General features: G+C 35.1%; 5 protein-coding genes across 9 annotated transcripts; 4 read left to right on the top strand and 1 right to left on the bottom strand.

The window, feature by feature from the left end:
• Positions 1-6,982: 6,982 nt before the first annotated feature.
• On the top strand, positions 6,983-20,228 carry LOC121410609. The gene is made up of 3 exons (XM_041602819.1): positions 6,983-7,004; positions 16,634-17,001; positions 19,661-20,228. Exons 2-3 carry the CDS (start codon positions 16,677-16,679, stop codon positions 19,753-19,755), a joined length of 420 nt encoding a protein of 139 aa, XP_041458753.1. The 5' UTR covers positions 6,983-7,004; positions 16,634-16,676; the 3' UTR covers positions 19,756-20,228.
• A 15,370-nt stretch (positions 20,229-35,598) lies between these two features.
• On the top strand, positions 35,599-67,305 carry LOC121410610 (transmembrane protein 26-like). The gene is made up of 6 exons (XM_041602820.1): positions 35,599-36,941; positions 59,728-59,899; positions 61,589-61,789; positions 63,824-63,976; positions 64,731-65,050; positions 65,555-67,305. Exons 1-6 carry the CDS (start codon positions 36,742-36,744, stop codon positions 65,907-65,909), a joined length of 1,401 nt encoding a protein of 466 aa, XP_041458754.1. The 5' UTR covers positions 35,599-36,741; the 3' UTR covers positions 65,910-67,305.
• A 2,197-nt stretch (positions 67,306-69,502) lies between these two features.
• LOC121410612 (superoxide dismutase [Cu-Zn]-like) lies at positions 69,503-89,615 on the top strand. Its single transcript, XM_041602821.1, has 6 exons — positions 69,503-69,788; positions 80,831-80,974; positions 83,195-83,280; positions 85,205-85,389; positions 86,500-86,617; positions 88,322-89,615. The coding sequence occupies exons 1-6, from the start codon at positions 69,737-69,739 to the stop codon at positions 88,445-88,447; spliced, it is 711 nt and encodes a 236-aa protein (XP_041458755.1). The 5' UTR covers positions 69,503-69,736; the 3' UTR covers positions 88,448-89,615.
• Positions 89,616-97,390: 7,775 nt separating this feature from the next.
• Positions 97,391-98,704, bottom strand: LOC121411992. Its single transcript, XM_041604904.1, has one exon. The coding sequence runs from the start codon at positions 98,702-98,704 to the stop codon at positions 97,391-97,393; it is 1,314 nt and encodes a 437-aa protein (XP_041460838.1).
• A 5,991-nt stretch (positions 98,705-104,695) lies between these two features.
• LOC121410613 (isocitrate dehydrogenase [NAD] subunit gamma, mitochondrial-like) lies at positions 104,696-128,980 on the top strand. Of its 5 annotated transcripts, XM_041602822.1 has the most exons (12): positions 104,696-104,811; positions 115,130-115,177; positions 116,970-116,987; positions 117,876-117,899; positions 121,278-121,375; positions 122,213-122,398; positions 123,145-123,277; positions 124,659-124,792; positions 125,418-125,520; positions 126,371-126,517; positions 127,192-127,347; positions 127,795-128,980. In XM_041602822.1, the coding sequence occupies exons 1-12, from the start codon at positions 104,731-104,733 to the stop codon at positions 127,876-127,878; spliced, it is 1,212 nt and encodes a 403-aa protein (XP_041458756.1). In that variant the 5' UTR covers positions 104,696-104,730; the 3' UTR covers positions 127,879-128,980. The 5 variants fall into 5 exon arrangements, with proteins under 5 accessions (XP_041458756.1, XP_041458758.1, XP_041458760.1 ...); XM_041602824.1 differs by lacking the exons at positions 116,970-116,987; positions 117,876-117,899 and adding an exon at positions 116,436-116,459; XM_041602826.1 differs by lacking the exon at positions 117,876-117,899.
• The last annotated feature ends 2,779 nt before the right edge of the window (positions 128,981-131,759 follow it).

The raw sequence follows: 131,759 nt of genomic DNA on the forward strand, positions 1-131,759 counted from the left end.
ATATCGGTAAACTATCAATTTCACAGATTGAGTATCAAAATTAAACACTAAAACTGCACAGTGGTCATCGCAAGGGGAAAAGGTACGTGGAATATACAACCCGACGCGGTATCGGACTGGATAATCCGAACGGACAGTCAAGGCGATCAGCCCTGTCTGCACGGTCTGCACACGCTAAAATTTATTATTCTGCGGCTCGCGTGCTAAGAATGAACCTATTTTTTTCTCTTCATTACGAAACTCATACTGAAAAATGTTATCCAACATGGATTGCTACACTCGTAAGTTTTATTGTTATGTATCATTTACACAACATTATGAGATGATAACCCTTCTTCGGGAGAACAATGGTATAGTAGCTCGAATCTAACGATTTTCTTTTAGAAATATAACAAAAATTAACCTGATTTCGAAAGCCCGACATTCCATTTTAAGCGATGGAGAAAATAGCCTACCAACGTTATCAGTTCGGGAAAATTATACTTAAAGTAATAAGATGTTTTTTAAAACAATGAAAAATTGTGAAGATATTGAAAATAACGATTTTGAAATGCTATATGAAATTTACGCTATATTTTCATAAATTTTGGCATATTGTATCACTCATCAAAATTACTGGTAATTCGAAATCTTATCCACACTTGCTTGTAAATCTGATATAGGTTGATACACTGATAGTCAATGTAAATGATAAGTATTCATAGCCTTACTAAATTTTAACGATTCCATTAGTTTTTAGGATTTTAATATCGCATACATTTTGGAGAGTGAGCAAGACGGTGCTCACATGCGTCGCTAACAAGATTGCTTGGCGACCTACCGCGAGAGGGCTTTTATAATGGCGGGCTCCACTGAGTTGATACATAGCCTATAGGTGGTTCACGTACGTGCGAGAGGAGAGAGAAAAGGTGAAAACACAAAATGATAGCCATGAAGATGTTTGTTGATAAAGGGGAGAGAAAGAGTGAATGATTAAAGACATCATGTAACATGACTTGTGTACAATAATTTGGACAAGAAAACGCATTTACGCAAAGCTCATCTTACATTTTAACATTTAAAAGAATGGTCGTTATCGCAACTTTGAGAATTTAATTTGATGATGCAGCCAAAAAAAAGCATATTTGGATAAATCAGGCCTCCTAATAATCTAAACATCGCACTTAATATCTATTCATCATGACATTGTGTATGATATCAGCCGGATTGACCCTTTCCTGTTTTGGCGGGTAAACTTATTTTCCTGTCATCTATTACATCCACTGCTTACATAATACATCGGATATTAGCGGGCTTAGGAATCATATCTCACCTGATCTTGAGAAAACGGAACAAGTTTGTAAAGAGATTTCCCGTCTTTATTTTTTGTTAGTGAATATGTTTTTTTCCCTACAGGTCTGCCAAAAATTATCTGAGAGATAAGAAGGTGTGATGGTTGACTTCGTATTGGTCAAAAGAGCAAAGTTACGTTAAAAATATAAAAAATATCGTGTTGAGAAAACAGGCACAAAGAAAGTGTTTCATTTGACCGGGAAATTTGTAATTTTCCGGAGACTATTCTTTGAGACCGATGTCAATTTTTACATAAATCCTGCAAGATTTTTCAAGACAATTTTGAACATGTCAAGCCTTCTTGTGCCCCCTTCTCCTCTATTGGAACAAGTGCCTATACACCTTCAGCTTGTTTTGCAGTTTATATTTTCATATTAATTATAGATTGATACAGAATTTATTTCATTCTGAAATTTTCAAAAGCAAGAACAGAACATAGAATTGACATGATTATGGGTCATTTCAAAGCAATAAATTCAATTTAGATTTTTTATTGACTCCTTTTACGTTGAATACGAAATATCTCACCAGTAATTTCACATACCCATACTGGATCCTTAAGAAGCACCCCCATGTCACACATCACACTGAGGTATGTGATCCTAATAAAGGGCCGCTCATTGTAATTAAGCTTTTGTGTCAATCATAATAGCACATTATGTGACTACTTTTACTCGCTTGGGTGGTCAAATGAGACTTGACAAACAAAATGAAATCGGAAGAATTTCTTAGCACACCTGCAAAGGCGAAGGAACTTTGAGTCGAAAACAGGGTAAAATGGTGGACTTGTTATGAATTTACTACAGCATTACGAGGAAATATGTTGTAATGAAAACATCAAGCAGAACTAAATATAAAAGAAGACAAACAGAATGATTAAATATTATCAAATATGTAATAGCAATGTCAATTATTACTTTCCTCTACTTTGGAACTGAAGTAGAGTGTTACCTTTCATTTATTGTTGCCTAGACTTGTGATGGAGACTAGAAGATCAATCCATGAATAAATTGCAAAGAAAGAGAGAGAGATAGAGGGGGTAGGAGATAGAGGAAGAGAGAGTAACACACAATGACAGTTATACTCTTTATGTCACTTAGGTGGAATGCAATAACATGAGATATGTCACGAATATCGTTATCATTTCACATCATTGACATAGTTTTTTTTACATTCACTTTGAATAAACACTGAGATCGTTGGATATGAACTCTGTAGAAAAAAAATGTATATATATTGGAAAAATTTTGACCGCCCATGGTGGATTTCGTGCGAAGCTGGAGGTTATTAATAACGCATTTCCTTGCAGCGCTCGGAAAATTTATCCAAATTGCTTTTTATTTTTTAATTTTAAGACGAGTTAACACATGTAACAGGAGGAGCTGCAATAACAGGATAGGAAATTAGTAAATTAATTCTAAGAACATGTGACGTAAATGTTGGAATAGAGAGCAAAACGTGCATCGTTGAAATTCCACATAATTTTTTAAAATTTTGTATAATTATCCTTTTTATCCGAAGAATGAAAAGAACTTTTGTTTCATTTCATTCCATTTTATTGAAACGACGAAAACAGAAAACAAAAGCTTTCTTAAATGGAAGTGCATATTTGATCTGGGGGTGTTTCATGAAAGGACTTGTCGGACGTTTTATCCGACAAGCCCCATTTTATCCGACAGTTACCATAGAAACAGTGCCTCTCAGCCAATCAAAATCATGGAAAGATGTCAGATCTGACAACTTGTCAGATGAAAATATTGATGAAACGCTCCCCTGAACGATAAAAGGTGGGAATCTTATTGCTCATTGGGTTTTCAGTGTACCATTGATGTAACATTGCCTTGGTTTCAATATAAGGTCGTGCAACGTATATTATTTACAAATGATTTGCTTTTCAAATTGAAATTAGTTTCAGTAAACAAATGCACCTTCTGTCGAAAAGAACTCGAAACAGTTTTGATTTGATTTGATTTATTGTTTTCTTCTGCATCCATAACATTCGTATAATACATTTTTCATAACATAATAAACATAATATGTTAGCATTTTTGGCATAAATTATAAATAAAGAGTACTAAAAGGATAATTCCAGACAAAAATGATTAACTATATGATGTTCACAATTTGCAGGAGAAGGATTGTCATCATAAGCAGATTGCTTGAAAAATGACAATCCCAAACTTATACTAATTGAATTAATACATTTATAAAGTAGAATGGGCATATTCTTTCAAAGAGCTGAGGGTGACGGTGATATGATGATGATGTTGTTGTTGATGATGATGATGAAGGCCATGGAGATGATAATGGTCATGATGAAGATATTGGTAATGACTAAATCGAAGGAGGAATAAATTCACGATAGAAAAGGAAACTTTTTTGTATATACTTGGAGTGCAGGCATGTTAATCACATTTGGAAAGGGTTATAGGACTGGATTAGGACCCAAACCAGTGAGACTCTACAGTTTTAAGATGAAAATAAAATATTCGGATTTATTGAAAAAAAAAACAATTGTGCACTTAATTGTATTTTCATTATAGTAAGAAAAACTGTATATGATTGTAAAATAAACAATACAATTCCTCTTTTCAGTGTCATTAAATCCTCAGTAATCAATTATTACCAAAATGAAAAATACATTGCCCAACTAAATTTCAAACAACGCAGATTTGACAAAAGATGGTTTCGATTGAAAAATCTCTTTATTGTTTGACTTCCACATGTAAAATTATTTTGTTACACTCGTCAGTTCATTGTTTATATCAGTGATTGTATTATTCATTGCACTCTGTATCAAATTTTGATTGCCAATAAAATCCCGGTGGAGAGAAAAAATGATTTATAAAAAATCTTTCATTTTTAATGTTCCGAACGCATGAGGCATTGGTATCTTGATATGGCAACACACTAGAGAATTATCAATTTTCTGTTTAGCCTAGGGTTGTAAACTTAATCATTGTGCAGTTGTTGTTGTTTTGAGAATTCAAACGTGTGAATAGCCATTTAAATCTGAGACAACCTTCATTAATGGTAGACGGGATACAAGCTTCACTGGTTTACAGCATCGGTTACAATCACATCCAGACTGGTATAAATTATTCTGATAGTGGTGTAGAAATAAAGGCCATGTCGACATCAATCACAATGATGATCAAAGTTCATTATTTACCCTCCGCAAAAGCGTAGACAATTACTTAAGAAACTCTGAGAACTTCAAGATTATTCTAGGTTTCACCTAACCATACATATAGGAACTTGAATATTGCATGTCTTTTGTTAACAGAAACCCACCCTTGAATAGCAATTTCAATGTAATTTTCTGCATGGGAAGAGGTTTAAAATCATTTCTGAAATCATTTATTCCATTCTTTTGTGACTGACAGAGTGATTAATTCCCTTCGATGAAATTGATCCTTGTTGATTTATGAGATGTTTGTATGGATAAATCGGTCATGCACTTTACTTTGGTTCGGCAGTATAATGATTGGATGACATTGGTTGAGGGTATGTCAGGGCTATGGCGTAGTTTCGAAGAACATGGGGCCCGCCCCTCCCACTTGAAACTGCAAGAAAATGCAAAATAGAAAGTAAAATAAAATTGAAAAGGAAAGTCAATGAATGAAAAAATGATATATTAATTTCTGCACTTTATTATTCATTATTTATTTGTTTTCTCTATTATTAAATAATTTATTTATTTATTTATTTTTCTCTCGACATTTTGTTATGTGTTAACCCATTTCCGTTTTTATCGGAAGTAGTTGTGGTAGTAGGTCCATGGTGTACTCAACAGCAACACCATGGACCTATTGATCTGGTGAGTCATCTCATGGTTAGGGCTTTGAGTAACCATGGTAACTAACTCCTAATCCATCCTTCATCTTTTGTTCTCGTCCCCAATCCTGGTGCAGAATTTCATGCTATTACTGCTACAGGAGAGAGAGCATTATGGTCAGCTTTCATGGAATCAAACAATGGTTATCCAATCTTATTTGTCTGTTTCTGAGATTTGTCCTTTGATCCTGTTCAGAAAGTTTCGCTATAATACAGTATAGTCACGACAATGAAATCAACCCACAGCTGATCGAAGCGAATGCTATCAGTGGCGTAAATAATAAAAACTACGAGGGGGTGTGTGTGAAAACATTTATTTTAAGTCCAGAGCGACGTGTTCAACTTGAAAATGTCAAATTTTGACAAACTATTTTTGAAAAATAACGTCATATCAGTTCGAAAATAACATCTTTATTCTTGTTTTTCATTTTCTTGTGCTGCTTAATTTTTCTTCCCCTCGGAAGGGTGGGGGGATGCAAGGCACCAAGCCCCCAATCGGTACCCCAGTGTTTTGAATAACCATTGGTTGATCATTGAAGTCTCTGGTGATAGTCTGGTTATAATGCGCGAAGGGCATGAGGGTGTATCATGAAAAACAATCATTTCTTTTGTGTACACTGACGTCATAATGTTAATTATGATGGTGTATGTTTCGTTTTGTTAAAATGGCCTCATACTTATAAAACCCGAGTTCAAAACATTCGTGGATAAAAATATTTTTTTCCGGAGGCCGTCTGGAATCACTTTTCTGTTTTGATCTGGTATGTCGTCTGGCATTGCAAGTTAAAGTCTCCCAACAATAACTTATTCATCGACCCAAAGTTTGAATGTATTTTTATCATGTTGATGGTTTTTTTGCATTTTAATCCCAGAGAGACATTTTAAAACAAACACGGGTATATAGATCAAAAATTGATACATAATTTGATATCCGATTGCTCCGAAATTATATAACCGGTCATCAAACATGACTTTCCTGTACCCCTTCAATTGCCTTATCGTTCCAACATGTTTTATGAAGGTTAATATTTGATTTTAACCCTTTGGAACTAGGAGTACACGCCCCGTGATATCGTATTTTCCCCCGAGTACATTAACATGATTTCCACACCTTAAATAATGACAAATTGGCCCCTGGGTAATGTTGATAGCTCTAATTTGGTTAGGATATCTTAATTCCTAAAGGAATTGTGAAGTCTGAAACTCCATTATAAGGCACAACATTTTTTTTTTCTATGACGTCGATCTCAAGTGCACCGTGACATGTCGTCTAGACATCTTCGTGTATTTGAATATTTAAAGGGGGAGCTCGGCTTGATTATTCTATTCCCAAAGAATCAACAGGGTAAAAGATTGAATGAAACTATACGAAAGATGAAAAGGCGATTCGATTTTTGAAAGGTATAATGACAAAGTCGTGATTGACGCTCATAGAAGTGGACAATGTTCCCATCTTATAGTATTTATAGATTGACAATTATTTCGCATTTGCAGTTATCTTAGCGCTCCAATTCAAAGGAGTGAGTTTCTGCGAAGAAAAAAATCGTTAAATCTGATGTTACATATTTCTTTGTGATCAGTTAGAAGAAAACGTAAAAAAAATCATCATGGGGGGGTTCACGATTGTTATTCTTGTGCCCTTAGTTTAATAGTGCTTTAAGTATTTGTCTGCCATATTGTTATTTGTTTCAGATCGACGTTTTGTTTTGGAGTTCGATTCCACTGTCCCCCTTGAGTGGTCAATAACAAGGGCCCCGGCTTCAAACTTAAAAGTGGCCCACGAAGACCACACCCCCGAAAACCCCTAGCATTCTGGATACACAGTCATCCCTTGGGTAAATCCTTCATGATCCCTCAATCATTGGAATCATGGGTCACATATCAAGATCATCTGGTAGATCATACTGGATATCATTATTTCACCGCGAGGTCATCCAAGCAACTCCTTTCATGCATGACATGGGAAATAAACTTTACAAAATTGAAACATCCTGACTTTCCTCCTCAGAGTAAGACATATATTCACAAATCTCAATTTTCAGCTCGGTTGAAATTCTTTTTAAGGCTGTATCCAATTTCAGATGTGGTCCTTGAGACAGATCATGAAATTGAAATTGACAGAAATTATCATTTGGCCCGGGTTTTTTTTTTCATGTAATCGTCATCTGCCAATGCATTTACTTTTTTATTCAGTGTTCCAGATGCCGATATATTTATTAGAATTCTTTAGCCTTAAATTATCAAAATATAGAACCAGTAAAACCGAATAAACTTCATCGTATATCAGATTTTTTTTAAATGTGATAGGGTGATATCTAAATGATATTTCGCTGTTATCTAGCCACGCCTCTAAGGACTTTACAAATAATATACCCCAATCATCGGGTACTAGATTGACTGCACTCTTTTCCACTCCCTGAGGAGCATTCCAACAAGAGATGGAACCCTTCCTGTCCTGATGAAACGTTTACAAAAATTGTCTCAGTGGACTAAGGAAAACTAAAAACTTTACTCGAAGAAGAAAGGGGGAAAATGCATCAACCCAAACTTCCAGCCCCCCTTGCAAAATACAAAAGGTTCCACAGCTTTATGACAGCGTCCCCACTCATCTTAAACAATTGTCTCGTTAACACGACTTAAAAATGCTGTAACTTTGAGCTTTTTTAATACAAACTCCATGAAATTCTTATTTTGTTTGTTTGATCTTACTCTTTTCGATTGAATGAACTTAATCTATGGATGAAATACCCTTAAGTACTTTCAACAAAGCAGTATAGTTAAAAAAAAAACTTTGACCAAGGATTTACAAAAAAATTGCAAAAAAATATTAGGATCAAACATCCTTTTTTTTATTTCTAGTTGCTTTATGACCCTCTTTTAATGGTTTTGGTCTTATTTAAAGTGGTAATCCATACTGAAAATAATATGATTTGAACAGATAAAAAAAAAATCAGCCAAACAAAACAATGCAAATTTGTTCAAAATCGGACAAGGAATAACACAGTTAGGCCTATGACATTTTAAAGATTTGCATTATTCCGGTAAATCAGTTCTTGGCTTGTCTTATATTCAATGAGCAAACTGATGATGTCATATTCCCACTCTAAAGTCTTGTTCTTTTGTATTTTATTATATGAAATAATGTTTATTAATTTTCTTTCAAGAACCAAAAATATTGGAATAACAACTGATTAAGGGCATTAGGTATTCATTGCTGCAACTTATTTATTTTTAGAGAGGCTAATGTAATAACATAATAAAAAGGAAAGTGGAGATATGACATCATCAAGCCATCATGAATAACCATGACGACCCGACGTGCATAACTGTTTTCACAATAAATTTTAAAGTTCAATAACTTCGCTATTTGTTATTGGATTTTGATGAAATTTTCAGTATTTTGCTCTGTGAATTCTACACTATTCATATATATTGAAATATTTTCAGCCCAGAGCATCCTTTTATTGGCGTTTGTTTAACATTTTCTCTAACTGATGTATATGTGTTACAAAATTTTGTTTGTACATAATACGTCTATCAAGCAAACTTTATTACGTCAAACCCAAAAGGAATGATCAGGGTAACTTCATTGTTGAATAAATTGAAACCTTACTGACATTTTTTCAAAGGTAGAAGTGTCCCTCTTGTCGAATTTTCATTAATTACGAAATTTTTGGCACTCGCCATTGTATAAATTTACATCAGAACTCATGTTTTGGCACACATTATGATAGCATTTAAACTAATTGTGTTAACTAGAAGCTTAACTTGCCAATTCTGAGATCTGTGTGAAATGTGTTTAGCGATCGTTTGTATTTTCTAAGATGATGGTGATGATGATGATGCACAGCATAATTATTTTGTATAGCGCCATAAATCTGTCAAAGACATTCAAAGGCACATTTTTGGAGTAGCCAGCCAGTCTGGGTCACCTCGAAGGGCGCGCACCCCAGAACTGTGATCCGCAGGTCTCTCCTCCCGATGTAACTGGTTGGGGGGAATGCAGGTGGACCACTGCACCGGGGTTTCCCTCTACTCTTATTCGAATAGTGCAGTAGGTTCTTAACGTGCAAAGGTGGTGACTCTCCTCTGCAAGGGGCCTCCATTTAACGTCCTATCCGAGGGACGGAGTGTTTTCCACTGTAACATATCCTGCATCTATGAAACGGGGGAGAAACCTTTACACACAACGCACTGGCTTCAGTCATCTGCCCTGGGTGGACTCGAACCCACAATCTTTGGTTCGACAGGCAGACACTAACCGACTGAGCCAACTTCGCTCCCCTGGTTCAGAATAGATACAAAATAAAATTGTAATATTATAACAACAATGACAAAATATAATCCTGAAATGTTTCAATAAATTGCTTGATTAAAACATGGACCAGAAATTAAAGCAATTTTAATCACCGGCTGATCCGGGTGTATTCGGATAATGCAGGACAACTGTACACGGATAAATTTCCTGAATACGGGGAGTAACATTTTCCAGATATCAGATCTCTTGTGAAAAGGGTGTAAGATAAGATGACCAAGTAATTGCATGCAGACCTACTGTTGTTAATAATATCCGATGGGCGCTTTTTAAGTCTAACGCCTCCAATGGTTTCCAGGTAAAGTCATTGAACATCTCAACTTGTATATAGACATGTTTATTAACAAGTCGTTGATACCTAATTTGCTATAGCTCAGTCATATGATAATTGGTGGACTGCTGATGTTAAAGTTATTTCATTAGTTTTCGAAAAACCATTGTGGCATCATGCCATGAGAAAAGAAGATTAGTGCAAATGAAGCAGATAAGATCGAATAACCGAATAAAATGTTACTAAATAAAAACAACTCAAATTCACTTATTCTTTCAACACTGTCATTTAAATATTTCAAAAACTCACGTGTTGAGGCTAATGTTTATTTACTGGATCTCTTCAGATAAAACAAAATAAGATCATGGTGAATCTACTTTATATTCAAATGAATAATAGCTTCATATCAACCAGTTTTAAGTAGCACAAAATTTAAAAGCGTTGGCATTTTTTAAAAATCCCATTAAACATCGATCTGTAATCGTCATTCTGATGGTATCATGAACTTTTAAGAAGATCATTCTAGTACCTCTTTAATATCTTCTTTGGCCCCATATGTTTCAAATGCCCCACATCATCAATAAACATAAACTAAATCTAGTTGAACTTTTCCCTGTATACAAGAACAAGTATTCACGGAGGGAACATTAATGAGCTTCCTATACAGTTTTGCGCAAACTTGCGGTGAATTCTGGCACCTTTGTTGGAATGTCTACCAGCCAAAATAGTTTGATGAGGTGCCATTTTGTGAATAATTCATATTTCTTATAAGCATGAATATTGTAAATGTTTTTATTGCCATATTCTTCCCAAATTACATCGGCGATTTAAAAAATGAAGTGCTAACGTTTAATCTAAAAGAAATATCAATCGTTGAACTTTGTAAAGGCGTATTTGAAACAAAATTTAATGAGCCGAGTTATTTGCCTATAGACCTACGTCGTTTAATGCAATTCGGATATTTCAATTTTACCTTTATCTTCAACCAAAACTTCAGGTGGTCTTAGCAATGGGCATTTTCTCGATTCAGGAATACAATATAGATGCTCAGCAATCATAGAGTATATTGGACGAAATTGAAACGTATCTCACCAAAGTAGACAAATAAACCCGTAAATTCTGAGTAGTTCTGGAACGTGAGAATTACGACAGACATTACATCTATATCACACACCGCTGTGCATAGCAGACAATAAAATATGGACTTCATAAATGTCATAAATGTCCTTGGCCATAACTTTCCCGCCGTGTCTTGAGGCAAAGTAAGTGATTTTGCATAACAACGGGGGCTGTAATATAGAAACGTGATGTCCTTTCCAACTTCGAATTATGTAAGCACATTAAGTTATACTCTGTTATCAGATTGGCAAATGATGTTGTTGTTCATGTTATTTAAGCTATACCTTTTCATAACTCCACCTCAATCTTATCGGCGCGTGATGTGTTATATACACATAACCAGAGGGGAAAATGAACACTTTTTTATCATGAAATATTATTTGTTTTTTACTTTAAAGGGAACGAGAGGGGATATGGAAGTCTTTTTTTTCGAAACAGGGAAATGTGTTCATTCCTTGATTCTAGATTTGTTGAAATTTACTTATTTATATATATTTGGTTGGTATATCCAGCTGATTTTAGATGGCTCTCGAATTTTCCTACAATCTTTACTTTTCAAACTATATGCGGATTTTGTTTCTTCATAAAACCGTTATCTTGACACGTTATCAATGTCAAGTACAATATCCCATCACAAAATTTGCTCCCATCCAGTCAAACGTCACAACATCAGTTATGTCTTTATGAAACTTGTCCATGAGATAGCTCCTTTATAATTGTGTTTGGAAGAGACAGGCGGGTGCGGTGGCTAAACGCCCTTCTGGACCTAACGGAAAGATTTTGATAAACCTTATATCCCTCAGGAAGTAAAGGACCGCCAACATGCCGTCCAAGGATCAGAATATTCTTAAAAGATCGCAAATCAGTCATAATTTCTGACAAATATTTGCCTGGATTTTATCACACATTTTCTTCGGGGAATAAAAAGAGAGAAGAAAAAACTACCCGGGAGGGTATGTGGATGAATCGTGGTAGAAGGACTGGTTTCGTCATCGATGTTTTTTTCCGGTACTATTCTATTGTGAAAAAAGGTATGACTTGAGTCGACCGTGGAGACAAAAAATATATAAGAGAGATTAAAAAACGAATGAATAAAGAAGAATTTGAAGACAAAAAAACGCATACAATTGGCGAATGCATCCGGAAAAAAATGGGACCGGGGACAGTATCAACCCCCGTACAAATTAATAGTAAATCAAAACCTATTACTTTATTGTGAACCATGTAGATCCTTCCTTTTCGACATTAAAAGCAAAAAAAAAATGTTTTGGTGATTATGTTTGACGTATTCTTGCCATGTACAGCATATATACATTTGCGAATAATTACGTTTTTATAAACCCTCTCAATATACGTGATATAACTGTCTTCCATGACTTGTAGGGCCCTTTACTTTGACTAAATACATTTAGCTGACATGTTTATGATTGTACCAAACGACGGTGTCTTATATCACACTCAAATTTACGTTGTTGTCAGACAAAATGGCCCAGAGATATGTCATGGAGTGAATATAGGTCAAGTGCGTAGGTCGGTTCCAGGTTCCAGTTTGATGAGGATCAACCTCCTTCGGGGATTACATCTTGCCAAATTACAACATTAGTTAGGAACTTGGTGATATCACAGATCTGTATGTACATGTGTGTTTTGGGGGGATCCATTGTTTAAAAACAAAACAATCATCCGACAGAAATGCATCACTTATTGGCTAAACAAAATTCCAATTTGTTGCATTTCAGTAAACTTTGTGAAAACTGCTATATGTATACCATGCGCTTGACTAAAATTATTTTGGTTGAACTAAAATTATGTACTCATTTACCATGTGAAAATAGACTCGTGTCACAATTTTAAATTCAGTTTGTAAACTCCCATATCCCCTTTTCTACCACTGAAGTTAAATGACAGAAAGTGGAATCCAAGCTGAACCTCATGTAATATTGATAAGTCAAACTTTCAAATTGTTTCTATAAAGTTCCTTCTATGAGCATGATGAGAGACCATTGACTTTAATAAAATTGTAGGTTGGGCTTTATGTCAGAAAAAACGATTATTAACGAAGGCAGATAAAAAGAGAAGAGTTAGGAATCTAGAAACGGGGGGGGGGGGCAACTGTAAATGACACTTCCGTCTTTATATCCAGTTATCAAATGTTGTTCTGTTTATTGATACTGTTGCTAACATCACTTCTTAATCATGTTATAGTTTCCAATGGTTCGTATTTTTTCTGGTATTAATTGATTTATAATAATCAATTCGTTTATTTGTCTATTGCTTATTCATTTCTTGTAAAATTCGTTTAAGTATCCATCTATTATCATTATTATATATATATCTATTATCTTCACTCATCAATACAACTGCATAACGTTAGACATGTATATAAGCAATTGATATGTTTTGGAAGAATGACAGGTAGACCGGTTGTAGCGTACCTCTACATCCGAGAGAGGTAGATCAGAATTACGATTACACAATCGACCAGTCGGAACAAAACAATTACATTGCTCCCAAATTAGTCATGTCTGTCAGTCAATGTGCTTCAAAATCTAGCACCATGACAAATATAAAGAACATAAATCAGGCTTGTGGCAGCAGGTACAAGGTAACAATGTTTCCGACGTTTGACTGAAATTCATTTTGTCCTATAATATCATTAACCTCCTCTTTTTTTTACAAGGTTTCATAAAGGCCCGACTCTAAAAAGAGTCGAATTTTCGAACCCCCCCTCAACCTTCCCTTCATAAAATTATGGATCTAACTGTTTTAAATGCTTACCATTATGCTTTCCACTTAAAAAAAAAGAAGTTGAGAAAGATTTGTCCTTATCTGATTGTAAGCATATAAGTGGTTATCGTTATGTGTGTAAAACTAATGTACAATTTTCTTAAAACTTATAGGCGACAACCCCACTTACATGCCTGCCCCATCTGGCCTATGTTTAACCTTATTGTCACGTTTCCGTCAATAATTAAGTTAAACATGTTCCTCGGAAATGAAAGTAAAGGATGTGGTATATAGGGTGACTTGAGAAAGTACATTGTACTTTTTAACAAAGCAGTTCATTCACATTGAAAGAAATCATGGTTGATCATTTCCCATTCGTTAAAGGTCAAGTCCACCCCATGAAAATGCTGACTTGAATAAATAGCGAAAAATCAAACTTAGCATAGTGCTAAAAATTTCATCAAATCGGATGTAAAATAAGAAAATAATGTCATTTCAAAGTTTCGCTTATTTTTCACAAAACAGTGATATGCACAACTAAGTGAGTCAGTCGATGGTGTCCATCACTCACTATTTCTTTTGTTTTTTATTGTTTAAATTATACAATATTTAATTTTTTATAGAATTGACAATAAGGACCAACTTGACTGAACCATGTAGTATTGAACAATGCTAATTCCACATGTTCAGGGAGGAATTAATTGTTGTATCACTTGAGATTGAGGAGAAAATTGGAATATTTCATATTTATAAAATAAAATACAAAAGAAATAGTGAGTGGATGACGTCATAGTCTCCTCATTTGCATACCAGTCAGGATGTGCATATAACTGTTTTGTGAAATTAAGCAAAACTTTAAAATGTCATAACTTTCGTATTTTACATTCGATTTTGATGAAATTTTCAGTGTTATGCTTGTTTGATTTTTCTCTTTTTATTCAAATTAACTTTTTGTTGGGGTGGACTTGTCCTTTAATGTAATACAACTATTAAAAAAAATACCGCCCAATGGGGGCAGACAGCCGCATAACCCCTTTCAAGTCAAACCAAGGGATGAGAGGGCGAGAAGGGGTGTCCCCATAGCACATTAATATAACAGCCAGCTGTGCTTTCTATTGGCAGAATTAACATGATAAAGGAGAAATCAAGAAGGAAAATGCTTTTCCACTTTTCTTATAGGCATATGTTGTAAATGCAAGTACTTTCAAGATTTAGAATGTTCTATATAATAAGAGTACACGTTGGGTTGCATGACATTTAAAGCGTAACCCAGTACTGGTCATCGTCATCAATCGAATGTTTTGCTGGTATACCTGTATTCTTCAAATTACACATAACAACATTTTAATGTAGTGTAAGAGGCGGAGGCACCACTAAAGAATATAATGGATGGGCAAACCAGACTACTTCATGTTGACAATGCCCCTTATACCCTAGTCATGCTGTGGACGAATAACTTTCTAGCTTAATGTAGTTCAGTTGGAAAGAACTAAACCACATATCAGTTTCAATATTCTCAAAGAATCACTCATGGACCCCGTGTGACTTCATCGCTATAGGGTACCAATCTGTACACTAAACGTGTCGAAGTTGTTATTTCAGCTGCACATGAATGTTTTTGTTATTTTAACATTAAACGAGATTGAATCTTGATCTGTAGAAATGCGAAACAAGAAGAAAAAAAAAAGAAAAGTGCATATGCTTCTGGCACCTAGTAGGAGTACTGATCCCAGATCCACATCTTGAGCCACTGTTTAAGTGAGGAAATTTGCCAACTTGGAAAAAGGAATAAAATTACTGTTTCAAATTTGAAATTGAAGTTCAGACATACCGTCTTCCAAACCCGAGGCACTTTTTTTTTTTTTTTACTTCATTCGTCGAGAATATTACAGATGTGCAATAAACATGTATTACTCCCTTCCCTTATTTGGATGAAAAATCGACCTGATCAAAGGATTTAAAATGGATATGTATAATATTGGACACGTATCATTATTATTCGGATACAGAAATATTATCTTATATGAAGATATCAAATTTGTATATGGTTTCTTAATGAAACTTAATCGGCCTTATGCCAAAAGGGCCTTAACTGCTTTTGGCCATTCCGAGATAATGGCGTTTATAAAGGTTTTGGCCTCTCTCATAATCAAAAGTTTGTGGTCGTTTTTTGCTTTTGAAGCCAATTTCGATAAACGTGTTAAGTTATTAAGTTTTACATGAAATGTGTTAAATTTATTATAAAATATTCAGAACCCCTAAAATCGGGTTAAGGCCCTTTTGGCATAAGGCTGACGTTATTATCATTGTCATTAGATATTGTTTTCATGATCTAACCACGATGCTTGTCCCAAATAAAACGACAATGACAAGTTTTTCGATAAAAAATCCAACTTTCCGACGTCACTGCGTATCTTTTAACAGAATTTATCCTTCCTTAGGACAATTATTTCATTTATTTAGTATTCTTGATATCGCTGCTATCATGGCTAGTGAAAATCTTTTAAATCGGTTTGAAGACAGGTCATAGAGTATACCTGGCCCAGTTAGATGAAACGAAATCATGAGTTTAGTATTATACATTTATTATTCAAAGAATGGAATAACAAATACAATTGTATTCTTAATTTGGCTAGTGTTTCACTAATGTGGAAGAATCGTGTCGTGGTTATGACTCTCGCCTTGTAAACAGAGGGTCCTTTCGCAAGGCGTTCATCCACACTTTACCACTCTCGACCCAGGTGCCAAATGGGTACCCGGTAGGATGCGAAAGTTATTGTATGTTTCAATTTGCCAGCGCCATTACAAATGCAAGGAATGCTCCCCAGGAGGTGGAAATTATGCACTTTTCGTGCGGGATTGAAATGAATATAATGACGGGGGTAATAATGTGTTGTAAAGCACTTTGAGCCATTATGGGAATTAAGTGCTATATAAAAACTAGTTATTATTATCAATCGCGTTCATGTGATTAACTCTTTTTTTTTTACTCATAACTCTTGATCAATCTATCTCTTTCTTTTTCTTTATAGGTTTAGAGTTTGGAAAGATTCGAGTAGAATCACATCAAGCATAATGGGGAGCATCACCATAGTAACAACTTTCCTCTTCCTCATCATCACTACATCCTCTGTGCTGGCACGACCGCACATCCGACCCCGTCTTACATTGGCCGACTTAGACAAAGATGGCGCTATACCACAGGACAATCTTGCTGATATTGACGAAACTATCGAGGAAATACCTCAAGATGTTCGTTTTGAAGTGGTCGATCTACCGTCGCATTTCAACACCTATGATCAGAACAATGACGGAAAGGTTAGTCTTCTGGAGCTAACGATCGTAACGGGAACAAAAATGTCAGATGCTATGAGCCCTTTCAACGCAGCAGATACAAACCGTGAGTATTAGACAAGGCATGTAAGGCATAGCACTTTACCCCACCCCCCAAAAAAAAAGTCTAATAATTGTTGTTAGGTCGTTAAAGTTATTTTTTTTTTAATTATTCAACAATTTTGTTAACTCGATTCAGAAGGGTAACAAATGCAAATTCTCTTTAATTATAACATATCTTATTGTAAGTGGAGACCTTCCGTGATCTTTAGACCGGGAAACCAGTGACTTTTGGTGGTCAATTTTGGGTTAGCCTCCGATAATCTCGTTACCAATCGAAATTGATATTAAAGTGACAGGGTGGAACAAATTGACTGCTGGCTGTATTCCCAGTTTACATCCCGAATGTATTGAGAGAGAAAAGGAGAAAATGATATTTCCTTATTTCATAGGGAAGGGAATTATTATAAGAACGGAAACAGAAATACGATCTCATTTTATGATATATATCATATAAATATATATATTTTATAATAGTCAACATATTAATGTTATCACATTGGAATATAAGTATTGCAAATTTTCTGACTGCAACCGAGGCCATTATTACCACCTATTAAAGGAAACCAAAACCCAAGAAGAGGAGCAATCTTATTGGAAAGAGTAAAATGAGAGGAACAATTAAAAAAAAAGTTTCATCAAAATCGGTTATGAAATAAGCAAGTTATGAATGATTAAAAAGTCTTGTTGTACTTACTATGTGGATCCTCAAATTGGCAAACGTGCTTCAAAATGGCTGATTTTGGGGACAACTCTCCATTTGTTTTGTACACATATTTTCAGATTTTCCCCTTTATTTTACATATTTCACATTATCTCCTCCTGACCTTGACATATATGGTGTGGATTATATTTCCCATGACATATGTTGTGCTCAGAAGGAGGCAAGATGCAATTTGAAAGATAATGAGGAAAATCTGAAAATTTGTGTACAAAACAAACGGAGAGTTGTCCACAAATCAGCCATTTTGAAGCACGTTTGCCAATTTGAGGATGCCCATAGAAAGTACAACAAGAGTGTTCAAACTCCCATAACTTGCTTATTTCATAACCGATTTTGATGAAACTTTTTTTAAATTGTTCCTCTCATTTTACTCTTTCCAATAAGATTACTTCTCTTCTTGGGTTTTGGTTTCCTTTAAAACACATATATATTTTCTATCACTTATTACATAAAATGTCGCCCTTAGTCGAAGCGATAGTGCATTCATGGGTTTTCGATCTTCTCTACCGTGCATTGATGCGGAATCAGGCAAAAACAAAGACACTCACTTCCAAACCACGCAACCGCATAACCAACACTGACAAAGGTTAAATCTAATTTCCAGATGTCAACGACAAATGGAAAAATTGAAAATGAAATATTTGCAATTACAGAACCTCATAACACATTAGACTGACGAACGGGCATTCTGTGGGATTGCAGAACATTACCACATTGTGTCTGTGAATTTGATGCACATGTGGCGATATAAAGGGAATTAATGAAATTACTCCCCCGCCAGTCATGGCCCAATTAAACACGTTTTGGCCTAATGGGGGCGACTGGGCTCATTTTGGCAAACAAGGTCAGGTCATAAGTTGGCTGTTGCCAAATATAAAGTTGCCAATGTCGTATATGAGGCAACACGATTTATCTGAATAAGAGGGTTAGTGATATTGATTAGAAAAATCTTAAAAATCACCATTTATCATTTGTAATTATGATGTTATTTAGATTTCACCACGGAAGGCTAAACCAAAATTCGTCTTTGGTCAAAGTCATACAGGTTGAAATTATTTCAATTCATTTCAATTCAATTCAATAACTGGTGGGAGAAGGTACTCACATCATCTTCCGTGATAGGGATTGGATTTCATATGGGGGAGGGGCGTTAATGATTTATGAGAGCAATGGAAATCAACGGAGCCAAGCTCAAGTGTAGTCGTTCCACGTTGACATGAAATAGGCCCCATATTCGCTAGTGGCTGCTCAATATTATTATGTCTGAGCCCCCTCCCCAATCGTGTAAAAATAACTTTTTTTTGTTTACAAATGCACACCGAGTTACCAAGAATGCTTACAGCATTTCCATTTATTTGGATGCAGTGCCGCGACCGGACTTTCCATGATTGTATAATCAGGCGCCTTAGACCACTCGGCCATCACGGTACCTCTGCCCAATCTGATTGTGATTTTTTTTAGGGGGGTATATTCAGACCCCCCCAACTTTCAAAACCGTTCCGTGGCCCCTGCCTATCACCTTGTCCACAACACCTGTATAGAGAGATCCCACATTTGAAAAGGTGGACCATAGTGGCCTATTATGTCATTTGGCTCACCTGTACACCCATTTCACATTTCAAGAATGTGAATGTATGGCACAGAGATTAACAGGAACGACTCTATAAATAGGTGCTGCTAAATAAAATGTGTTTCACAGCCATTGCATCCGTCACAGATTAAAATGTTGATGTTGAATATAGACTACTGATAATCAGTGTAAGAATGAGTTGAAGATATAAGTGTTGATTTCGAAAAGACGAGTTTGGAGATTGAGATAAACATTGGTAGGAACACAGATAGGAGTAAATTGCAACATCGTGAAATAATTACCATTTTCAACACTTTTTCTTTTCATAATTAATTCTTCCTATTTCCATCCTGCCCTTACTCTTTTCTGCAGATGATAATAGAATATCATTTAAAGAATTCCAGGAAGCCCCTTGGGTCTTAAGTGTGTCACAAGAACTCGAGTTTCTCACCAAATTAGATCGCTAGTTGCTCTACAAAGGAAGATCAACTCTGAAATTGCCAGTCTTCAGAAAAGGGAATGAACTCCGACAAGAGGTCATCGTACTTTTTTTTCCCAAGGTTTGGTTTTCCTGAGTGGAAATGAAACTCTTAGTATGCCCGTAGAGCTTCAAAAATGAGAGCAAATTTAAGATGCAAACTTGAAAAACATTACTGCTATATACCATTTAGAGAGAGAGAAAAAAAAAACCTCGAGAGCCCTCGAGACTTGCATGATGTTAGGTATTGTTGATGTCTTTCTATTGATATACCCTTAAAATACCCTAAAATCGATGCTGAACGACTGTCTACTACATTCTTGACAGCTTCCCCTGCATGGGTCAACTTCATCTCAGTATTATGAATATTGTTTAAAGGACAGGCCCATCCCAACAAAAAGTTAAATTGAGTAAAAGGAGAAAAATCCAACGAGCATAACATTGAAAATTTCATCAAAATCGGATCCGGTGTAGAATAATAAAATTATGTCATTTTAAAGTTTCGCTTAATTTCACAAGACAGTTAATCCTGGTCGGTATGCAAATGAGGGGACTGATGACATCACTCATAAACTATTTCTTATGTATTTCATTATGAAATATGAATTTTATCTAAATTTTCTCATTGTCATGTGAAAAAATAAATGTGTTTTAGTCCTCCTGAACATGTGGAACTATCATTATTTTAACATTTTGGGGGGTTCAGTCAAATTTTTAATTATTGTCTAATCTGTAAAAATTTGAGTTTTGTACAAGTCAGACAATAAAAAAATGATCAAATAGTGAAGGACATAATTACTTCTCTTATTTGCACATCACTGAGTTGTGCATATTATAACTGGTTTGTGAAACCTTAAAATGTCATAATTTTCTTATTTTTATCCAATTTCGATGAATTTTTTAGCATTATGCTTGATTTTTCTCTATTGATTCAAATAAACGTTTTTCTGGGGTGGACTTGACCTTTAATTGTTATTTTTTTTATCAAAGGTTATTTTGGAGTTGGTTGTCTAGTGGGGTGAGTTTGCCCTCGGATGTATATCCATAGGTAAAGTTGTCCTGGGAACGATGAAAACTGTAAAACTCTGCGACAAAATTAGAAGAACGCATTCAGGACTTGCCATTGATTTTTTAATTTTGCGTCTGATCGCAAAGTTTTGTGCACATGTTCCTTAGCCCTGTAAAATAAAGCTACCTGATTGATCGTAACATTAAATTTATGATTGATTGCATAATGTGATGATGCAATCATTCGATCTTATGAATTTCTAGACTATGTTATCTGGGCCTCTTGAACTGAAGGGGTTGCTGAACTGCAGTTATACAGAAAAGGATTTCTTATTTTGAATGCTTTACCCCCTTCTATTTCGTATATTGATGACAGTTTAAATAATGAGCTCTCTATTTTAAATTGAAAGACATAAAAATATTACATAATCGAAAATTAAATCGCGTTCAGGCAAAGTACTTTGATGACATCTTGTTCATGTGTTTTATTTATTAATGCTGCTTTACATTTTTTGGACATGGTGTGTAGGTCTATTTATTGTTCCATTGATTTATAGGCTATTAAAGTACATTTAAATTCCGATATGATTAGATTATTTCTTTCTTTTCATCTTATGTAAATTAACCATGATTTAAGTCAATGATCTCATTGAAAGTAATTGGATGTGACTAACACATTGATCAATATATTTTGTTCGATATATCTGTATTTTGTACGCAATGTATCAACTAAATATTAAGGAGCGATAATTGCAATAATTTGTCATGATCTGATTTCATTCAGTTAATTCCAATTAAACATTGTTGGCATCACAGTTTGGCTTCTTATTGTAAACCACTTTATTCCAATCATAGATAAAATTGTAGTACAAATTGTTTGTGAACACGGTCTATTTTTATTGTACTGAGTAGCTAAGTATGTGTATGTTTTCGGCTTATAATATAAATTGCACCATGCCCATTAAATGCCTGTAAATAATTACTATGGTTGAATTGATCGTGTGTGTGCAAGTTAGCTCTTGTAAAGATCGTTAATTTTTTCAATGATTTTTTTTTCGATCATTGTATCTTTTGGAATGTAAATAGGATGGTGTCTTGTAACTTTTCAAATAATATTGAATATGATGAAATACTGATTTTATTCTTTAAAAATCGCAATGATTAAGAACAAAGCAGAATAAAATTATACTAATGTTATCTTAAGGTATGAAAAAAAAACGACCTATATACTTTCGCAATTCCATTTTTGCAGAATTCAAAATGTTCATTATTGCTTCTATCTTATGCAGATATGAACTGTATTAATAGCATGATTAAAGCCATAAGATTTACTCGTTATAATGAATAACATTTCATGAAACAAGTGGACGTGTTTTTACCGATCTTTTTAATCCTGATACAATTTGTGGTGGTCCGAATTATCGGTTGGAATGATTAGAGATATCAAATTGGGTATTTGGTCACGATTTGCCATCAAATTAAGTGAAATGCACTCGGGTGAGTGCAAACATTAATTCAATCCCCTTTAAAATGGAGTCACGTAAATGCTGACATTTTATGCGTGATTCTAAAAGGGATCCGCTTATTATTATTGCATTAACTTGTTCATGTATATATCAGGAGTATCACGTATACTATATGATTAAAGTTTTGCCAATGTTTTGTTGTTTTTTTACTTGAGAGATGAAGCGTTCTTGTGTAGTGCTTTCGAATTGTGATATTACCACCGATCGTTTCTTTTGGGGTATATTATTGAATAAGTGTGGGTGAGTGTGTGGAGTGTGTGTGTGTGTTCGGTAGGGTGGATGTGCGTGTGTGTGTCTGGGTGTGGGAGGGTTGTGTGAGATAGCCTATATGAATATGATGTGGTTTAGGAAGTATGGTGTGTATTTGTGGGTTCTTTGGTGTTTGGAGTTGACTGTGATGAGGAAGGGGTATAAAGGGTGTGAAGAAGGAGGGAGTGGATAGGGATAATGGGTTTAGGGAACATAATTCAAGTTCTCCCTCGCATATCTTATGTTACTTTGGGGAAAATATATACATATCACTATGCATAGATTGAGAAATTCGAGTTTCAATCATTGAATAATACGAGAAAGTCCTTTTGTGTGTATTTTGTTGAGAAACAGGGAAGATTGACACTTAATTTCCATTTTCAAAATAAGAAGAAACGCATTGTAAAACAAAAAATTATCGTAAAGAAAATAAATTCTCACATGAAAATTATTACCAATTACATCTCTCTCTCCCACTATCTCTCTCCCGTTTTCTTCTTCCCCACATAAACAATCACACATACACACATTCTATCTCTCTTTGCTATCAAAATATTTAATTTGATATAATCATACTGAATTCTCAATTCCAGTTTTTATTCAACGAATGAGAATTAAACACATGGATACACTGTAGGTCACTGTTATTCAATGATTTACATTCGATGAAAATGATGATTTCACATTTCCAATTAAATTTCAACAAGATTGATTGAGCAGATTATAAGAAACGAAATGTGATACCAAGATTTACACTTTGAACATGTGACTGAATGTCAAATTGTTATTTATGACGTGGGGCGTTAGGCCTATTTCCATTTTCAGTATTCTTATAATAAAAAAAAACACGCTTTCCTTTACTTCACTATTGCTGACTGCGCGTGCTCGGTACCAATCGTAAATAAAGATAGAAAAAATTTTCATCATGGGTATAAATCCATTTAATTACCGATTTGAAGGATCGGAAATTCAACCTAATTGCAGGGTGCAATGTGGGCAAAGAGCATCAGAACGAGATATATACCAACACCGTTTGTAATTTGCCACGACTGCAGACAGGGTATTAGGAGTTTTATCGAGGTGAAAAACGCGGGAAACAGGTCGAGTGGAAGAAAGACGCCATTTTACAAGCATTGAATCGAATCAATGCTTTGAGACTGACGTTTATCTTCATCATCCATTTTAAAAGATATGTACGTCGAGACGTACATGGGTATATATTGAACGAGTAATGCATGACATTAAACGATAACGTTTTAAGTAAAATCGAATAGGCCTACAAGTTTATTACATTGAAAATGATTGCGGATTTTCATCCAGGTTTTTACCCCCCCCCCCCTCAAAAAAAAAAACAAACAAGAGACTGAACTTTATCTCAAGTTTCATATATCCATTCTTTTTTTTCTTTTTTTTTTGCAGGAGTTTTTGCATTTTATTCAGAAATCAATGATAGATTAACATGTTCACATAATTGAATGAATACAAATTAAATGTGACAATTTAAAAGATACATTGTAAATAATACAAACAAGACTGATAATTAAATCATACCTAAGCATGTGATATAGTTCGGTAAAATACAGGGGCCAGCTATTATAAGCACAGAGGTGCTTGAAGCAATAGCAGCCAGGAGAGGGGGCTACATGAAAACCATCATAAATTATATTTGATAAATTGATCGTCACGAAATATAAGATTTAAATATATATATATATATATATATATATATAAAATTGGTAAAAAGAGGTGCATGTGGGTGAGTGCAGGTGAATTAAATTAGGTATACTTAGAAATAAGAATTTTTTTTCAACGAAGCTTTCAACGAATAGAGAGATGTACATTGTTTTATATCATGTGGCAATGCATTCCAAATGTCTGGGCCACGGTGGCGTATCGTCTTATGAGCGAGTAATATTCTTGGGTTGGTTAAGTGGAGATCTGTTGAATGCCGTGTTGGATAATTGTGAATGTCTTTGTTGTAAACAAAAAAATTGCGAAATGGAATCGGGATAGTATTGGATGAAAATTTAAACATAAATATGGCCGTTTGATAAATGTTAATATCTTCAATTTTCAATGTTTTTAAGTTGTGAAATATTGGATCAGTATGTGCAATGAAATGTGAATGAGTACATATGCGGAGTGCTTTCTTTTGGAGAAAAGAAGAAAATGATGATGACAGATTCGGAGCAGCACTAGTTTTTAACCCTTATACATATATTTTTCTTTTTGGGGGTGGTGGGGGATTGGTCCATAAAATGTCCTGCCTGAATGGCTACTCTGTCATACAATCCACGATGTTACATCTGTTAAATCCGTATTATTTTAATTCAAACATAAAAAAGTTCCATTTCGCGTTTCGATTTTTCAGAGGAATATGGAAAATATATTCACTTCAAGTTTTATTGCCCTGATCCTTATCAATGACACACTGAAATGTATCAAAAAGATAATCCAAGATTGCCACCATTTTCAAATACCATCACAAAACACGAACTTCTACCAACCCACTTTATCCAGTTATGACAATGATTGTTGAGCAATCGAGAGATGAAGTATTTTAAATAGCTAGTTGTTTGTTTAGAGAATACAGGGACGTTTCATGGTGTAATATAATTGGCGTAGTCGTGTCCCCAGAGGAACGATGATTCATTGATCATAATTACTGGAACAATTTTGGTCGAGTATCATATTCCTTGTTCACTGTTAAATAGTGTAGTGATATAGTGATCGACGTTACGATTTGGGAGATTTTCTCCCTTTTTTCTGCTGCTAATATTTGGACTCCTTTCCTCTTTCTCTCTCTTTTATTTCATACCTTCGATTATAATGAAGATGATGATGATTGTAATAATAATAGTAATATAATGATAATGATAATAATATCAATAATAATAATAATAATAAATCTTATTTACCCAGAGTAGCCAATCTCGAATGTAAGCTGTTCTTCCAGCTGGTCCTGCATAACACAACGTGTAACAGGATTAATTCTCTTCCTTGAGACGATGTTGTTATTTTTAGGTGGGCGAGTAGTTGTGGGCTCTTTTATAGTGATTTCTATGGAGGGTAAAGTATGCCTAACAAAATGATATTCACTGACATGGCAACGCATGTGGCTCATTGCATAAACCATTGAAATTATTTTTAATCTTCTTCAGAAGCACCCAATTTATGGCCGCTATTTGAATTATATGATCCATCTTAAAGGTCAGATTTGTTGGTCTTAAAAAACATAATTTATGTAGTTCATTTGAAACTTAGGTCTCCTTGCGTCTTTCGACATCTATTCCGGCATCATAGGAGGCTTCTTTTGTTTACCTTATAACACACCTTGATTTATAACAAAGCAGATGTCTTTTTTCCTGTAACCATGTTTCTTTGCACTTTTCAGCTCATCACACCAATATCCATGACTAAAATATGATGTAATTATTTATTGCTCCAGATACTCATATATATACAGCCGAGAAATGAGATAGAATTGGGATGGCACCTAATTAGTGTGACGATTGATTCTTTGATTAGTCGCAAACCATGAAGCCCCTTTGCTTTTGAAATTGTAGGTCCTAATTATATAAGATAAAAAATGGGGACGCACATATGGTGACATCCACGGTAAAATAATTAAAATATTTATGATGAAGGTGTATTGCTGATTGTATTTCCACTCTGTTTTGCCATCACCACGAGCAGCTGATGTGACATGCCCGATGGTTTACAGGTATAAATAGTTTGACGAGGATTCAGACATGTCTGACGAGAATTAACCCCCCCCCCCTCTTTCCTCCCAACAAAAAGAAATATGTATTCACAAAAAATAATTAAAAAAATATTGTATTCATGCACTAAAGTGAATATTTCTCAATAGGGTGTCATTTCAACAATAATGTAACTACATGTAACATCAATATGTAGGACTATGAATAATTCAATACCAATATCTATTGATCTATTACAATATGTTCTCTCTCTCTCTCTCTCTCTTTCTCTCTGTACATAATTATAAAACCTGGCCGTAGCTAATGAATGTTTAATAACTTTTGATATAATCTTCATCTGGATAATCTTTTGTTATAGATTCTAAATTTCCGAATTTATGTCTTTATTAGAATTTATTTATTTAATCATTTTTTTATTTATGAATATCAATATTTCTGAACTATTGTAATAAGGAATAGCATGTTTAGATATGTATATGTAATATGACTATTTTTTCATCAACATTCAAAATAATGGAGGGGAACACTTATGAGATTTTCTTCGAATACGCACTAATTCCTGCAAGACTCAATTCACTTATATTTATAGATGATATGTAAATTAACGAAACAATTCAAAAAAACATTATAAATTTTCAAATACAGAGATGAAAGTGGTACAAAAATAGGAAGACGAACGAAATAGTCATCGTTTTCTCATGTAACTTTGATAAATTTTCAATTGTACTTATTTCTTAATATTATAAACACCACGTCATCACCAGGAAAAAAAAATATATGGTAAGTAATGAGTAGACTATGGTTTGCAAGGTAAAGCAAAGTGTTCTTTTATTTTGTCCCAATTTTTGTTTTAATTGAATAGGGTGCGTGGTTTATGAGACAAATAGCACGTTCTGGTGTCAGGGGTATGCAGACGGCTAGAAATCCAATTCTAAACACTTGAGCAATTACCTCATTAAAAGGACACGCCAAGGTGATAGCTTTTCCATTCCCTTGAGTGAGCTGACAGAGATCGAGCAACAAAAGGAGTTATCCCTCAGACTAAAAAGTCGTCAAATTGTGATAGATGAGGTCCAAGATTGTCTAGGATTCGGGGACATTATGATTTCCTAGCTTCATGTACATGGTTGTAGATCTACGACCAGGATGGCGTGCCTTTCATCATTAAAAAAAACGAATATAGCTATTCGAAATATAACAAAGGAGGAATTAGTTTATGGCCTATATTAAGTTTATTCCGTAAAACCTTGTCCTATTCTTCATTGTCACAATATTACTTTATTGTGGAAAAATAAACTGAATTTATTTATGCAAAACTTTAAGGTCTATATACCTCCAACTGCCACACGTAATTCACACCCAACCCAAACGATGCATCACATTTCCTTTCTTTCACGGCTTGTAGATTTTCCTCTTGTTATTTTCCATTTTCTTGTCCAGTTTGCTCTGAACAAATATCACTTGGATGAAAATGACTTTTGGGGACACCTTCTTTTTCTTGTTAAAAATGTATAAAGGGAGTTAGACCTCCTTTTGCTGTCTCTCTCTGACGCACACACACACCCTCTCACACTCACCCACACATAAACACACTCTCTGTCTCAACTTATCTTCGCTCTCCTCTTTCTCACAATACTTTGAAATCAATCCATGGCTCATCGTCCATCCCTTCACCATGTTCATCAGCTTGCTCTCAAAGAATTACCAAAATTATCGGATACGCAGCATAGAACTTGATGCATTTATTGTTTTATTGACACCAAGCCTCCAAATCCCGTTTCTGTTTGATTAGATTGTAAGCGCCTGCACTTCAGATGCACTTATCAGAAGTTCAGAATGAGGAATGTATGAGGTGGAAAATGGACGACATTGGATTTTAAAAGATGGCATAAAATCTTGATTTCTCATAAGGGGAAAAAATGAACGGGTAGAATTAAATCAAAAGTCGGATATTAGGTGACTTATAATCCAATCTACACTTTCGAATTTGAGATTGACTATAGTCAATTAAATTTCATCTACCTTGGTTTATACACGCCCTACAATATAATCCGCTCAATCCAATTCGGTCTCAATCTTCTGTCTTCTTTAATCAAATCAGGTCCTCCATCAACCTACATTGCATATGAACGTTACAGGTGTGACATGACACTGAAATCAATCTCAACATTGTGGTGACCAGACCGTCACCTCAAGCTCTTTGCATGAACCTAATTTTGGCAAGCCCTCTTTCATAATTCATAAATATTGATTTTATTTGTTTATTTATTTTTATTTATTTATTTTTTTTGGGGGGAGCATTACAAAGCATCTAGTAATGACAGATTAATCCATGAAAAAATTGTATTCTATTTAACCTATAATTATGCTATAACAGTGGCGCAACGAGCCAAACAAATTTGGGGGCGAGATCTTGCAAATCGCCAAATTTATTTTGCGAGGAAGCGAAGCGAACGAGAATTAAATTCGAAATTTGTATCAAAAACTCAAATTTGGGGATAGATTTTGACAATGCATTGAGTAAAAGATATTTTATTTCGCCCTTCTCTCTTTCGTTTCCTCTTTTTTTCTTGGTCGTGATTTTTTTTTTGGGGGGGGCAAGCGCCCCAAGCACCCCAATCTGTACGCCACTGTGCTATAAATTATTGAAATGACATGGTGCTCTTTGATTTAGACAATATTACGATCCATTCACAAAAGAAATGTTAATATTTTTATCATTGACTGCATTAATATCCTCTCAAACCAATCCTGTTAAAGTACTCAAATTTGATCAAGAATCCATGCTGACATTCTATAGAACTCATTCACTGCCAATCTTGACATATACAACGAGGGTGAGAAGAAAACATGGAGTTTTCAACAGCCAATAAAAGTAATCAATGACATGAATAATTTTGCCTCATCGTTGTTTTGAAGTGGATGCTTCTATAGGCATCTTTTCACGAAAACTGACCAGTCACCCCACTAAATTGAGCAATATAGGGGCCCGTATTCTGAAGACGGGTTTAACTTAAACTCAGGTTTAAAGTTGTGGTTTAAGTATGGATAGCCAATCGTTACATAAATCACTAACAGTATATATATCATATTTCATCTCATTTGGCCCTCAAATCATTCATAATTGTCTAGGAAGTATAAATAGATGATTGTCTTCACCATCGATGAATCAGGAAAGAGCACAGTAAACATACAACTTAATAAAAATTTTGACACATTTGGCTTCCCATAATTTTAGCACAGAGTTAGACCATGGTCTACGTTAAACCTGACTTCAGAATGCAGGCCAGGGAGTTTAGCTCCCACCATGCACGACTGATTCAAGAACATACAAAATGTATAGTCATGACAAAGCACAACCAATAAATTTTTGTCCAAACTTGGTGAATCAAAACACCAGTTTTGTCTTGGACTCCGGACAAACGACATTATTTGCAATATTTCGTCAGCTCCAAAACAAAGACCTCCCAGCTAATGATTGCCATTAATTTTGACGGGTAGTTTCAATACATTTAATGGGTTCTTGAACCTGTCCTACATCGCGGAGAAAAAAAAAGAATAACAAAAAACTAATATCTAAAATAAAAGCAAACGTAGATTGCAGGAGAAAATTATACCTACGATGGATGTGTGAAAGTCGTTTATTGTACGGGTATATACAGTGTCAAGGAAAGGTTCGAAAGTCACGAAGTCACGTACACAAGACATGACATCCGACATCCTTTTCATCATATGGAGTTTTACAATTTTAATCCAATGTCGGCAAATGAAAAGCAAATCGTCACCTTCAAGATAAATAATGCCCTGTCACTCAGAAAGAAATAAAGGAAAAATTGAGGTGTGATTAAATGAAATAACTTATTAAGAATGTGGTCACACAACCGTATCGTTATACACCACTTTCCATGAATTATCGTCGCATTAGTTTATTCACAAGTATATAACAACCAATAGATAATTATCTTTGCTTTCATGCTAGTTATAAATTTCAGATCCCCCCTCATCATCTGATTTCCATGATAAAACATACAAATAAGGATGATATACGAATTTATTTATGTCTAAAACCCGAAACTAATTGAAATATGATTTCATTAATGTACAAACACCCTCTCTCAAATAATAAAATAAAAATAATGTCATTGGACAAAGTTTACCACAAAATTAATTTGCCAACTATATATAGCCATGTATATACAACTATTGTAATACTCACTATGCTCATACATTTCCCTTGCACTTTTAGTCAACTGAAAGAAAACGGATACATTCAAGCATTTTGGAACAATTTTGTCACCAAAATTGAAAATTTCAACACTTATTAAGCACAACCTTTACCCTTTTTTCTGCCAGCTGGATCTCAGGACATAACTGAATCTGACCAAAAGTTTATATCAGACATCTCCAGCATTTTTGTCACTAAGTTTTTATCATTTAATATGGGTTTACATTTAATACTTGCTTCTCCAGACTTTTCCCAAGCTTGAAAGTGATTAACAAAATGAAAATCAAGCCTAAGCCGTTTCATGTGGATCACAGCTCATTGTAAAGCAAATACCATCACGATGGCCTTGGTGTGTGGGGGAGTGGGGTGGGGCGCAATGCTCTCTTCATGGTGTTTTGGGCAATGAGACAAGTTAAAAAAAGTAAAAGATATCTTCAAATCAATTTCATTAGCTAAATTAAACGTGTTTTTCATGATTAAGGTCTGCTTTTATTCGCATTACTATTTCAAAGTTATACGCAAATCATTTTCACTAACTTTTCAAAAGTAAGTGGTGCTCACTCAAACGGAAATATTTTTTGACAGTTATATCGTCATTTGCTTAAATGGATCTGTACCAATGTTAAAAGTGGAAAAATATTTAGGATATTGCAAATGACTGAATAATTTTACAGGATTTTTTTCTAAGTGTAAACTTTTTTTTTATACGCACTGTATATTTAAACTCTTCCAGATATCATTCTCACTGCGCCTTTCTCTTCTTTTGCTTCTTCTTCTTTTTTTTTTTTCTTTCTTTCTTTCTTTCTTTCTTTCTCTTTCTTTCTTTCTTTCTTTCTCTCTTCCTTTCTTTCATTCTTTCTTTCTTTCTTTCTTTCTTCTTCTTCATCATGCATTTTTTGCAACAGAGCTCTACATTTTGAATACTTCAAGTTCTTTTGAATTTCTAATTTATTTTCATTTCAATGTCATTTTATTACTTTTCCTTTTTTCCAAGTAATCCTCGAAGTTAACAAGATTTAGAACAGATAAATGCAAAAACATGTGTGAATTAGAAAAACAAAACACAGAAACTAGATCATGGCGAAGATTATTTCTTGAGAACATGATATTGTAAATGTATTTGAGGGAAAGATTACGGGATATATAAATGGAGCAATGTTTTCTGCAGTACACCATAATCGTTTGTAAAAACGATAAACTTGAAATGACAGGTGAAATCCAAACTATGCCATTGGGCGGGTTTTTTCCTTCTAAAATCTTCCACGAATGATCGCAATTTTGCTTGTCATCATAAGAGACTAAATTGTATCATCAGTTCATCTGCTGTTTGCATCAACGTTCGTCCACGTCTTCTTCCATCTTCCTATGGTAACATCCGCCGCACAATATTCAAATAAAAGCAAAACAAATGTGTATACACATTTTTGTCCCGAAATTTAGCATTAGATATCTGTATAGATCATATCTTGCACACCTTAGTTGAAAAAAAATCACACAAAACGGTTATTAATAATTAGATAGTTTGTTTGAAAATACATGAAACTACTTGTCAAGCTATGGTAGCAATAATTTTGATAAACTTTAAATCATAAAGATTGTTATAAGCTTATAGTGAACAGTCAAAGTACGAAATGTGAGTCCTTAAGATTCATTTTTAAATCACTAATGATTTCGATTCGAATTATGAGGCTTTGAATCCCAGTCTTGATTGTTTAACTCATAATTCAGTGTTTGAATGGTAACAAAATATGCGGTATTATAGATTTTTTTTACTTTTTGTGATTTTTCTTATGAATTCGAATGATGTATTTGAAATAAAAATCATATCAATACTAACAAAACGATAAATATCGCCTTCTTTAGCCTTTACTGCGTCAGTTTCAGGACAGGTGTATATAGTTCACATCTACCTTAGATGCTAAATAATAACGGGACTCGAGTGAAACTACCAAAATATCTGCTAGTTTAGAAGAGAGTATCTTTCCACTCTGCATTTCCACGAATATGACAGTAAATCCATCGCAACCGACATCAGGCTGAGACTATAGTATAACAATTGATCAACATACATGAGAAAGGATCGTCACGTAACAGACAGGCTCTGAACCCATGCAGTTCCGACGAAATCAACCGAAAAGAGACACACCCAAGATTGAATCTAATGACATAGGACCGACAACAAGCCAGTACCAGACTAACAGCAAACCAAATCCAGGCCGACAAGCCAATATAAAACCAACGCCAGACATATATACACAGTCATGTATAAATATACTGACCATATTATCAGACTGAGCGCCTCATCTTTAATGTCTGACAAGTTGTAAGATCTGACAAATTCATTGATTTGATTGGCTAAGAAGCACTGTGATTAAACTGTCGAATAAGACATGACTTGTCAGCAATAGCGTATTTACAGATGAGAGGGGGGGGGGGGGGCTCTCTCGCCACAAACATATTTAACGACCAAGAAATAAAAGCGAAGAAGAAATAAAAAGAAAAAGAGAAGGGTGAAATATAATAATATTATTTAAAAATCTACCACAATTTTTTTTTCTAAATAAAAAAAATGTCGAAATTTTTGTCGCTCGCAACTATTTTTTTATGAATTGTACGCGATACGCCATATCTAGCACCCTAGAAATTTTTGGCTCATTACGCCACTACTTGTCTGATGTTTTATCCAACATCCAAAAACTATAAATAGACAATTTCTTAACAGGACCCAATTCTGAATTTCAACAAATTGTTGGTATATATTTTTTGGAATTATATTTGTCTTGGAACATAAAGTAATGTTCATGTAGGTCTACATTTACATATGAATAATTTATATAACTGTTTACTATAACAGTTACTACTTACTTGGCGCATTTACTCAATATATGATTAATTTTCCAATAAATTGTAATATAGATTTCTGAAGGAACACCCCATTTTCAATAGTTTGTTTAAAGATGCTACAGTGTTTGTGTGTCACAAACTGTAAAACAAATATAAACTCGAAAGAGATCGATTTATACACGATCAGACTTCAATATTTAATCAAGAGTCAAACAATATACTATTGCATTATATTTCTGTGTAAATGTCACCGGCAATCATGAAGTATTTCTTTTAACAATCTTATAAGTGTTTGCAAATATTGTAATTTCATCCAATGTAAGAGGACTTGTTGAAAAAATACCGGAAAGAAAATTTAAAGAGGAAAATTTTGAAATCTTTTAATGCTTCTTACGAGACATCTATATACATAGGGAAGATTTTGAAAGCCTAGCCACTGATGCACAACTTTTTTTTTAATGAATTTTTCGCTCCACTCCTCTCTCTCGATCTCTCTTTTTCTATTTCTCTCCCTTTCTCCCCTCCCCCTCTCTCTGTAATGAAACCTGATTTCCTTATTTATTTTTTTCACTATCCCTTTTATTCTATATTTCATTTGTGATTATAAATGATGATAGGTTGAATTAGTCAAATTAGTTTACTTTGCGTCGTATATCTGGGCATTCATTGGGCTGTGATGAAAGGTAATAAAACAAATATTGACTGCCTTCATCGTCTCCAATGTCATCTACTATATTTGACAAGGTTGATCCCTTGTTGGTTTACTATTCTACGGAAATTGAACTGAGATTTTAATGCGGACAAATCACAATGATACAAAATTCTTCTCAAGTGCAGAGAGTTCAAAGAGAGTTAAATTGTTGGATATACATGTATATTGCATTTATTATAATTGTGGATTAAAATGTTTTGCAATATACTGCAACGCATGTTTTTTAAACAACGTTTATTCATTTGACAATGGTGGTACAAGAACACATCTAAGCAGATCTATTCCAAAACTTTTTTGTGATGTGACATACCTATATTTCTGTTTTTTCCCCAATTATATTGAGTGTTATTCATCATCATTATCGATTACAATGCACATATCAAAAATAATATCAATAAAAAACAGGGCCTACATTATGAAAAGATATATTACCTCTCTGTTTGTTTGTTTTTCTTCGAATGTTGAAAACGACTAAAAGAAAATAAGTTTCAGGTGGCTTTCAAGAAACTGATTGATTTTGTCGAATTGGGTAACTAAATTTGTGTTGTATTCATATTCATGCATTCTCCAAAACTATGTAACAAATAAAAGCTAAATGTTTGGCACATGTTATATTTTGTTTTGGGTATAGCGAAATACATGGAAACAGACAAATTGTTTAAAAGTCTTTTTTAGAATACGTTAATGCATTTGCGTTAAATAAAACATTGTTATTTTTTTCGGTCCATCGATATAATTACACAGGACAAACAAAACTACACACACACAATGTCTATTTATCAATACAAGTGAGTCTGTTTCTCCTACTACGGTTGTAAACGTTAACGAACTTCATCAAATCCCGTAATAGCTGGCGCCATTCGTGGATAGTGGTCACGTTACTACTGAAAAGTGGTCGACGGTACAATGGTCACTTAACAATGTCAAGAATGAAGGCTTACCTCTAGATCAATAAAGAGATAAGTAACATAATTTGAACGCCGGTAAATTTCGCATTCCGTCGATTGAAGTTAGATGATACATTGTTCATCATCAATAAAACAATTAGAACGCCTTTTAGGGGTCAAAAAAATTTACTCACCTATCATGCCTCTGTCGCAACACTTTCTAAGCACAAGATAATGATGTTTTCTTTTTGTCATCATTAACTCTCCATTGAGTCATGTATGGGCCTATTTTTTTCGACTGAAAAAAGATGTTGAAACCTAGAAGAAAAGCTCATTGTTGATTGGAATGTGAAATAAACAGGGATTATGTTCAAAATTAGTTGGGAAACCAGTAGAGTACATCGGCCAATTACTGCAAAAGGGATGGGTCTCTTTGTTTAATACTGACAAAGAAATATTTTTATATAAAGATCTTCCTTTTGGATTGAAATCGGAAGGTTGAGATGCAAAATCGGCATTATACGCTCTAAAGGATTTCATTGCAAAATCCCCCTCTTCTCTCAAATCCTTCTTGGATTTTGTACATAACCGTTCAGGTCCCAGTGGGATAAAAACAAATGATTGCACCAATCATCAATGTTTGCCTTTGACAATCATTCTTCTTCATTTGTGCCTCTTTTTTCCCCGCGCTCTCCATATAACCAGTCGTCTGCTGGTTGGGACATGTAGTGATTAACGTTGGCAAGGTTCTCGTCTTTGTCTGATCATTCGAGCCTTTGATTACCCTTACACCACTCCGTATAACTCTTTGCTATGACCCATGTAACGTGCTACGACGTCACCATTTACAAATTATCTCCCCTAACACCCCCCCCCCCTCCAGCAGCACCACTGCCATCACAAACTCTCTCTTAACTAACCCGTGCACTCCTCGTGACTATACTGCCTATTACCTGGCCCAGCCTGAGCAACATTTTATCTAGTGGAGTGAATGCATGTGGAGTCGAGGGGCGGTGGAGTTCGCGACAGCAAATTGGACTGTAAATTTTGATTTCTAATCTCGTGACGGAGCGGTAAAGAGCAGAATAATATATTTGGTTGCAGAGGTACGGACATAACCATCAATGGCTATTAACTTCAAGCGAAGAAAGTCTGCCACACTTTTTCATCTTTTTACAATCTGATTTCTTGTTGAGGGAGATTTATATATTGGATGATTGTGGTATCACTGTCATGACTGTTTTCATATCTAAGGGTGATGTTCATTTCTTAGCCTCACTTCTGTTTCGACTCTCCGTATCATCTTCTTGATAAATACCTGAAGAAACTTTATGATCTCGAATTTGAAATAATGTTGTTCGATTGAATCTACGAAAAACAATCTTCAGTCCACCGTATCCCTTTTAATATATTTTCAGGTACCAATCTCGCCATTTGACTTAAGAAATATTAAATTTTCAGTTTGGTATTTTCGACTCTTGTAATTTTTTGTGCAAAATTACATCCATTTTATAAGTGATAAATCTTTGAAGAACTCCAGCATACGATCACGTTGATATCCCTTCAAATAATTCATGAACAACAGCACAATCTGGCCAAACATTATTGTCGTTTAGGTTTTTTCAAAACTAATCGTTCGACTGAGTACCTTCAAGAATACCGCCGTTGTTCAGGAATTTTACACTTGGTTTACAATCACTCCACTTAAGCGTCGCTGCACTGTCGTGGTTCGTCGGATTCATCCCGTATATTGATTGAAATCACTTTTCTGATTTGTAGACCCAGTCGACAATAGAGCCAAAATGGGGGTCTCTCGATTTGTGATGATCTTACAGGGGATGACTGTTCGATGTGTGTTCTGTATAGCAGCCATGATAAGTGTCTTTGGGGTTGTAACGGTTAAACAGCAGCAGGCCTATTGGCTTCTACTCAACTTGTCTTTCTTGCTCTTCCTCGAGGCCGCTATCACATTTACACGAACCAGGACAGGGGAATGGAAATGGTAAGTCGATACCAACGTGAATTTGGCAAGTTGAAATCGGTTTCATGAAATGCTTAAAATGTGTCATCGTGCTAATGTTTGGTCGCAATTTATAACATAATTCACTTCCCCCTTATACGGGATAATTGCGACAAAATAGAGGAAAAGACAAATAGAATCCAAGAGTAGAGTCTGAGGGTCTCTCAATTTGTGACGATCTTACATGCAATAACTGTTAGATCTATGTTTGGCATAGCAGTCATTGGTATGATGGGTGTGTTTTACATAGTAGAATCCAATAGTATGTTTTCAAATTGAATTTATTTGTTTCATTACAAACTATGAAAAACTCATACAAGTGCTAACCAGGGCTGTGGTAAGGGGGCAGTCTCCCCTCCGTAATCCAACATCCACAAATTTTTGAAAGATTGATGACACGTCAGGGGCAGCGCTATACAGGGGACAGGTGACCCTCCCTCATATGCGTTTTCTTTTCATAGTAAAAAGGGATAAAGAAAAACAATTTTGAAAAGGATAAAAACAGGAAGAAAAAATATTGTGAAAGACAGAGGTCTGAATCGTGTAACTCTACGTATATTTCATATCAATGAGAACAGAAATGACATCACCTCAAAGTCGTCTTGCCACCCCCCCCCCATCCTTACACCGCCACCCATGTTAGGCGTTATGAAAGATATCGAGAGAGTTAACGAAAACTTATTTGTTTTATATAAGGGAAGGAGTGGGAGGGGTTCAGACAGAGATAAAATAGAGAGAGGGGGAGAGAGAGGGGGGATAGGGGAAGCTGAATGAATTATAAATATGAGTTTGGGATTCTCTGGCCTTCTTATCACGATAATCAGTGGTCCACCTCTACCTTTTCAAATTAGGATTAGGCCCGCATCTTTGATTTGATATTTCTTCATCATTTTTTTTATTCATTTAAAAAGGAATCTGGTAATCAAATCAGAGCGTCCTTCAACCATTGAACATAGTGGCGCCAGCCTTTTTCGAAGAGAATGTATTAATTTTCTAACCCGGCCTTCATGTGATACCAGTGACACCTCTTATACAATAAAGAAGACCTTTACTGACAGCTGATCAATTAGAATAGTGGAAAGTTTTGGTGTTAACTAACACACTTGACGTGGCGTGAAAATGTGGATTAATGTATGACATTATATTTAAGAAGAAAAAGAAAAAAAATTGTGTTATCAAGATTTTTGGGTTTACTATTGTTAAATAAGGGCTGTCATAGCTGAATATCGATGTACACAAGTAGCATGGAGCGTCCCATGCTACCAATGAAGAAGATAATGACATAAATTCACTCAACAGTTTAATGACTTTGATCTTGCCCTTCAAAGCGTAAAAGGACACTTTCTTGGAATACCAGACTGGGTTGCAACCTGCTACATACAAAATAATGGAATATTCATAGATTCTTTATTTGAAAATTGAAAATTGTTTATTTTTCCCCTCAGAATAAGTTTAAATAATGTTGAAATAGCAGCAGCTGTTCACTCTTTACTTCTACTAACATTTATACGACCACCAACACTTCTTTTTGCTATCGTTTCATTTTTGTATTGTTTAATCACTGTAAAAATATAGGACCTATCCGCCTTTTAAAAAATCTAAATTCAACAACGCAATATATATATATATGTGTGTATATGAGCAATACCCTACATTTACTGGTGCACAGTGATAAATAGAGAAATTCCTTCTGTTTTTATTTTCAATCCAATGTTATCAAGCTATAAATAAAAAGAAGTATGAAATAGGCGCGGTAATTGTGATCTTAAAGTGCTTAATTTTCCACCTTTCCTCAGAAACTGACCCATGGTTACCTTGTTTCATTAAGTGGTATCTGATACCTGCTGTCATATACCTGCATATCAAATCGTAATAATTATGATAGCATAATATACCCCCTTCACTGGTTTGTAAGCACGCTCTCCACTCGACCCAGTACGCAAAGAAGGGAGATAATAGCGTTATATTCTTTTGAATGGTGCAAAATTAGACATTCTTTTATTATATTTCATTATGATATAAAAAAAACTTCACTAATAGTTTCGAATAGAAAAAAATATCACCGTGGCAAATACTGAAAGCAACACATAAAAAGATGGTAAAAATCAGACAGACAATAACTGAATAAGGTCGGAAATTTCACTGTCCATGTAGAACATAAAATCAAGAAAGAATAAAAGTGATCTACTTTAAATTGTCAGTCGGTCTTATAATCATTCATATAGAGGGAAAGATTTACTTTTAAATGAAATTTAAAACTACTCAACCTTCACAGTTTGTTTGAATGGCATGTTAAAGAGTCCTAGACATCGCCAGCATAAATTAAAATCTAACAATTTTTTTTCTTTAGAAAGGGTTTCAACTTTTGTAAATGAATCGGCAATTTCTATTGGATAATAGAGACATTCTAAGGACTGTGCCATTATATTAAACGGATATGTATCTCACTGATCAAATAATGCGAGCGCAAAGCGCGAACTGAAATTTTTTATATTCAGACCTTAAAAGGGACATTATAAGCTCATTTTTGTAATTATGGTCGTACCTGTCTCGCTAAACAAACAATGCGAGTGCAAAGCGCGAGCTGAAATTTTTGTATAAAATGACCCCAAACAGGGACATTTTAAAGATTGTTTTTTAGGAATCCGTTAAGAGTAAATCTCACCATTGTCATTTAATGCGAGTGTCAAACGCTTACTGATTTTGTTAGAATGATATTTCATTTCATTTATTTATTTCCATTTCTGGTAAAAAAAACATTCAAATACAATCAAATATTTACAAAAAGAAAACATATGAATATCAATACCAAGAATATGGGGGAGCCAGCAGAGGCCATTGGCCTTTCAAAGGCTGGGCTCCAAAGCCATATTGAAATATACATAATATAGAGAGAGAAAGGGGGGTACATTTATGTCTGAATTGTGATGGGTAAATTATATATTACTTAAGATTCCTTCATGAGATGCATTTTATACTTTCGTTTAAATGAGGCAATAGATGGGGACATTTTTATATTATCAGGTATTGCATTCCAAGTACTCCAGAATATTTTACAGATTTACGTGAAGTTTGATATTTCAACAGAGGAATATACATGTTATTAGCATGTCTTGTATTAAGTGTATGGACATCCTTTGTCATTTTAAACATATCATAAAAAATATGGGGAAGCAAGTTTTTATTATACATGTACATAAATGATCCAACTTGCAGTTCATGTATTTGAAATATAGTTAGCATATTAAATTTTCTAAAAAGAGGTCCAGATGGAGTTCTCGGATGAGAGTTTGTAATTGCACGTAGTGCTCTTTTTTGTAGGACATACAATTTATTTAGAAGAATTTTAGCACAATGCCCCCAAGTTACAATACAGTAAGACAGATGGGGAAGGATAATAGCATTATATATTAATCAATATTTTCAAAGGAACTGAGTGTCTTATTTTGTATAATATACCATTTGCATACGAGATCTTTCGCAGGATGATATTAATATGTGGAGTCCAAGTAAGATTTTCATCAATTGTCATATCTAAACACATGAAACACTTTTTGTAGCCATTGTAATCATGATATACGCATCTCACAAATCAAATATTGCGAGCTGAAAATTTAGGGAATTCAAACCTGAAGAGGGGCATTCTAAAGGCTTGTTTGTAGGAATTCACTAATAGCATAAACGTATTTCACTAACCAAATGATGCGAGCGCGAAGCGCGAGCTGAATATTTTTTATATTCAGATCAGAAAAAGGGACATGTTAAGGATTGACTTTAGGAATTCCTGAAGAATAGACATATCTCACCAATCCACTAATGCGAACGTGAGCGAGGACTGGAAATGTTTTATATGCAGACCTTAAAATGGGGGCAATCACTTTAAGTAGTCATGAAAAAGAAGCATATGTCACTACATAAAACAATAATAACTCGGAGTGCGAGGAAATATATTTGGTGTATATTGACTTGAATACGGGATGTTTTAGTAAAACATGATTATATATATATATATATATCTCGTTAAACAGATAATGCGAACACCAGGAATTATGAACACATAGCCCCTGAGGAAATTATGTTTCATAAAGTTATGAAAAAATATTTCTTATGTAACATTAGATATATACGGTAATTAAATAAACATATTATAATGTACAATAATTTCTTCTTTCCCACTTCATTTTCTTCCTTTATCCTTCCCTTTCTCCATTTCCCCATTTTTTGCCAGCTGAAAGGGGGGGGGCACGTGCTCCCCGTGCGCCCCCCGTAGTTACGCCACTGCAAAGTATAATGCATTGTTTACAAATATTTGTCAGCATATAATTATATCCACATGCACATTAACACGTACTCACAATAACAAATGTTTTTTAATTGTCAAACGATATTGTGTTTATTTCCTAAAATACCCTTCCTCTTACCACTAACTTTGTCTCTCCATCTGTTATCATATCAGCCTTTATTCCAAACTTCAACCCTTTTGTCTACAACAGTCTCATCGGCTCAAAATACTAAGCTATGGGAATGTACAATAATACGTACCAATGTGTTCTTCTCTTGTCATGATAATCCATGCATCAGACTGTATCGAAGACAATTTATTTTTTTCTCCATTTATATTGAAGCCCATCTTTCTATTTATAGGCCCTTGAAAGGACCATCATTCATAGTTAATACCCGGAACATAAACGCACATAATCAGCACCGCTTTGAAATCTCATGCCACGTGCAAAATAAATGCACCTTGATCGTACATGACCATGTGCACATTGATCAGCATTGTAGAAATTGAAAGGAGAAGTAGATTTCAGCATCCACTCTGCAGACGCATTCTGCAACATTAAGAATCTATTGAAAATACCCACAATGGACAGATTAGAGGTCATTGTCGAAAGTTGCACCGGAACAGCACACCGTCTTAAGATTCGGACCGGACAAGAAACAAATGGAAATATGTTGTTTGTCCAGATTCCAGGACGACACTGCTGTTGATTCAAATATTTCGACAATGGCTGCTTTGTTATGCAGGGCTTTCGACAACAAATTATCTGCGTTGTAGAAAGTGTTTGTGACGTGATAGCTTCAATGGTCTAATTTCAGTTTAGTCCTAGAATGAAATCCCAGACTGAAAATATTTCATCATGCCATATTATGATTTGACGAATCATTTCAAGAAGTTACACGTGTCTGTTTAGGATTAGTCTCCAGATATAATATGCAAATTTGATTACATTTATGTATGTATGTATGTATGTATGTATGTATGTATGTATGTATGTATGTATGTATGTATGTATGTATGTATGTATGTATGTATGTATGTATGTATGTATAAATCGTACAAGCCTTCTTCATTTAGCATGAATACTTGATACTTTATTTCTGCATGGGCAATCTTGCAGTTGAGAAATGTGCACTTTTCATTCTAAATGTTGGCCCAATACAAGCAATGGTTTCCCTATTCATTCAAGAGCATGCTAATCATTTTAATGTGACTATAAAATGAGAAAAGATAAATTGTTGTGTTATGAAACAACTCATTCTTCCCAACATTATAAAAACATCAGCATTGGTCCGGGGAATAAAATCACTTAAACACCGTTCACGACATCAAAAACATTGTCATTTCTCGGCCAAGGGTATTTCAACGTCGCCATCGTTAAATTAGAGCATCTGTCGACCATGCATAGTTTCAACTTGTAATATCCACTCCCCCAAAAATGATAATCATTAAAAATAATGTATAAACTTGATTATTATGGGGAGGTTTCGATAGGCTGTCTTTAAAGAGTCAAGATGGTTAATTTGATCCGTGCTGTTAACCGGTCATGCTCTACAAAAGGGAGATAAACGGGAGAATCATAAGGTCGTTTCGGAATACATCATAATTATCTTCCTTGGGGAGGGGGGGTACTCAGTTATATCTTGCTGTATACACGCTCGACCACATGCAGGTTTCAAACTGCCCCTCATCGCGTTTAGGATTAAATTTGTTTCCTTTATCGTATATCTACAAATTTTCTGGTTTTTTTTTTGGTAATTCGAAAATAAACATCAATTAGATTGGGGATCCCAAACATGATAATAATAATGACATTTGTCTTTTTCTACAGAAACACAGAAAAATGTCTGGTTTCCGTTGGTGTTGTTTTTTCTTTTGTTCTGTTTATTTATTAATTTATTATTACCATTTAATTATCATTATTATTATTAACATTATTATTATTATTATTATTATTATTATATTATTATTATTATTAATAATCATTATTTTTTGTTTATTAGTTTTTCCAATTGTCATTTCATTTTAATATAATTTCATTTATGTAGTTTATTTAATGTATTTTACAATTGTTTTCCATATTTCGTTTTTATATCTTTGTATATTTCTTATGTGTTTATTGACTTTTATCTATTCATTCATTTTTTTTCTTTCGTTTATTATGTACATGGCATCAAAGCCAGCAATATACCCCCAATTGCGTCTCTCTCTCTCTTTAATGTTTTGTTCAAGCACGTGTAAAATAACATTGTATCTGAGCGCCCCATCTCCCCCAAGGCACTCTCCCAATTACATTAATATCCCGATCTTAGGTAATAATATTATTATTTGTATACGTAATGAAAATGGAAAAACAATGTTGGGAAGAAGTGGACGATACTATGAGAAAATGGAGGAAATAATGAAAAAGGGACTATTCGTTATTTTATTTCTTTAGAAATTGATTTCACATCGCACGGAGTGTATAAGTTGACTTTATCGCACGAGCATTGCCGCGGTTATCATATTCACAGTTAGAGTAAAATGCTGTTTACATAATGCAAACCATACAGTACATGTCATAATGTCCATATCAAAATGCCCAATGGAGAGGCGATAATGGATGAAATTTGTCTATCTAAGCATGATGAAACGCATTACAGTGCCGTGACCGACTTGACCCGTGACGTCACAATACTGTACGGATCAACTTGCTTTCCACTTCAATTACACCGAATCAGCTTCTCTAATTCATAAATAAAAAAGTATAAATAATGGTTTGTAGAACAGTTATTGATTTTTGGCACGTAAAATTTTTTTTTCTTCAAAATGTATTATTCCATACCGTCTGAGGCATTTATCAATAATGAAAGTCTTAATCCATTTCCGATTGACATTTTAATAATAGTGTGGATGTACTTTAATTTTAATCGAGGTCTATAAATCATGGAATTATGACGATAGATGTTGCCATAAAGCGAAAAATAACATTTCGAGAAAAGGCGCAATATTGCTATAGTTATACCTTAGCACAAGTCATGAAAGTAATCAATTTTTAATAATTGAAAAACGAGTTGGCTCGTCGCTCTGATCATGATTTAAATGTACTTTTGTTTGCTATTATTATATTGTAAATATCAAGCATTACAGTTTTAAAGTATGGATGTTTGGGAGTCGGAATATTCTTTGACGCGTTAATGGAGTCTCTTTTTATCAATATATCAGCAAATCCAGAGCTTTAAAAAATGAAATCCATACTTAATTAATAGGATGATGTATGGTGTCCGCAAAAACAGAGAGAGAAGGAGAGGGAGGGAGTGTAAGAGAAAAATTAAAGAGTGGTTGAAATCATGAAAGGGATTGGTTAGCAATTTGTCGAAGAACATATTCCTAACCTATATCACTTTTTAAACATTTTAATTCCGTGTTCACCTTGAAAAATCTTATTTTAGGCTATCATTTTCCCAAATGTTTTAAAGAAGTAATATATTCATTTAATTTCAAAGAGAGCGAGGGAGAGGCTGGATTATTCCGAACGATCAACCATTAAAGAGTTGAGCAACCACAAAAACAACCTCCGAAGACATTACTTTCGAAGAAGTCGAATTTTCGATGACTGATTTCCTCGGTCCGTCGATGCGATATGTGCTCACCCCAATGCGACCTGCTTTTATCGATTTCACACTTAACAGGATATGTTCATGAATGGGATAGTTTGATAATGATGGGGGGGCATAACCCCTTCTGATGGATACCGAATTCTGCATTGCTAAGTGCACGGTTCACGTTACAAATACTAATACAATTTCATTAAGCATTGAAACTGACACGTTTCTCGAGATTTTTCGGTTATGATTGGTTTTTATTCTTCCCTTAAAAAAAAGCACCAGCAAATTATAATTTATGGCAGCCAATAAAGAATTATAACTTTACGGCTCAACATGATTTATTTCTTCCTAGATTTGTATACCAACCAAGTAACAAGCAAGTGCCCTTTATGTTGCCAGAAGATAAGCTTTCTCACTCCAAAAGCGGAACGATCGACTTTCGTATTGAGAGAAATTCATTGAGCGAGTATTTTTTCGTCATTTGCTTGATAAATTTTGGAACACCACTGTGAATTCGTTAATAAATCACCCAAGGTAGAAAGGAAGGAAGGTACAGGTATGACGATAAGGTGCAGTTTACATCTGACATTGGAAAGGAACTTTGAGATCATCAGGCGAAACCAGGGCGGGCGTGCGAAAAAAGGATCCAAGACAGATACTTATGCGATTCAATTTTAAAGGGGAAGTCCAACTTTTGCAATAACTCTGTTGTCCCTGGCCTAAAGATGATAAAGTGCTTAAGAACACTTGACCCCCAAAGGATTGAAAAAGAATGATATATGGTATCAATTTCTTAGCATTTGTCAAAATTTATCGCAAATTCGATTTTCATTTTAAAAAGGTCAAATTTTTGCTCGCTAGCGACTTAAAAAAAATAATTTCTGCCCCAAATTCAATGTTTTGCCCTTTCAAAACTTTCTGTGGATTAAAAAGCCATTTTAAAAATGAATATTGATAATAATAACATGAATAATTTCAAACCTTTTTTGATGGGAGGGGAGGGGGAGAAACCCTTCCTCTTTATGCCGGTGTCGATTTGAAGCATATTTGAAACATGTAACATTTAATACAGAGCAATGTAAAGCTGAGGTAAAATTTATTTTTACATCGATTATTTTTATTAAGAACAAAATGCTATCGAATTTTTACATCGATTATTTTTATTAAGAATAAAATGCTATCGAATGGTCGAACGATCATTCGCCATATAGTATAAAAGTGCTGTGTTATCTTGGCTCTGTCGAACCTAAATACTTATACGTCAATGACCATTCGGATTTTAAGGGCTGAGATATAGCATTGGAACGGAATTATCAAACGAACGAATATAAATTCAACGTCACGGATCAACTGTCGATTCTCATTTCATTTACAATAAGGATTGTGTTGGATGGATTGTCTCTTTCAAGCCCCTTTCTGATATTTTTTAAGATTTGTTTTCATTTTGATGTTACAAGCAAAAAAAAAAGAGAATTTATGACGGCATTTTGTACATAGACTGGAAATATACAGTCATTTAGATTTTCCGTGTAAACATTATCTATTTGTTAAAAAGAAATTCACATTTTTACATGTTTTAAGAGCGAATGACTTTCAATAGCGTGAACTGCAGACTAGTTTGTACACGCGTGTCAATGCATGTACTTCCTCTGATCTAATTCTCATCAATTGAAACTGTCCAGGTGCTTTCATATAAACTTGTTCCTAACTTTCTCCTTCACTCAGAATCCTTATTGACAGGCATCAGTGCGTTTTATCTATTTGCCTCACAATGAATTCACATTTCATTCAAACAATCATTTAATTAACTTTGATGAAGACAACTTCTCTAAACTACCGATGTTTTATTATTACGCATGATTGTCTCATGGCATGACATGGTCTGGTTTTTATCAAAAGAATTTGAAATGATCTTTTAATGTTACTCTCATGATATGATGTACACGTTAATATGATCATTAGGATGGCGCCAAAATTAATGATATAAATTTTTGATTTATCATGGACTGTGGATTCACGTAGCCGCTTTTGAAATGGAGGATGTTAATCTTCGAAACTCAATAAATAAGGAGTTATCTAGGAGGGGGTAAGCATGGCATTTCGTTGGATTTTTTTTCACTTGGGCTTTCGATAGTATGACCCACTAAATAGGCAGTTCTACAAAATTAGAAATTGAAACGGATAGGACCCCCCCGAACCCATATACCATTTATCAATGATCCTTATTCTATGAACCATGGAAATAAATTATTAAAAATAGATTGTTTGAATAATACAATATATCTTACTTTGAAACATAGCGCATAATTTGACATTCAGATTAATTTCATTTAAACCCTTTCAACACCTTTTTTTTACATTGAAATATACAGACAGATCGTCTTTAATCAGAAAAAAATTAAGCACACAACTGGGTTTTCTTTGCATTGCTACCAATTCCATATTTTATGAATTGGTTTATAATTTACTACACGATCATTTTCGAGTGGTCAGAAACAAAAATGATATATAGCCAAGACCTATGATCAGTGACGTGTATGGTACCTAATTACCACACCACTTGACCAGTATCGTCTGTGCAACTCATCATATAGTACATGCATCACTGGTACGCGCTTTTTTCTCACCCCCTTCCCTTGCGCTCTCCCTTCCTACCACCCCTCCCCCTCCCTCTCTGTCTCTCTCTCGTCCCTTCAAAATTTCTGGTCATTCCCCCCCCCCACTCTCACCCGACTGAATGCACGCCAATCACTCTGTTATTTCTTCAGTCTTTTAAATATATCTTAGTATAATCGTTTTCCCCTCATTTTTGGTTGTATACGATGATAATGTTGTCAAAAAGCTGAAAATGTTTAAGTTGTATCTAAATAAGCCATGTATAACACTTCCATACTATTGAATACCATACAATTTTTCTTCTATCCAGAAGTAAGGAGAGAACACTTCTCCTATAACTATGTTGGTTATAGATCCCAGCTTGATATAGAGAGCTTGAGAAAACACGATGGCAGGTATCAGTACTTTTTTTAACAAATGCACACAATTGAATCCAGGATAAAAGAGCACTGTCGATTAAATGCCTCGCTCATTGGCATTAAGTGCCGTGGCATGGGATCGAACCCCGGACTAATCAGGCTCCTTAAACCACACGGCCACGACACCTCCATGTCATGCATGTGGACAAAAGATTCGAAAAATATCGATTAATCTCAACTTTGATTGCTCATTTTAACATTTCTTTCATAATCTTCCGTCTTCTCTGCTTTCAATATCATGTGTTATAGAATAATACTTTGATATCTACAGTAGATAGCAGGGTTCATCGCTCAGATGAACAAAATCAATTATCTTCCAATAATATAGGATGATAACAATAATGAACTATGTCGAAAGTCGACACATTGCTACAATTAAAGTTTCACACTAGCTGCCTAACCCTCCTTCCCTCCCCATCCGATCCGATAACTGTTCAAGCATGCATGCCATGGTTCGAGCAGTACTTGGTGGTTTGTTCCCAATTGGTTGATATTCCATATCTTTTATAAAAATAGAAACTCAATAATCACATTGCCATTCTTTTTACTTTTTTTTCAGTTGATTGTGCCTGCGCTCTTTCAAGTATTTCATGTAATTACGACAATGACTTAACATCACTGTAAACAACTTGTGTAGGTTGGACAAGTTTTATAATTGTTTTTATTTGTAGAATGATTTCCTTTTTAACCACAAAGAAATCAACTATTGCTCCGACGATATGAATCGAAAGTTAAATTATTGTTGATGCTTTATACTGACCAGGTGATTTAATGTTATAGAAAACAAGCAGTGACGGGGGGGGGGGTGGAAGTTAGGGGTGGAAGTTATCTCATTTTATTGGAAATGCATGTAATGTTCACTCAATGTTGAATTACAAAGTAACGATTTCAGTTCTTGATACTGATACGAAAAATTCCCCGTTGCATAAAAATTGATGTTATGGTTGTCATCCAATGAATGATAACTTGTAAGGAATCCTTGCTTTTGATTGGCTGATTATCAAGACAGCACTTCAATGGTAAATTACCGTAATATATAGCTTTTATATAACGCCTCCCTGGCATCACTTTCCTTTATAAGCACAATATTATCTACGATGGAACGGTTGAGCAGTGATGGGGGATATATCCTTTCATCCCATTACATATCCGTTAGAGTTTATAATAAAAAGGTGTATCTTCATCAAGGTTGCGGCCTTGAATGTATTCCTCAAAAGACTGATCCAATATTTTAACCGACCATTCCTCTAACCTTCAAAACGAGGAAAATTAAGCTGCGTAAAATTGGTCGTCAGACAGAAAAGACAGTGAGGTATAGTGTCTCCATTTTAGTTTATGAATGATGGAGTAGCCCTAAACCCTCATCTTTCACGTCAATGTTCTTAGGGGAGCGAGAATGCGTCGACAAAACTTTCATTTTTTTTCTAATGGTCAATAATGTGTCATTTATGGGACAGTCAATTACAGTAGGCTATGCTTCGGTGGGTCTACATACCATGGGGAAAATGCATCATGAAAATAATGATAATCCCAAATGTGTGAAAATCATTTCATTCTGAGCTTTATACCCTGTAATAAGATTATCACAATACACTCTAAAAAAGTTTACCCAATATTGGGTAAAATGGGAACATGCATGTTGGTTGGGTAAAAATATACCAAATATTTTGTAATTTTGTCGCAATGTTGCTTTGAAATTTACCCTTAAAACATGCATTCAGCCCGATATGGGTAAAAAAAAAATACCCAGCAAGCATGCATGTTCCTTTTCTACCCAATATTGGGTACAATTTTACTCGGTGCTTTTAGGGTGTAAGTCTTAAGGTGTTTTCACACCAATATACAAAGAGTTGAAACTACTATATTTCATGTTTGTCTCAATATTATAACCTTTTGTCAGTTACCTCTCCAATGCACTCTTGGCTTTGCTTGCTATCATTGATGTATCTGAGACAGTGTCATGTTGACACAATTACCAAATCGCTTCACATGTTTCCAATCCAGCGGTATCTATAAAAAGGGAAATGAATCGTATTAATCTCGTCGTATCGTTTCGGATTTCCTATATTGAATGAAGTCTCTTGAGGTGAATGAAACTGAGAAAATTAAGATCTTCATTCGACAGAGACTGGAGACAAGGATGCAATCAGTAAAGGAGAGAGAGAGAGAGAGGGGGGGGGGGTGAGGCGCAGGATGTAGGGGATATGTTAGCAACTGGGATGATATTTATAGTTGCTGTTTTTTAGCACATTGTCTTCTTCAAATGAACACATCACGCTGATCAGTTACATTTAAGGGTAGAAGATGCCTTATACTGTTAGGTTCTCCATTCAAAACATTATTGTTTATTTCATCACCATCTTTTCTTCTCCCTATATGCCCTCCTGTGTCGATATATTTTTGCAAAATATGACTACTCGGAGTAATTTATTGGGATATTAAAAACAATCATGGTCACTATAGACTGATAAAGTCATTCTTGAATCCACACGCTTCTCCTAACATACATTACGAAGCCACCGCTGTGTAGTTTTAGTACTGTGTATCACATCACTGTCACCAATAAACATCTTGCCTCCTCTTAACATTGCTCCAAGGGCCTATAGCCATTTGATACAGTGATGTTAATGCATCCTATTTCCCGTCTGCTTTGGGGGTCACTTATTCGTAATTGGATAGTTCAAGTTTCATCACAGTCTCTGATTATTCTCCTATTGCCTGATAACTGAGCCCAATTTTTCTCGCTACATTTTTCATCTCATTCCATTTCTGGTCTCGATTTACTGGATTATTCTTACTTTTTTATCTTGGTTTCCTCCTATAAAACAATTTAAACCTACCTGTGTTTTTATTTCCTAGTCTTCCTTTTTTGCTCCTCTTTTATTCCCCGAATTTTCACATTTCATTTCTTAAAAAATATAATCCATTGAAGATTTGACATAGAGTGATAGGATCAAATCAATTTGGAACATGATAAAGGCCTGATAACGGCAATCTGATTGATTCTCTTTTTTTTATTCAATGGTCAGTGGTAAAATTGCATGAAACTGTGCCTAAATATAAACAGAAATGCAGATTTGTTTTGATCTCTAAGTAATGCCTATCAGACGTATTATTTGGAGATGATAATTGGATCTCTTTTTAAAGGATTCCTGCAGACATCTCCCAGTGTATTCTTTAAAAAAATACTTAATTGCAAAGACCCTTTAAAACTAGCACTCCCTAAAACACACGTCACTATACCCATCTTCTGAAATCAATAGGCGTTCTTTTAGGGCTTTTCCAATGTCTGAATCAATTTTGAAATCGTTCAGTTTATCACTTGGGGAAATCTAGCCTCACCATTACTTTGCGATCGCTTTGAAAGTGGATAAAATCTTCAAAATGCTGCTCACTTAGAATCGGGAAATGACACTCGAAGCGATGCTCTATTACATGAAAAACACAGAATTTCGCAGGACGGGATGCTGCATAGAGTTTTTTTTCTCTAAAGATCATGATTGGTGGGAGCAAAACAAAAAAATCATGAAGACAGTGAAACTTTGCTTTGCTGTCTTTTTGTACATGGAATGAGTTTCTTTTTAATGATATGCTTCGTTATTTTAAAGAGGTAAATGATCGCGCAATATGCATGATTTCTCACGAGAAAAAAATTGTGCACGAAATTTATTTTCCTGTTAGGTTGCCTGACATAGCAGAAATCCTTACGTCATGTCATCTTGTTTGCTTACCAATATGTTATTGCACGATATCCTGACAAAAACCTGGAAATTCGGAAATTTGCAATTTGAGAAAACCATTTTAAAAATAATATATTTGAAATACATGAAACGCAGACATTTGCCTTACAAATCGAGTTGCAAACATCACTGCAATCTACAGTAAAATAATCAGCATACTATGGAAGCTTAAAAGTGCCACCGAGATGTTGAGATAATTATCTTGGGAAGTCGACATCATGATAGCAAAAGATCAGATGACGAGATCCCGGATCTCATCATGTCGACATCTTTTAGAAGAGATGATCAGATGACAAGACCCCGGACCTCGTCATGTCGACATCCTGTAGAAGAGATGATCAGATGTCATGATCTCGTAACTCGTCATGTCTACATCTTTTAGAAGAGATGATCAGGTGACATGATCATGGATCGAAGATCTTGTCATCTGATCATCTCTTCTAAAGGATGTCGACATGACGAGATCCGGGATCTTGTCATCTGATCATCTCTTCTACAAGATGTTGACAGGACGAGATCCGGGGTCTTGTCATCTGATCATCTCTTCTAAAAGATGTCGACATGATGAGATCCGGGATCTCGTCATCTGATCTTTTGCTATCATGATGTCGACTTCCCAAGATAATTATCTCAACATCTTGGTGGCACTTTTAAGCTTCCATAGGATTCAATTTGCGTTCTATAGTGATAAAGTTTCTGATCTGCTGTTTAGTTTGTGAGGACATTATATATTTACCAGCATTTGAATTGCAATTACCTTTAAAGAGTTCTATAACTGTTCTTTCATTGCAGTCTTTCCGAAAAATAAAGTATTTTATTCATTGCATGCCTTACCACTTCATTTTCTTCAACATTCACTTGAAATGCACTTAAGGATGCACTCAATGTTCTTCAATACGAGGATTGTTATTTACGCTTATCAAATATAGACATGAAAGAGACCACTTCAATTAATTCAAACACTTATTCTTTTCTAATATGAATAAAAATCGGCATAATCTCTACTGTATAGTATTTGGATGATAATGCCAATAACTTAAAATGGTTCAATTCAGTATTAGAATAGATCGAATATGATTATTTCTCCATAGAATTATATGTTTGTTCATCAATATGGGTCAATGATATTCATCGGTTTTCATGCAATCATTCAATATCATTATCAGAATTACTAACCGGAGAGGTGTAGAGAAGTAAGTTAGAGTGAAATAAAGAGAAATTAAGATAGAGAAAGGGAGATCAGAGAGAGAGAGAGGGGAAGAGAGAGAGGGGGAGGAAGAAGTGGAAGAGAGAAAGAAACAGGCGGTTTGTGAAATAATGGAATGGGTGGCGAAATTATCGATGCTTAAAAAGAGTCGATAAAAATTGAATATCATAAGTGTAGATAACAAAAACAATAATAATAATAATAAGAAGACGAAATTATTTACAATAGCAATAGATAAATGTATAATATATAAAAATACACATATTTAAGGGGAATAGGACCAAGAAAATAGGATCAAGAGGAGGCAACGAGGGACAGAGATATGAATGGGAAAGAGAATGATTTAGGGTTGGTGTACTATTATAATTATCATCAAAAAATCTTATGAATTGGATCACTAGATTGCTTCAATTAGAATCGAAGGCACGACTTCAACTTATTTCATGGGACTCTGACTGTTATAAACTCAGAGATCAGAGGCGAGTGTCCTATACCATCAACTGCAATAGAATTGGACATACACGTCCATTTTATTATAGGGGGATCCATCCAGCTAAAATCCAAGTAACTTGGAGAAGTTACATTTCATATGCTACATCTATTTATCTATTGTTCTAGTTCTAACCTGATCTTCTTCCAACTTGAGCTTTTTAACTGCTCCTTTCTTTCAATGTTACACTTTCTCCTTCCTATATAATTATGTTTGAAGTTCACTTCATGTATATAGCTTATCTATCTCTCCATTCATCGAGGATTTAGAAATCTTACATGGCCCGGTCTTGCAAACAGTTGCAAGCGATTCATATCAAACTAAATTGAGACAATTAAGATAAGGTAAGATAATTGTCTTAAAAACATTAATATTGTCTAAATTTGTATACACTGCTAAAATTATTTTTTGTCCTAACGACCTGGTAAACAAAATTGACAAATTAATGATGAACTTTCTTTGGGGATCCAAAATTCACAAAGTAAAAAGAACTATGGTAATTAGTGATTTGTCAAATGGTGGATTAAATATGTTAGATCTAGGTATACAGTTAAACAGTTTTAAGTTAAGATGGCTTTTCAAATATTTCGATGACACTAAATCAAAATGGAAATGGATGTTTGATTATTGGTTTGATAAATTAGGTGGAAGCTTTATTTTGAGAAATTGCAAGTGTGATCCACAATATATCCTGTCATTGAAAACGTTTCCAAGGTTTTATCGTGAAATATTATATGTCTATTTTACTTTTAAAAAAGAAAAATTGCTTAAGGAAAAGAAAAATATAATCTCAAGTGCAGAGATTTGCGAAGAATTGTTATGGTTTAACAACAATATCAGACATAATGGAAGGATGTTGTTATTTAGGAACTGGATACGGTAAAATATTTTGTTCATTGGTGATCTGGTATCTAAGAATACCGTTCTTACTGTAAATAAATTAAAAGAAAGTTTGTCAATCTTGATGGACAATGGTTGTCAGAATATGCAGTTTGTATAATGTCAATACCAAAAATGTGGAGAGAACAACTAAAAGAAAATAACCTTGCTTTGTTTAGAAAATTTAAAAATTCAATTTTGAATGATGAGTCATGTATGCCATCTGTAAATACATTGCTTAATTGTAACTCTAGAGTAAAACAAATTTATCAAGATATGTTGCAATTAAATGTTGAAAGATCAAGGGCCGAATTATTTTGGAGAGAAATTTTAGATGAAGAAAATAAGAATTCTTGGTTGTTTACATGGACACTGAAACTCAAAAGTATTCAAGATAATGCCATAGCCCACTTTAATTTCAATTTTATGTATAATTTATTACCTACTCTCTGTAACTTAAAAAAATGGAATTTAAGAAACACTAATATTTGTAGTGAGTGCAATAAGTTGAGTGATTTATTTCATTTGTTTTGGTTGTGTATAGAGGTTGATAAGTTTTGGAAATACGTAGAAGCACTCATAAGAAAATGTTTAATTCAAAATTTTCGTTTGAAGCCTCAGCATATTGTTTACGGTCTAAGGAAAGAAAAAGGAAAAGAAATTAATTTAATTTTGAATTATGCATTATATTCTATTTACAAATGTTACAAAATAACATTAGTTACAATGAAAAAGATGAAGTTTTATGATTTGAAAATTATGTTCATATATGTTGTGAAAAAAAGATATGATATTGAGAAAGGTAAACGAAAGGAAAATTTGTATATGAATATGAGCAAATAGAATCTAATATTGAATAATTTGTAAAATTTTGTTTGTGTACATATGTATGTGTATATTTTTATTTAAATAAAGAAGACCAGTACTGGTTTAAAAGAAAAAAAAAATTGAGATTGATTTCATGACCGAAAATACATATCTTGAAATCAAGATTAGTAATCAATTAGAAACAATCTTTATAAGACGGGGGTAATGTTAATTCCTCCTGCACCTGAATAATATCTTTTTTTAATGGTACACCTTGTGTGTAACTAATTGATGAACCATAGTATTTTGATAGCATTGATATTTTAATAATGTAAACAATCACCTTTTTAAGTAATCCAATTGTTTTTAATGGAACTATTCGCGGGCATCCATAGGTCGATTGTGTTACCCTTTTTTCCAATGAGAGCCCAATCTAATAATAATTGAAAAAGAACATGGTTGTTGGTAAATGACGTTGACAAACGCAGAAAAATTGTGAAAATTTGCAAATAGATACTTTTGCATGTTAGCATCTTTGCTATTACTAACCTTACTAAAGTCTAAAAATGTTTTGTCATTCATTCAACTTCATACACTAAAAAAAAAACGAAGAGCTAATTCAGCTCTTAAAGAGCGTGCATGGTGATTGCACTTCGGAGTGCTGATTTTTCTCGTTCAAATTTGAACGAGAAAATCAGCAATCCGAAGTGCAGTCACCACTATATATATACACGCTCTTTAAAGGACAAGTCCACCCGAACAAAAACTTGATTTTAATAAAAAGAGAAAAATTCAACAAGCATAACACTGAAAATTTCATCAAAATCGGATGTAAAATAAAAAAGTTATGACATTTCTAAATTTCGCTTCATTTCACAAAAACAGTTATATGAACGAGCCAGCTACATACAAATGAGAGAGTCGATGATGTCATTCACTCACTATTTCTTTTGTTTTTTATTGTTTGAAATATGAAATATTTTGATTTTCTCGTCATTATCATGTGAACTGAAGCTTCATTCCTCCCTGAACACGTGGAATTCCATTATTTTAACATTTTGTGCTTCAGGCAAGAAGGTCCTAATCATCCAGTTCGTAAAAATTGAAATATTGTATAATTCAAACAATAAAAAACAAAAGAAATAGTGAGTGAGTGACATCATCGACTCTCATTTGGATGTAACTGGCTCGTTCATATAAATATTTTGTTAAAAATAAGCGAAACTTTGAAATGTCATAACTTTCTTATTTTACATCCGATTTTGATGAAATCTTCAGCATTGTGCTTGTCTGATTTTTCTCTATTAATTCAAATCAACATTTTTCTGAGGTGGACTTGACCTTTAAGAGCTAAATTACCTCTCCGTAAACCCTTCGTTTTTTTTAGAGTGTACCGATTGTATTGTACACCCATCTATGAGCAATGTATCCTCTCTATGATTCACAAAACTATAAATAAAATAGTAGACGCCCTTTAAAAGCTTACAAGACAACATTCAATTTAAGATGGAAAAACAGGACCATCAACTGAAAATTTCTTGGATTGATTTCTAAATCCATAGATATCGTCTCCAAAGCCAATTGAGTAAATGACGTAAGGTTTTTGTTTGTTTGATTTCGTCCACCCTTTAGATATGCGTAGCAAGTGACACAAATAGCTTTTATATTTTATTCAAATTACACTTTTAGACTTGGAAGGATATATTTGGATGACAATTGTCCTGTATATTGTCAATCTGTTGTAAAAGTCGCCAATATAATATGGCACTGGGAAGCGGGAATGCTTATGGTGAAGCACCCCTGCGTATGTTATACGCAGCACCCACTGAAAATTAAGTTGGCATGCTGAAATATAATATAGAGATTTGAAACAAATTTCGTTCATTTTGGAGCGATTTTTTTTTTCCTTTTTATTATTTTTTTCGCTAGTCATATTATGTATATATATATAAATATTATATAAATATATTTTCGCTAGTCATATATATATATTTTTTTTTCTGACCAAAAGCCCCTTCCATTGTGAAGACCTATTTGAAAAAAAGTATACTGCACTGTCTATTAGAGAAAATAGTATACTGCATGGTCTATCATTATTGTCGAGATTATTATATTAGTGGCACATGTTATTCGGCTGCAAATTTAACTTTCCTACCAGTTGCTTCCTACGAGGCCAATTGTCATCTATAAAATACTGTCTTGTAATAGTGCTATCCCTTATTTCTAAATGGTCTCAATATAGGTATCACTGCTCCGTTCATTCATGGACGTTCAATCATTCCCATGCCAAGGGGTTACGATTTATTTTGTTCAAGAACTATAATTTAACGTCCGTTTGATGCATCAGGGTTTTTAATTGAGACCAGATTTATTGGAAGCACGATTGAAAACCGAGAGGAAATCTCCTTCATATTACTCTCTGTAATTAATCCAATGGTTCGGATGAAGTCAAGAGAATAAATTATGATGGAACTCTCTGGCCATGCTGGCACCGGTCGCGGCCCGTTAAAGTTTGTCCAATCCTAAACCATAGGCAGGACAACCATAGATTTGCTACCATAAGAATCGATAGTTTGATGGATTACTTTTTTAAAACACAGCCTTAAGAAATTATTTCATTTACATCAGTGGCATAATAGGTCAGAGGAAGTGAGGGGATTGAGGCATACGAAGGAAAATTTCAAAATTATCTCTAAATAGGGACCCCCGATCTTTTTTATTTCAAATGAAAATAAAGCGGCATTAGCTACTTAAACGTCTCATACAATATTCATGTTATACCTGTTATAGTTTTTAGTGTATCTTCTTTCACAATATACTTCGAATTTTACTTTCACTTGGTTGAAAATATTGACACGTACATTAATCAAAATTAGGCATTTAAAATGATATTGGACCAAATCTAATATATTATAAATTATCGGAGGTAGTCCTGAAAGTACGTGTAGAATACTAGGATAACATTATCCATATCTAAATGGAATACACGTCTCTTAATTTACTGTTTGCATGGCATCCTTGACTTTCATGGTAAAAAATTCAATTTTAAGAGGCCAGAGACATTTTACCGTCTTTACGGAAAAATGACATGTATTTTGTACAAATCTAATTGGATTGTGGGCGCCATATTAATATGTTGATAGTCTGATTTTACTAACATTCTAAAGCGTGTTTGGAATTTAGTATGCTCGACTCACTCCTTGTCTTCTCTCTTCTCGTCTGAGGTGAATGGATTCCCTGTACAGCATGTACAGAATTCAGAATAAAAGCAACTTGTGTATAAAGACATAGAAAAGGTGATAATATTCAACCACTTTGAGGTGGCTTAAAATAATGGCTCGCGATGTTTACACTTCCCGTGACGATGACTTTAGATGACCTAGTATAACGAGAGCGTTTAAGGTGTAGCCTATTTGGGAAATAATAAGATGGGCAGTGCTACTCCAAATTTGGAATTGAAAAGAGGAATCGAAATATAATATTGAGCATTATTAGGTGTCTAATCTGACAGAAGGAATTTTGATAAAGAGACTAGATTGCATTATAATTATCTATTTTTGTCACAAAAGCCGAATAAAGAGAAAGAACAACAAAAAACAACCACTGAAACATATATTGAGTTCGTCTTTGCAAATCGCAACATTAGTTTTATATTGCCGTTATCCACATACAGATGGTCAAAACTGACAAATTCAACAAACTTCAAAAGCTCGGAATTACAATGCGACATACGAATATGTCTACTTGAAGGAGAACAATCTATAGCATTCCCGTTCATAAAATCCAGAGCAACTCTCCGCCCTAAATGTTCGGTTCATTAGAGTCTAAATTGATGATCACTCTCTTTATTGATTACTGATTGACAGCGGGCAAATTTTGACTGAGTTGGAGGGTCTCAAAAGCAAAGAGAGAGCATCAATTTATTTGACCTGCGCGACCGAGTTTGAAAAGCTGATCTCATCAAGTGCCGCCATATTTAATTCAACTTCACTGACTGAGGTCTATCTCTCCTGAATTGGCCTAAAATGTCATCATATGGGCATTGAGTCAAATGCTAGACAATGATGAACAGAAAAATAGGGTTAGGGTTATCATTTTAAGTATGGTTTATCATACGCTTCCCCCCTTAACAATTTGAATATAACATGAATTACATAAAATTAAGATGCAACATCATCCGGATGAAGTGTACATTCGGCAATGCTAGTTTTAATAATTGACAACACTGATCATGGTGTTCGCAACTTTTGATTTTAATAAGGTTATGTAGTTCTGACATTATTTCTTCTTTACTGCAAATTTGCGACCAATTAGGACCTGTTGCACTACTTACAGTGGCATGTGAGGGCAGATTTTGAGGAAGTTGAAATACGGTCACATGGGCTTATACTTTTTTTAAATCGTATGCGAAGAGAGCAAATCAAAAATATTTATCCCATTACTGATTTGTATGTTAAGAATTAAAATGGGTCAGGAATAAAAAGCAATTCTATAAATACTGCACAAAAATAGCACGGTCGATGTTATGTTTAAAATATAATCAAAATGGGGGTGGGTCTATAGCCCTTTCTCCATCAGTTGCATAAATGCTTAGTGATGGGGTATGTTGTGGATAGTGATCATCGTAAAGAAGAGCACTAACTCCATGATATAGATAAATAAAGAAGTATTATTATCCAGTATGTTTATTTCATATCTACTTTAGATGAAATATGAAACTTGTGTTTTCTTTTCTCTTTAGGTTCTGTCCCAGTGTTTTACTGTTCCTGGTCGCCACAGTACCATCCCTCTGGCTCCTTGAGATGACCCTTCTCAATGATAGATTAGAATATGCCGAGATGCATGGAGGAGATTGCGTTTCATTGGAGGATGTTGAAACCAATAATACACAGCTGGTAGCTAAAATATCCGGGGTAAGACTGACAACAAAACACATTTACATGAACTTTAAGTTGAGTAAGGAGTTATGGCAGTATTGTGATCAGAATTCTAAAAACGCTAATGAGTGTCATCCCCAAATCGTATGTAATGCCAACAAAATGAAAATACTAAAATAAAAGATGACGATGCATGATGATGGTGATGGTGGTGATTTATTAGTTTCGTTTGTGTCTATGGAGCTCTGCGTCAATATTCATATAAAAACATCATGAAGAGCGTCCGGAATTTGTTTTTATTCATTTGTGTTTCGCCTGCATAGCAAAGCGAGACTATACGAAGAGGCGCCACTTTTTCAACGGCGGCGTCGTCAACATCAATTCTTTACCAAAGGCAAAGGTTAAGATTTTGAAATGTCATCATGTTTTAGAAAGTATGTAGGCTTTGTTCATGAAACTTGGACATGATAGTAATCAAGTATTACTAAAAATCCTGCCAGAGTTTGAAATCATATGACTAAGGTCAATGGTCATTAGGGTCAATGACTTTAGACCATGTTGGGGGAATCAACATCTAAATCTTAACCAAATCTTAACCGAAGATTAAGATTTTGAAATGTCATCATAACTTAGAAAGTATATAGACCTAGTTCATAAATTCTACTCATAAGGGTAACCAAGTATTACTGGACATCCTTTGTGACTTTCAGGTCACATGACCAAGGTCAATGGTCATTTAGGGTCAATGAACTTCGATTAAGTTGGGAATCAAAATGTAATCTTAACCAAGGATAAGTGTTTTTTTTTAATATCATGACCCTGAAAGTATATGGATCTAGTTCATGAAACTTGGACATAAGAGTAATAATGCATCAGTGAATATCTTTCGTGAGTTTCAGGTCACATGACTAAGGCCAATGAACTTTGGCCGTGTTGGGGGTATCTGTTGAATTGCCATCATAACTTTGAAAGTTTATGGCTCTAGTTCATGAAATGTGAACATAAGGGTTATCAAGTATCAACGATCGTCTTGCACAAGTCTTTGGTCACACGATTGAGGTCAAAATATCATTTAGGGTCATGAACATGGTATTTCATCATCATATGAATGGTGTTTTTGGGGTGCATGTTAGTCGTTTTCAAAGTCAGCACTGCTGCTTTATTGAATCGCGTAATGCATGCAGGCGAAGCTGCCAGAGGCGCTCCACTTGTTTTTAATATGTATTTTATTACTCAATCACTAATTTATTGATTTACTTTGCTGATTGATTAATTATGTAAAAAAGTTACAGTTGATCTTTTTTTCTTCTCTCTTTTACGGTAGTTGATTCATAAATGAAATGTCCTTCATTTGAATTAGCTCATCTCTGCCTAAATTTTATCCTACAAATTTCGTCATACGTTTTAAAAAGCCCTTTCCCAGGTCAGTCTTTTCTTGATATACCTATGTAAAAGCATAGAGCTATTAATAGCTCCATGGTAAAAGTGTTACACGATCAGAAGCTATTACCCTCATCAATTACATTGTAACCGCGCTCTTGTATTTACGAGAGCTTGTGTCCTTGTTATGTAACTAAAATATTGTTACTGTCTAAAGCATTTGTAATATCAGCATCTAATTGACCTACAAGCCCACAAAACCATGTAGGATTGTTCAATACGATGAAATGCATTATCCTCGTTGAATTATTGGATCCTTCCGTTGATATCTCTTCAATTTTGCAGGTGACCCTACCGCTTATCCTGACCACACAGAGTTGGTCAATTGCTCTTCAACAAGCTCTTCTCTTCGTTCTCATCCTGGGACGATGGTTACTACCAAAGGGTGAACTCACAAGGGACCAACTTTCACAACTTCTCCTGGTGTACATCGGCATTGCAGCAGATATTCTTGAATTTGTGACGGAGAATCTCAAACTTGAACAGGTTAAATAAAATATATAAATTTGTATTATTGTTTTGTTCAGATTTTTTTATACTCCAGGAAAAACAGTAAATCTAAATGCTCAATTTAATATGTGACACATTTTTACACAATATTCATTTCGGGGATAGATTTGTGAACCCTCTTTTCAGAAAAAGGCTATTCAACAAGGGAGATGGAAACTAGTAGCCTATTTATATGCTTGAATTCTTATACACAATCATTAAAACCCGGGCGGGTGCGAATTGCAACCATTCGAGCATCGGATTTTGAATAAAGTGGAACTGAAACTATAAGAATTTGAAGATTTTTTGTAATTCAAAACTTATATATATTAATTTGAAGTTTGAAAAGAAATGTAATGCATAATTCAAATGATCATTGACCACGGCCGATCTTCATTTATTTTAAATCCATGTATGATTATGCATTCTTTTTTTTTATTTCAATATACGGGGAGTTAAGGGCATTTTAATAAAATAACCGACATGAAGGCCACCATGATATTAAGCTTCAGGCCTTCTGTACCTCGTAGGCTACCAGCATGACACAAAAATGGGAATTCAAGTCCATTACAATCAATATCAGGATTACGTGTCCTCAAATAGTTCAACAATGCTAATGCCGCCCTTGGATATTTTCACCACCTCTTATGGAAATCATCTTTGCAAATCGGCAGCAGAAATTAGCACTTTCTCGCACATACACGAAGATCAAATCTCTAAAAAGGCTTTAATAATGCATATCTAACATGCCTTCGTTCATTTGGAATTTGGCAAGCACGCAGCACTAATTGATGCTGTCATTACTAAATAGAAGCGGCCATTCTAACGCCGCCTCATTCAGTGAACTCCTCAAATCAATGATCGGCTCTCATAATCCAGTAATGTACCTCGTATAATTTGTCTCTTCTACTGCTTCGTTCCCATTTTCTTTTTGCTCCATCGGGGGAATGTTCAAATGGGGGTCAGTTATTTTCATTTATGCCGGTAATGAACATCTCGACCGCAATTACATGAGGGTTGATCGGGTGAGATATCCAAAGATGGGCAAAGGGTTTCCGGTGACCAGGGTTGTCATTAGGGGAACAGAGAGGAAGAGAAAGATGGGAGGGGTGGAAGGAGAGAGAGAAATTGGGAATAGAGAGTGCAAAATATGGACCGCAACTTGTACCCCTCCATTTCAGAGGTAAACGCCCCAAAAAGCACAGGTTAATGAGCTAGGAGGGGGGATTATTGGCGATTGAATGAAACCAAAGATTGTGTTGAAACAAATAATGTACTTTAAATGATATTCTGCTTTTTATGGTACAGAGAAAATGATATATCTTATATAGTTTGGTATTGCCTTTCGGATCTATACCACATGGTTAAAGCAGAGCCACTCGCTCCTTTAATAATCCCTGCTATCACTGACCTTGCTCTTCAATATTCTGCAGATTAATTAAGTGGATCGACCTTTTATTCGTGAAATTTTGGAAATATATTTCACCTCGTTTTGCCCATTAATACACAATCTACGTGGTTTTAACAAAGATTTGTTAGGCAGAAACTCTTTGATGTGACGCTGCAGGTACTGTCATAGGTGAGGCATTTACCTCCAAAGAAATTAAGAGCACAATAATGAATACGATCATGAAAACGTATGTTATGAATCGGGGATAAAATGCAATTTTGTATAATTAAAAACTGTGTTTGAAAATCACATTTTATTATTTCAATTTATGTGCTTCGCTTGCACTATCCTATACTTGCTCATCTGGGACAAAAAGAATCCTTCAATTTTCGGCGCCTTTTTAGGCATGAAAGATGTTACAGAAGTAATAGATTACGAGAGCCATATATTTTTAAACAGCATATTATAGTCATTAATAAATTTACATTTCTGCCAATTTGTTAGCATGGCGTTTTATAAAATGATTACCCAAATTACCATTCATTGTTTGATACACTATTCTTTTTATATAGTTTTATATACTTCCGTATATTAATAGTCCCAATCATGTTTTCCTTCATTTCCTTCACTTCAATTATAAGGTCCGCTGTAACCCGATCATGGTGGTTTGTATCCTGGGTTTGTGGACTTGGAGCCTTATGCAATTCACACTAGGTCTGACAGCTACCAAGGCCCGTAAACCACGTGTTGCTGGAACGAGCATGCGCAAGAAGAAAGAGGAGAAACAACCTAAGGTATATAGGAAGTTAATGAGAATTATAATCATGTGGGTAGGGGCGCCAAGGGTCTTCGCCCCTTTCCAAGCGACCATCTCCAAACAAAATCAGAAAGGAAACAGAGAAGGCAAAATAATAGAAAGAGGGGGAAAAGTGAATAAAGTATTACAACTACAATGTACCATGTATTTTCAATTTCACACCCCCCGTTCATCACCAAAATAACTCGACATTACCCCTGATAAGGGGTGGTACGTTATGAAAATTGATTTCTATCAGCTATAGATAACGTTGCGTCTTTACCAGATGAAATTAAGGCATCAAATTACTTGGGATATGCAAGAATTGCATTGCTCAAAGTGGATGCACTCTCTTAATTAGTGTGTAATATACTCCCTGTGCTCGATACGATATTAGTCTGAACTTGAATGTGGACTATGGATCAAGTTACATCGGATGAAATTGATGGTGGTAAAAGCTAGCGTAATGGAAGGATTATATATGACACCATATTTACGCATGGGGTGACCTTCAAAATCGACCTTGAATTTGGCAATTATAGCAAAATAATGAATTCTTGTACTAAATATTTGAACAGCAGTAATACAAAATGTGGAGAGGTATTATTACTTTTTTTTTACCAGGAAAGCTTAAACCTGTGAAGAAAGATTAAAAAATATATTTCCTGTTTCTAGGAATCCTATTTTGCAAAGGTTATATCCGTATTTCTAATCTTAATACTCCAATCTTCCCATTTCTTATCAAATTCTAGGTAACGTTCTGCTGTGAAACCGAGGTCTGGGGTATCATGGCCACAGTGGTTATGCAAGACGGTCCCTTCCTCACCATGCGTCTTTACCTACTGACGGTAGAGGAAGCCGTCAATCACATGATGATATTTTTCACGTGTAAGAACATGCTCATCATGCTGCTTCAGATGTATCGCCTTCTTGTTATCTGTATCGAGCGTCCAGGAACGCAGGAATCTGCCATTGTTAAAACTGTAGTGAGATACCGTGACGCAAGCAGACGATACGTCAACGAGCACGCAGCTGAACGGAGGCGTCAGAAGCAGCTGCATCATGATCTCAGGTAAGCGTTATTTGTTTGTTTTATTACATACATAGGTCTATATCAGGAAAAACGTTGGATATATATATTTCCTTCTAACAGATGCATGAGACCAAATTCTAGGATAAACAAGCACCTGATTTTTTTATATTAGGAAAGACCCTCGTAATACTGATTCGCAGATGGAACTTTTTAGCGATTAATTGTAATAAACAGTCATCAAGCTTTGTGTTACTAACACCCAGGACAAATCAACAAAGTTAATGTAACAAGGGGGATTCTGAACAAACTTCGTAATAGGTATGGTAATTCAAAGGATCACCAAAAGATCAGACTTACTGGACTGCTGGAGAATTATTTTAAATACAAAATAATGTTGCCAGAATGGTGACGTACCCGTGAACACAGTATCGACAGCGTCAATTTGTATGCACTTACCTAGTCTTTTTTGTTTTCATTAAAATGATTGTTAACATATTATAATGTGTTTAGGATGTTGGAACCTTTGCTTTGTAATTGTTTCAGACTTCGTCATGGAGATCATAAGTCTAGTCCCAAGCACAGTATGTCGCAGCACCGTCTCATACCTGATGTAACGGACGTACTGACACCAGGACAAGCCATGCCTCTCCTGCCATCTTTCCCCCTCACACTTATTACTGGCCAAGAACGGGGCGTTGGAGACGGGTTCGACGACAACTCAAACAAGAATTGCGACGTCGAGAAGCAATCACCAAAACCTGTCGTCGACAAGCGGGAAGAACTGTCCGATTACGATAACACGACGAGCGATTTCGACATCCATCCTGTCCCGTCGCCGACCAGAGTGTCATCGACCAATGCAACGGTACATAACGCTCCACAGTTAGCGTCGTTTTGACGTTACGTAAATACTGTTTGATATCGTTTGTTATATACTAGGAGGGAGTTATCCTCACAATCAAAACATTTTCAGAGTATCATATTTTGTAATTTGTTATGAGAGAACAGATGCTTACGATATTCCATATAGTATAGGCCCTAATAGTCATAATGAGAAATTGATTATCAAAAAAGAACGAAGAGGATTTTGTATGACCCATATGAATTTGTTTGCAATGTGCATACATATACTTTGTGTGAATCGCTAAAAAGTCGTACAAAAAGTAAGAACGTAGATACATGTGGATCTCTAACAGATTGAACCAAACTCTGCTGATAACAATGAAGTTTATCTTGAAATGTAGGCAGGATTCGATAATTATGTTTATGTTCTAATTTTATTAGTTTCTGTTCAAGTCTAAATTAGCATTTATACTGCTGAATATTTGTTGATAAACTTGATATGAACAAAAAATAAAGTTACATGAAGACACCTTTTTCTAATGCAATGAAATTCACTACACATATTTCGAAAGAGAGATGGCGCTAACTTCGAAATATTTACGGCAGTCGTTTTTGTTTTTCACGGAGTTTGTCCAACACTGGAGGTAAAACTTTGAATAAAATTTAGGAATTACCTGACTTATGACGAGCCAAATGGGTTTCTCAGTAGTTTAAAAAAAAATCTTATCTGCTAAGCATAATGGACACTTATATAGCACAATGTTATTACTTAGCAGTTTGAAGTGCAATATTTGCTATAATCAAAATGAGATCATAATAAATATATTCTGTGCTCCTAAACTTAGTAAACATCCATAAAATCTTTCAGCTAAAACTGAGTTCTTCGTATTTCTTTCGATATAAATTCAACCTTAATAAATTAGCCTCGATATTAGTGACGATTGAAATATTTTGCCTGGCAAAGATAAACAAAACAATATACGCAATAATGAAATTAGTAATGAAATAAAATAAGCCACACTGCATTGTTAATATTTACAATATTAAGGTAGGAACTTCAATTCTTTGTATTTTTTCTCTCCCTTCTCCCTTCCTCCTCCTCTTCTTATTCTTCTTCCTCTTTTTCTTTTTTTTTCTTCTTCTTCTTCTTCTGCTTCTTCTTCCCCTTCTTCCTTTTCTTCTTATCCTTCTTTGTTTATATATTTACCGCGGATCCGTAAATGAAAAAGGTAACTATTGAGAAATGATCTAAATGGTCTAAATATTATTTTATAAACAATTGTTTTGATGAGATTATAATTTTAAGAGCAATTTCACTGTTAGAAAATCCTGATTTTACAGAAAAAAAGATAAAAGATTTCGCAAAAAGCAATAACGGAATCATTCTGTAAATTCATAAAACAGGAATTTTTCTGCAATTTAACAGAACAGGTCTGTAAAAAAAAGGGAAAAATGTGTTTTATTAAAAGAAATGTGTAAGGTTCCATACACAAAATACCAATTTCCTGTAAGATTACGCAATCTGGTAAGATGACAGGTGTTCTCGAGACTCTGCTGCAGGATAACAGATGCTGGAATCATTTTGGTTTATTCATTAGCTTGTGATCATTGCTATTGATGACAATTGTTACAAAATGTTGGTATGATTATATATGCCCATATAGACTATACTCCCAACAAATTTAATCTGCGGATATTCAACATTAGTGAATAATAAATGATGTTGTCGTTATTTTTTTCTTGAATTGATTGAATTCAATGATGAGATAATAAAGATTTGGTGCCAATCATATGATTTTATGAGGATGTATTTCAAACTTGGTTGCTTATATATTGTGGAAGATATTAGATTTCAAAGTGTTTCTAGGAAGTGTTTAGTAAGGATGTGTTTTATGTTTAATGATTTAAATTGTTTCTGTAATTCAGAATTTGATGTTTGCAACTATATTGTGCATTTTATTGTTGATTATTCTAATGTAAAACACTGGTCTTTCGATATGAAAATATTCGTAATTAACCTTATTGTGCTTTGATCAGGTTTACTCGAATTGTTTCCGAAAGAATAATTTATTCGTCATCAATGTCAACTAAAAGATGACAGCAGAAATAAATAGCAAATTGAATAAATTGTTTTAGTGCAGAATAAATATTAACTTACACAATTGAAGTAGTTCTGCGCATGGTGAAACTTTCTGCATAGTAATTATATGGGACTACACAAACTTTGGGTTTTGGGGTATGTATGTTGTATTATAATTTTATCATAAGCAAACATATTTCGATACGTAATTCGATAACTCAGTCGAAAAATTATTATTACCGAATTATAATCATGATTATGTCGTACTATATTATATAATTAATTGATTTATAAGCTTATAATATTTTCAATTATAACCTTATGAGTGTATTTTTTCTTGTTAAACAAAGGTAAAATTTTAGTTTATCCCGACATGAAATTTATATTGAAAATTTGATATAATACACTCCTTATTGTTAGGGATTTGCAATAAATTCAGATTGACTGTGGTTGGTGACACCTTAGAATTTCAAATTACACTTGAGGATTTAAATGAAAGCCTTTAAGGTTTAAATGAAATTCTTGTCTGGTGACTAAACACAGTCGATATGGATTTATTCAAGATCCACGAAAGTTGTTTGAATTAATACCAATACCTAAAATAGCTCTAAACCTCTAAATAGGTGAGTGTAAAAAAAAGAAGGTAAAGATGATGAGTGGTATGAGTAGAAATTATATATGATAATAAAATTGTCTTCGACCACGAATGATCATCGATAGTATTCACTCTATAGTCTGTTTTTTTAGTTGTTATATGAAATACATACGAGGGGCGACTGAAAATTTTTGAACCTAACGTAAAAAGGATTAAAATATAAAGACCAAATTTTGTACATGAAATCTTTCACATAATCTACCTCTGTGAATCCTACCCACCAAATGTATTGGTCATATCAATATCTAGTCTTATTTGCAGGTTCCTAAATTTCTGTTTCAGGTGTCTCATGGAAAAAAATGGAAAAACACGAGTACCAAGCTGTCATTAAGTTTCTACGACTGAAAGACATGACCCTATATCATGTATATAGCTGAGACTTAGCTCTCTTTTATGGTAACCCATCCAATTTCTTGGAATGAGTTGTGACTATGTATGAGACTTCGGTTCATCATTATCATTGACCAAATTAGAAAGGAATGGGGTGCGTGCGGATGCATGCATGTGTAAATTAGTCCTGTTGACTACATCTAAAAAGGGCAGGTGCTCTTTTTAATCAGTCCCGGTACTAGGTTTATCGTCAAGGTGATATTTTGGGCCTTTGTGTTTCATCCGATATAGGTTAGATGAATGCGAGAAGGGACTCAAGATGAAGATTATACATGACAACCACATTTCACCCCCTTCAGTCCACTTCTTCCTTTACACTTTAGCTATTACTTTTCAAAGCTGTACCTATATATAGGGCAACGTAGCGCACATATTTAAACATTCCTTTTCGAAAATGATTTGAAGAACACACTTATGACAATGTTATCATTATCATAAAGGTTCGCCTGAATGAATTCTGAAATCATATGAACAACGATGCCCTCTACGGGCAAATCACCTTCACTCCTTCCCGAAATTCTCAAGATCTGCATGAGAGAGCTACCGATGAACACATCATTCGACATCTGCGTCTGTCCAGGTACGAAGTTAATTGCAAACCTGGAGCACAATTATACCCCATGCTATAACATTGCAACCGGGTTATTCCGAGCCACCAGGGATCAAAACCATAGTTTAGCTAAAATTATCCTCTTCGGGTATAGGTTGGATTATTCATCTTTCTGAGCTGAATTGAGTTTCATTTCTTCCTGACAAAATGCAGTATCTCCTTGCTTTCTTGTCACTCACTTCTGTTATCACCTCCTGCTGTAAGTATACACTCAGTGAGCTTAATTGACGCAAGTATTCGTTGTGACACTTGACCATGGGGCGTCAATTCAAATGCTACTTCGCATAATTCCACCCCCAAAACAATTTAAAATGGAATAGTTATTTAGCGCAATGTTCAAACTAATCATTGCTTTAAAATGTATTTTCTGTCACATACACCCAAAGTATCGCCTAAATACTAACGCACATGAGCAAGACCTTCTAAAATCTCAGACGCAGACGCTATGAAGAAGTCGTCAGTGTGTTATTGATATTTATCTTTCCTATAACAAGATAGGATTTTTGTTTTTAATTCATTTGAGTCGTTTATTCAGGTTTTGAAGTAAATCATTGATATGATTTGGTGATTTATCAGTTGATGAATAATTCCATGACGACAAGAAGCAATGTTGCATTCAAAATCTACGCACTATTTCTGTGATTTCCAACCCTTACTTTTCATTTTTGTTCATCAGTCTTCTGACTTTTTTCACCCCTGACCAAAACCACTATTCAATCTTTTTCCCACGCTTTTAACAACACCGAGATTCTCAGCATTTTACTTGTTCTTACTAAAATACTTGACTAAACATATTTCGATGTCGGGTTGAGTTACGAAAAGTGTTTTAAAGGTCAATTCCACCCCGGAAAATTGTTGATTTGAATCGATAGAGAAAAATCAAACACATATAATGCTGCAAATTTCATCGAAATCGGATGTAAAACATTGTAAAATAAGAAAGTCATGACATTTTCAAGTTTCGCTTATTTTTCACAAAACAGTTAAATGAACAACTCAGTAATATGCAAATGAGAGGGTCGATGATGTCCATCACTCACTATTTCTTTTTTTTTATTGTTTGAATAATACAATATTTCAATTTTTACTGATTTGACAATAAGGACCGACTTAACTTACCCCTTAAAATGTTGAAATAATGGTAATTCCAAAATTTCAACTTGTTTCACTTGACAAAGAGGAGAAAATTAGAATATTTCATATTTCATAAAATAACATACAAAATAAATAGTGAGTGGGTGACGTCATCGGTTTACCAATTTGCATACCGACCAGGATGTGCATATAACTGTTTTGTGAAATTAAGCGAAACTTAAAAATTTAATATCTTTCTTATTGTACATCCGATTTCGATGAAATTTTCAGTGTTTTGCTTGTTGGATTTTTCTCCTTTTTTCAAATCAACTTTTTGTTGGGGGTGAACTTGTCCTTTAAACAAACCATGAAGTCTATCTCTCTCTCTCTCTTGTGTGTTTAAGGGAGAGGGTGGAACTAAATAAGTTGATACAGTGAATGATTTGTGTCATATATTGGAATGATAATACGGTATGACAGGCAGACGACACCAGAGATGCTGCAAGGTCACATGGATGTGTCAGAGTTTAGGTATATAGTCCAGTGGGATTGCTTTAAACATGTTCAATAGCTGTAGGTCTATCCCTGCAAATACTACATTTTGAGGCTATACAAAACTAGTTTTGCCCACATTACCAATTTAAATAAAATGGACGTGTCGACGAATCAAGCCTCAATTAAAGCATATCCAATGAAGGAAAGAAATCAGAATACAAAGACGGAAACATACAAAAAGTTGAATTTTCTATGATTTGTCCAAACATATTATCTTAAAATGTCGACGAAATTGAATCTGTAAATATGTTTGAACAAAATGTCCTTTTCTTATTATCTCTTTGCGTTAAGACCCACTTTTTATTCATTTCTTAAACATCGTGTTGAAAAGGGAGAGATTGACTAATATCAAGATCCTTATCGCGATGGATAAATGGGTTTTCAGAACTTCAGAATTACTGATAAGAGCTATCAAAATATGGATATTAAATTATTGATTAAAAGAGAATTTAAAGTAAAACTTTACAGTAAGGATAATCTCTCTTGAATTGAGGTCCCCTTTCCCAAGCATGGTGACTCGAGTATTCGTTAAAAAAGGGATATATTCCTTTATATACCGTCTTACTTTAAAATATCAACTTTCCCTTCTATAAATACTTAAATTTATAAAAGGTATTGTATACATTTTTTGAATTGAAAAGGTACCTTTTAAATTAAATCTTTAATTGAATTTGAATATCTCATTTCGAAAAATTGGTGACAGTAGGCATTTATAACATGTGTGGGTTGTATAACTTTATTCTTAGATTAAATTAGGACCAAGACCCTTTGGCTATGTATTTTGATTGGGTAATCTGAACCTCCATTTCGAATTCAAAATAGGTTTCTTTAGTACTTGAGCATGGCTTATATAAAGCCAAAACTCAAACAATAACATTTCAATTCGGTCACGCTTTATATTATTGAATAACCTACTTAAAATCTAAAGGAATTGGAGAAATAATCCACGTCCAAAATGTGTTGGAAAACGAGATTTTTATGTCGACGAATGACACTTCACACGATGTCATTGACTTAGGAGAGAAGTCTCCCTGGTTTCAGAATCAAATTTACAAAATTTCTCTTAAATGTAATGATTTGTAAAGGCTCTGGTGCTTGTCCAGGGAGAGTGGGGGCTTGTCCTCCCCTTACTGCAAAGTGCCACTATACCAACCCCTTTATGGGAAGCAAAAGGTTTCCTGTATCCGCCATACAGACGGGGATCCAGGGGGGAGGGGTGTGGCAAAGGGGCATGTGCCCCCGTTTGAGGACTATGTTTTGCTCGTCTACAACAATGTATGGGGAAAGCTCCCCGTGAATGGTGATAACCTTTATTTTTTGCCTGTCAATTCAAAAGGGTGACTCGGTATGCTAAATCTTGGATCTATCCCCTGTCGCAACATGGTCACATTTGTTATTTAAGCGGCCGTACGGCGAGTCGAAAACAGCCGTTATAACGTTTTTGTACCAGCTACATAATTGTTTGAATAAAAGTGAATAAAACGGCTGTTATCGACTCGCCGTGCGGCCGCTGTAGAGCAAATGTGACCAAGGTATTAGCAGTTGTGTTTAATGAAATTGGGCCCTGATCTGGGGCGTGAAAATGAAAATCAGAAAGGAATTTCTCAAAACTGCCAACGGAATGTCTATAGACAACGTTTGAGGGCTTTATATTCCACTCAATCTGATCTACTGACGGAAAAATGGAAGGGGAGGGCTGATTATTGGTTTCTTTCTATTGAAATTTTATTCTTCAATTTACTATGAGTTTCAAAGTGATGAAAAGCAGTATTAGTAAATAGATATACATTTTTTTTTTTCATTTTGAAATGAATTTCTTTGCTAAAAGATTAATTAGAACAAGATCTTCCTCTTCTAGACAATTTTGTCAAAATGGTACACCCCATTTTTAGTTATAGGCTTACCATTATAATCAGGGAAATTTATCCTCTGTGTATATTGTTTCCAATATAAGTGAAAAGCTTATCAAATGATTTGCCCTCAATTTCACTCCTGATATAAACCCATAAAAAATTCATGTTTGTTTTACTTTCGTGGTCATAATGAAAACGAAATATGTCAAAGCAAGTTAAAGTGGCAAATGGCAGCCGACCTACGCCATAGGCATGTCCCACCACAAGTGGTATATGGAATAAAAAAAAAACAGATAGAAAAGGGATGGGAGAAAGAGGAGATAGTAGCAATAAATATGATAGAGCCTCCTTGAACATACCAATGTATCAATAGATGACCTCTCTGTATGTTATCCTTCATGATCCAAGATGTACCTCTCCGCATTTGAGAACATTCTAAAAATCTTCAAACCATATCCATTTTATTTCCTCAAAGTCGTTATTTTTCTTTATAAACAATCTCCCCGGGAGACATGCTACTGTTCATTTTGTTGGCATTAAAAAAAGAATGATTTATTTTTTTTCATAGAGATAGATATTTACATCTGATAAGGATTTGAAGGATTTGATATTCATCCCTCTCTCTCTCTCTCTCTCTATATATATATATATGAATCGGATTTGTAATTGAATGTTGCATGAGAACTCATGTGTACTAATAAAATGTTATATATACGACATTAATCATTATTATACGTGGTGCAAACTACTCGTTGAATTTTTAAATGGATAATGCCATGAGTGTGAAATCCAATGATCCTATATTATGTTCGTAGGCTAAACTTAAAGCCGCTGTTATATCAATTTAAACGGTTTCAATAAAATATTTGATAAAAATGAAAATCAACAAAATTATCATAAATATATTTTTTTGGTTGAATATACGATCTAGAATCTAAGATTATAATATATTTTTTAAACTAATATCAATAACAAATGTAGATGCCAAAGGAAGGACTTGCGAACAAAGAAGCAGATCTATTATAATTTTGAATAATTACACTTGCATAATCGATAAAAAAAGATTATTATGATGACATTTCTTCAACGCCATCTAAACGAAATTATCGTTAGTATTAAAGCCTGTGTATAGCTTTGGTAAAGGGTCAATAATTTGATTGATAATCGAATATCATCTAATATGACAGTCTTACTGAAGCGTAGAGACCGTTAGATATTTTTCCAACTGCACTTCTCTGAGAAAATTTCAAATATTCAAATCTTGGATATATAGCGCCCTCTCTCGGCGATGCTTGTTTTAAATTAAAAAAATGGGCATTTAAAGGGGAATCCAACCCAAATAAAAACTTGTTTTTATAAGGAAAAGAAAAATCAGACAAGTTGATAGGTGAAAGTTTGAACAATATTGGACAAACAACAAGAAAGTTATGAATTTTTAAAAGTTGTAAATATTGGTAATCACTATACCCATGGAGACTTCAAATTGGCCGCATATGGGATGTCATAGTGATGTAAGGCAAGGACTACTCTTCCATGTACTCCAATACATATTATGGCTAAAATGTCATTTTTCCCAAAAGTTTTATTTCAAATTATATTTTTCTTTCATGAGGACATTAAACAATATACTACCTGGATTATATTTAGATTACTGCCCCAGGGGAATGGGTACTTAGGAGAAAACCACAAATCCCTGATAATAAAGTACATGGCCTATGGGAAAGTTGTCCTTGCCCCTTGTCATAATTTACTTACACAGTTGCCAATTTGAAATCTACATAGTATTAGTGATCTCAATTTTAAAGCAGCCATAACTTTCTCATTGCTTGTCCGATTTCTTTCAAACTTTCACCATTCTGTTTAATTTATTTTTCTCCTTCCCAACATAACATTTTATGGCCAAGGCTGGATTCCCCTTTAAGCACTTATCTTATAAATTTAGTGATTAGATATCCAAAAGTTACAGACAAAGAACATATCTTGAAATTTTCAGCCCATTCCATGATTTGGAATAGGATTTGATTGAAAGACAAAAATACACAGATATTTTAATTTGATCGGGTGACCCGATCAAGTTAAATTTCCATGTAAAATCGCAAAATTTATCCTGTAAAACACATTTTCATTTCATATCCTCCACATCATAACTGTTATAGGGCATATCCATTCATATTAGCTAGCAATGAATTGGAATAGTGATAGGTGCATTTTGGTGGATTTACCAAAACTATACACAAGCTTTAAGAAACCCATGCATGATGTACCTAATAGATTCTTTATTTAATTCAATGGAATCGACAATCAGAGTCACATAGCCACATAGAAGACCCGACAGATCGAGATAGCGTTAGCGAATCTCTTTTTATCTGACGTAATCTGATATTTAAAAAATTCTTTCTGATATCAAAGACAGATTTAACGTGTCTGTTTCATGATAGCAATCATCGATAGATTGATGAAAACGTCTACACGTTTATCCTGAGTTTCATCATTGGATGAATTGGCTCATGTCTGCATAAACTGTATTATGCAGTTACGGTGTTTGATAATAACTATGACAAAATTGATTGAATCGTAGAAAGTCGTCTCAGTCATCAGGAGTCGAGTCAAATCTTTATCAAATAAACAAATCATCATTTACCGATCAGAATTAGCATGTTGGAGAACTGGTATAACCATGCTATAACCAATCATAATTATGTAATTAAGGTCATATAAGCCAAGATCGTTTGCGTTTCAAAACGATGATTATTTTGCTTGAGCGATGCAATACTGCAGACGCCTCATGGCTTATGTTTTTGCAGATTGCGGTATTTTACTATAGGCCTATAAATGGGAAAGGGAGAGAGAGGTCATTACCGAGAAAGGGGGGGGGGGGGAATGTAAGGAAAATAGAAAAATAATAATAACAAACAAACATGAAATAAGTTTCTGGTTATTGTGTTAAGACACGCCACACATCTAGTTTTTCAGATTATAAAAGGGTCAATTTCTTGACCTCTTGCTTCGCTCGCTCCAACTATTCAAAACATTTCCCCGTATGCTATGTTCTACTCACTTCAAATGTGACTACAACAGTGTTGATAAGACAACTGAAATAAAAGGGAGAGAGAGAAAAAAAGATGACGACAATATACAACACAAATACTAAAAGAGAAAGGGGAAGGGAGAGGTGCTAAGAGGAATAAGAGAAAAGAAGGAGAAAGGGTCAAACAAAGAATTAAAACAAATGACAAGGCTAATTTTGTATATTTACTGATGGATAAAAAAATCAACAAATAAGAGAGAGAGAGAGGGGGGAGAAAGGGGGGTAATGATATTAATAGGATAACTGGACGGGGAGAGGGACGAAAGTCATAAAGACCAAAGACGCTGCACTCATCCGTTTTACGTTTCTCCAGATTCAATGAAATATAAAGATGTAGAATACGACACCATTGATCTCGGCATGTTATCAGTGATAATCAACACCTTCGTTGCCAGCTTGAAAGAATTAAGTAAGAAACATAACAAGTTTCTAGCCCTCAGCAGAGGGTATGGATTCCTCTGGTAGAGATCCCTGTATGTTATTCCAAAACTACAGTTCTCCACAAAATTGACCCAGTTTTTTGTTGCTCAAAGATGAAGAAAGATTGTGGAAGCGTTGAAACCTTAGATTTTGTTGGCTTTCAGAAAAAATAGACCACTACCATAACCACTGTCATTGACGATACAGCTCCTCAGATTTTAAGGAATGGAGTGGGTGCAGGGGAAGCAACCATTAAATACATCTCAAAATATTCATTGATTGCATAATATTATAGTTTGACGGAAGGTGACATTTTCATGTTTTACTGTATCGTGTTAATTATACTAACCAATGGTTCTTTGCATAACAGTACTCATTAAAAATAACTTTCTTTACTAACGGATATTCTAGCATATTTCCATGTTCAGTCTCCCTGCTTTCCGTCAAACGTTGAAACGAAAAAGAAAAGCAACGAAGATTTTTTTAATAAACGTTATATTTCATGTATTTCAGCACCTATATGACATTCTGCCAATTACGTGGATATGGACTACCACTCTTTGCTGTATAAGAGGTGAAAAGAGTGGTAAAGACATGCCAAGAAAAGGGGGAATGACGGGAAAATGCGGGGAAAATGACTATCCAAAAAAGAGAACTAGTGTATATTTTCCCTGTTATTCAATTGAGAAAAATGATGTCTCATTATATCGTCTTGCTCCTAATAAAAATACCATTGCGCCGCCCCTGAAAAAAAAAATTGTGCAGGGAAAGGGCATTGAAAATTACCATGCATTGCAAGTTGATCCCCCTCCCCCCAATAACAAAAATACAGAACATGCTTGATACGTGCTCGTTTATGTAGATATCAAAATGGTTTTTTGTCATTATTTCATTTAATTTTAATGCGATGTTGATGTTTTTTACTACGTTTTTTTTGTAGGCTTTTGGATTTATTTATTTTTCTCACCTTGGGGCTTTTATCAAAGTCAAGCTGTTCGTGTTTGACTCATGTGACATACCGTGACTGCGGGAGTCAAGGTGAATGTCTATCCGATAACGCTATGACCAGTAGCGAATCCATCGATGACGCCCACAACAGTATAGCGGCATCAGTCTTGCTCAATACATTAGATATACCTTCACTATATTGTCAACTGCCCTGGAGAGGGGTCCTACATGGACTTTACCCATCGAAAATTTCCCCGTTAAAATCTTTTGTAAATGTCCATCTTTTCTCTATAAATGTTTTCACATTACCGATTCGGGGGGGCACACCTTTCATCCCTCTTCGTATAAACGTAGGTATTTTATATTAGCGTGGCCACCCTAGAGGACCATACAAGGATCATCCTGACAAATAGATACAAAGCGTCTAGCATTACTAGATTTGACTGACAATGTTACTCAAAACAAAAAGCTAGTTATGTTGATTTTGTCAACAGTTGGTTTATGTGACACCGACAGCTAATAAGCATTTCATAAGAATAATAAGTAATTACAAAGAAACAATAATAATGAAATAGCTAAGTCGTAGTATTCTTTCTGAATATTAAAAAGTATTGACAATTGTATAATAATTTTTGTTTGCTATTTCTATGCGCTTTATAAGAAGAAAATAAATTGGAAAAGCAAATGAAAGCAATTTTAGAGAACAAAATGTCAAAATTATTTAGTTAGCATCAAATTTCAAATAGTTCGAGACAAAATGTTCCTGCTTCCCGACGATTTCACGGCTTAATATCAATTGTTAAAAGAAAATGATAATTCACTAAAGTAAATATAAAGAATGGGCAGGACAATAGAATAATTACTATAAGAAAACGAGAATGAACCTACATAGTATTTTTATATTATTTTTAAATAAAACTATATCGCATACCTTCTGATGTTTAGATATCAATCAAAATATTATACCATCTGTTGTTATGCACGGTCCCATAAAACAATATATTATATAACTTATTAAGAGGAGTCGCTATGGTAGATGTAATGTGTGTTGTTAAGAAGAAAATTGAGAATTTTGACGTTTGTACATATTTCATTCAATTCCTTAACAAACAGTTTTATGAAATTTATTATTTTGATCTTTATCTGATAATAAAATACATGTATTAGATTAAAAAAGCAATGCTCTTTTATTGCTTTATTGCAGCAAATTTTAGATATGTTTCCCTTAAATTTCAAAATTTGTATTTTGGCTAGATATACATCTGTTTGCCTTTTCCTTTCCAAGGCCTCTTTTTGTTATTCTGCCGAATATTGCAATTATCTATGCACGAAAGCCTTGTTAACATGTTATTATATTTAATACCGTCAGCCTTTGTTACAATCTGTCAGTTGGTACATGCATGGTAATCATGAGTAATAAGTATTTCAAAGTTCACATGTCTCACTCGTTTCACTAACAACTAGCCCGGGGAAGGGAAAAAATGTACAAAGAAATCGGATAGATGGACATATTAATTTCATATGTCTCATGTTAGTGCTCCCCATCGGGAAAGAGGAAACTATTCATTGAAAACAGAAGTAGCATACTCAACAAGTATAGACAAAATATGAGTCGCATCCATGCAGGTTCTATTGAATGATGTTCTGTTCTTACATAACGTCCTTTGTGAAAAATATCAGTTTTTGTCATTGGCGGCGGAAGGCAAAAAGATAAGGGGGGATCCACCTGATTTGGGATGGACACTGGTAAACAAGTGGGGGGGGGGGGTCCAGGTCCCCCCCGCTTCCGCCGCCTATGGTTTTTGTCCATTTAAGCTCTCTAAAATGGCGTATAGAATAAAATGTGGTAAATGAACGTGTTAAATCGACAATTACTGTTGCATTTCATTCAACAGCCTATGTAATTATTTGCATCTCTTTCGTTAAAGAATAATACTTCAACGGATGATGACTTTTGGGAAAAGATCGATTTTTTTGGGGGGGGGTCAGAGGATGCATACACATACTTTTGTGAGGAAGAGGGGGAGGGGTGACGACGCATCCCTACCATGGGAACAGGGTGACGAAAAACGAATACATGCAGAACCTATGTGCAGAGAAAACATCACTGACCATGGGCGGCGATGCCCCAGAACTGTTGTATTTTGTACAACAACCAATGGGATAGGGTCTCCTTGCCCCCTAGCAGTGACTTAAGATATCATCGTGTACAATTTACCATCCTACGATAGTAATCAATCCACACAACTCATTTATTATATTCAGGATAGTATAACGGGATATTAGATAACATATTCAACACTGTTCAAAATGTTGATTGGCCTTCTAAATTAATTTTATTTTCAGCCATTCCGTCGCTAATACAGGAACTTGGTTCCCCGTCTTAGTTCATAATGTTCATTATTGGGGGATAGTCTCCTCTCTTCCACTTATCATTAGATGTAATTACGTTTTGTAATTGTTGGCGTCATGAATAATTCTATAATAAGGGCACCTGTTCCGTCGGAATTTGTTATGTAACAGAATCACGCATGTTTTAGTCCTTGCTCAAATTGTGAAAATTGCCTGATCTAATACTTTCCTTGTTTCTTTTCCGAGGCAGGTGACTAACGTGATATGTTGTTTTTTATTGCATCAATGGGCTATTTGCGCTGTAGATCTTGATACCACAAAACCATATCATTCCACGTTTGCATCCTACGCGCGCGGATCCGGGGGGCCGGGGCGGAAGATGCGGGGCACCCTGTAAAATTTGAAAAATCACACAAGTGCAGCTTGTAGAATGCAGTAATTGCGCACCCCGAAAATTGCACGATGGCTTTTATTTGGTTACCTTTTGTTTATTATTCTTTGCTTGTAATACTTTTGGGGAGGAAATGTCCACCAATTTTTACTGATGACCTTTTTTTTCAGCAACATTCGCATCCCGTTCAAGTCCAACTCTTGATCTGTTCCTGTTATGAAAGTTTTTTTTACCGTTTATTTGCCTAAAGCTAGATACACCCCATGATAATATGATTATAATAAATTACTTCAATCCATCTACATGAGAAAGAAAATTCCGGAAAAATGGAAATTTGGGTCGTTTTGTCAATTTCCTCTCCGAAAGCAATAATCATCCAGCTCATGAAAATATATTTAAGTGTATGGGGGTGTTATCTAATTTTATCATCAATGGATCATAACGGGACGTTTGACCAAAGGTGCAGATTTTCTGCCAATTCAATTCAGGGGGTGCATCTTGTTTGGTGTATTTTGAAGAAGACATACTTTTGTAATGTTATCCATGTATGTATCACACAGATTGCGTTCGAATACCACTTTTCGCCACCCTCCGTCATCTTCAACATGAGATTGATAATCTAAAGGGTGAGGTATTTCTTCTTCGCCAGGCACAGGAACAATGTCACCCTACTGAAGACCATCAAGATGGAAAGAATACAGATGGTAGGCCTATGTTGAATGTGCATGCACCGAACTTTTGAGATCAGCATGGAATGTGTTTGAAAAAAAAGAAGAATCAAGAACCAAAAAGCACCCTTCTTCTCGTCCTCCATCTTGTTGTTCTTCTACATCTCGCTTTCTTCATTGTCCTATAGTTCGCTTCTGTGACAAGTTGTCATGTGGCTATATATTTTCCGTGTGTCATCCCGACAATAATTCCTGCAACTTTGTGTGAAATGAAGCTTTAACTTGTTACAACAAAGTTACCAAACCGTTGCATCGACTGAAGTTAATGGCACTGCCTGAAATACCCCACCATGCATCCTTCTACATTTTGCATCCTATCACAGCTGCATCTGTCATACTAGATCTTCAGTGCATTTTGTCTCATTTATTTGTGTTTACGTCAAAAATGAATCTTTAGCCTGTCCCCAACATGTGGCGTGTAGTTTCTTCTCAATTTGTTTGCTCCATTCGAAAAAAATCCAATATTAGGGTGATGGTGTTTAAATCTGCGATGGTAAATGACTTGAAGTTTTCATCACAGTAGCGTTATAAGCCCCCCCCCCAAAAAAAAAGAATAAATAAATAAAAAAATGAGAGGGCCAGACATAGCGTTTGGGCAAAATTTCTACAAAGTTAAGAGCGAACGAAGTGGGTGATCAAATTTTTTTGAAAGTTTAAACACAAAAATAGATTCTGGGGATAGATTTTGACATAATATCCAGACAGAGATATCATATTTTAGCCTACTCCCTTTCATTTTCTTTTTTCTCCTTTTATTCTTTATTGATGAAAAATTTCGGGGGCTGAGGCCCCACCCCCCCCCCCTCTGTTCACCAGTATGTGTTACAATATCTGAGATATTTCTTTAAAATATAATATAATATAATTTCATTTCTTCCAAAAGGATCGATTGTCTCAAAGTTTTGGATTCAACGACGTTGCCAACATTGGTTATTTTTTTTTGAATAACCTTTACCTTCGGCATGCGTTTTCTCCCATTATTCATTTATGTCCATTCAACCAGCAATACCACGTATTAACTCTCAGCTAAGACATTCCAAGAGATGTCCGCATCTATGGACCCAATATTGGGTACTTTCATTGAATGTGTTCCAAGCAATATGCCCAGGCACATAATGCACTTGACGGTTTCTTGACAATAACACCCACAGATGTATTGCCACTTTCATTTCAAGTGTCTGTGAAGAGCGATCAATCAAACATTTCCTGCTTTAATATAATACTAGTTGTGTGTAAATTGTGATTATATGCACACATAAATATATTTAATCATTTCAAGGTATATTAATTCAGTTTTCAAAATGTTGTATAGTATCAATTAGTTAATGTACACTATATAAAATGAAAATTATGCATATTTTGATGTATGTTTTTCCCAGGGATGTATTTCCTTCAAAAATGATAAACAAAATACACGGAAAAAATGTCCATCGAATTGCGATAAAACATCCCACTTGTTTTTTCCCAACGGTTTGGCTAAAAAGCCGAAGCTTACGTTACAATAATGCATTTGATTGTATTCAATGCATATTGAAATATTACATATAAATTATAACTCAGTAACGATAAATGAAACAGGCTATGGAAAAGATCATAGAGGGTTTGAAGACTTGCTTGCTTCAATAATTCATCAGAATCCCAAATTGCAACCTTGCGACCACTTGTAATATAATTATTCGTCTTAATTAAATTTGAGAATCTCTCAACTGTACGGAATAAGGAATTTAAGAGGTGTCGTGATATCTTACAGGATTGAATTTTAGTAAGATTATAATGCATGAATGCCATCTTTCACAGAGAAATTCTCTGTCGGTATTTTATTTAAAGAAATATTTATAAATGTAGGTTGAACGTGCTGCACCTGGTGTTCATCGCAGTTGTTGTTTATCCTTTAAAGGAGCTGCAACAAACTTTTACATGTTTGGCGTATAAGGATTATGATAAAATGAAATATGAAAAGTGGAACCATATACCGTACTGCTGCAATGATCGCTACTTTGGGGACATTCTTAATTACTTAGATAGAAATTTTACAGTATCCCGAGATATATATTGCTCGATTTCAAGATTACTGAGGTCCGAGGATTCATGTTTTGTAACAATCAATATTAACAACGTTTTAGTTGTGCTATTTCATTGGTATTTATTGACATGGTTTCATATCAACAGTTAAATTCCCTTCCATTCCTTTAACAGCGACTGTTACTGTCAATTTCGCCTCATGTCGTCTCACCAAAAACGAGAACGGGGAGATTGTTGGCAGAGTCGATCTTCGAGAACAGGTGTGTAGAAAACAACCAAGAAAATTAAATAACGTTTTTCGTCTCTTAAACTGACGTTGAGGTGACTGTGGATGAACTGTAAGCACAATTATTACATTAGGTACTAAATTGTTTGCATTTGTTAGCATACATTAGGAGTACCACTCTGATTCAAAAAGGATTCGGAACATTAACAGGAAATGTTTTCTGAGAAGTGAATTTGGGGGAAAAGTTTACTTTATCGTATCCTGTTTTAGTGTGATTCTTCGGAAGTACTTGGAGATAATGCCCTATTTTCCATTTTCCTATTTAAACAACTTTCGGAAAAGTCAATGACATTGGGTTTGTTGTTCGAGTATAAACATCTATCTATATTCGCGTTTGTTGAAAAATGCAAGTATATACAGTTCATATCGGCAAAAGTGATGCTTGTTGAGTTACACTCTAAAAAATGAATTGCTAATTTAGCTCTTAAAGAGCGTGTATAGTGACTGCACTTCGGGGTGCTGATTTGTCTAGTTCAACTAGACAAATCAGCACCCCGAAGTGCAGTCACTATACACGCTCTTTAAGAGCTAAATTAGCACTTCGTTTTTTGGAGTGTATGATGTACATAATTCAATCGAAGCTTCTTAATGTCTGTACGGATTCAGTGTATTCGATAACATCAATACAATTTTTTTTTTTGGGGGGTCACGCGAATCTATTTAATTTCCAGCATTAGATAATGGATATACATGGGAAGTGGGGATGATGGGGGTTGGGGTAGTTGCCACCAACCAAAAGGGTATGTTGGGGGTCTAAACGCATTTTGCCCCCCCCCAAAAAAAAAGGGATAAGGAGAAAGGAGGAAGAAGGAAAATAAAGGACAGAAGTGCACGCAAAATATGTGATTTTTCGGGGGGGTGGATGGGCTCGCGCTTCGCGCGAATCTATTTCATGTCCAATATTAGATAATGGATATGCATGTTGAATTATATCTTAATTTTATGAAATCGTGGAGTCACCTTTGTGGCCATACCCAGCGTAGAGAAAGGGGACATGTGTCTTCTTTCATATATCGACTGGATAATGCATAATAAAATAGTTCATCCCAACATGAAAGAGAAGACATTTACCCGCGGGGTCAAATAAATCTTCTATTTGAATAATTCCAACAGATGCAGAAACATGCATAATTCTGATAATCGTAGCCAAACTCCGCATTAGGATCGGGGGGGGGGGGGGGCTGGTGATGTTGGAAAGATACCAAACTCAAATGTTCAACCGATTATGAGTGGTAGCAAGTGACAAGAAATAGCACTAATTTTAAATGACATGTTTGATTTTCCTCTATCGATTCAAATCAACACTTTTCTGGGGATGACCTGACCTTTAAGGTAGAAGTGACAATTCATTAAAGAAAAAAAAAAACATTGATTTTTATAAATTAGTTTTTGACCACCTCGCTTGTTCAGTTTATTTGGTTAAAAAGAATGAACAACACTGATATCACATCGAAAAACGAGCAAGTTTCCAAAAAAAAATTCATAATCAAAATGCACGATAGACCAGAGATATCTGGTAAAATAAGTTTAAATTGTAATGATCAATTGGTATTTAGTTGATTCACGTCCACGAAACTACTTAAAGTTTAGAAAAAACCTACCAAACCCTTATTTTCTGCCATTATTTGAAATCAGAATCTATTTAAATTGATCAGTGCCATTATATTCATCTGATCAATGTAATTGTTTTCACAAGAATAAACGCGTAAAATTTAACTGAAGCAATGTACTGTAACCACATATAAATTGTATGATATAAGTGGCTCTCGTTTTATCCAATCAATATTTCTACGGTGCTTGAAAAAGTGGAGAAGGGGAACCGTGTGAATATATGTATATAAATGGTATATTTATTGATATTATTTTGGATCTCTTTTCCATCTCTGTTTTGAGTATAGGAAGGGAGTTCGAAAGTACTTGAGGTCCGTCTTCAGGTTGATGGTGCGAAGCTCACTTTGGAAGCAAACAGTAAACATGGATTTCACGTACACGCCTATGGTAACATCAGCGGCTCATGCTCAAACACAGGAGGTCATTACAATCCGGAAGGGGTGCTTCATGGAGGACCGACCTCAACTCAGAGGTAATATAAGGCACGGATTGGGGAGGGGCACTGACTGGGGACAAGTGCCCACTCGTTTACACGAAGTTGTACCTTGCGATGAAAAGTTGCACTTCTTTTGCCCTTCCAGGAAGTAAAGATTAAAATAGGTTTTAAGTGACCCCTTTTCGACATCAATTTCAAACTTAACCGCTAACGATGGCATTTTTTTGCATTAGTTACATAATATATCTCTAAATTAAAGGATGAATTGTTATATCATTTGAATGCAGAATTAAAAGAAAACAAACTAAAGAACGATAATTCATATTGGCGATTTGGCAAGGGAAATTGCTTGCAAGAAAATAACGAAATTAAATATTCAACATTTTTCTAAGTCTTACGATTGGGAGTACAATTTACTAATAAAGAAATTTTCATTGGCAAGAGAAAGAAAGAACTTGTGATAGCGAGTACTTCAATGGAGATTGCAACATTTCCTCTTTTAAATTCTGAAGTTCTGTGAGATCATGTAAGGCTTTAGGAATGGGAGGAACAGAGCTTGTAAATTATTGCAAAGACCCCATTTCTGACCGTCTAAGCCTACCCTGTAAATGTTAAGAATGGTGCATATAAAGCTTTTTAAAGCCGGGGTAATAATATCCAAGTCCTGTGGAAGCGCATAGGGACGTTATGACATAATGTGATATGCGCTATACAAGAACTGCGTTATTATTATTTTTTTTTAATTAATTTCTATGTCTTTTGTTTGGGGGTTACTCCTTCAATGACTGTCCTATATTATGCCCACACGTTAGCGAGAAATTATATATAATCATGCTTATTTATTGATCCCCCAAAAGGGATCGAACAAATTGTGAGTTTCGGAGAATAAATAAAACGGTGAGGAAATCAAGTGAAAAGTAATTTTTTTTTCTTTCAAACTTTAAAATGCTCAACCTTGGTGCATTTGTAAATGGAGAAGAAAATTGTAAAATCTCTTTAAAAGTGTCCCACTCTCATTTTCCCCTCCCCGAATGGCCATTGCGGCACTTGCCCCTTTTGTTTCCTCCCGGATATTGAAGTTCCTCTGTTAACACCTAAATAAAATGTTGCTTATGCAGTCGTCTATACCATTACCTTTCCATACAGACATACTGGCGATCTCGGCAATGTTCAAGCAGATGCTTCGGGCAATATCAATGTGAGTTTCAATGATACTCATGCATCACTTACAGGAGACAACGCTATCATTGGACGAGCATTTGTGGTAAGATAATTATGTTGATGGCCGACATAAACCAATGTTAAGAAAAGGAAGGGTGGTGGAAAAGGGAGCCAGGAGGGGTCGCATGCTAAAAGAAGAACACGAAAATAGAATGGCTCCCATCAGGTGCAGAACCAGGAATTTTCAAAGGGGGGGGGCACATTTTTCCGAGGAAAAAAATGACAAGCAAAACAAAAAAGAAAAAAAAATTTTTAACCAAAAATTAAGGACATTTCGTCCACGAAAAAGTTTTGACAAGAACCCCCCCCCCCCCGAAAAAAAGGTGTTCACTTTCAAAGGGGGGGGAAGGGGGGCACGGGTCGGCTTACCCCCTCCCCCTTGATCCGCCAGTGGCTCCTTGCCAATACATATTGATGTTTAATCTTTAGCATAATACCAAAAGTGATGTAAAGAAATAGGCTTAGATTCCGTGCCTATTTCTAACTTATAGATTTAAGAATTTCTAATCTAATAAACTCTAATTCTAATAAAATTGATTTTCCATTCTATAATATTTAGATATTTATAATCTTATTTTGGTTTGGTATCGAATTATATTCTAAGAAGTATGAATTCATACAAGCCCGTCCTTAAAATGTCTCTTTTCAGGTCAGTATTTAAGATTTCAGCTAGCGATTTGCGCTCGCATTACTTGATTAGTGGGGTACGTATCCTGTTCATGAATTCCTACAAAGACTCCTTCAAATATCACTTGCTCAGGTCAGTATATTTCAACTCGCGCTTCGCGCTCGAATTTTTAAAAGAAATGCATCATATTCGCGGTTAAGAATAATGCCTAAAATTTTCTGTTTTCAGGTCTCAGTTTATTAAAGGACAAGTCCACCCCAACAAAAACTTGATTTGAATAAAAATAGGAAAATTCAACAAGCATAACACTGAAAATTTCATCAAAATCGGATGTAAAATAAGAAAGTTATGACATTTTAAAGTTTCGCTTCATTTCACAAAACAGTTATGCACATCTCGGTCGGCATGCAAATGAGGAGACTGATGACATCACCCACTCACTATTTCTTTTGTATTTTATTATATGAAATATTTTGATTTTCTCGACAATTGTCATGTGAAATGAAGTTTCATTCCTCACTGAATACGTGGAATTCCATTATTTTAACATTTTGTGCTTCAGGCAAGGAGGTCCTAATCATCAAATTCTTAAAAATTGAAATATTGTATAATTCAAACAATAAAAACAAAAGAAATAGTGAGTGAGTGACATCATCGACTCTCTCATTTGGATGCAACTGGCTCGTTCATAACTATTTTGCTAAAAATAAGCGAAACTTTGAAATGTCATAACTTTCTTATTCTACATCCGATTTTGATGAAATTTTTAGCATTGTGCTTGTCTGATTTTTCTCTATTGATTTAAATCAACATTTTTCTGAGGTGGACTTGACCTTTAAAAATCAGGAAATTTCAAATTGTGCTTCGCGCTTCTATCATTTAATTTTGTGAGATACAAAATCTTGTTTATAAAAATAAATCAAAACTGTGCTTAAACTTTAATATATAGCACGGACCCCCCCCCCAAAAAAAAAAAAAAAAAAAAACTAAGGTTCTTTTGGGAAGTTGCGAATGGAAATCCCCCCCCCCTTCTCTGGACAGTGCTAGATCCGCCCCGCGTTTGTTCTTGTTTAAACCAATCTCATCATACTGAATTTATTATTTCTTTCTGTCATGTAGCTTCATGCAGGAGAAGACGACTTGGGTACTGGCGGAGACGCGGGAAGTCGAGCGACGGGTAATGCTGGATCTCGATTGGCTTGCTGTGTCATTGGATGGGCTTCTGGTACAGACTGGACCAACTAAATAATTGTTCATTTTTTGCTATTTCTATAAGATAAATGATTATAATTGTGTAAATCATGATAATGTTTATCAATACATCTGTTTTTACATTTGATATTACTCTTTTGTACAACTTCTACTTTTATATTTTCGTCCCAACCTATCATTATTTTGATGTGATGTTAGATGGTTCTTTTTATTAATAAAGGAAATATCGAATGCTCGTCTTAAATTTGGAATTGTGTATATTAATACGGAATATAGAACAAGAATTTTACATGCAAATCGTTCACTCACTAGACCTTAAAATACAACCCCAAAATACTGAGTATTATCGGAGGAGGGGCGGGGGTGCCTGGCTCAGTCCATTATGTGATGAGAAAGAGGGAAAATAATGATTATCGAGTAATGTCTTTGTTTTAAGTTATGGGCTTTGAAAATAATTCTATCAAATTAACTTTTCAAAATAAAAATTATTTGGATTGTGTTAGTAATTTAATTTGGCTTAATAATTGTAGTCATAATTCTGACTGTCAGACAAATAGATTTAGACGCACTGGTCATGCTGGTTACATTATATTTTCATTGTATATATTTGTGTATAGCTGCATCTTGTTCTTCATAATGTATCATCCAATGAAAATGCTATTATATTCACGATGACTGGTGCGGGTCATAGTGTTGTAATAGAAGACTTATCTTTTTTTTAATATTATAAAAAAGAAATGGCAGATTAGGAACAAAATTTTGAAAACAAATTTTACATCACTATTTCAGGGAAATTACAGTGTAAAAAAAAAGAAATATTCACATGATTATATCTGCCACATTGTATTAGGATTGTCTGCATGCAGCATTATGTAAATCATTGGTCACTGACACCTTTTCAGTACATCCAGTTAGCCATATTTATCTCAACTCTAGCCTTCAACTAATTAAAAAGATAATTGTTGTTGTTTTCAACCATATTCTCTAGTATACAGTTTGCATGAAAATATTTCTAATTCATGATGTAACCTTAAACATGACAAACATGCATAAAGTTGTCAGTTTTTCCCTATTTGGTTCATAATTATATTCTACTGTATTAACGAATCCATGTGAAAACAAGTATCTGAAGGAGATTGCACATAGTATTACGGTGTGCGTGATAAGCCCCAAATAAATGGAATCAGTATTTTCACATTAATTCAATGATTAAAGACTTATTTTTTCATCATGGGAATTGAACATATAATCTTCGGAATAACCTCATTTATGTGTTTGATGTGATTTCATGCATGTATATTAAGATATAATGAAGAAGAAATACGTACATGTACATAAGCTAATAGTATTAAAGGGATAATTAAACTAACGGTATCATGAGAACAAATACATTATTTTATGATTATTTTGTAACTGTAATTGTTATATTGTGTTGAAAATGGAAATGAATGAATGAATCCCGGGAATAATGAATGAGTTTTTGAAGATTGGAGAAGAAAATATAGATAAGACGTAATGTCACTTTGTGATCGTTGAAAACCCCACGTAATAAGAAAAAATACGACAAACAATTTTAAGTTCAACGGACACTCCATAAATTGCTCTGACAGTGAATGTGCATGGAACCAGAAAAATAGTCAACTTCAATGATTAGGGATGTCGGTAGGACAATAATTGGTTGGGCATGTATGCCCACAAATTTAATTTTTGTCACCCCTCTCCGGCGTTGGCTATGCAAGCAATTAATTTTTCAAACAATATCTCAGGGGATCGATTGCTAACATGAAAAGTGATTTTCTTATGTTTCATGCTTGAGTGAGCACTGCCCACTTAAACAAAGGGTATGAAAATTAGGGTGGGCAGGAATTAGCCTTCCGATTTCTTTCAGTTTTTGAGAGGCGAGTCCATTGGAACTTGCAAACTTGAGGGTGTTGTGATAAATTAATGGTCATTCATTATCAATTCAAATTGTCAGAGCAAATTCCATGAAATATCAAATTGAAATGTTATGCATGAGTGGGCGTGAATTGCAATCTTTAGTGTGCACAGCATTTTAACTTTACAGAATATAGGGTTAAAATAGGACTTCAGTGGGTGAAGCAAGCTGATGGGAAAGGGTCAACAGAACATTTAGCCTCCCTCCTACAGGTCCTTCCTTCCCCTCATGTTGAGATTGAGAGTATACATGTACGCATTACGTCCAGAGCGGATTGTCAATTTGATAATAAATTCTGAAAATTAAGTCATCAACTTTTACTTATCAATCATTCAATCAACAATTTGTTAGTAAATCAACTCAGTCAATGTGATCAATCAAAAAATAATCTTTTTCAATAAATTATCAATCAAACATTCAGCTTTTCAATTAATGATTTCATGAATCACCATATTAGTCAAGTTCTTAATAATTATTCAACGGAAAAGAAACACCCTTCAACCATCAGTCACTTGGCATTAAAGTTTTGAATACCATCCAGGAGAAAGAATTGGGTGGAGGGCGAGGTGAATACATGATTTGTAATTTGTAAGAGAATACAAAGACGAATGTCCCTTTAAAACCCCTTTTCCACTAGGGCCAGGACAGCGTCAGGACAAGGCGCGGAATGTAATAATTACAATCCGCGACCCTTCCGCAACCTGTCCGGACATTCCTAGGAGTGTCCGCACGCTGTCCTAAACCCTTCCTGGTGTTCGGGAAATCAAAATTTGTCCGCATCCAAATTTTGGTCGAGACCAAAATTTGGACGCGGATATTGAATTCCTGACACCTTCGGGACCCTGTCCTGACGATGTCCTGATGATGTCCTGCCCTTCCTAAACCCTTCCGCGTCTTCCGGAAACCATCCGCAATCAGGTCAGCTTCAAGAAGGAAAGAAGAAGCCATGCGGATTTTATCAGGAACATGCGGATTGGAATAAGAAGGCAAGCGGACAGTTTCAGGAACGTGCGGACAGGAATAAGAAGGCAAGCGGACTGTTTCAGGAACGTTCGGACTGGAATAGGAAGGCAAGCGGAGTGATTCAGGAATGTGTGGATCAAATGCTAATATGTATGGAACGAGTACACAAGTAGCAAAAACCATTTGCAAAAGCACTAGATGGGGCAACGGGATAATACAAGACAAGAAAATTACAAAAAGTAAAGAAGTACGGGGTCAAGGGGCCTAATTAGTATATACTAAAGAAAACTGAGAACCTAGTATTTCAAGTAGTGTTTTAAACATAATTACGCGAGCGCAAAGCACGAGTTGATTTTTTTTTTTTTTTGGGGGGGGTTACAGACTTGAAGGAAGAATATTTCAAGCATTTTCTACTGATCTGAAAAGTGGACTTTTCAAATATTTCTTGCAATAGTTCAACTGGCAATGATGCGAGCAGATTATTTTATTCTGCACTGAACATAAAAAGATGTTTCATGCAAAGTTTGATTATGAACTAGATTATTTTAATGTACTCGACTGAAAAAAGGACCGTATAGGCAGCGCTTGACTTTACAAATAGGACAAATATCATAACAAAATTAATAATACAGGTGTAGATTCCAAACTGAAATTCAAGTTTATATTCCTATTACATTTTAAGCACTTTGTTTGATCATGAATGAGGTGTCATTAATAAGATATAATAATAGCAAGTTTATAAATATCGCTTTTCTCAGAACGGCTCAAAACGATTTACAGCAGGGGCAAAACGATTTACCCCATGATTCATTTCAATCCCGCATGAAAAGTGCACAATTTCCACACCCTGGGAAGCATTCCTTGCATTCATCCCAGTCTAAAAATGGCGCTGGCAAATTCAAGCATACAATAACTTTCGCTTCCAACCGGGTACCCATTTAGCACCTGGGTGGAGAGTGGCAAGGTATGCAGTACGTCTTGCCAAAGGGCGGTTTAGACCGCGGTGAGAATCGAACACACGACTCTCCGTTTACAAGGCGGGAGTAAGAACCACTACACCACGACTCTTTACAAAAAAATAGGCCTTCCTGAAAAAAGTCGTGCACAGAGCATGTTTCTCATAAACATAAAATATGAGCGCGAAGCGCAAACTTGCTTCTTTCAAACATCAAGGACGAAAAAGAAAAGACCTAAGTATTTTTCGTAAAAAAATGAACAACGTGCACAATCTTCTTATGATTAAACTATTGAAAGTATGAAGCGTGAAATGGACCATTATTTTTTAAAAATTGAACTAGCTGAAACGCAGATATTCTCGCCGTCTGCAGGTCTGTCAATTTCTTCACTCTTCTTCCTTTTTTCCCCCTCTTCTTTGGTTACTCCATTTTTCCTATTTTTACGCAGTCAATAGGGCGTAGCGATCGCATTCGGCCTCCTGGAATTGCCCATTTACATTTTCTTACTTAGTCCATTTCAATTGGTACAAGAGGAGGCAAAGGCGATTAGACACTGGATTCACATTTTCGTCTAAAAATTAAAACTGATATTTCTAATCTTACACTTTCATAATCTCGACCAATTATTTTCTGTTCATTATCGCGATTTTTTTCCTCGATTCTATTTCACCTTATTTCATTCATCTCCTTCGTTTATTCCTATTTCTTTTGTGCTGTTTGTATATCTCTTTAATACTGGGAGGGGTAAGCCAGCAGCAGGGAGAGGAAGGCCGCATCAGCACGGCACCCCCTTTTTCTTTTCCACCGTATCATTTTTTTAAGTTTCCCTTTCCATTTCACTTATTTTTCTTCTGTTTGTATTTTCTTAAAGGGGGAGCAAGACCACCTCACCCCTTGATCCGCATGTGCATGTCGAATGCAATTTGCATCCTTACTTCCTGTTTTCTTCCTCTGTTGTAATACATGATCATGTATTAATTTGTAGAAAAATTATAAGAAAGTAATGTCATAAAGAGAGCCCCGACTTTGCTATGAACACATGCAGTCTTTTTAAAGTTACCTCAGTTGAAAAAAATCAAGATCCGAGATAATTCATTGTTATGTATAAAAATGCACAAAATCTGCTTTCAAAAAGTGAATACTACATTACACCGCTAACACACTTTCCTTTATCCTACATATTTCAACTATCAAATAATGCGAGCGCGAAGCGCGAGCTGAACATTTTTTTTACATTCCTTCCTAAATACTGGGCATTCTAAGCACCTTTTAAAAGCATGAACAGGAAAGGAGTATGACTATACACTTGATGTGAGCGCGAAGCGCGAGCCGAAACGAAATTCGACATAATTATCACGTTTTGTAAATCAGGAAAAGGATGGATAATTGGATAGATGGATAATATTCCTACATTAATAATAAAAATAAATAAACATGCGTGCGTGTGTTTAGATCCAGACCTAGAATCTGGACATTCTAATTACATTCTTTATTATAATATCAATAATAAGAGCGCGATGAGCGAGCTAAAGATATTTGATTTTCAGATCTAAAAAAAGGGATTTAAGCGCAGTTACGAATTGGATATTGATCTCGCTTAATAAATGATGCGAATGCGAAGCTCAAGTTAATATTTTTATCATTACATATATTTTGAGTTGCGACCGGGACATTTTAAGGACATTTTTTTGTCTTCATATGACTATGATGACTATCTTCCTAAGCGAGAGAAACTTGTCGATATTCCATTCTGAAAAAAGGACAATGATTATTAGGAAATCATGAAAATATCGTTACATTACTTATTAATCAAATGAGGGCGCGAAATTGATATTAAGGTCAGATAACTGGACATTTTGTTATCATGAATAGGATGCATGGGTTGATATATTTTTAACAAAAATAATGCGAGCGCAAACTGTGAGCCGAAAATTTTAGTAAACTGTCATAAAAGAGGAATTTAAAATAATTTGTTACAATTGATATACATAACTCCCCAATCAAAATGCAAGCGAGCAGCTTTAGCTGATACTATTCACAATCAGACCATCCTAAAAAGGGATATTTTAAAAAAAAATTATGGAATACACGAAGAGAATAGTTGTTTGACAAATCAAATAATGATAGCGCGCAGCGCGAGCGGAAAATGTTCATATTTAGACCATAAAATATAGTCATTTTACAGAAAACTATAAAATCTATTTGTAAATCAAACAAATTGAAAACTTAATTTCTGAGAAATGTTTGGTATATTTACTTCAAAACTTGATCTTTTAAGCTCAATATAAGTCTATTCAGGAAGTTATACATCTCATAGATTAGGCAATGCGAGCACAAAGCGTGAGCGAAAATTTAACATAGTGACATGAAATCCCCTCCCCCTCATCTTATATAATTCACTCGTCTTTCTCCTCTTGTTTTTCCTCTTCGTTTTCTCTTCTCTTTTCCCTTCTGGTTCTTTTCCCTCTCTTTCCATTTTTTTCTTTTTTGCTCGTTCCAAATATTGGGGAGGGGGCATTTGATATCAAATGCCCCCCTTCCAAAAAGTGAGGGGACGCGTCGCCCCTGTCCCCCTGGGATGTCCACCAATGTATGCAATTTGATTTGAAATAAAAGAAAATCCTGTATAGTCTTTGTAGTCGAAGAAAACCAAAATAACACCCCTAAATTAATAAAAAAAATATATGGATGATAATTTTCATGGAGTATTCGCAAGTTGTCCGATTGTCCTAGTCCTTGAATTTACCACTCGTGACGTTGTCCTAAATGTCTCCGGTTCTGTCCTAATACGATCTGCATGCTGTCCGCACCGAACGCCGACAAATTTATTTAGATATTCTTGTCCTAGGACAGTCCCAGGAGTGTCCTACGACAATACGCAGACAGTCCTGGTTGTGTCCTAGGACAATATCATTTGCATAATCTTTTACGGAATTTAGTTGCGGACAGCATGCCGAAATGACAAAAGTTGCTTCCGCAACCCTTCCTGGTCTTGTCCGCGCCCTAGTGGAAAACCGCCTTAACCCAGTCTTATCCTATTTCACCCCCTTGCATGTAACACCATCACATTACTCTGACTCTCACCAGCACACTTACTAAGATCCACATAATAAACTAAATATGCTACACTAAAATTGCAATTCTTATATTTCCTCATGCATTACATTTCAATTAAGTACTCATGAAATTTGCTTAAGAAACAAAGGCTGATCTTAATTCATCATTAATTTAGCATAACACCCTTAACTTTGCAAATTCCAAAGGATCTATATCTCTCTAAAAAACATGGAAGGTTAATTCCTGCTTATCCTAGCAAAGGCTAGTCTCTCAGGAGGGGGGAAAGGAGTAGAGAGAGAGAGAGGGGGGGGGGGGTTAAGTGTTCTGTTGACCCTTATCCCATCAACCTACTTCCCTCACCTCAGTCTTATCCCATCCCTATTCTGACTTCCAGATAGATAGATAGATAAATGGTTTATTAAAAATCAAGACATCATCGCGGCTAAGGCCGAATTGCGATGTATTACAAGGTAATAATGATAAAAAAATATATTCAAACAGTAACAAGATAAATACAAAATAAATGACACGGATAAAGTATTATATTGAAACTAATTGAGTTGTAGAAATCTAGAAGGAAATATTAACTTAAAGTGAATTGTGTATCTAGGAAATGAATAGTGTGTATGCCATTGTAGTATTCAATGATAATAAAATCGGAAATTATTAACAAATTAACGGAAAACATTAAACAAATTGTCAAGAGATATTTCAAATGACGAAAAAATAAAATGATAAAGGAAAAAAATATATGATTCATGCATGTGCTATTATGAGTTTAATATGAAAAAGTGGGCAGCGTATGTGTTAATAATTCGTTAAGCGTAAAGTATACTGCCAGTTTCTTTAAAGTTTTACGTTTATTGATTTCAAGTAATTACCTATTAAAAAAATAATCTATCAAACACAAACATAATGAACAATCCTTAAATCAGTGAAAATATGAAGATTATGGTCAGAAGCGTTTCCTAGTGTACAACCAAATTTGAATAATAGAGATATACTGGCGGGAAATAAGTAAAACATCATTAAAATTACTCTAAAATTAATGTCACATAAACAAATCAATTAGCAAATATTACAAATTAAATAATGGCATTGCATATGTATAGACTATGATAAACAGGTCTATTTAAGCCGACCAAGCTAAAACAGTCCATTCTTATTCAGTAGTCGGACGAGAAATGGCAGGGCACTACTCCGATACCGTACAGTCCTGCATTTGGGTTCTCTAAGTTTATCACTATGTCTCAGGGATCTATGAGTGCTCTGAAGTTCAGGTAACCAGTCACGAAACCTGATAAGGAGAGACTTGGCAAAATTAAAGCAGAGCACATCCCGTCGGTGATAAAGAGTGTCAAGTTTGGATAGTTGGAGAGCATTCTTGTATGTCACATACTGATCACCATAGATGAGACGCAATGCTCTCTTTTGAATCCGTTCGATTGAGGTACTCTGTTGTGCAGTGATAGAGGAATGCCACACCGGGACGCAATACTCCACGTTTGGACGAACATAGCAGGTGAATATTGTAAGTAAGTCCTCCACTGGGGCCCGGTATCTCTTCATCACACGAATGATGTACAGTTTTCTGGAAGCTCGGCGCACAATATCGCTCACATGGGAATCCCACTTCAAGTTGCATTGTATAGTAACACCAAGCAGCTTTATCTCCCTTATATCTTGAAGAGTGGTATCATTGATCTCAAGAACTAGAGGTTGAGGTGGGATTTTGGAGAAGGTAACCCGCATGGCCTTACATTTAATGGGATTCAATCGCATGTTTGACTCTTGACACCATTGTGTTAGCGACTCTAAAGCATCCGAAACCATACTTTCTCCACTTATACTGCAAGTATCTGCAAATGTCATATCATCAACGTATTTCCATCGTGCCACATTTGTTGATGTTTGTAGAGCACTATAATATCATTGCCAGGAACACAAGTGGACCAAGGCGTGTCCCTTGCGGAACACCTGCATTTGCTGACCCCGGGGTAGACAATTTGTCTAAATAACGCGTTACTTGCTGGCGATCACTTAGAAAACTAGAAATCCAGGGAATCAGCGACGGACGAACACCCATGCAATGCAGTCTGTCAATTGCCACGTTGTGTTGGACAAGATCGAACGCTTTGGTGAAGTCCGTGAACACAAGTGTCGTGATGTTACCGAGCTTGTCCGCGTTGCGTGAACATACTCCATGAGATTAACAGGGTAATGCGCTGTTGACATGTTGCTTCTGCTTCCGAACTGTTGACTGTCAATGTTATGAGCAATATCACCGAGAGCCAAACGATAAACTACCAGCTCGACAAGCTTTGAGAAGTGATCCGTCAGGGAAATCGGGCGAAGCTTTGTCAGTTCGTTTGCAGGCGATTCCTTCGGTATTGGTACAACGATAGACCTTTTCCACTGACGTGGAACTGTCCCTTCTTGAAGCGAAGCATTGACAATGTATGTAATTGGTACACTAAATTCAACGGCAAACTCTTGGATAAGCTTGGTGGAAATTCCGTCTGGTCCACAACTCTTTCCAGGTTTAACTTTCTTGAGGTACTTGTAGATATTCCATGGTTGGACCGAAGGAAAGTCTTGTGGACGGCATGGAAAGCATGTTGGAAGAGAGTCTCTATCAAGCCTTGGGATATCAATGGAAATGTTAACGAAATGATCGTTGATCGCGTTAGCAATCCCTTGATGGTCCGAAGGCTCTAACCCAGGAATATCGAGCGTGATACTGGGTGCAGAGGTGGACGTCTGGAGCTTGATGAACTGATACCAAGCTCGAGGATTCTGCTTCTTTAACCGTTGAACTCTGTCTCTGTAATACTTCTTTTTGGCTTCCCGTATCTCTCTTTGCACTTTATTCCTAAGGCGGTGCCAATCAGAAGACCTTTTTGCAAAGGCAGCCTGTCTCTTCTTGATTAGTGCTTTGATTCTCGGGGTAACCCATAACTTATCTCTCGAATGAACTTGGATTGTTTTAGCTGGGAAGAATCTATCAATTGCTGCATTGAGATCTGAGTAGAATTCATTGCACTTAGCATCAACATTTCCAGCATCACGGACGTTGGACCAATCATGGCTAGATATCCACTGGCCAAATTGTCTCACATCAGAATCCCGCATTGGACGAATGACTTTTCGCTGTGTCTTATTTGGAGGTTTTAGGTGGTTAGAATCTGGCGACCAAAGGACTCCATTGTGGTCACTTCGTCCGATAGGCGAGAGCAAAGTTATGGGAGCATAGAAGGAGTCTAGGTTTGTAATAATCTTGTCTAGGATGGCGTCATTACAGGTAGATTTATTGACCACTTGCTTTAAACCATGACCTTGTAGGAGTGGAACAATGTTTAAACGATTGAAATCACCCATGACAACTATTCCAGCATCAGGATGCCCAGACAAAATGGTGTCTACTGCACATAGAAGATATTCGACAAGAGAGTCACTGTTTGGGTTATTAGGAGGGGAGTACACACAGGCAAGAAATATACAGGATACTGATCTTGGTAAACGACATGGACGTATCCGGGCCCATATTACTTCATGCTCAGGTGGAACAGGGAGATAATCTACTGTAGATGAATTCAGACTATCTCTTATATAGAGTGCCACACCCCCTCCTCGACGTTCTGTTCTGTTTTTAGACTGAAGGCTGTATCCTTCTAAGCCAAGTGATTCAATTGGTGTGTAATCATTGAACCAAGTCTCACAAACTGCAATTACATCAATGAACACATTGCTGAGATCCACGTAAAAAAGTTTAAAAAAAAATGTATTTCAAGTTCACTCAAGCAAAAATTCTCGAAATTTGCTCTAAAAACCTATATTGATAATGCTTGATCATTGATTTATCACAATCACAACACCCTCAATTTTGCAAGTTTCAAGGGACTTGCAGGTCAAAAACTGAAAGAAATTGGAAGGCTAATTCCTGCCCAGCCCGTACCCTTTGTTTAAGTGGGAAGTGCTCACTCAAGCATGAATATTTTCCAACTTTTTGGCGTCATCTGAAAATTGGTCTTATAAGCCTTCCATATATATATATATATATATATATATATATATATATATATATATATATATATATATATATATAGGTATTTTCCCCCAAAGTGACATATCTTTTGTTTGGTAGCCACTTCAAAAGTGTATATTTTTTTAGACGTATACTGTATAGTACAATTAAAACGAGCTATAAATTGCAGCAGGTGAGGAATAATAAGAAGACCTAACAATGACAGAAAGATCTTTATTTTCATTAATTAAAAACGTAAAAGAAAATATACATAGAAACAACCAATTAAACATTCGATATATTATTTAGATATTGGTCTATTGATGATTTCGTTTGCTAATATTATTGAGTGAGCGAAGTTAATATGCACCTACACCCCCAAAAAATTAGCAACGACTATATTTATGATTTGTTAAAAAATAAACAATTTTCGCGTTGGCCATGCAGTTAACGTCCGTGTTATAATTGCCAATGTGCCATTATGGTTCTGAGTAATGTAACAATATCATCATGGTTCCGTTTGAGGTTGAAAAACATAGTCTTTCCGACTAGCTGCACAATAATCCTGACTTTATAAATCACCACAATCTAACCACCAGAATATATGAATATATAAAAACACCTGTCATGTTTCCGTGTATAGCGGTCAGTTTTATTTTTCCAGTGTGGAGTCAAATAAATTCACAAAGGGCTCTATTGATTTATTGTTAAAAAGCATTATGAGGTCTCTATTTTTTCATAAGGTATATACTTGCATTTTCAGATGGATATGTCAGAAGTGCAAATTGATTTTGATTGCTTGCATGTTAACAGCGTTCATGACCAGGGTATGGGATGGGTGTAAATATTGAGGAACTCTAGTAATAGAGGTTTGTTAGAAACATGAAAAGTGAAAGAATTAAGAGGGAGTAAGTAGCCGGTAATGTTTAAATTATGTTACTCGTCGAATTGGTGAAAGGGAAATGTACGATGCTGAATGGTAGGTATAGAAAGAGGGCGGGCAACCCCCGGTGGACCCAAAAGAATAGAAGTGAGAGGGGGATAAGAGAAGGAGAGACAGAGAGGGAGGGGGAGAGGGGAGGGGGGGAGTAGTGGAGGAAGTGATAACCAAATTTGAACCGTTTCGCCTCATAGCACCCTGCTTCTATATATCTGTATTTCTGTTTCGATCCCCTTTTTATTTTCAAAATGTCTGATTGATTGTGGGCCTACTCGTCATCACAGTGATTAATGTCAATGATAGCTGATTTTCGACTCGGGCTCATGAATATAGTTTTTATTTGGCTGGTTTGAGCACTCAAACTAAATTGTTGTCAATACAATTTTTTTGGTCTATTCTCTTTATATGAAATTACACATGATAGGGCCATGTTTTCCCATATCGATATTTTTTGTATTCCTTTTATTACTTTCACTATAGTACACTGCAAAAACTCCGGTGTTGATTTAACACCAGCTCGGAATCTATATATGTCCATACCAGAGAAGTATTGAAACAATACCAGTTTGGAATCAAACCGATGCTGTTTTAATACTAATTGGTGTTGTATAAACACCTATCATAATCTGGTGTTCGACCAAAATAAAAAACGGTGTTGTTTAACACTCTCTGGTGTGGACATATATAGATTCCGGGCTGGTGTTAAATCAACGCCAGAGTTTTTGCAGTGTAGGACGAAGTTGTATACAATATCATTTCTCAGTTTGTTAAAATTAAATTGACATTGTTTTCGGGCACAAATGGCAAAGAACCAGAAGCCCGATCCACACTACTGCCGCATTCATTTCGTTGGCCTATCTATATAAAATGCACTGGCATCGTCAAATTTAAATGGGGGGGGTGGAACTCATGCACACCTAGGACTCGAAATCCCCGGGGGCCACTTCCATTCAGGAGTGGATACCATGCGCGACCATGGGGTCTCGAAAAGCACCCTAATCACGTAATTTCCATATTCTGAAAATGCACCCCTTAATTAGTAATTGGCGTGTGAATCCCTACCCTTAACAAGTATTGGAAACAAAACGATACTCTTGGCAAATATTCCCTGAAATGAACCCCTAAGCAAGTACAGGAATGTTTTATTGTTACGGGTCCTTCGGTCGTCGACTTAACCTTATTTGGTTTAGTACGACCCCACCTTCTACACCTCGCGCAAATCGGACTCTAAACACAAAGTGTTGGGGCAAAAAGGACATCCTTTATAAAACATTTTAATCTTGTTTTATCATCCCCGCAAATTAGACCCTAAACACGTAATCTTCCTAGCGAAATAGATTTTTGTGTTTTTGACACCCTTATCACGTTACGTACGTAACGTGCCCTAACGTGAAAATGACATCCTTTATACTTGTTTTTTGGTCGCGCATGGTATCCACTCGTCAATGTAAGTGGCCCCCCTCGGAATCCTACAGTGATTTGTCATATCATAAAAAAATAATAGAAAATAATATGCGGAGCACAACATGGCGCGAGTAGCACTTTTTTTTTTTATCAAAGTCTCTAGTGAGCGTTCATTGACATTATAAATAACACATTTTAGTTTAGTTTGGTTTTAATACTCCAACGATGTTGTAGGACTAAGCCTGTTCATCGATCAAAGTAGCCTATTGCTGCCCTCAGTCTTTCAAACAAAATTATTTGCGCTTATTATGTTGGCATGCAGTGAGGGGTGCATGGCAGGGGTATCGTAGAAAGCAAATAATTCCATGAAAACACTCGAGAATCGAGAATCACTAAAAATCATAGGCAATCTTCTCCCAATTTATCCAGTCTATTCTAAAATGCAATCACTGAACAGGCAGTAACTACATCTTATGGGAGACTGTTCCACACATTTATCACTCGGTTAGCAAAGAAAAACTTACGCACATCAAGACGATATCTTTTCTCTCGGCTTTAAAGAATGACCACGCGTTTTACCACCATTTCTCAGACAGCAAAGCTCAGAACTTGTAACCATGCAGATATTTGTACACGTCAATCATGTCACCTCTTTTAGGTCTGTGACTGAGTGATGGCAATTTCAGGAGGCGAAGACGTTCAGAGTATGATAGGTGGGGATAGGTGCTTAATACCTGGGATCAATATTTAGTAGCTCTACTTGGACACTCTCTAACCTATACGGTGACCACGCAGCCTGGCTACTCTTTGGGTGAATATAGGCCTATAATACCCTTAAACAAAAGCCGGGACAAAAGCTTAATAGAGGTCTTATCCAAATGTACAAAAGTTCTTCTTATAATACCAAACAGCCTATTAGACTTTGAAACCACTTTAGAAATGTGCTCCTGACATTAGTCTACCTGAACTCCTTAATCTCTCTCACTCTCACATTTACGTAGAACAACCGATTGCGAACCCTGATACTCAGAGTCAGACCTATACTTCTTCCAATCTTCAAAACTTTTATCTGGGTGAAAACGTAGCTGAATTCTCAGCCCAGCTAGGCATCAAGCTCAGTAAAATCATCTTGCAATCTACTCCCTTCCTCTCTTTTATTTTTTTTTTCATCCAGCTTTTTAAAAATTGTCTTGGAATTGGGCGGGCTCACCATCTCTATACAGTGCATATCAACAAAAAGTTTACACTTAGAAAAAATCCTGTAAAATTGTATATTTGTAATATCCTGAAGATTTTTTCCACATTTTGACATTGGTACATATCCATTTAAGCAAAATAATAATAATCCCCCATACACCGAGGCCATCGTGACGATATTTTCTTTTAAATAAGTGAGCTGTGATTTACATGAAATGGCTTAGGCTTGATTTTTATTTTGTTGATCATTGTCAAACTTGGGAAAATTGTGGAGTAACAAGCTGTAAATGAAAAATGAAATGTAAATTCACTTTAAAGGGGAATCCAGCCTTGGCCATAAAATGTTGTGTTGGGAAGGAGAAAAATAAATTAAACAGAATGGTGAAAGTTTGAAAGAAATCGGACAAGCAATGAGAAAGTTATAGCTGCTTTAAAATTGAGATCACTAATACTATGTAGATTTCAAATTGGCAACTGTGTAAGTAAATTATGACAAGGGGCAAGGACAACTTTCCCATAGGCCATGTACTTTATTATCAGGGATTTGTGGTTTTCTCCTAAGTACCCATTCCCCTGGGGCAGTAATCTAAATATAACCCAGGTAGTATATTGTAGTATGTCCTCATGAAAGAAAAATATAATTTGAAATAAAACTTTTGGGAAAAATGACATTTTAACCATAATATGTATTGGAGTACATGGAAGAGTAGTCCTTGCCTTACATCACTATGACATCCCATATGCGGCCAATTTGAAGTCTCCATGGGTATAGTGATTACCAATATTTACAACTTTTAAAAATTCATAACTTTCTTGTTGTTTGTCCAATATTGTTCAAATTTTCACCTATCAACTTGTCTGATTTTTCTTTTCCTTATAAAAACAGGTTTTTATTTGGGTTGGATTCCCCTTTAAATGATAAAAACATTGTAAAAACATGCTGCAGATGTCTGATATAAACTTTTGTTCAGATTCACTGAGTTATGTCCTCAGATCCAGGTGGCACAAAAAAAGGGTGAAGGTTGTGCTTACTAATTAAGTGTTTAAATTTCAATTTTGGGGGCAAAATTGTTACAAAATGCTTGAATGTATCCGTTTTATTTCAATTGACTAAATGTGCAAGGGAAATGGATGAGAAATGTTTTGCAGGGTAAGTTTAATTTCACATTTTCCCCCTTTACACAGCATGAAAGCGAGCATTTCTGCACAAACATACTGCGAGCTTAACAGAAATGGACAGCGTGCATACTCAAGTGTAACATTCTGTCAAAACTTTAACTTTCATAGATAGAGGAGACCCAACCCCAAGATCATATGTGAAATAATGACCCACATGTTGTATATTTTTTAAATTCCCAGGGATTTTTCAAAGTGTAAACTTTTTTTGATACGCACTGTAGGCTACAATAACGCTCTAATATATAAGACTCTTCTGAGGCCAAGTGATCGAGAGGGGGGGGAGCATAGTCGAGTCATACCTGGGGCCGATTGCACGAAAGAGTCTTTGCAAGGACCGTCTTTCGTGTCGCCCATTTTTTATGATGCGCCATGTGAAACGCATTTTAAATAAATCATCTGCAAACATATTTCATTCGTCCGTTAAAATTAACAGAATATTTGTTTTAAAATGATGTGATATATCATGAAATTGTATAAAATTTGATTTAAAAGCAAGCTAACAAATCTTATTCCTTATCATAAATTTCAGAAACACCCCGCTTATAGCGTATCATAAAAGATGGGCGACACGAAAGACGGTCCTTGGAAAGACCGGTACCCTTTCGTGCAATCGGCCCCAATCCTACAAAGCTATGCAACAAAATCTGCCGGATCTTCAAAATGGCGACTTCCATGGGAACTGGAATTCTGAGGAGAATTGCATTCTTTTCGGTCAAAAATGGAAAAGGGAGTCTGTACAGGGTATGTTAATTTGCGATCAGTTCATGTTGATATAATGTTTAAGATCACTAGGTTGTATACAATCATGGATTCAGTGGTAAAAGTATAGAAAAAAAAACGGATAAAAACGGTGTTTTTTTTAAAGTCCCACATGCAGACAATTGTGTTTGTGCCTCTGTAGCTCGGGGGGTCGGGTGTCCGGACTGTTTATCTTTTTGAAGCCTTCTTTTTTGTCTTTTGATTACACTAAAAATATGAATTCAATACTTGTAGTCATCCTCTATTTTGTTCTTTATAATATTTCCTAACATTTTGTACTAAAAATTGATGAAACTTCACTTGTAATTTTCTCCAAATTAAATCAAATGACTTTCTAAAATTGATCGTCCGGACACACAACAACTGGGTATATACCCACTCATTCAATGAACAAGGTTATAATATAAGCTTGTTCTCAGTTATATCTCCATGTGTGGCAAAATAAGGGTGGCATTGTTTGGCTTATTTTCTCTTTTTCTTTGGGGCAAATGCACTTGTTCACTGCTACCACTGTTATATTATAACCTTGTTCATTGAATGAGTGGCTACCACCCTGCCTGTGGGTCTCACGGGCCTAATTACTAGTGGTAGGCCATAGATATTCATTCGAGCCAACCCATTGCTATTTTTTTTATTTTGATATGGCTGATTGACAAAGTGTATGCATATGATTGTCCATCTAACACTGATTCTATTTTTGGTAATTACTGAACTTCCTTTTCCCTAATTGGGAAGAAATATCACCAATTTTGGACTATATTTTGACTGGCGGAAGGATTAGGGCTATTTTGCTGTTTGAGTTGATGAATCTGCTCCCCCCGACGGTGTCTTCAAACACGCCAATTTATTTTTAAAATGAGCCGGTCGAGGGACCCTTTTCTGGTCAGATATGGATTGCCAGATATAAATCCTATCCACTGGTAGTAAACATTTGACCCCCGAATTTCATCCTTATTTTTAATGAATTTTTTAAAGTGCCAATTTAACACATGAGTCTATGGGGAATGAATTAGGCCTGTGAGACCTATACCTTGACCATAGCCTATTACATGGGGAATTCCTTAGTGGATGAAATACCTGCCCAACTCTTCAGTAGAAGATTGTTTTTACTAGTAGACATGTTTCAATCATCAAGAGGTCCAAAAACTGAACTTCATGGCTATACAAGGCTACATAGGGGTACTACAGGTAACAATTAGTAACTATAACTCTGTGTTGTACCTAGGCTAGGCTGTGTAGGCTGTGCGTGTGTCACTGGGGCAATTGCTTGCATGTTGTCGTGTACGTGTTTTCGTATACCGCGCCGACGAGTGCGCTGCTGTAAATCGTGTATTGCACCCATCACGAGATAAAGTACACATTAGATAGGCCTTGAATCAATTGCGCTTGTGAAATTGGTTCATGGGGAAGGGAATGAGAAGAGAAAACTTTAGAATTTGGCTGAAGAGTGGTGGATTCAAGAGGGAGGGGGGGGGGGGGGGGGTAGAGAAAAGCATAGTTAGTATGTGGGGGGGGGGGCTGAGAATGAGTTCTACTGCTATCTTGTTCAACTTTTACTGACTTCTAGCCAGACTAGCCCCCATCCATTTAGAATACAAGCCATCTAACCCCTTGTCTCTTTCTCTTACACCCTGGCTTGGGCCCTTGTCATAGGAAGATGTGAATGTATAGTATGCTTGTATGTTGATTCTCATTTCTTTTTATTGTTATCTAATTAAACTCATGTGAATCTGGTATTTGTATTGTGGACAGATCTTGAATCCAGATATGCACACTATTCATATCTACAATTTGCATTATAGGATTTGGGCCCTACATTGCATCCATTGTTGAGCTACATATAGGCATGTAGGATGTGTGTAAATCCATAGGGCACTAGACATTAGGAGTAACATTAGAAATGGTCATTACATAACACATCTGTATATTTCATGCATTTCTTTGTGATAAAGTGAGTGTACAGATGTTGAAGAAAAGCCAGGAAGGTAAATTAAAAAGAAACCTTCATGTGCCATACAATACACCTTGACCATAGCCTATTACATGGGGAATTCCTTAGTGGATGAAATACCTGCCCAACTCTTCAGTAGAAGATTGTTTTTACTAGTAGACATGTTTCAATCATCAAGAGGTCCAAAAACTGAACTTCATGGCTATACAAGGCTACATAGGGGTACTACAGGTAACAATTAGTAACTATAACTCTGTGTTGTACCTAGGCTAGGCTGTGTAGGCTGTGCGTGTGTCACTGGGGCAATTGCTTGCATGTTGTCGTGTACGTGTTTTCGTATACCGCGCCGACGAGTGCGCTGCTGTAAATCGTGTATTGCACCCATCACGAGATAAAGTACACATTAGATAGGCCTTGAATCAATTGCGCTTGTGAAATTGGTTCATGGGGAAGGGAATGAGAAGAGAAAACTTTAGAATTTGGCTGAAGAGTGGTGGATTCAAGAGGGAGGGGGGGGGGGGGGGTAGAGAAAAGCATAGTTAGTATGTGGGGGGGGGCTGAGAATGAGTTCTACTGCTATCTTGTTCAACTTTTACTGACTTCTAGCCAGACTAGCCCCCATCCATTTAGAATACAAGCCATCTAACCCCTTGTCTCTTTCTCTTACACCCTGGCTTGGGCCCTTGTCATAGGAAGATGTGAATGTATAGTATGCTTGTATGTTGATTCTCATTTCTTTTTATTGTTATCTAATTAAACTCATGTGAATCTGGTATTTGTATTGTGGACAGATCTTGAATCCAGATATGCACACTATTCATATCTACAATTTGCATTATAGGATTTGGGCCCTACATTGCATCCATTGTTGAGCTACATATAGGCATGTAGGATGTGTGTAAATCCATAGGGCACTAGACATTAGGAGTAACATTAGAAATGGTCATTACATAACACATCTGTATATTTCATGCATTTCTTTGTGATAAAGTGAGTGTACAGATGTTGAAGAAAAGCCAGGAAGGTAAATTAAAAAGAAACCTTCATGTGCCATACAATACACCTTGACCATAGCCTATTACATGGGGAATTCCTTAGTGGATGAAATACCTGCCCAACTCTTCAGTAGAAGATTGTTTTTACTAGTAGACATGTTTCAATCATCAAGAGGTCCAAAAACTGAACTTCATGGCTATACAAGGCTACATAGGGGGTACTACAGGTAACAATTAGTAACTATAACTCTGTGTTGTACCTAGGCTAGGCTGTGTAGGCTGTGCGTGTGTCACTGGGGCAATTGCTTGCATGTTGTCGTGTACGTGTTTTCGTATACCGCGCCGACGAGTGCGCTGCTGTAAATCGTGTATTGCACCCATCACGAGATAAAGTACACATTAGATAGGCCTTGAATCAATTGCGCTTGTGAAATTGGTTCATGGGGAAGGGAATGAGAAGAGAAAACTTTAGAATTTGGCTGAAGAGTGGTGGATTCAAGAGGGAGGGGGGGGGGGGGTAGAGAAAAGCATAGTTAGTATGTGGGGGGGGGCTGAGAATGAGTTCTACTGCTATCTTGTTCAACTTTTACTGACTTCTAGCCAGACTAGCCCCCATCCATTTAGAATACAAGCCATCTAACCCCTTGTCTCTTTCTCTTACACCCTGGCTTGGGCCCTTGTCATAGGAAGATGTGAATGTATAGTATGCTTGTATGTTGATTCTCATTTCTTTTTATTGTTATCTAATTAAACCCATGTGAATCTGGTATTTGTATTGTGGACAGATCTTGAATCCAGATATGCACACTATTCATATCTACAATTTGCATTATAGGATTTGGGCCCTACATTGCATCCATTGTTGAGCTACATATAGGCATGTAGGATGTGTGTAAATCCATAGGGCACTAGACATTAGGAGTAACATTAGAAATGGTCATTACATAACACATCTGTATATTTCATGCATTTCTTTGTGATAAAGTGAGTGTACAGATGTTGAAGAAAAGCCAGGAAGGTAAATTAAAAAGAAACCTTCATGTGCCATACAATACACCTTGACCATAGCCTATTACATGGGGAATTCCTTAGTGGATGAAATACCTGCCCAACTCTTCAGTAGAAGATTGTTTTTACTAGTAGACATGTTTCAATCATCAAGAGGTCCAAAAACTGAACTTCATGGCTATACAAGGCTACATAGGGGGTACTACAGGTAACAATTAGTAACTATAACTCTGTGTTGTACCTAGGCTAGGCTGTGTAGGCTGTGCGTGTGTCACTGGGGCAATTGCTTGCATGTTGTCGTGTACGTGTTTTCGTATACCGCGCCGACGAGTGCGCTGCTGTAAATCGTGTATTGCACCCATCACGAGATAAAGTACACATTAGATAGGCCTTGAATCAATTGCGCTTGTGAAATTGGTTCATGGGGAAGGGAATGAGAAGAGAAAACTTTAGAATTTGGCTGAAGAGTGGTGGATTCAAGAGGGGGGGGGGGGGGGGGGGTAGAGAAAAGCATAGTTAGTATGTGGGGGGGGGCTGAGAATGAGTTCTACTGCTATCTTGTTCAACTTTTACTGACTTCTAGCCAGACTAGCCCCCATCCATTTAGAATACAAGCCATCTAACCCCTTGTCTCTTTCTCTTACACCCTGGCTTGGGCCCTTGTCATAGGAAGATGTGAATGTATAGTATGCTTGTATGTTGATTCTCATTTCTTTTTATTGTTATCTAATTAAACTCATGTGAATCTGGTATTTGTATTGTGGACAGATCTTGAATCCAGATATGCACACTATTCATATCTACAATTTGCATTATAGGATTTGGGCCCTACATTGCATCCATTGTTGAGCTACATATAGGCATGTAGGATGTGTGTAAATCCATAGGGCACTAGACATTAGGAGTAACATTAGAAATGGTCATTACATAACACATCTGTATATTTCATGCATTTCTTTGTGATAAAGTGAGTGTACAGATGTTGAAGAAAAGCCAGGAAGGTAAATTAAAAAGAAACCTTCATGTGCCATACAATACAGGTCTCACGGGCCTAATTACTAGTGGTAGGCCATAGATATTCATTCGAGCCAACCCATTGCTATTTTTTTTATTTTGATATGGCTGATTGACAAAGTGTATGCATATGATTGTCCATCTAACACTGATTCTATTTTTGGTAATTACTGAACTTCCTTTTCCCTAATTGGGAAGAAATATCACCAATTTTGGACTATATTTTGACTGGCGGAAGGATTAGGGCTATTTTGCTGTTTGAGTTGATGAATCTGCTCCCCCCGACGGTGTCTTCAAACACGCCAATTTATTTTTAAAATGAGCCGGTCGAGGGACCCTTTTCTGGTCAGATATGGATTGCCAGATATAAATCCTATCCACTGGTAGTAAACATTCGACCCCCGAATTTCATCCTTATTTTTTATGAATTTTTTAAAGTGCCAATTTAACACATGAGTCTATGGGGAATGAATTAGGCCTGTGAGACCTGTGGTGAATCTACAGGTAGGACTATGGTATGCCAATGTTGTAAAGAGCACACACTTTAAAAAATCATTAAAATATCACTTTTGTGACCAAAATTACTAATTTCCATACAGTTGCAATTTATTTTTCATTAGTAAGTTGGGAATAATTTTTTCATTCACCAAAGCGCTCAACAACTTGAATTTTGGGCATATATTTGTGTATGCCCTCTATTGGTGGAAACTAATATGGCAAGAAAATTTTCATTTTTTATCTCTATTTTTAATTAAGAAAAAAATGGTTTAAAGAATCAAATTTAAATAAGAGCCAAGTTGTATGAATAATAGGTGTAATGGAACTGTCAGAGTAAAAAATCAAGCATTTGCCCCAAAGAAAAAGAGAAAATAAGCCAAACATTGCCACCCTTATTTTGCCACACATGGAGATATAATTGAGAACAAGGTTATATTATAACCTTGTTCATTGAATGAGTGGGTAGGACTATGGTATGCCAATGTTGTACAGAGCACACACTTTAAAAAATCATTAAAATATCACTTTTGTGACCAAAATTACTAATTTCCATACAGGTGCAATTTATTTTTCATTAATAACTTGGGAATAATTTTTGTATTCACTAGAGCGCTCAAAAACTTGAATTTTGGGCATATTTTTGTGTACACCCTCTATTGGTGGAAAGTAATATGGCAAGAAATTTTTCATTTTTTGATCTCTATTTTTAACTAAGAAAAAAATTATTTAAAGTGTCAAATTTAAATAAGAGCCAAGTTGTATGAATAATAGGTGTAATGGAAACTGTCAGTGTAAAAAAATCAGGCATTTGCCCCAAACAAAAAGAGAAAATAAGCCAAACATTGCCACCCTTATTTTGCCACACATGGAGATATAACTGAGAACAAGGTTATATTATAACCTTGTTCATTGAATGATTTCCATACAGTTGCAATTTATTTTTCATAAGTAACTTGGGAATAATTTTTGTATTCACCAGAGCGCTCAAAAACTTGAATTTTGGGCATATTTTTGTGTACACCCTCTATTGGTGGAAAGTATTTATGGCAAGAAAATTTTCATTTTTCAATCTCTATATTCAATTAAGAAAAAAATAATTCAAAGAATTAAATTTACATAAGAGCCAAGTTATATGATGAATAGCTGTAATGAAAACTGACAGTGTAAGAAAATCAAGCATTTGTCCCATATAAAAAGAGAAATTAAGCCAAACATTGCCACCATTATTTTGCCACACATGGAGATGTAACTGAGAACAAGGTTATATCATAACCTTGTTCATTGAATGAGTGTCGTAGGCCACTCACTAGATTATAGTTCAGGTTACACGGGCCCAACAAATGGCAGGCAAAAGATATTCTTTCGAGCCAACCCATTCTCAATTTTTGAATTTGATATTGCTGATTGACAAAAAGGAATGAATTATGATTACGATTGACAACAACACTGACACTGTCAGTGTTACCTGTAATATACCAAACCCAGGAAGCTCCCGCCTGCGAAGCGGGCAGGAGCTCACCTTGCAACATACTCAGGGGACTAGGGTATATTGTGGTCACAATAACTTGGAAAGAAAATTGTGAAAACAGAAATTATGCACTTTATACCACGATTATATGGATGAAGGTCTATCGTGTGGCAGTATCCGACATTGAGGCACAGACTGGAACCTCAAAATATCAAAATGTTCTGTGGCGATACCTCTCCTAATTCTTTCAAAATTCATAACAAAATGGCCGATCGAAACTGGGGTAGAAGGAGAGAACTTTCATTTTTTTGAGGTTCCAGTGTGTGCCTCGATATCACGATACTGCCACACGATAGACCTTCATCCATATAATTGTGGTAAGTGCATAATTTATATTTTCACAATTTTCTTTCCAAGTTATTGTGACTAGGAGTGGGCTATAAATGGGTGATTTTTGGTTTAACTGCAGGAACAGTTTTTTGGTGTTCCTTTTACCTTATCTCAACATGAAATGACAATATTTTTTTTCTCGGGTCCGAGAAAAAGTGTGCCGGGCCAAAATCCAAAATGGCCGCCAAAACCCCCCAAATCACAGTTTTGGCCACAACTTCTTTATTTGGTGGTCATTTTCTCTGGTTTCGTTGTCTATTCATATGTTTTGGGGGGCAGGCAATTTGTTTTTCCTATAATTAGCACTTTTAAACCATTATTTGTAGAGTTAAGGTAATTATACCTAAATTTTCCAATTTTAATAGCCTTTTTTCAGCCAAATGTAGGTTTTATCGTCCTGGTGTTCTTGGATATTATTTGGTACGAGGTCAACAATAGCAAGCAGCTTCATAGAGCTATATTGCTTTTATTCCTCTACTTTGGGTTTTACGGATATTTGTGAAATATTTCTTATTAAATAAAAATGTTAATTATCCGTAGGGGCTATACAGTGTAAAATGTACTGTTACTGTACATACATGTACTACACTGCATATATACATGCATTGACCACCATGACATATGAAAAGACCTATATATAAACTATAGTATCATAGAAATAATCTCCTAAGGTTTAAAATTAGATTGTGAATTTGATTTCTTGTCAGCTGATGTAATGTACATGATGAAACCAGCAACGTAAATTGCACATAAAAGTATCACATATATATCATATATGTACATCACATATCTAGCCATAGGAGACTTTTTTTACCTGGTTGTGGTGTCTAACTGGCCTATGTTTATGGGGTCAGGTAACTATCATGGTAACGTTGATCAACAGCCAATCAGAACCAAGGATTCCATGCAAGTTACCATTAAGTTAAGTAATATTAACATAATGGCAAATTTTTATGCAACGGGGCCTAGAATAGCTAGTGTAAATGCCATGTGGGGTTAATTACCTTTCTCCGCCCCCTGAATTAGCATATTTGACAAAACATGTCCTCTGTTTCTGAGACAAAACATTTTCAATTTCTGAGGCATCTAATTCTAAACCTAAGAGCTCATTTCTACATGTATAACACTTCAGTTTAATATACAGGCCTTGTCATGGTGGCCACTGCATTTATGCAGTGCAGTATGTACAGTACATTGTATACTGTATAGCCCCTATGGATAATTAAAATATTTTTTATCTAATAAGATATATTTCACAAATATCCATAAAACTCAGAGCAGAGGAATAAAAGCGATATAGCTCTATGAAGCTGCTTCCTATTGTTGACCTCGTACCATCTAATATTGGAGAACTTCAGGACGATATAACCTACTTTTTAGCTGAAAAAAGGCTATAGAAATTGGAAAATTTAGGTATGATTACCTTTTAATTCTACAAATAATGGTTTAAAAGTACTAATTATAGGAAAAACAAATTGCCTGCCCCCAAACACATATGAATAGACACCAAAACCAAAGAAAAAGACCACAAAATAAGAAGTTGTGGCCAAAACTGTGATTTTGGGGGGTTTTGGCGGCCATTTTGGATTTTGGTCCGGCACACTTTTTTCTCGGACCCGAGACAAAAAATATTGTCATTTCATGTTGAGATACATTACAAGGAATAAAAAAAACTGTTCCCATATTCAAATTACAAAAAAAGTATTTTTGACCCATGTACATGTATAGCCCACTCCTATTGTGACCAAAATTTACCCTAGTCCTGTGAGTATGAGTAAATGCACGGTCAGCTCCAGGGAGCTGTTTTTGTTTTAATCCAAAGCCAAAAAAGAAGGCTTCATTTGTATTACATGTTCGGACACCCAACCCCCATCCTATTAGATTGTGTCAATGTGACTGATTCTCAAAGGGAGGGTACATCAATTATTCTAAGTGACACAGTATCCAAATATTGGGCACGTAAAGTTTTGCACCGCAATTAATTTCGGCAATTTAAATCACGCTCTAAACCGAGCTCAGATCCTCGAAGCCTTTAGGACTCCGTGATATTTTTAAATATTTTGACATATATATACTTCATCATGGAGCCTTGAAACTCTGTCCATACAGCCATAAGCCATTTGAGTTTCTTGACTCTGTTGACTGGTTGCTAACCAAACCCAAATTTGTTTAATTTATCTTTCTGGTGTGATGCTCTTGCTAAAGAAAGGCTTAGGCTAAGCCAAGCATTGAATGGCTCTGCAAGAGTCCTATATCTAAATAGATAACGCTATTGCTAGATGGCCTGATGGTTAGGATAGGGTCGGGGGTCTGGACACTTAAAACTTTGAAACTTATTTTATCTGTGGATTTCACAAAAAATATGAATTCAACAGGTCTAGTTGACTACCAGTCACAATTCTTTGACTACCTGTTTGCCTGTTTCAACCAGAGAACAATAGATTTGTTCCTCTGAATCCATTGTTCTCTGGTTGAAACAGTTAAACAGGTAGTCAAAGAATTGCGACTGGTAGTGGTACTGCCTGACATTTCATAAAGTGCTTAACGATGATCACCTTCATGGGAGATACCCAGTCAAGTAAACCAAAATCACATAACATGCCAATCTCACTTGTTTAATTTAATTTCATTGATAAAAGATTAGCATTATAATGAAGAAAAAATGATTATTGTGAGAAGGCTAGATTAAAAGAGCAAATGTTTTATTCTCTTATTGAAATAATTAGTTTGCTATTGCTACGAATCACTTTTTTTAATATAATTTCATTTATTTATTTTAAGACGGCAAGACCTATTCAGCAAAAGCTTTTTTTCAATAGGTTTGATTTGTTGGAACACCAGAATGGGTGAAACATTAACAGTATCCTGTTGCATCAGACATATTCTGGTATCTGAAATCTGTATCTCAGGCCTAGTTTGTAGCTAGTTACTGTTTTTTTTTTAACTCTCTCATGTCTTTTCTTGTGAACACAATAGGTTTCTGCACCCTCTCTGTATGAAGGAAGAAAATGCATGAGCACAGGGGTAAGTTATTCAAATCATTGTTTGTATTTTGTAACCTATTAGTATTAATTCTTAAATTGTACTCGTAGGAACAGAAAATTTGTATTCTTGAAAAGTTCAGTATTTTAATTTTTGGAAAAAATTATTTAAAAGAAAATTAAGAGGAATCCAACTTGATGTCACATTGGTTGTTTGAATTTCATAAAAACATAGAAACAGATCAATGAAAGTTTGTTGAAATCCCTTCAAGAAATAATGGAATTGGGAATTTATATTTTTTCATTTTTATGTCACATCACAAGTTCCTTTCCAATATGCCTGTAAGTTTCATGCACTAACATAAGGAACAAAAGGAAGTGTTAACTAAATAATCTTGAGCATTTGATATAAAAATAGACCAGCCTCTATGAACAAAATCTGTTTAATTAATATGAATTGACAGTGAAAAAATGTCTTAAGAAATTTATGAAACACAGCATATTGGAAATTATTGTGGAATTAGCATAGAACATAAAAATTCTAATAAATCTTATGTCATGGAAAAAAATTGAGAGCAGAATTGAAAATGATTATACATTCAATTTCTACCAAAGATTTGGGTCTTGCAAGTTCATCAGCAGAAAATACCAAAATTAATAAGTGTTTCATGGTAGACTTTGATTAATTTTGCTATTTGATAAATGCCACAACTCACTTATTTAACATGACTGAATTTGAGAGTTTTGTTGATTTTCATCCAGGATCTATAGGTTGTAATGTTCTCATGTCATTCAATTTTTCATAAAGTATTACTTTTTTTTAATAGAAATTTTGCCAAATAATATTTTGTTTCGCTTGCATATACATATTTCTGTATGAGTATTCGTCTACATATCTACTGATCTATCTTAATCTATCCATCTATATACCTACCTATTAGATTGTGAATTTCATAATAAATGCACCCCAAAAAAATCATTATGAGAGGGCCTGCTTTTCCGTGTGGGTCGACAACTTTTTTTCTAGAAAGCTCATGCTGCAATTGTGAATTGAAAAAGAGGTAATTAACAAAAATGAATAGCAAGCGCAGGGAAAAATAAGGTTTAATCAAACATGTACAAGCAGGCATGAGACTTCTCTGCAGATTTGGAAATTCAGAATATTTTTTTTCCTTGTTTTTTTATGCTACCATATCACTCCAAATTTTCCATATTTCTAATGATTTTATATATTAGGCAGGTTTATGCCAACAAAGTTTCAATTTGTTGTAGCTTTAGTTTCATTTCTCTTAAATTTTCAGATACATGAATCTTTATTGGAAAAGGTGATTTTGTGTGACTAAACTTGCAGTTATTAAAAAAACTGTCTTTGGCTTATGTGGTTGATATACATGTATTGTGATCAGGTCAATATTATTATTAGAACAATGGTAGTTACTTAGAATAGATATTGTGTAATGAACATTTTTGTTGTTGTTCATCCTGCATTAGGAATTGCTTTGCAGCCTTGTTATTGGCAATGTCATCCCAGATTTTAGTTGAATGATTTTCTTTCCAGGTCAAATAGCAAGCATGTACAGTAACAGCTCCAGTAAAGGAGAATAATCTAGCAAAGAGATGAAACTGATTCTGAACATACAAACAAATCAAAAATAAACCTTGTGAAAAAAAGTATGGCTCACTTTGATATACTTCAGATTTTTCTTTGATTTTCTATTAATAATCACTTTTAAACAATTAATTGGAGAAAAGTATTTTTATTAGTAAAGTATAAGATACTAATATTCATCTAATAACATTCATATGAATTATCTCGTTACTACATGTATTTCTAGAGGTTATCCGGTTTTAAAGTAAGTTCTTGAATTTGATTGAATAATTGCAACATTCCATATTTCATAAATTGTGGCCTTCGCTAATCTTGACATCACTTGTGAACTAATAGATCCCAATCTTTTTATGCTTTCATATGCATTTAAAGCTTACTTGAAAAGGAAACGAAGTCTGATAATATAGTTCTATGCATTTTTTTTATGTCACATTCATTCATTCATTCATTCATCTGTTTGAGTAATCACAATGTTGTGAGATAATTATTCCAATAGAGTTTTCAGAGTGCTTTTTTAATATCTACAAGTGTATTTGTGCTCTATTGCAGCTCATCCTAAGGTACATGTGTTGTTAAAATGCATGGGTGATTGTAAAAACAATTTTTCTGCTTTCAAATTTTAAAAGGAGGAATTGTGATATTTTCAAATATACATTTTGTTACAGTTTTTTTGCATTGATCGGTTTTCTAGTTCAAGCTATATCAAGGGTGTATAAGGTTTTACAAAATAATCATACAATTTATTGGGGTTTTTTCCACAGACTTACATTGTACAATGATATTTAATTGTATATTTGGTCATACTTTTATTTTCCTGGTCCCTTGATGCCTTCTTCAGTCATGAAGTACCCGTTCTATCATAAATGTAGAATCCTTTTTATGCAATTGATATTGAATGCAGTGCATGTTGAATGTGTTGTAAATTTGAATGAAGTGCAAGTTGAACATGCTGCAATTTTTCTTCTTTTAAGTAGTATGATTGTACTTCCCTTTTCTATTTTTCTATTTTTAAAAATGTTTTCTCAAGTCACATGGTATGTTATCTGTCCATTTTGCACCATGAATTATATAACAATATTTTCCCTTTTTGAATGCTGTGAATTCATTTTATCTTTAATAAATGACATGACAGGGACAAGACCTTGTTCAACACATGGTAAGGCTTATGCTTCTAGCGACAATCTTGCTTCCACATTAATATATGCTATCTTTGCAGGTTTCTGTATGTTGCTATATTTAACATACAATAGCCTGTACAGTAAATTATCACTACTTGTCAGATCCAGGAGTGTTGGAAGTGGATTCTCAGTATTTTACCTTTAAGAGTTCTATCCTCTCCCATTTCTTTAAAAATAATTGAAAGATATGAAATTTGCATTGACAGATCTATAGAGGTGCACCTCCTATTCTGTTTTTTCTTCATAACACTTCATGCTCATTAAATGATATCCTGTTATACAAGCACTTTATCCAAAGCATGGAGCTTAGAGTTCAATGTAGTCCAGTCATTGTCAGATGCTTTAACTTTGCACTTATTTCTCTTCTGTCAGTTATCTTAGTAACTCTTCCATACCATTCCCTATGTACTGACATGTCAAATTCCTGGACAGATCCATAATTCAAAAATTTACATCATAACTAACCCTTGTATGTAGATTTAGCATATAAACACAAACAAAACCAGAACAACAGCAAATTCAGTGCTAAAAACCACCTCAACAATAGCAGCAACCTCATTGTATATTAACAGATAATAATTTCATACAAATAAATCTCTTGTACTATACTGTAAAATAATTTAATTTGTCACCTTCCTCGTGATATAGCTTATCTGGTTCTCAGCCCCTTCTCTACCTCTACACCTCTCTGCATGCCCAGTACTATTCTTCCTGCTATACATCTATGTAACCATTTTTGCATCTAGTTGTAGTGTAATGTTAAAAGTTTTCTTAGATGTTTTGTTTGGCATGTTTGCTCCCCCACCTTATAGTTTGATTTTATGTTTCCTTTCATGCAGTCAAATATTTCTATTTTATGTGTAAATAATTGAGACTCTTTGGTATTTCTTTTTTCTTTGTTTTATTTTGATATTCATATTTCATTTATTCATTATTGAATTTGGTAGGTGGGATGAGGGGATGATTCATGGTTTACAAGATTTCACTATGAATATGATTAAATATACATGACCAAGTTTTTCATAGAGGTGTTTTAGGAGTATTAGAATTTCCATTACATGTTAAAGAATGGTCCACCTCAACCAATTCTAATGAAAAAAAATAATATGCACAAAGTACTTGTTGTTATGCACATGTGTAACTTATTCATTTTCTTGTGTTATCTTGATAACTTTGCTACACATAACAGGCCAGTATAATTATCAAAATCCCACTGCAGTAAGTTGTGCTTATAAAATTTGAATGGACCAACATTAGTGATCCAGTATGTTTCTTACCATCCATCATTCCAAATCATAATCCGTTTTCTGTACAGGTACAATTGTGCTAACTACATGCAGGCCTGATTTCTTATTTTTGATATTTGCAAACTTCTGCTAATTATTTTCTTTCATACATGTTTATTAATCAATTATGTGGTAGTTGATAATATCATGGTGATGATATAATTTGATAGAAACGTTAATGAATTTGTTTTCATTGTATCTATAGGTCTATTAATCAGTGACTTCAACTTTTTGTAGCTCTTTGTATTATTTTTTACAGTAAACATTTTTTTGTTATAAGCTTTATACTTATCATAACAAGAACCTAATGATTTTTTTAGCCTCACTTGTTTTGTATTTACTTTCAAATTTTATACATCAATTTACCTGGCTGCTCATAATGATGATATTGAAAAATGCATGTAGTTATATCTATTTGTTGTACAAATTATTCTTAATATATGCACAGATGTTGTACAGTATGGTCTTTGCCAAGTAATGAATATTGATAAAAGTAGAGTAATATTCAAATCCCTTTTAATTATATTACATATATATTGAAAATGGTTTCTTGAATACTGTAGAGCAATGATTATCTTATTCATGAAAGTAACATATTGTACTGTATTGGTACAGTATTAGTGTAATGTTTAAGTTAGGATTATCAAAACACATTGAATGTTTAGATTCAACTTCTTGAATATTATAAAGAAAATATTTGTGTTGGTAATTCATTCTACTTCCCCCCCCCCCAGAAAGATGGGAAAACATTTTCATGAGTGACTTGTGGAAACCTTGCTTTCAAACTATCAACCACATCCAATGTATACCTGAAAGCATGAATGTCCCTGGTTTAGATGGTACACTGTTCCTAGCTATCTATCACATCATGTCAGTTAATAAACCTTGTTCCAAGATGAACATCATCTTAAAACTATACAATAAACTTGATCTATATATGAGAAGATAACCACTGTGAAATTGCCTCTTATTACATAAAGTACATAAGCTCTGTGGAAATGAAACCCATCCGAGTCAAAATCACATGGTAGATGAGCTGTATGTGTGAGTGGCTGGGGGTCATTGATCTCTTGTTTCTAATTTCTATCAATGACCAATTGATGAATAATCTAATTGAAATAATGGTAAAATTGTAAAATTAACAAAATACTCTCTGGTTAATACACAAATTATTTATTTCACAATAGCTCAATTATAATCAAAGATTTAAGTAATTTGTAAAAAAAATGTGATTTTTGTAAGTTGAGATACAAGAATATATAACATTGATTACAATGATTAATTACTGTAGTATGAAAAAAAAAATTGTATGACTTGGCTCACTTGATTTTTTTCTTTTTAAATAAGGAAAAGCTGTTCTGGATAAAAATCTACATGTATATTTGCTAATTTATGATATAAACTGGTTCTTACAAAATGGAACCTGTTTAAAATTACTTTTGGTATTTTTAATAAATATTGTTTTTCTTACTGTCAAACGCTTCAGACTTTATACGTGTACAGTTTGCAGGTTTAATGATTTAGTTGATATATATTTTCTATAAAATGTTTATTTTTCTTTGACATTAATATATAATATATTTGACAGTTCAGTAACTTATACACATATGTCCCAGTTCCCAAGTGTAGCTGAAATATACTTATAGAACTATTTATGAGTGGTATTTCATTTGAATCCAATTTACTTTCTGTATCATTAAAATCATATTTTCACTTTGAACCTTACATGTATGTTGCATGATTATGATTGTAGGAGATGTCATAATGTACATTCTGTACATGTAGGCTCTCTTTTCCTTGCTCAACAAGTTGCTCACACGTATATTTTTCAAAAAATTATGGTTATATTTATTTTTTTAAATTTGAACAAGAAAATTATAAACTCTATTATTCCTATTTCTGTTCACACCAAGTATTGAACCTGTTTAGAATTTATAAAATCATAGCGATTCTTTTTTAATCTTAGAGTTATTTTTTGTGATTTGATTTGCATTTTGGCCTCTGTATTTTTTTTTAGATAATGTATAATGGTAATCAGTAACTGATAATGACATTTGACTCTTTTTGTAGCCTCCACCAGCATGTTATGGAGGGAGACATACTGTAACTCTTATCCCAGGAGATGGTATTGGTCCAGAACTTATGCTACATCTCAAAGAAGTCTTCAGGTATGAATCTTCCCCCCCCCCCCTCTCTCTCTCTTTCTCTTTCTGTCTCATAATTTTTCTTTCTCTTCCCCTCTCTATCTCAATTTCTTTTGATTGATTGATAAATGTTAATGCCTTTACATCTCTGGTTCTGGTCGAAAAAATACAGATATCAAATCATCTTGTGTTGTTGAGTTATCTTTTTTTTTTTTTGGGGGGGGGGGTTATACTGTAACTTTTATTTTTTATTTTGATACTCCAAAAATCTTTGATTATAGTCCAGCCTGTATAGGGAGCTGAATGAAGCATCTACTTTTAATGACAGAGAAATTGTTATTTTTTTAATTCGGTTTTTAGATCATTAATAGAATATAAATCCACACTATTTATTCATTTCAAATATGAATTAAAAATAAAGATATCAGATAAAAATTATTATGGTTTTGGTGAAATAATTCTCATTGAACAGGAGTCTACAATTAAAGGCATTGTGCTACAAAAGAAATATAAACTAAGATACTTTTGCTTAAAAAGAATGGTGACTTTTCACAATTTGCCATTTGCAGGTACTATATGCATTTCAAACCTCAATTATTGGAAGTCTCATGCATGCTTACATTTAAGATGTAAATTAGATCAATTTTGATTTAACTTACCCTACCATTATACATGAATTATATAGACATACATGCATGCATGCACTTGTACTAGTTTAACAAAATACAGAACTAAGGATATGAAAGCTGTTAGTTCAGTTCTTTTACCAAGCATACATGTAGATCCAAATATTTTGAATAAGAATACTTTTGTTGTAATGTTCCGATAATGAAAAGTGGAATGTTATCTTCTTGTTTGTAGACATGCCCATGTACCTGTTGATTTTGAAGAGCACAGTTTATGTGGGGAGACCAACAAAGACAGCGAAGAGGTTGAAGCTGCCATCATGGCCGTCAAGAGGAATGGAGTTGCCCTCAAAGGCAACATCCACACTGACCTTGAGAACCTGAAGCATGTTGCTGAAAAGTCTATGAATGTCCAACTCAGGTAAGGTTCATGTGTGTCCATGGGTGTTGCCACATGTTGGGTGTCCTTAATGATTTTCCCGCTCAAACCTTGATTTGTCAGATGCAGGAATTGGAAGATAAGAAGCAAAAAGACACTCAAGACTTCTTTGAGGGTACCTAGGAGTGACCTGCCATTTGTTCTAGTAATAATTGTTAGTGTCTTAATTTTCTGAAGACATATAGTGTTAGGGTTATGATTAAAATCTTCAAGACTTCAATGTTATGGTGGGTTGCACCCGTCACCATCCGGTGGTTGAATGAGGTTTTGACAAGTTTGGAGATGATTATGAGGTCTGTTGCAGGAAAATTTATGAAGACTTCTGGTTGTCATACTTTCATTAGTGCTTTTGTAGACAGTTCACACTTGACATGGCTTGGTGACTTTTCCCAATTGTTAGATAGATAGAGTGAGGGATTTTCCACTCTTTCATAAATTGCTTCTTAGTTTATCTTTATAGTATTAAGATTCATTAGTAATTTATAAATGTACGTGTATACTGATAAAGTGAAGATAAAGCAAATCAAACTTGAAGTGAAAGGTTTGAAATTATTTGGAATGAAAACCTCAAACAAGGATATGATGTACCCAAGTCAGGATGTATCCAAGCTAAGCTTGTATAAAACTTGCGTGACATTGTATTCATTGATTAGGGGTGAGGGGAAGGGTAAGAGGGTAATGCTTTCCTTCCTGTGTACTGTAATGTAACATTCTTCTTGATCTTGTAGAGTTGGTCTTGATGTATTTGCCAATGTAATACGGTGTAAGTCCATCCCTGGAGTAAAGACGAGACATGAGGGCATCGACATAGCTATCATCAGGGAGAACACAGAGGGAGAGTACTCAAGCTTAGAACATGAAGTGAGTCATTATTCTTTCTGTCTACTCTAGATGATACATTCCCATGATATGAAATCAGCCATCCAGTATAATTATTATCCGATCATTCTAATCTGTCAGTCCTGATCTTAGCATTGTTCAGACACAGGAACAAGGCTCAGCAATACTTTTTTGTCATTAGACCTGGTCAGATGAAATGCAATCCTTAATAAAGGCTAAGTCCACCCTTACAATGAGTTGATGTGAATAAAAAGAGAAAAACCAAAGAAGCACAAAACTGACTATATATTTAGATTTGATGAGAAAGAAGCTTTTATTGAATCATAATGAGTTTGTTTTAAATTCTACTTGTAACTCTACCCAGACCTATCCCTAGTGCAAATATTATTTTTAGTTCTTAAGTTATCCTGAAGTACACTTATAAAGTGGTTTTAAGGCCACCGCACACCTTACGACCCAACTGGTCGCCGACTGGCTTGCGACTGAGTGAGGGGAGATGTGACGTCATAGCTCTTGTCAGCTTGAGCGTCGCAGACCGGTCAGAGACAAGTCGCAAGGAAAATTGGAAGGATTTGACATGTCGAATCCTTATGACTGGCTCGCAAGCTCAATCCAACCTCCAGCCAATCAGACAGCAGAGTTGCATAACGCGTTTTATGATAAACAACGCGGATACGCAGTAGTAAGCGCAATTTCTCAGATGCTATGCCAAAAAGCGCATGCGTGAGTTGCAGATCGGATCGCAAGGTGTGCGGTGTTGAGGCTTATGACTGCCTTGCGATTCATCTCCCCTCACTCAGTCGCCGACCAGTCGGGTCATAAGGTGTGCGGTGGCTTTAAGGCAACTAGCAGATTTATGTAACTTTTGTTTCTGATAACATTGTATCACCATAATAATACCATGATCATGTTTTTATGTGTGTTGGCTCAGTTGGTAGAGCATCCATCTCACAACCGGAAGGTCGGGGGTTCAAACCCCGGCCGTGTCAGACCAAAAGACATTAAAAGATGGGAGTTGCTGCTACCCTGTTTGGCATTCAACATTGAAAGGGATAGAGCCTCGTCGGTTTGGCACTGCACAGCGGCTGCCGGGCCCACAATCAATTGGGCAAAGCAAATTTTCGGTGTGTTAGACATTTCATGTCTATTTCGAACAGTAAAATATGGATTTCCATTTTTTCCATATTTTTTTATTCTTATCTACAGTAGTTAAATTGATCATTCACCACAGTGATGAATATTGATATGTATTTGATTTAAACATGAATGTTTCATATCACCTTTTAATGCTTTATTTCACAGTCCTAAAGTGTACAATGGCTACAATCATTATTTGTTGTATGAATTTTATGCATGTTATCCAGCATTTTCCTTGTCTCTCTTACCAACATTTTCTCTATAGAATGTTAATGGAGTAGTGGAAAGCCTTAAGATTATTACAGAAGAAAGATCAAGAAGAATTGCTGAATATGCCTTTAATTATGCACTGAAACATGGGCGTAAGAAGGTTACTGCAATCCACAAGGCCAACATCATGTAAGTCAGACATGCCAAGTGGGTGTCTCACATGTAGTCTGTGCGACTCATGTCCAAAATAATTTTCTCATGCCTATCACAGCATTTATAGGTACTGTATACATTAGTACTCATTATGCCATGCAATCTCTTGCTGAGTAACAGATTCATGCCTAAAATTTCATGCATTTCCTAGTCTTGGAATGAAAAAGTGAGAAAAGAGCAATAAAAGAGAAAAGGTGTAGCCTACAAAATGGCCAGTCTAGGTTTTGCATTTCAGTTCAATTAATCATTATTTGAGAAATCTTGATAGAAAGATGTCAAGATTTCAGATGATAAATGTTCTAACTTGTTATTAATATCCAGCGCAAAATGAAAAAAAAAATTACAAGACTAACACTACCATCTGATCAGGTATTCTAGGAAGATTTAGTTTGTCTTATTTAAAAGACTGTGATAAAGACATAAAGCAATTTTTATATGATAAATGTGGTGTACATGTAAATGGAAATATACATTGAACTTAAAAAAAAGAAGAACAATACATTAATATATGCTTGTACATGTAAATAGGCCTAATGATATTTAGATATATTCAGTTTTTGATCGCTTGATGTTCCATTCTCCTTTGTTTTTATACCTACAGGAAACTTGGAGATGGTCTCTTCCTCAACTCATGTAGAGCAGTTGCAGCAAGATATCCTGAAATTGAGTTTAATGACCTTATTGTTGATAATTGCTGTATGCAGGTCAGTAGCATACCAAGTCTACTGTGAATTATATGTTTCTTGAGACACAGGGAATGACATATTCTTATTTCTCAAAAGTCAGTGTTTAAATCCATTTGCATCCATTTTTTTTTTAAATATGGGTGAATAATTGAGCCTTCCATGGGCATATTCCCCTTCAGAACCTACCCAGGAGTGCTGTTAAGTGTACACTCAGGTCATAATTTCTTACAAACCTGAGTGGGCCGGTCATATATTTTCATTTATAAATTTTATGAAAACATGGGTGATAAAACAATCAAATATCCCTGTGGTAGGGGTGTTAAATATACTTCTGGAACTGCTGTGAATATGTTACCAGTATGTGCTTCCTGAAATATTACTGGTATTTTGTTATTCTCACCTACAGTCCATGTCTTGAAATTTGATATTGCAGCAATAGCTGAAGATTTATCTGAAATCTTAGTATTAGGGTTATAGATATGATTTCTGATATAGAACCACCTAGTCATGATGGCAGGCTGTCTCTTGCGTTCACAAATGTAAATTTAAAAAAAAGTCTTTTAACATATTGTTTTGAAAGAAGGGTCTTTGGATATAAAAATGTGTTCATGTATTTTTAAGCAATACTTTTGTAATTTTCTTGTATCATGTTTATATGCATGAATAGATTGAACCAATCAATTAAAGTGATGCCTAGGATAAAGGCTAGTTTTGAGACTGGGGTGATGTTTTATGTGTAGCTTGATCTTAGATTTTCTATTGGATATAATATACAACCGTCATTAGCATATTGACATGGACTCATTACCTCACTTACATAACATACCCCTACTTTTTGTTTTCTCGTATGGATATTTGTTTGTAATAGCTGGTATCAAGACCCCAACAGTTTGATGTGATGGTAATGCCTAATCTCTATGGTAACATTATCAGTAACATTGGATGCGGATTGGTGGGTGGACCTGGCATAGTACCAGGTCAGAACGTTGGAGAGGATTATGCCATCTTTGAAACTGTAAGTTTATTTTATCACTTCTTACATTTTCTAACTAATGAAGAAAAAAGTTTAGGGGGTTTGGACAATACATTGAAGTCTTTTATTATTAAATAACTAATGAAAATTTTAAAAATGCTGTCATTTCTAGCAAATATTATGACGTAACCCTCAAGATAATTCACATAGGATAATGCATAAATTTTGCTATTTGAAAAGCAGAAAATTTGACATTCTTCTCTTTATTACTCCCCCAGAACAACAATATTTCATAAGTTCATTCACTGGTCCAGTTTCACAAATATTTCATCGAGGTCCAATTTTGGGACAAGCAATCTGTTTAGATTTGGAGGTCATGAATTCACAAGAATATGTAATGAACAAGAAATATCAAATAATTGACTGACTTTTTGTGACATTGTGTAGCTAGGTCCACTATGTATCAATCGATATCTGATTACTGGTACATTATGGAGCTTTACTTTGTAATGGAGCTTTACTTTGTAATCTGTGAGGTAGCATTGGTGAATAAATAAGTTTCCACTTTGAATTGATACCCTTATTAAACATTCTTCAGTCCCATTCCATTCCAGTGTCCCTCTCCCTACCTGACATTTGGAAACAAAGATGTACTTCATTATTCATACATATTTCATTGTCCTATTGTTTTGAATTTCCCTTGTGAAATTATCCAGGCAACCAGGAACACTGGAAAGACTATTGCAGGTCAAAATCTTGCCAACCCTACAGCTACATTGCTGGCTGGAGCACTGCTCTTAGACCACCTCGGACTAGATAGCCATGCCAAGACCATCAGGAGAGCCACTATCAGGACTCTTACTGAAGAAAGGGTTAGTAAAGCAAAGAAAAAAATCATTTACTCTTATTTTTCACTCCCATACTTCAATAGAGATATCCTTTCCCAATCTGTCTATTGATCATCCATTTTCTTACTTTCTCTTTTCGATTTGTTTGATTCATCTTTCCTATCAGTCTCTCCCTCTTTCACTTATCCTTCATATTTTAATGAATATGTAGTCACTACAAAATATTATTGTCATTACTGCCACCACCACCACCATCATCATCACAATCATTATCGCCATCACCATCATTGTCATCAACATCATCATTGTCTGTCACCATCAACCATGGTATTCTTCATTCATTCATCCTCTTACTTTTGCATTTCTGTAATATGATGTGTTCACTCTCATTACATTACATGTGTAAAAAATAATTGATGGTAAATATTAAATAGCAAAATCCATCCTTATTCTTTATTCTTTTATTTACAGATACACACTCCTGATCTTGGAGGTCAAGCATCTACCAGTGATGTTGTACAGCACGTTATCAGTCAGATTGACAACACAAAATAAACAACTCTTAAGACCACTACACACTATATAATCTGACTGTGACCAGATTTAGGAACAAATTTTGCTTTAAAAATGTAACAATAAAAAAATATTTGATATTTGGTTCAGAGAGACCTCAGAAATATTAGCATCAAATCAGGGATAATCATGATTCCCTTTTCAGAGTAAAATCAGAAAAACTTAAAATTTTCATTTAAGATCACAGCTGATTACAATGATTAATTCAGTAATGACTACAGTGTTCTACCAGCTATGTGGAGGCTTACAGTAACCCTTCAAATTCATTATTTAATGATTCACCAAGGATTTATATCTTAGGATGTATGATTTTTCATGTTTGAATGTTCATAATAATTATCATAACAGTGTTTTCCAAATTGGATATCAGACAGATCATGTAGTGTGGTGGGCTTTATATTATTGATAATATAAATGATTATTTATTATATTAAAGTTATATACTAAATTCTGGTTGTGAAGTAGAAAATTGATGTGAAACATGAGCAATGCCTCATGAGGATTGGTTACATGCTGAATGTTTCATATTCTTTCAATTTGAACCACTTTAAGCCTGGTCTGTAAGTACAGGAGAATGAAAAGTAGTTTTTGGCACTGGTGCTAAGCATTGTAGTTATGTTGAATATAGTTCAAAACATATAGCTATTTTGTGAAATCTGTAATACAGCTTAAACTTAAAAGGTTTGTCCTACTTTCAAATACATTTTCAGCAAGATTTTGCATGTCGTTTACATCATTTTGAAATGTGTAATGAAGTATGTTTGGTTCTAATGATATATTATTAGTGGACAACATAATGCACTTCCAAAGATTTACCTTTAAGATCACAAAAAGGAAATCCAATTTATCCCAGAAACAGAAATTAAAAAATGTTTGCTATTGCCATTATTGTGGTCTAGTGGCTCCATTCATTTGACTATCAATCAGACTGTATGTAATCAGAGGACTTATGGCCTTTATAGATCCTCTACATGGGGCATATTGAATTCTATTTACCTACTGAGCTATCTGAAATCCACTGTGATTTTCTACCTTGGCTGGTTTGGTTGGAAAGATATTTCTTCAATATGGATTCAAGATATGTTTGGACCCGCAAAAATAATTGTCATGAAATTAACACAAATAATGATGGAATTTTATTGGTAACCAAGAATTTCATGAAACCTGTTATCTGATGTATATTTCATAAAGTATGCATTTAATTGCTACTTTAACAACCTATTTCGTACCATTTTCTGAGAGAATCAAGCAAGGAAATAAGTTATTGATAAATTGAGAGGGAAAGGATCAGGAAGAAAAATATGATTTCTGCTTGATAAATATAACTGCGTATTACAAATAATATGAAGGCCTACAATTATGACAGATTTAACCCATAATTATGGAAAGTTCAATTAATTTGGGTTTGACACTTGAAGCCATAGTTGATGAAGTTGATTATTCATGTTTTTTCTAATGGAAAGTACAAAGATATAGATGTTTGTATATTCATAGTAATATTTATGTTTTTTTTTTCTTAACAATGTGAAGATACAAAATGTCTCATTATTACTCATTCCCCATTTCTTATTTATGTTTGAATTTGCACAAAAAGTGTTTTGAAAATAGTGTGGCTTCCTTTGGGACATATGCCAACTGTTCTTTTTATATATACATGTAAAAACCCTATTAAATCCAAATATGATGAGATCCCGGGGGGCCACTTACATTGGCGATTGGATACCATGCGCGACCAAAAAAACACGTAAAAAGGATGTCTTTTTCACGATAGGGCACGTTACGTACGTAACGTGATAAGGGTGTCAAAAACACAAAAATAATGAAAAAAGGGTATCTTTTTCGCTAGGAAAATTACGTGTTTAGGGTCGAATATGCGGGGATGATATAACAAAATTAAAATGATTTATAAAGGATGTCCTTTTTGCCCCAAAACTTCGTGTTAAGAGTCCGATTTGCGCGAGGTGTAGAAGGTGGGGTCGTACTAAACCAAATAAGGTAAATCCGACGACCGAAGGACCCGTAACAATAAAACATTCCTGTACTTGTTTAGGGGTTCATTTCAGGGAATATTACCAATAAGAGTATCGTTTTGTTTCCAATACTTGTTAAGGGTAGGGTTTCACACGCCAATACTTGTTAAGGGGTGCATTTTCAGAAAATGGAAATTACGTGTTTAGGGTGCTTTTCGAGCGCATGGTATCCACTCGTGAATGGAAGTGGCCCCCCCCCCCCGGGATGAGATAAACACAGCAACAATGTGAAAAATCACCTTGTTTATGCTTCAACTTCAAGTCTTGATAAGTTGTATGGCCAAAGTCATGATGTCTTATTGTTTTATGTATGATATCAATGGGGCATGCTATAAGCTGTATTATACATGATTGGTGATACATTTTAAGGTGCTAGTTACTTTGATTCCCCTCAGCTAAAGTTAAGAAATCTGATCTTTGTTGATTAAAAAAACAAAGGGGGGCGGGTCTCATCCAAGACAGTAACAGCTCACCTGTCATGCAAAAAAAGTCTTGTGTTTAACTTTGATGAAATACAGCGTGGTGCATAAGGTCACAAAGTAGAGGCCAAGGGCTGACTGCCCAAGACCAAGGACTTCTGACATACAAGGTAAAGGACTAAATGTACAAGGCCAAAGACAAGGTTAAGCTCGCATGATTGTCCCTGAGGAACATTGATGAAACACCTTCCAGGGCTAATATTTGATCTCATAACTGATGATTAAACCATATAATGTAAATATCAAAATATCCTGTGACATAGTTGCATTTTTATACATGTTGTAAGACCCAAGTCACGTTGGGTTGCAATTAGTTCATTGCAAGACTAAAGTCCTGTATTTTAAATGTCAAATCTCAATTTCTAAATTGTTAGAGGAGAAGAAAAATTGAAATTGAAATGGACACAGTGCATGGATTTATATTTTAATGTCATTGAGTTATCTGAATTGTTTGTGTTGTGTGTGACAAATGATGGCACAATAAAGAATTTATCACTGAAATTTAAAAATAATTTAAATGAATATGTCATTGAATGCTCTGTTTGAGGGGGAAGATCAGAATTGGGGGGAGGATAAAAATATGCAAGAAATAGAGAATGATGGAGGGGAAGTAAGTGAGAGGGCAAGAGACATTGGGAGAGATAGAGGAATAGAAGGAAAAGAAAAGGGAGTTATAATGGTGTGAAAGATAAGAATGAATTAAGAGCATGGGAGAATTAATCGAGAAAAGGTTAGAGAGATAAATGGAATAGAAGGGGGAGGGTGGGGCAGGCCGTTGCAGTAGCCTGATGAGCGAGAATATTTGAAAGCTAGAATAGGAAGGGGCATGCCGACAACCTAAAGATAAAAATGGGGCTATTATGAAATCAGGGGAGGGGGCAAGAGCACTATATGATTCTCTATGTAAAAAAAGTAAAATAAAAAAGGGAGAAAATGTAATGTAACTAAAAAATTATTTCCACTGTATATGCAATGGGTCGCTGCCTTATTTGACCCATGCAGACTTCTCATTGTACACTCTTTTTTTTTATTTCACTTTTATTTTATTTCACTTTTATTTTTTCCTATTTTTAATTGTTTTATGGTATTTCACTAAAAGTCATGGGGGCTGGGGGAGGCTTGGTTGAAAGAAGTGCTCACAGTACGTTGTCGTCATTGTCGCCTCAATCATGTGTGTTAATGTTAGATGTACCGTAGATCTAGCCCGGAAAGTCAGGTTAATTCCCAATTTGTCGTCTAATATGCCATTTCGTCCAATTGCCAACTCGTCTACTAGCATTTGGATTACCAGTTCGTACAATCACCACTTTCCTTTAGTCTAATGCCATTCCATTTAATAACCAGTTGGTCTAAT

Source organism: Lytechinus variegatus, chromosome 3 (assembly GCF_018143015.1).
Source record: "Lytechinus variegatus isolate NC3 chromosome 3, Lvar_3.0, whole genome shotgun sequence".
Taxonomy (NCBI): Eukaryota; Metazoa; Echinodermata; class Echinoidea; order Temnopleuroida; family Toxopneustidae; genus Lytechinus; species Lytechinus variegatus.

What these genes read in the sequence shown, in the direction of transcription:
- LOC121410609 (XM_041602819.1), top strand. Translation starts at nt 16,677, where the DNA reads ATGGGGAGCATCACCATAGTAACAACTTTCCTCTTCCTCATCATCACT. An exon ending in CAACGCAGCAGATACAAACC is followed by an intron (nt 17,002 to 19,660) that starts GTGAGTATTAGA and finishes TCTTTTCTGCAG; the next exon opens with ATGATAATAGAATATCATTT.
- LOC121410610 (XM_041602820.1), top strand. Translation starts at nt 36,742, where the DNA reads ATGGGGGTCTCTCGATTTGTGATGATCTTACAGGGGATGACTGTTCGA. An exon ending in AAGAGGAGAAACAACCTAAG is followed by an intron (nt 63,977 to 64,730) that starts GTATATAGGAAG and finishes ATCAAATTCTAG; the next exon opens with GTAACGTTCTGCTGTGAAAC. An exon ending in CAGCTGCATCATGATCTCAG is followed by an intron (nt 65,051 to 65,554) that starts GTAAGCGTTATT and finishes TAATTGTTTCAG; the next exon opens with ACTTCGTCATGGAGATCATA.
- LOC121410612 (XM_041602821.1), top strand. Translation starts at nt 69,737, where the DNA reads ATGCAGTATCTCCTTGCTTTCTTGTCACTCACTTCTGTTATCACCTCC. An exon ending in AGATGGAAAGAATACAGATG is followed by an intron (nt 80,975 to 83,194) that starts GTAGGCCTATGT and finishes TTCCTTTAACAG; the next exon opens with CGACTGTTACTGTCAATTTC. An exon ending in GGACCGACCTCAACTCAGAG is followed by an intron (nt 85,390 to 86,499) that starts GTAATATAAGGC and finishes CTTTCCATACAG; the next exon opens with ACATACTGGCGATCTCGGCA.
- LOC121411992 (XM_041604904.1), bottom strand. Translation starts at nt 98,704, where the DNA reads ATGGGTGATTTCAATCGTTTAAACATTGTTCCACTCCTACAAGGTCAT.
- LOC121410613 (XM_041602822.1), top strand. Translation starts at nt 104,731, where the DNA reads ATGGCGACTTCCATGGGAACTGGAATTCTGAGGAGAATTGCATTCTTT. An exon ending in GAAAAGGGAGTCTGTACAGG is followed by an intron (nt 104,812 to 115,129) that starts GTATGTTAATTT and finishes TGAACACAATAG; the next exon opens with GTTTCTGCACCCTCTCTGTA. An exon ending in TTGATAATTGCTGTATGCAG is followed by an intron (nt 125,521 to 126,370) that starts GTCAGTAGCATA and finishes TGTTTGTAATAG; the next exon opens with CTGGTATCAAGACCCCAACA.